Raw genomic sequence first — 143153 nt, 5'->3', positions numbered from 1 at the left:
CCAGATTGGTAGATAACAATCATCCATTGCTGCCAAATGCAACATAACAGTATTTCTTTTAGAGCCTTTCAAAGTTCACAGACTCTCGTGATTTAATGCACTTCATGGTTTTGTCTGAACTAATTTCAATATTTTACTTTGATAAAAAATATTGATTTAATGTTGAAGCCAACGATGTGTTTTCAGACATCTTATTGTGTGAAATTCTACAGATATAATAAAAAAAAAACCTAGACAGTACAAACATATATGACTGTATGCAGGTTTGTTTTAAAAGTTTGTGCATTAAAATGTGGATGACTCTCATGTCCTCAGATCATTTGCGGAAAATGCCCAGAGTTAAATCACCATCAAACGGTCATGGGGGCTTATGAAAGCCCTTTTAAAACCTTACCGGATAATGTCAAGATGCATTGTCATCAAAGTGGAATGTAGACGTTTGACTGAGATATTCCTAAAAAAGGAAATCGCATTTGGAAGTGACAGACTTTCAAAATGCGGGAATTTGTATTTGCACTTTACTTTTACTTAAACAAGTAGGTCAGTTAAAAAACAGAGTTACAACCCAAACATGAGGAGACGTCTGTAGCGAGAAAAATAAACATGTAATGATATTACTTAGAGTGCTGCATTACACTTAATTAGCAGGTGATCAAAACTAATCTTACATCACACTATCTACCCTGCCAAGCCAGATGAGTTGTGCCATTGCTCATGTCTCTCCCTGTGTTCAGGTGTATCCCCCCCTGCTTGAGTAGACTGGGTGAGATCCCAGACCGCCCACACACCCCCGGGCCCCGCTACGTGGTGGAGATCAGTAGCAGCAGAGTGAAATCTGCCCCCCCTCTTCCCCACCCCCACCCCCCGGGGGGAAGGCCTGATGTCGGAGAGATTAATTGCAGACTACGGAGCTGCAGCATGCTGGGAGCACACATTGCTTGCAGGCTCAAATATATTAATCTGCGTACACAAACACACAGAAGCCCGGTCTCCCTCTCTCCCCCTCACAGGCAGGATCCATCAGCATGTTGAATCCCAGATGAACATCAACCCTCCCCCCAGAGGTGCTGCTCCTTTGTCTCCAGGTAGCGCTGCCTGGCATTGGGCCCACTGCCTCTCGCTTTCATGTGGCCGAGGGAATTATCCTCCCTTTTGTGCGTGTTGGTGTGTATGGTTTGCACTAGAGTGTGACGCCTTCACAGGTACGAGCTTTCATATCTGTTTTCTGCTCTGGCAAAATGCCAGGCAACCACCTGTGAGGTTGTTTTCCCGGAGGCTCCTGAGCAAGGCAGCGCTGCAGTCAGCCGACGATTATGAGAAGAAGAGGAGGGACATAACTCTCCGAATGCTACACTCTAGTCAGTGGTAAAGGGTTAGGAAGTGGTTTGCCATGTGTGTAGTGTGTGCGAGTACAGTAAATCACTGAGGGTTTTTTTTCATGTATACAGCATGCCCCGGAATCTAAAAGAGTTTCCCTGTGTGTTCATGCCTGGCTGTGTGTTTGCGTTTCCTTCATGTTTAGTTTTATTTGTACAAGGAGAAAAATGGAAGGTACAAACCCACAATGTGCCTCGCTGCTTATTTTGGGGAAACGTAACAACTGGTATTTCCCACTCTTCAAAGAGAGCTGTATAATACTTGGTTTTGCTGTCTTCTGAGTGCGCTTTGCGGATCCCCACCGTGAATCCAGCTTAAATGCTTTTCCATCCCGCAAACTCCTCACTGAGCACAGCGGCTGAAAGAATCTTGAAGATGGCTCCAGAGTCTCAGTTCGTTTTTCACAACAGATCATCTGGGGCTGATGTGCAGGTGTCTGCAGTCAAACCACTATCTATACATCTATCCACCTATCTATCTATACTAATTGTTGTCTGTTAATAAGGGAGTAAACTTCTTGGATACCAGTTTATTTCAAGCTTTCCTGGCAGTGTGCGTGACTCCCCACAACAGTTTTCTCTTACCAAAGTCTTTACTGGAATCCAGCAAAGTTAATCCTTTTTCTACCATTTGACCAAAGCTATCAGTAAAATCAGCACCGAGAGACCTCCAGAACTGATGCCATGCGTGCCTATATGTTTATGTACAGCTTCCGCCAGTCCCAGAGCAGTGCAGGTATGTTTATGCTGCAACAGAATGGGCCTGCAGGTTACACAGCAGGTGGCCTCAGTCTCTGGTGACTACTGTTGGGTCCCGCCTGTTGATACTGGGCTGCAGGAGGAGGAGAGTCCTCCTGAAGTATTCCTCCACTCTTTGTCTATACATTGTCCTTAAATGTGTTGATTTGGAGTTTGAGGGTGTAGACTTAAGAGCCTCTTTTGTGGATGCAGTGCCTTCGCAAGATTGGTTTTAGTTTTTCAAATAAAGACAGCCAATCAGACTCAAAACGTCCTCATACAGGAAACATGGAACAGGTCAATTTCCAATGACTCCCAGAACACACATATTGGAGTTTTATCAGCTCCCTCTACAGACATATTGTCATTCCTAGATGACTGAATAATATCAAACTGGCACACATTATATGATTAAAGATTTCCAATGAGAGGCATACTAGACATTCGTCGTCATGGTAATGATAATAAAAAAACATGGTTAACATTATGAAATGGGCGCAGTTTGGTTAGGTTTCAGGACCAGAACTACTTATGTGTAATAAGTATGTGGGTGTTGTAAGCTGAATACGTAACGTAAGTTAGCTTATGTACGTAACTTACATAATGTGACTTAAAATAAGTAAATGAACAGTTGACTCCTGGGTGAAAGTCCTGAGCTCTATCCATCCAATCTCGACTAACTCTCTAAACAGACTTTCTCATCCTTTGTACTACTTCATATGACTTCCTCCTTTGCTTCCATTGTAATTAATATGGCCACTAGAGCAGTATCACCGGGTTTCCAATCAAATCGAGTCAGATCCTACGCTAGCTCCCCCCCCCCCCAGCCCACCCAAATATGATCCCTACCGGCTCCAAGCTGCTCGGGTCTGGTAAAATGGCACCAGCCGAATTCTGAACTAGAGGCTTCATAATGGCCGTTCACAAACCAGCGGGTGATGTCACTGCTCGTTACCACTTGGTCATGTAGAGATCCTTGCGCTGAACACCAGTGCAACAGTTTTTGGGAAGGACGGTCTGTCAGAGTATGTAGTGTCATGTTGAAACTATCAGTCAACTAATGTATTTGTTGACTGACAAAAAAAAAAAAATACAAAAAAAAAAAAATCGATAACCGATTCATCATAAAAGTAATTTATTGAACAAAACTGCCAAAAGACTTGTGCATTTTATACTTCTGTTTTATACTTTACTACATTTTGAAAGGAATTATTGTACTCATCCCATTGGTCACGTTTTTCTGACAGTTAGAATTGTGAGATACTTTACAGACTAAAATGGTACTATTCTGTTTACATATCAATAAATCTGAAATAAAACCTCAATATTAATTTTGTTGATAATAATTCTTTATTTGATTTAGTTTTGGATCGATTACTTTTAGTATTCCTGCTTTATCCAACGTAAAGGATGCTTCCTCTTCTCGAGTGGAAGAATTTATCTTCCTCTCTGTAAAGTTTCTGTTTCTTGTTCAATATTTTTGGATGGAAGAATCTTGGCAATTTTTAAGATGTAATCTTGTTGCAAGCATTCTTCATACCGTTCCAGATTCTGTATTATTTCAGAGGATTTTTTTTTTAAAAAACCATTTGAATTCATAATCTCTTCACACATCTTTCACATCTGTGGACTGTCAATTTGATAAATACAGAATAGGAACTCGACCAAACAACAAACCTCTCGGAAGATTTAGACGAAAAAAAAAGAAAACAAGGAAAAATTGATCCAATTGATGTTTTGGCAACCAAAAACATTGCACCTAATTCATGACAATTTATTATGTTGATTTAAAGAAGAAAAAAAAATCATTTTCAGATTCAGTAATATCATACAGGATATGAAAAGCTGGATACTTCATCACTCCTGTGCCTAAAGTCAATATTTCTTCCAAAATAGAAATCCATTCTCCCGCCTACCATTCCACCCCCAGCTCCCTTTGATGTGTGGGTGTCTGGGTCTTACATCAGACATCAGGGTCAAAGCCTGAAAAGGCAAGTCAATTTACAGACAGACATCAGAGGGAGAGGCTTCTCCTGCACAGGTAGGGCCAGGAGAGCCAGAGCAGCAGCTCGGCAACCTCCTCATCTGTCAAATTTGAATGGAACCGACAGCTCGGACAGCTCGGCTAAAACTGGTTCATTGTTGGGTTTGTTACACACATCGATTTATGAGCTAGAGTGCAAACAGTGCGGCGGCACGGAGTCCTGAAGCGTGGGGTTGGCTGAGGTGGTGTGTCCAACAACAGCTAAAAAAAAAAAAAAAAAAAAGGTTTGTATGTTGGCACATCAAAGCCCCATGGTCCAAAAGCCAGTAAACTGTTTCATGGTATCAGTGATTTACCCATGTGCCTTTATCTTCATGGCTCTTTAATATCACTGTGTTCATTCAGAGAGACATGAGAGGGATGACAGGAAGTGAGAGCTCACTTTACCAACAGCAGTTGGTCCAGAGTGGCCGATTTCAGATTTGATGTACCATAAGGTGCATCACAAAAGTAAAGTAACATCTTGTTTACATGCCTGCGGGTGTACTGGAACTCGAGTTCGACCAAAGTTAAGATTTTACTTTTCTGTTTTGATCTGTGTGAGAACGATTCAAACCACTGTCAGAGAAAAAAATATATATATTTTACTTTGAACTGCATAGTCAAATGTAATATACGTCTTTGTATGATCAGTTGTCAGACATCAAATAAATGCACGAGCTGGTAATAATACTTTCTTTTTTTTAAATAAGCAACAGTAGAATGTTTTAATGTGAACCCCACAGGAATAGCGGCTGATACAGAGAACTGATTGCTTTGGCTGTTAAAGAATATTACATTTCTTGACTGGAGTTTAAATATGAATGCGCATGCACAAAAAAATCTCTTAAATGTTTGACAAGATTTTTGTCCACAAGGAAATTAAATTACACAGCACCAGTTAATCATATGACATTTATTTTTGCTGCATTCATTCATAATTTTGATTTGTCGGTGCACCCAAAATGAGACCGCACTAACATTTCAGAGTTTGTTTGCATACACGTCTCTTATTTAGTGCTCTCGGTGCTCAAAGCAGTTCCCATTTCTGTGTCTTTTGGTGCTGATATAAAACAAATATATATTATTTATGTGATAAAACCATTGATTTCAACATCTTAAAATCCTTTTTCTTTTTTTTTCCCAAATTTAAAAATGTTACCTCAGATTACACTATATGCGGGAACAGAGCAACACACCGACGACCAAAAGGCAGGACCTCGAAGCCATAAACAACTCTCCCTGCAATATAGTGATCTGGCAGACTCACGTTAAATACAAACATGGATGAAAGACAGGCAAAGCCCCTCCAACAAGGCTCCTGTATGTGCCGTTACATGCAGCAGCGTTCATTAAGCTAAGTATGTGAGGAGAGATAAAGGCTCCTGTATTGGGGGATTTTCCCCTGCTCGCATGCTGTCTGAACATGACTGTTAGTGTCTTTGAATACTGTGCAAATGCATGGCTGAGGGGCGTATTCTCATCAGGCCTCAGATCCCAGATCCTGTCGTCTTTCCACACACAGATGGAAGTTCCTTCTCCTCTCTCTTTTTTTTTTTTTTACTAGCATGCTCGTTAAACGGTACATACAGAGACTGAAACGTGTCTTTGATAGGGATGAAAAATTGATTTATTGCCGTACTTTTATCATCGCTCACTCTCAGCCCCACTGCCCCGAGCATTATATCCTGTGTTGAGAAGTTTTTGGGGAGGAAACCACCTGCTTTGATTTATAACCCCCACGGATTGTAAGTTGTTGTCTGGACTGAAGTGTTTTAAATCCCTGACATCTCCGACGGGTTCAGTCACACTGCTGGGCTCAGGGGAGTCCAGACCTGATGGTCTAAATTACAAGTAAGACATGGATGTAGACTTGGCAAATATGAAATAGTGTCCAACAGAGACAAATGGTAAGAATTAAAGTTAATGCACGTGATCCAAAGTAAGAAACTCCATTTATAACATTATGTATATAAAATGGCTTCATGCTTTGCTTTATCTTTGTTAAGTCAACAGTTTGTAACACAGAGCTACAGATGGGACTTCCTCCAGTGAAGCACACTGGCAATAACCCGACTCAGGCTTCCGACACTCTGGGATCTGCATTGGAAATGCAGTTTGTCTCCTAGGGCTACAGGCCCTCCTCCATTGTTTCACGGCTATCTTGACACCCACTCACCAGAATGGAGGCATGCCGCAATGAACCCTGGGATCTGTGATCCTGCCACCGATAGGCACAGCAGTGCCACAGATTCCATTAAGCTCCAAATTAAAGCAGGCACATCAAAGGGCCTGTGAGGAGGCAGCATGGAGATGTGACAGGGAGAGGGGGAACGAAAATGAGTGAGGGGAGGAAAAAAGGGAAGAAAAAAAAAGAAGAAAAAAGAAGAAGCCTCATTTACGCAATCCCCGAACGTGACAGAGCCTAATCCAAATCAATATCTCTGAGTGGTGGAGTGTTGTTACAATGCTAGAGTGGAACATATTAGCGGAAGATGAAAGCATCGATGTGGTTAGCTAGATGAAATTATGTCTTTTATATCATGAGAAATAATTGGAAAAATCTGGGAGAGCTGGCATACATTTTTGTTAACATGCAAATTTGAAGGGAAGTGGAAGTAGCTTTCTTCGGCCCAAGAGACAGCGCACACCGATACCTGACTGTCAGCTATGAGGAAACTGTTTTCTACTGTACCCATCAAAATAAACAACAACTATGTGCAACAACATTGATGAAATTGACTTGGAGACGGACCCACACTGTTTCTGACAGCTGAAGGAAACATTAATACAAAATTATAAGCAACAGCTGTTTATACATGTTTTCAACTCAGAAGCCGTAATTTTCTCCAGTCAGTATCTCAGAGGGTTTATCTGTGTCATCCATGCAGAGGGTAGCGTAAATGGGGGGACCATTGGGATCATATTGTCACCACAGATAATCTCTATTTATTTTTCTGTCCAGGGTGGAAAATTTGCAACGGATCCCTCGGGTTTCTGTAAGTGTTTTATCACTTTGAGATCCTCCACTAGATGTTATTTGTGATTGGGGGAATGGGAAGGACTCTACGTGATACCGTCCGCATAATTCCCAAGGCCTGTCCAGGGGCCTCTGCTGCTCAAACAACACCCAGGGAGCCTTGGAGTTTGCTGGGAGCATCTCTCTGTACGGTTTTGAGAAGCAGAGGAAGGGTATCGGACGGCGACGGTGGGGCTGGTGTTTGCGGCCCTACAGCAGTCTGCCTGATTACATCGCCACACAAGCGTGCCTTCAAAGCCTTCCCCTCCCCACCGCCCAGTTTGACCAGATAAGGACCCCCTTACACCGTGGTTCAGCTAGGGGACAGGAAGACACACGAAGGGGTCAACGGTAGTGCCATCTGCTCCTCATGTACAACAAATACTACACGTCTGCGTCAACAAGCGGCCTCGCTGTTCAAACACAAACTTCAGCCTGTATATAGACTGGCTCCTCAGACTGGAGCTTTGATCACTCAATAGGCTTTATATTGAGGCCTATACTGTGTAACATGTCTACGATGTTTATATGACGGCTCATACAAGTTTCATGAGGACATTGTTGATTGAGTCAACGTGCTTTTTTTTTTTTTTTTTTGCGTGTGTATGCCTCAGACAAATAATGGAGGACTGCTCTGGTGCAGCAGAGATGACAGGCCACTGCCCGCAGGCTGGCATATACCGTGTTAACGATCGGTATTAAGGCCATGCGGATATGGGTCAGCTCCCCGTGACGTCACGTTCCCGTGTGTCACTAACCTCGAGAGCCACGGAAGTGATTGACAGCGGACACGACGCACCAGACGTCTCATTCTTGGAGCGATGGGCACGCTGGAATGCAATTTAATCTGCAAGTAACAATTCTAAAAATGGAGGATGGTGTATCATTTGCCTCGAGGCATTTTTTGGGGATAAGCATGCCAACCCCGACCCCACACCGCCACAACATCAGACACACACACAACTATCTGCACCGCCATAGGTTCCCGACTGGTTCCACAACCTCGGAGTCGACACATCAAGCAGTATCAACAGCTGTCACAGAGGCCGTATCGTATTGCACGCAGGCAGGCAGGCCAGTGCCTCCAGGTTTACCGCTCACTAAGGTGGCTTTTATAACAGCTTTTCATCTTCTTTTTTTTTCACCTCCTTGATATGTCTGCCTGTCTTTCCCTTCCTTTCTCTCTTTGCTTTCTGTGTGTTCTGAACAGGACCGTCACCCCTGCCTGGTGTGTATTATCAAGCCAATCAGGCGATAAAGACTATCATCTGGATCTATGTTTAATTAAGCAGTTTCCAGCACCCTTCTATTTCCCCTAACGTCAGTCTGCCACCACAAAACTCCTCTCATGACTCCACCTGAAAAGGTGTTTTCCACTGTTTGGTAGGTAAGACCTGAGGGAGTTTGCCTCTCAACAGCCAGGGCCCCCCACAATCAGAGATCATCCGAAAAACTTCAATTAGATCTGTGGTTCCAATCATTTGATGAATGAATGGTTTACTTGCCAAGACAACAAAGGAGGGAACTGGATACAGTCACCACGCTGGTTAATAAAATCGGGGGAATATCAAAGTGTTTAATCAGTTTAAAGACAAGCATGAACTCCAGCATATAGGATGAGCTGTTCCCCAAGCATGAATCTCTGCAGTGAGTGAAACTGCCATGTGGGGACTTGAAAAAGAGCCAATGAAAACAGAATCAGCTTTGCATGAAAGAGAAAAGTTACACAATAGAGCCTGTAATACCTGGTCAAACAAACCTGTGGCTGATGCTTCTCAGACAATTGAGTAGTTCAAGAGCGAATAGGATCATGGGGCTGTGACTAAATAGTCTTTGGATAATTTTTCTGGGAGAGGCCTGAATGCAGCGCGGGTTTCACCCAGTGGTAATCATGTTTTGTTTGGAAAACCCTGATTTACATTACAGCTAATGGGAAACAAATTGCCTGAGCATGCAGCCTGCTCAAACTCAGGGATTCCCTCATCCAAATCCACAACCGACAAAAAGAGACAGACAGCTTTAGACCTCATAACTTCTTCTGTTTGGCTTGGCAGGGAGGGATAATGACAAGGAAGGATCGAGTACTGGGCCAGCCTCCTGGCACCGGCACGGGAACCCCCAAAAACGGGATAAATCAGATAATAATCCGTGATACCACAAGGAGATGAAACGAAGAAACACTAAACAGGGCCAAGCATATGGCTGCAAGGGAGGCCAAGAGAACGAGAGGAAGAAAATCTGGGAGAAAAGACTGCGAGACCACATACAAACAGAGGGGAACAATGAGGCTCCTTCACAGGGGTTTGATGATGGAAGGAAGATGAGAGGGAAGAGGACAGATGCGGGTGAAAGTGTGCAGTACGTCTGAGGTCGAGGACGCGGAGAGACGGCTGACTCGACGTCAGCCATGAATTTTTACAGGGTGTGTTTCTACAAATCTTTGGATGTGGTGAGCATATGGTGGCTATAGGAGTACAATGAGGGTTTGATGATGAAATTATAAGGCCATTTGTGTGTGTGCCTGAGAAGGAGTGCGTGTGTGCATGCGTATGGTGAAAGGGTGGGGCATTGAACAGAGGCCCCTCCAGCCCAGACTTGAAAAGGCATTCTTTCATCATTGCTAATCTCCCAAACATAAACATGAGAGCATCCACACCGTCTCTCTCTCTCTCTCTCAGGGCCAAAAGGGGTGACCCTCCCATGACTAGAGATGAGGGACTGCACGAGCGCAAGACTGTGCGTGCTACTTGCTACGTGCGTGCGACTGTTTGTGTTAGGGACGATTGCAGCGGCTGCATCAATCAACATATCAGTTTTATAACGGTTGTTTGTGAGCAGATTTTAAAAAAAAAATTTTTTTAAAGCATTTGTGGGCGTGTCAGAGAGGGTGTGTGCGTATGTGTTTATGATTGTGTGTGTTCCTGTGCTGCTGGGCAAATCAGACGCCAAACCGGGGCGCGACTTGGCATGCGAGGCAGTTTCCGCCGCAATAACCGACAATTAGTTATTTTTCCACAATAACCGTGTGAAATGTAATTCCATGTGATTTCAACAGGAACAATTACGTCAAAAGCATGTAATTCTCAGATATGGGGGACAAAAAGATATCCGATATCTGTACCTGGCAATCGAGAAACCATATTCTGAGAGGGAAATTGGTCACTGAGCCCAACCAAAGAGGTAGATGGTGTCATCTGGGAATGGCTGTCAGGCTTTCAGTGAACTGGGAAGGTTGAGATGTGAACTAGCAAGGTGCTACAGGGTTTGCTCCTCTCTATAATAGGGACACTTATTTCTCTGGCCCGTATGGCTGGCATGAAATAAGCTCAGCTCACATGACTCACGTTATGCGTGTACACACACACACACACACACACACACACACACACACACTCTCACACACTCTCTCTCTCTCTCTCTCTCTCTCTCTCTCACAAACACGCGCACACACACACACACACACACACACACACACACACACACACACACACACACACACACACACACACACACACACACACACACACACACACACACATCCGAGCTTGTATGCCGCACCATTCCCTGTGTATGCCAAAGCTGTTTTTGCAGAGCATTTAAGAGATAAGGCCAGTGAGTTAATGCAGACGTACTGCCATAATCCAGTTTTCCCCCCCTTCTGACTCTCATCCCCCCCTCTCTGCTCTCCTCTAACAGCTTCTTTGCGCTTCAGCTGCATATCTGTGACAGATTAGGGCAGATCACCAAGGATTACCTCCACCAGACACAGCCTCTGCACGCTGACCATAGACACCACCACATCTCCCCTACAGGGAGAGGGGTAAGAAGCAGGGAGCCACAATGGGCTTTAATATTGAATTGCTTCATTTATTGATCACATGCTAAGAAGATGTTACTTCCCAGTATTTGCAAGTAAAAAAAAAAAGAAGATCTCTGAGGATGACGATATTTGTTTTAGCTCTTCACATCCTGTAAGGAGTTAATGTATTGCTGGGAGGGTGCGTGATGCCCCGGTACCTGTCACTCCTTTGGGATTCTGCTGCAGAGTGAATATAGGTCAGACCTCGTTTTTGTTATTTGCCTTTGATTGCTGGATAAAAAGGTGTCTACAGTCCCTAGCACCTACTAATGATCCCCCTTTACTAAAATCTTGCGGAGCGCTTAGCACCCAGAGCCAAAAATCTGACAGAGAAATCATTACTTTATTTTCTTTGTTCCAGACTCAACAACTTCATTTTCGTGCTGCGTTCATCTCAGCAACATCCAGTGGTGTGTTTGGGTACTGCGAGCTGGGAAGGGAGAGGAGGAAACGTGCAGTGAAGGGTTTATCTCGTGGATTTGATGTGAGTGAGATAAAATGAAGCTGATATCTTAACACTTTTAAATGTGTTGCTTTTGGGCATTTTAAAGGCAACTTTTGAATATGAAATGCATTTGAAATGAGGAAACTTTCTGCCCAACTTTCTGGGGTTGTTTCGCTGTTCCAGTCCAGAGAGAATTTTTTACCCATTTCTATTAAAGGAGAGCCTGAATAAATTAGTATCACGCCTTTATCCCTCTTCATCTAACCACGGCACTTCACTGACAACAGTGATCTTGTTTATGATCAATAATACATGGACTTAATTAATATATCGATAGTATATACAGCCCCATTCTTATATAGTCAGGATTTTATTCATGTTCTTTGTAAAGAGACTTGTTTTAATCCTCAAAATACCTCCTCATATGTCACTGAATTGAACCAAACACATCAAAGGGAATATTTCAGTGTGATAACATTATGAAGGGGTAAATTACTTTATGGGCAAAGTCAGATCTGGATTACAAGCACCACTCCTCATCAAAGACTCATATTTAACAACTAGCATAATTTTTTTTATTTTTTTATTTTTTTAAAACCTGTTTCAAATGCAAAATCATAAATAAAAATAATTCAGCAGCAAAGTAGCCCTTTCTTACACTTTAATCTGCATTTGCCTGTGTGGAAACAAAAATGAATGTGTGTGTGTGGGGGGGGGGGGGGTGACTGCAACTCCACCTGGACTCAGAACAAGCGGGAGACCAACTGGGGACGCGGACACTACACAACACACACTACAAAGGGCTGGCGGGGCGAGGTGCACGAACGCCATAACACAGCCAAAGTCCCATTGTTCTATCACCGTTTCATCTCTCCTCCTTCTCTCCAAATATTTGGAGGAACGCTCTGAATAACATACTGGTACTGAGAATATTGAGCTCTGTATATTGTTGAAAGGAACTTAGGCAGTCGGAGTTTTTCGCTCTTCAAAGACGGTTGCTTTGTTTTGTTTGGGTTTTGTTTGCTCCTGTATTTGAATTGTGTACCGTGATTTCGTGGATATCTCATTGTTCCAGGATTTGAGATTGTTGGACGGAGAAGCGCCCACGAGCTCATTTATTTTCATTGCATCATGTGACTCATTGTAATTGCAATGCACGAGCAAAAGCCGGCTGAAATGATGCAAAAAATAACAACTGGCTCCCGGTTTCCCACTGCCACTTCTGGGGAGCTGTTTGTGAGAGAAGTTTCATTCTCCTTCATCATTAGCGTTTCAATGAGACCGTATATACACTTCCAGGGTGCTCATTTCCATACCCGAGCCAATGGGAAGTCAGTGATTAAAAATACAAGACCACAGCTTTGCATCGGAGTTCAAAAACACAGAGCTGAAAGTGCAGAGCTGAACTATTAATCATGTGATCAATGGGGGATGAGCATGAATCTCCACGACGCAGGGTCACAGCATCGTCTTCTTGGGTTGTTTGATGGCCCTTTCCTGGGGACCCCAACATTGATTGGGCCCTGAGGGTGCCCTGCGGCGCTGCCCTGTCGCTAGGGCCTGACTGACAGCTCTAATGAAGCCTGCCATCATCGGGGCAAGGGACCACTCAAGAGCAGGCACCAAACTTCAATCGGCCCGCGTGACGTCCAAACAGTTTTGATTTCTCAGCAGTGGTGAGGGGGTAAAAAGAAGACCCCTGTGGGAGACAGGCAGCCATAGCCTGCCTTTGAATATTTCTCCGTTTACCGCATGTCGGCTCTTGGTGTTGGAGACGAACAGAAGAGACGTACGTGGGAGGCGGGGGTGAGGGGGTGGGGGGGCAGTCCCCTGAGATTAGGTCGGGATGCTGTCGTATGAATGCAGACTTACTGTCATCCTGTATAGATGTCACCGTACCAGCTTCCAATTACAGCTGTTTTCTGTACAAAGCTTTGCATGCAGAGGTGTGTTTTTCTTGGCAAGACAAAGACTTGTCAGGTAACTCTGTTCACAGTTTAGTGAGGATGGACAGAGACGTTGCATCTCTCACCGTCTTTCGCCCTCATTCCCAAACACATCCCTTCTCTGTGTGATGGAGGGATGTAAAGGAGCAGTAGAACCTCAGAAGACTCATCCGCACTTTGTTCTATTATTCACCATCTCTGGCTTCAGAACTCTCTGGGATCTCCATGGGGTTACACTCCTCTATCCTGATGGAAAGACTCCTGTGCCGCTGAGAGCCTGTTTACTCTCCGGCCCCGCGGTCCGCTGGAGTATACAACCAGTCCTTTCACTTCCATGCTCACATCAGAGCCATCAAAAATATATCAAAAGCAGAGTGGTGCAAGCTATTTGTTAATCTCGTGTTCGTTGGCACTTTTTGAAACCACTTGCTGAATCAATGACATCCTGGCAAACATCACGGTTCACTCGTCAACTTACTCTACCGTACGCGTCTTCCTTTTGTTCTTTTCAATCGGCGTGAATCTTTACATCTTCACCAACTATGATACAATATGATCCCCTCTCAGAATGCTCATTTGTACCAGCATAAATAGTTATTTGAAAGATAAAAGCAAACATGTTTGTTTTTTGTTTGTGTTTTTTCCTCTTTTCAACTCCCCGAAGGCATTTATGAGCACTTTGGTAATAAGGACCAGAGAAGGATTTAGCTGAAGAAGAGGAGCAGAGGATGCTTTGATGTACTCTTAGATTAAGTGAAGTCTACAGCGATGTCTACAAAAATACACACAGTGTATACACTGAGCTCAGCTAGACAGATTCCTCTCTGCTGGCCCTTCCTCTCTGGTCCCAAACGACCACAGCATGAAAGACAGTCTGTATGCTCCGTGGCAGCAGGAGACTTGTATGGACCTTGTCGACAGCTTCAGATGAAACATTCCCCAAAGAAACATAAACTGGGGAGATTTTTCTTTTTCACTAACTTGTTTTTCTCCCCCCAATCCGGATATTTCCCCCAACAAAAAAAAAATCCAAAACTTTTAAAAGGCTGGGTTCAGAGTTGCTTTGATTTTTTGATATATTGCTCAGCTTAAAAGAGATTTAGCAACTAGGCAATACTCAGAAGACGAGCAGGGCCCAAGCAAGTCGACACGGTGCCAATGTTTGAGTCAGAGGAAGATGGAGATGAGAGAGGGGTAAGAAAAGACAGAGAATGATTTTGTAACCCGTTATGAAACAGTCAGCAGCTTCAAATTTGGATATTATCTTAAAATTTAAACATAGGATTCAATGTGAGGAGCTCGTCAGCCAGAGGCAAGAAACAGTCCAAATTCGAACCTTTTCATATTTTATGTATTCTAATTATTTGCAAACTAGTTGGTAAGCAGAAAGCGCAAAGAATCGGCCAGTGGGTTTTGGCGAGGGTGTGCGATTCACAGTAATAATATACAGTAAGCTGGTTTACTAATCAGTAAGCAGACATTTTCTTAAGAAAACATTCCTTGGCACAGTGTGACTGCCATGATTCCCTTTACTGTATGCTGCGCAATTTGTATTTGCTTAGTGTGTTAATGAAAGGTTGCATGAATAATTTAACATAAACAAAGCATGTGACTCCAAATTAACTGCAGCTCTGCAAACACATGAAGCAGCGCAGCTGTATGTGGTGAGACTATGGTGATGTGATGCTGACCTCTACTGGCTGCCTCTGCTGCTGAGTGCAGGATTGTTACCGGAAATACTCCACAGCGATTTCAAGCACAACCACATGCTAGTCCTAAAGCTATAAACTGTAAATGAATTGTAATCTTAATTTTTTTTTTTTTGATGAGATTCTGGGTTTGGTTTGGTTTGTTTTTTAATGAAGGAACAATTTTATAGTAGATTTTGTGATGGTGGCGGATTTAACAGTAATTCATTTCACATGTAAGCATAACCACTATTTTCTTTATATTCTAGCCCCACCAGTACTTACAAAGATAAAGATATATGAAGGAGTCGATTTTCGTATTGTTTTACGTGACAATGTAACAGACAAATATTGATATAAATCCCTTAAATGTGTTTATCAAAGTCCAAAACATGTGCTGCTCTCAACTATCTGTGGTTTCAACATCTCGGTTTCTCAATGTCAGTAATGTCGGTAAAAGTCTGTCAATAAAGGCAGAAAATAATGATGCATTCCTATCACAGTTTCCCACAGCTAAAGTTTGACGTCTTGCTTTGTTTTCCTAACTGCCCCCAAGCTTTCAATTTAAAGAATAAAAAAAGAGGGATGCACTTTGCTTGGAAAATTAGTAAAATGATTCATCACGTAAAAAAAGTTGCTACTTGACTCACTTTTCTGTTGATTGAATAGTCAGTTAATCAATTATGGCACCTCTTCTCTCCATTACATTTTTTAAAAAAAAAGTATGAGCTGATGAAAACATCATTTCAATGTAATTTGAATATTAAAAATGGATTCATTTACTTCACATATCGTTTGCAGAGCACTTCCAGTCATAAAGGATCTCTCCCCTTCACTCATACAGACAAACATTAGTGGCTGAAACCTTTGTCCTGATTGAATACAAAGCAAAACCTTTTTTGTTGCCCTTCAACTTGAAAATGGTTCACTTCCCATTTCTTCCCCACATTTACCCCCTCTCTCCCCGCCACACACACACACACACACACACACACACACACACACACACACACACACACACACACACACACACACACACACACACACACACACACACACACACACACACAATCTCCTGCTCCCCACCACCGCCACCGCCACCACCACACACAATCCCACACCCACCAGCACTGCCACCCCACCCAGCTCAATTAACACTGCGGCTCCGAGGGTGTGAATTATTTAGCGATGAATTATTAATAAATAATAACAAAGGGGCCCGGGGGAGACGCGGCCCGGTCAATTAGGAGAGAAGGGAAAAGTGAAGGCGAGCAGCGGGGGGTTGGAGGCAGGGGATCTGGAGCTGATCTGATCTGCGCCTCATCATTATCGCCGCCCGTCAGACACAATTATCTCACTTCCATGCTCCCCGGCACTTCAAACAGCCCGTCCCTCTGACTCTGACAGCCCTCCACTTTCTACTGCCTCTGTTGAGCCAACACACTCACACAAAGTCAGTACACATTCACCGACTGCATCACAAGACTGGATATTAATCATATGCTGTAACATGGCCACAAAAATGTTACTGATAGACAATAGCAATAGCTCAACTAGGCCTCCTATTTTCATGTCGTTTGATTGGTGTTCTGACGCTGGTCAGCATGAAAAGGCACTTCATATCTATGAAATTGCAATATAAAATTGAGGAAATGAGTTTGTACAAGAATTTACCCCTGATATAGGACACTCCTGAATCATCACTAGTGCAGCCAAACGGTTTTAGAAGTCACACAGTCAATTTCGTCTGGTTACAGAATAAATACGCCCAAATCTGAAAGAGCCCACTTCTGGTAAGTCAGTGTTGTGGCAGCAAGAAAACTTCAAGTCACTCTACAGAAAGTAATGTGTCTTTTCTTAGTGGTCGGTATCAAGAAAAACACATTAAAGATGCTTTAATTGCCAGACAATAAAACATAAGAACTTAGAAAGGGAATCAATATTTCTGTACAAGTAACTGCAGTCAGCATGATCACTTGGGCTTCGTTCTGTGTCTCACCTGTAAAGGCCTCGGTGGTAAAAGAACCCCGAACTAACTCTTCAACCGACTGCGGTATGAACAACTGGACAGCAACTACTTGCATACCTGAAAAGGTTTTGTTATTTTATAGAAACTGGTAAAGTAACTTTGAACACAGAACACACTGAGTGAGATACTATACAGGTAAGTACTGCACGCTCAAAGTGAAAGTACATATAAAGATGATAGTTTTCATGATTTCTCTTCATGTTTCTGTCTAATTACCTAAAATGGATTTAACTTGTCACGGTTCATCTATAATTTTGCACAGGCCTTTGATATTCAGTCTGCTGTTATTAAAGATTCAGGGTTAACTTGTCTTTACCCCGGTGCGCCTCTGTGTATGGAACTCTTTCAACACAGGGATTTGGATATGATAAGCACACAGAACTTTTAAAACAAAAAGTATTACTTTGTAAATGTATATATATATATATATACAGTGATATAATCAAAATGTGCATTATAGAAGTTGGAAATATGATATCCTTTTGTAGCTTGCGATACATTTGGAGCTCCAATGATGCTCTTGAAAATTTCAGACATACAGAGGGGTCCAAAAATCCAAAACCACCGGTCCACATATTTTACACATATACATAAAATGTCATAAAACATGTCATCCTAAGAATTTAAATGAAAAGTAAAAATGTCTGTGCAAAAAAAAAAAAATGCTCCTAAATTTTAGAATATTGGTCTGCCCCTCTTTTGCCCTCATGATGGTAGTGATACTGTTTTACAGACACATCCCCAACCGGATGTTTCAGATGTTCATTTTAATCTGTGAACATGTTCCACAGTTTGGAAATCACTGCTATAGCAAAACATTTTCAGAGCATCTCAATATAATATCACAAGATGGCGCTAAATATCCACAAAGCGTGAGCGTTTCAAAGATTAAAAAATAGTGCTTCATCTTTTGCATTACTTTAAACAGGAAGACCTCAAACACGTGCTTAAATTGACATTAATTGAAATAGTCTGAGAGCTCAGAATGTTCATTTCTGTTGTACTGTTCATTGTTTATTATGGTTTTGTAATTCTAGTCCACGTCCACAAGAGGGCAGCCAAACCACAGGTTTATCAGAGTGAGGATGGCCCCTTTCTAAATAATCAGTCAAGTCTAAATAAGAATTACGTATTGAGCAATATCTGCCTCGTACAGTAAAAGTAAACTGATCAAATTGTCTCAGTCTGCTATTTTTTCCATTTTGTCTATGACAGCAACCACATAGCTGAGGAAGTTCATACTGTATAACTGCTTTAAAGAAACATTCATTTGCAATGCAGACCAATAGAAAATGTAATACAGAAAAGATTTTAAGTGAAGAATAAATCAAGATGCATTGATTTACATGCGATGATGATTTTTATTTGAAAAGTTTTGTCATCACAACATAGATTTACTGTTATTAATGCATCACCTTGCTATTCAATAATTAACTTTTAGACAAACCTCTGTTTAAGCAGGTTTTGTTATTCAATTGTAGCTTCTCTCAAGTGCCTAAAGCACATTTGCCAACTCGTTAGAAAAGGAAACTGGGCACAGCTCCCATAAATAACTTCATTCAGCAGGAGAGCTAAATGCTGTCTTACGCTATCAGTTTGAGGCCAATATGAGACGATAAATCTAGCAGCAGGTGACGATTAATGGCTGACCACAGGAAAGAAGAGTAACTGGGCAGAAATGTTCATCTTGTAAAGTCACCTGACAACTTTATTGTCTACATCAATCAGCAACATTTTACTTCTAAAGTTTCTCTGTAAGGTAGTAAAGAAATGTAAATTTGAATTCAAAAGAGATGAATCATTTTAGAGGGGGAAATAAAACAAGCTCCTTGCCAAAAGCAGCTTATTGATTGCATCCAGCTGCTCTGTCTTCCCTCTTCTCTCAGGGAGTATTGATCCCTTTCACCAGCAGGATTCAGTTCACTGATCGGTAGGGAGTGGTATAGAGAAGTCTTACGAATGAACATCCGCTTTAATGAACACTGCCTCCTCTCCTTTGTATCTATTATTTTGTAGTAGAAGAGCTATTAATGTCTGTGGAGTTCAAAGACAAAAGTCATGTCTCAATTTGCATCCGTCCATGATGCTACTGTATAATCTGTGGACACATCGATGTTTGGAAAAAGAATTTCAACGCTGCGCTCAAAGCAGGTCAGTTTTGTTGGTCTCTAAGGCCAGAAGACAATCACATACCTTATCGTCTGCTGTTACAATGTGCAGATCTTATTAAGCAGCCTCAGCTTGCAAGTGCCAACCTTATCTGTAATATGTTTAAATATTAATGGAGACTGCAGTTGCCAGAATCAATGGCATTGTAAATGTGATTGTCCAGAATGGCATTTTGTCTACTTTGCAGGCTTACTTTAGAATCTAAGTCATTGGCAAGCTTCACCTTTATTGATCACACAGCTGAGGATTCACTGAATACTCAAATTATCAATCAGAAGCCAACAATTGTGCGTTATGTGATAATCAAAGAAATAAGTCATATTGACACTTAAATGTGTAGAAACAACTGCATATTTAGTTTAAAAAAAAGAAGTAAAGTTGCTTAAAATAAATATATTATGTGTGCTGCCTTTGCTTTGGTCTTTGTTTAACGTCAATCAAAAATAGCATTCAGTGTCCTTCTTACACACACTTAAAAATGTCACCAAATGAGCAGCTCATCTTATTTCTTGAATATGTTATGATCAGTCTAGCTCCTCAAAAAGTTCAATAAGCATCAAAAACTTAGATTTGAACTACACAGTCAAAACCATGGGAGATTTTACTTCATCATCTAATCTGAGGATTTAAACTTTCTTTTTTGTCAAAAAAGTTCTCATAAGAAGTTGTGTGTCTGTCAGGGTTTAGTTCAAAAGTGGACATTTTCCAATAGACGGCAATAAGTTAAAGGTCAGAGGTGGTCAGACCAGACATTCGGGAAATGTTCCTATTCTGACAGTTAAACAAATCTTAAGTAAACTTGTCAAGCATCAGACAACAAATCCACGCAGACGCTTAAACTGGCTTTCAACTGAGAGCACGCAGAGTCAAATATGTCATATCTTTGTGTTTTTGTGTGTTAACACTGTCAGTGTCATATGTTATTACTTTTCAGTAATGAGTGGTGTAACGCTGAGTAGTTAATCCCAATTGTGCTGTTACTAGTTTAATGTGAAGAAATAGCAGTTTTGACATTATGTCAACAACGCATTGTGTTGCACAGATGTCTGCTGAAGTTAACATGCTAAGGAGTCCCAACCTGCCACGTAATGCCACCTTTATTCCTCAATATGAGTTACTGTAACGTCCTGACCTTTAAACTGACTGCAGTTTGAGCAATACATTAATGTCTTACACCTGTCTGGTCTATTAATTAATTTTTTTTTTTTTTTTTATTTATGAAAAAATTTTGAAAGAAATAAACCTTTAGAGCAATAATAATATTTTAAAAAAAGTCTTAGATCTTTTATTCAACTAATAAAAAACTGGAGCCAAAACAAAAGTGTTGAGTTTATATTTGTGTTCAGTTTACAAAGTTGAATTACAAGATGGTAGGCTAATTAAATCGTTAATTGTGCACCTTGAACATTTTGGATGGTGGCCTTCTTCATGAGGAGTTGGATTGCAACTTACTGTAAGTAATTACCTCTGCTCCTGTGTAAATTTACACAGTAAATGCCTAATTGGTTTTTCAAGTGGACAGCTCAACAACGTGTGAAAAACTAATTTTGGACATTTTATTAGAATAAAACTGTTTATTCAAAGAATTTTGAGAATACAAACACACCAAAGCATAGTATGACTTCGTAGGGAAAAAAAACAACAAAAAAAACAAACTTTGCTGAGTAAGAAACAAAAATGCAACTTACCAAGGTGGAGATCAATTCACCAGACACATCTGCTGTAAAATACAATACAAGATGGTGGACTTTGAGCATTGAGGTACTGCCCTCTGATGGCCGGAAGCTGAACTGCAACAGTTGTTAATTAAATGCAAACTGGTAACAACAATTTTGCATTTTTTTTTTCTGTCGTGTTCAAACATGGCAGCTCTGTGCTCAGATAGTCACTTTTTAAGTTTTACTCAAAAGACTGAAAACGTCCTTATTTTGAAGGCTAATTACCTGTGAAGAGACAATGGTGGCAAATCATTTTTGTTTTTTAAAGAATTTTATTGAACAACAGTGAACAATAGATTAAATTAGAACAAGTTTACAAAATTAGAACAAGTTTACAAGCAGTGTAGACAAGTACTCATCATTACATAATAAGGGTAAATAACATGACAGTAGAGTAATGAATAACAAAAGTATAAAGAAAGTAAATCAATAAAATAAAAATAGATAAACATAGAAGGAGCCAAATATATAATTTCTCTTAATACAAAGATACTACAGGACAAAAAAAAAAACATCTATATACCTGAAAATAGCACATCATTCCCCTCCAAGGATTTCCTCGTAGAGTTCGATGGTTTTGTTACTTTTTTCATTATCCAATGGCTTGAGAGTCTCAATGTGTTCCCTGAATTCACTCAAAAATCCAGAGAAGTTGGGGGAGATGTTTGAAATTCTACACTTGTGAATGAAGAATTTGCTATAGATAATTAATATGTTTATAATGAATTCTAAATTATGATTTGCATGTTCAAAATATGCAATTCAATTGTTGCATTCAATTTTTATATTTATATTTATTTTACCCATTATATAATCTTTCAATCTGGACCAGAAAATAACAAGAGTGTGTGCAGTGAAAAAAAAATAAACGTGTTAGTGACTCTGGTTCTTTGTCACAGAAATTACATTTGTTTTCATTGTCCAAAAACTTGGAAAGGTACACCGTGGTTGGATAAATATGATGTTGAACTTTATTTTGGACTTATCTTATTTGACATAAAACGCATATGGGAGTAGCCATGCCTTCTGCCAGTCGCTACCGGGAAAAATGTTGTCCCAAAAAGTTTTCCCACTTTTCTCACAGAATGTATGACGTACATGTGTATTGTTACATTTAGTATTCCCGAGTTCAATACCGAATTGTTTACAGCAGGGGTGTCAAACGTACGGCCCGCGGGCCAGATCCGGCCCGCCAGGGGGTCCAGCTCGGCCCGCCGGATGACTTTGCTAAGTGTGAAAATTACAGAAAGACATACACTGCATTTCTATGAGAATATGGAGGTTTATGAGTACAAACGTTTCGTAATTGCTTTTTTTTAATCGATCCAGTAATTGCTTCAGAAACAGCGTAAATGCGAGGTCCGCTCCGGAGGGAGAAGCTGCTGCTGCTCGCTTTGTGACCCGTTAAATCTGCAGAGGAGAGCCCAGGCAGATAAACAGTGGGCTGATGTCTGAGTTTTTGCTCTTTATGTTTCTGGTTTATTGTAGAAAGACCTTTAAAATAGGGTTTATTATCCAAAAACCTTCACCAATGATTTAAACATAAGAGAAATATTGTCGTTATGTATGCGTTATTATGCTGTGATTTTACTGGTCTTGGCCCACTTGAGATGAAAGTGGGCAGTATGTGGCCCCCTTAACTAAAGTGAGTTTGACACCCCTGGTTTACAACTAAACAAGACACCGCCGGTGTCACAAAGGTCAGGGCGGCAGATCATACGCAGTGCCCGGATGTCCTGGATGACGTGTGAGGGTCCTCGAGCTGCACGTTGAAGGCCAACGACCGTCACTTCAACGTTGTTCAGATGCACAAGTTGCATCGTGAAACCAAGACCGGTCCCGTGAACGCGACACATCGGTGGTTGTTTTAACAACCGAAGTAATGACTCGGAGGGTGTGGGTGCTTCCGATGCCAACTTGCATTCCTTTGAAGCAGGGCAGGCGCACATTGGATGGCTCATTCAAAACGGACCACCGAGAGAAAAAAAGGAAAAAAAAAAAAAAAGGGCGGATAAAGGAAGCGGAGTCTGGCCCGGATCGCGGATGTTGTCGGTAGGAAACGATATGTAGCTCCGGCTGTTTTTGTTCCTCCCCCTCCGGTCCCACAGCTACCCCATCGTCATCTGTTGTCATTTACGCAGCCTGCAGCCCGTTTTGAACCGGGACTCACCGGGCTTTAAGGGCGCATTTCGTGGAAGTATATCGTCCCGGTATGCCGCAACAGGACCGCTGAAAACGGTTGAACAACGGCTGACGATGGCTTCGGCGCGGACGGTCGGCAAAGTTACGGCGAGACTTTTGGGAAGTCTTCCGTCTCTCCGCCGCGGTGTCGGACCTCCTCGTCCGATCACATTTCTTCACCAGGTAAAATAAAGTGCCGCAAACTGAATGGATTTCGTAAGTGTGTCACACTAACTAACGTACAGCAGTTCAAAGTCTGCCGGAGTTTTCTGCTTTTTTTTTTTTTTTTTTTTGAGCACGTTGTCGGTTTGAATCGCTCACTTCAGACGAGGAACGACTTTTTTTTTTTTTTTTTTCCCAATGTTTCATTTTCTGTAACAACAAGCCGAGTTTCTAAAGTCTGAAAGCAAATGTAAACAATGACACACGTAGCTTAATACCGGAGATGTGCTTCGACAAGATCCTTCGTCTGATTTCATTTCAAGTTACTTATGACTGGATTGCGATGTTCAGTCAGGACACACAGAGAGACCTATAAATTATTCACGTGCATTACCACCCGGCTCCACGGGGGGTTTTAGGAAATCTTAACACGTCTACATGACTGCTCAAACCAACCTGTCTTGAAAAGTGACTGATCCTCACTTTACATGATCTCGTATTCTTGTTCTTATTCCTCCACAGAGGAGGTTGCTGCTAAATATACTGACTAAACTTAAACCCAGGAAGCATCAGTGACATTACTATACTCTGCAGCCTGCTGCATAAAAAAAAAAAGCAATATTTCCCAGTAATCATGTGACAACACCGTGTATCATCAAATGCTGGCCTGCATATATTAGAACTGTAATGATTAATTGCTTAATCTATTAGTTGGTTGACAATAGGATTAATTGCCCGACTATTTTGATAATTGATTAATCATTTTGAGTCATTTTTAAATGAAAGAAAGCTCCTTAAATGTGAATATTTTCTGGTTCCTTCGGTCCTCAATGATAATAAACTGAGCATCTTCTGCTTGTGGACTGTTGGTTGGGACCAAATAAGACATTTGAGGCAGCACTTCTGACTCTGGCAATCGTTAGTTGACTTGGCATTTTTAGGGCCAAACATCCAATTGGTTAACTGAGAAAATAATTAACAAGATTAATTGATTTGGAAAATAATGGTTATTTGTAGCCCTAGTACTGCCCATATGCTGTCGTTCATTACTGACCATCATATCAAGCCCATAGCCAAAGGTACAAAGCAAATGACTTTGTGCACAGGTTATTGAATGCAGCAATGAGTGTAGAGTGAGAGGGAAAATGGTCCAGACAGCAAAACCCTACATTGCATTAGAGCATCACCACAATGTTTTTGTGGTTTGGTTTTACTCAGTTTTATTCATGAATTGTTAAATGTGCCATTTAAAAAAAAAAAATTGTTTGTTGTCCATTGCTGCAGTGGTCAGCTGAGTTGCTGGCTGGTAGATTCCCAACCGGGCACTCAAATCTCTGACACTGCAGACAGATCAGCACATAGTGTATTGCTAAATGTAGTCATAGTCTCTGTACCGAGTGAATACGGGCATAGCCTATAGGAGAATTTTTTTATTTTCCAGGCGGGCAAGCTGCCATGCAAGACATGACTAATATGAGTTCTATTTTTAGACTGAATCCTATGTAGCATTGAAGCTGCAGTTTATCTCTTTTCAAATGGCGTTCTGTCAGCAAAGTGGCCCTAAGCTACCCCTGGTCCAGCAATCTCCATTTACACCTCTAAGGTAATGACACATTATCAGTATTTCTCACTCATCAGTATGCTCAGTGCGTATCGAGCGCGTCTTATTTTCACCCTCAGTATGGTTAAAGGTCATCGCTCTGTGTCGTACTCTCACTGTCTCTGAAGCCCAGCAGATACTGCGGAGGCACTATGCTTCAGCAACACAGTTGTCAGTGATGCAGACATACACAACTCCAGAAATAACTGTGTCTGCATCATACGGTGGATTAAAAAAAACAAAAACAAAACAACTATTTTAAGGGATGTTACTCCCCTTTAGCAGACAGAGGATAAAATATAGAGAGCCAGAAGTAAAGGGAATAAGAGGGAATAGCATGCAGCAACTACATGGTCAGCATCTTTAAGCTCTTGGCCACCAGAATGCCTCCTTCAAATTACAGACTGGGTGATACTCAAAAGATAGGTTTGAGGTTGAATAGTGAACAGGCTCAGTCTGTTCTGGGTAATCTGATATTCCAAGTAGAAATCTATCAAAGTCCGTTGAAGCTGGGAGAGTAATCCCAGTGACCATACATCCCAAACATAAGAGAGCGTGTTTGTTAAGGAGTGGCTGCACCACTGTAGGTTGTAAACAGGCGGGGAGTAGGTACAACACTTGTAAGAAGAGAGTAGTTTACAATACTCTGGTGTACAAAATCAGTCCTCAGTTTTGATTGAGACTGTTTCTAGTGAGTTGGTGAGAAGAGCTGACTTTTACTGATGTAGGTGGCAGTCAGCGAAGTAAGAAGTGGTCACTCCAGGGGTTGCAGATTGGAAAATGGAAATGAAGTTTCAAGTTTGACTTCAAGAGCTGATTAATTTGCAAATCCTCATTAATCCCTGGTTCAATACCCCCTGTAACTGTAACCATGCGGTGAGAGAAGAGATTAATAGAGCAGCCAAAGATGCAAGCTGTTCTTTCGGATCGCATCTATAGTAGGCAGCAAAGACATTCTCGTCATATTTCTGTAACATCTCTTTAATACGATTGTAAGCTGAACCAATATTTGCACCATCCACCGCAAAAGATTGCACAGACTTGACAGTTGTGCGCCAGACAAGTGATCGGGAGTTGGGCTGTTATGCCAGTAAGTGTTGGTGCTGTCAGATCATTTCTTCTTTTTCTCCAGTCAATACTGTGATGCTATACACGTAAACACGAGGAAGCTTCAATTCAAAGCAGAGCCGGAGTGCTGAGAGAACCCTGACTGACCTGCAGCACACTTGTGCTTGTTGTTCACTTGTTTTGTTAGCAGTAATAGTCACAAGGAGCAGTATGACATTTTGGGAAATGTATTTGTTTGTAATTTCACCCAGATGAGATGATCATCTCTGTGCGTCCAGTCGTGAAAGGTTCAGTACTGAGCGGACGAGGCTAAGCGTCGTGAAGAAGGGGAAGACTCTGCACTGAATATGTGCAAAAGATTTCTAAAATGAGATGTCGCGCTATTAGGAGCATTTCTTATTTGGGTCTGTTTCTATGACCCTGAAGCACAATCATGTTCTCACTGTGGGGAAAGTGGCTTGGGGTGGCCGATTTCTTTTCAAACATGATTTTGGCTTCCAACGATTATGAAGATAGAGATAAAACAATTATTGTGCCACATACCATTTCACGAAGATGCTTTTGTTTTGTCGTGCGTCATAAGTCCAGCGGACATCTTTACTTTAAAGTGGTGCGACTGTTATTATTAGGGCCCGAGCACCGATGGTGCGAAAGCCCTGTTGTTTTTCAAGGAATTATTTTTCTCGTTCCTTATTATTATTCTTATGAAAAGTGATTTGCCTTTTTGGAGGCTTTATCATATTCAAAAACTCATGAAAGTTGATACACACGTGTCTCCCGGCGAAACATTTCACATTCTAGTGGAGTCGCTAGGGGGCGCTCTCGAGCCATTTGGCCACTTTTCATACTTTCACGTTCTACGTGGAGCTGGTTGATCACATGAACTTAAAGTCGGGTCACAATAACCTGAACATGTAGTTGATGATATATTGAGACATTCGTTCGACTTTGTCAATGGGCGTCGCCGCGACGATGAGGCAAAATTTGATGTCTCGCCGTGACGCAGGAAGTTGATGTTTGAGGTCAAAGGATGCTTGAAACCTCACGAAACGTGTCGCATACATCCGGCGTGGTGAGACGATACATCTGATATCTGTTTTGCGAGTGGGCGTGGCCAAACGGCTCGCCGGCGCCCCCTAAACTGCAGCTCCGGCACCTGGTTTCACCTACGTGCACCAAATTTGTTGGACTTGTGTATCACACTGAGATGTACCGAAAAGTGTCTCGGCATCGTGAATTTGTTTCCGTGGATCGGTGTGACCGTCTCGTGGCGGCCATTTTGAGCATCTCGCCATGAACCTGCAACTGACTGTAACTTTTATGTGCATATTCCGATCTTCCTCAAACATTACGTCTTTGATAGCAGTCCCACCCTGAAGACACCTGATAGCAATATTCCGTCATAGTCGTAGCGCCCCCTGCTGGAGACAGGAAACGAGACAAAAATAGCAACTTTAATCGGGGCTATGCGGTCCCTCGCGCGCTGCACGTCGGGGAGACGGCTTCGGGGAGGCGGCGCGCCGGAGTGCGAGGGCCCGTTATCACTGCTTGCTGTTTTTATTTATTTATTTCCCCCCCCTAAAAGCCGGAACTGCAGCCAAGCTGTGGCATGTTTAGTTCATGGAAGTTCAGCTTGTAACTACAAGCTGAAGAGTTTTGATTCCAATAAACTCATTATCCAGTGTGGTTTTTGGTCCCATTGGACCTTGACGAGGCATCGCGTTGGCTATGTGCCACCAAAGGGGAAATATAATTCACCCACGATAGCAGAGGCAAAGTTTTTTTGTGGCAACTTTACATTGTGTAGGTAAATTGTGTTTTGGGCTGTTTTTGCTCCCTTGAATTTAGTTTCTTTAAATCTGTCTGTTGTGGACTTTTTCAAACGCCACAGGAATTCCTAAAAAAAACATCCTTTTTGTCCCACACATTTCAGTATTCAGCTCCTTCACTGTGGTATGCTGGGTTGAAGGTTAAAGCACTTTTTGCTGATTTAAGCTTGGTGAACCCCGACTCAGTGATGCAGTATTTATGGCAATTTGAGCTAAGCAAAGATTACTGCAAGAACAAATTTCCTCTGCTCATTATCCTGCACCACCCAATTTGATTGCAGTGGAGACACAGATGTAAAAATCATTCAGACAATTCTCATCTTCTCACGATTGAGTGTGCGTTTGGAAAACTGTCAGAATCCATGTTTGTTTTAACTTCATAAAATATACCAAAAATAGATCCAAATGGTTTGTTTTACAAATATTGTATTGGTTTTATTTGCACACCTTGTGCTGGTACCGCCATTCGTCCAGCAGTCGTCTTGTTCCCACTGTACTCTCTCTTTGTACTCCCAACTGAACCGGGCCATTAACTGGATAAGGGAAGATAAATGGTTCTATGCAAATCATTTTCATGGTAGAGTGCTGGCTGTCCTAAATCATAATGACAACGGGGAGTAATTCAATTTCTGTCCCTGGCTGCTGTTGTTTTTCAGCCAAGCCTTTAACCTTGATATCGCACCCATTTTTTCTGCTGCATCAAGTCACGTCGGTCAGATACTGTAAGTCGTCCTCTTATGGTCGCAGGTGGAAATGGAAAAGCCCCTTTATCTTTTGCTCTGTGGTCTCCATTTTGTGGTGAGAATGGGAGTGGATTCCTTTAGGAGGTTTGGTGCAACAGCCTGTAGCTCAGCTGTGACAGGATTCATAAGAATAAATTCACGAGACGTGCTTGAAGACTGCAGGGAAAACTCGGCTGCTTGTCACCATGATGAGACTGATCATAGCTCGAGCAGGAAACCGTGCTCTGCCTGAGAAACGAGATCGCAGTTTGCCTTCATATTTCTAAGTTTTCACTCCCTGTCTTGTCTTTCTCATCTGTTTCCCTCTTTGCGTGGCATAAATAAGAAACGCACAGCTCGAGGGGTAAATATACCTTCAGTTGAGTGTCCTGTGAAACAACAGTTGGAGGAAACGATTTGATGATGAGGGGCAGATGTGCAGCGTTGGTCCCTGCGGATCCAAATTGACTTTTAAAATGTGTGAAGGACAACGGGTGGACAGCCAGTGCCCCGTACTCAAAATATTGATTGTGTGTGCAGTGGGGAAGTGTGTTTTGTTTTGATAAGCAGACAATTTTCCAGCTGAGAAGGCAACAACAAATAATATGGAGTAACCCTTTCTGCAGGCTGAATGGACGTCTGATGGCGCGAGATGGGTGGGATTGTGTGTTTCTCGTGTATGGGCATGTCCAGGCGGTGCAGTCTTTAACCTGCACGATGTTTCATCCCTTTGGTGCGCGTTACCTGATCTGTGGGTGTGTCTGTCTGTTTGCATTGGAACAATCCCAGGAAACTAGGTTTGAGTAACGCTGAGAGCTTTCCACTTTTGTTCGTACTCCTCCAGAAAAGGAGAGACCTCCTGCAGTTGACCTTTCTGCCACTTGGTTTCAAGCCTCGTGATCTTTGTTTACCACACGTCTTATTTGGTAAAACAACTATTCAGCATGTGGAAAAATTATATACAGGAATTCACAAAAATGTTGAGCCGTGTAATGGTGTCAGTATGACTAACATCAGCTTTTCTCCTTCAAAATCTCCCACGCTGCATACAACACAAACTGGGAAATAATTTCTTTCTAGATTTTATCTGAACTGATTGTTAAACAAGTGGCAATCCAATGTCATGCAACCCGTTGGCATTTTAGTCATTGCTGTCATAATATTTTGGAGACTGAAGTGACCATATATGGACGAGCTGGGAAGAAGTGAGGGTTTGGTCTAACTGAAAATACCAGCAACCTCACTGCACCTCAGGCATGTCAGTCAAACCATGAATGCCCCAAAACCTCTCTTTGATGCGTAATATGTTATTAATTGTGGGATTATTTTCAGAAGGACCACCTTTTCACTGATCCGGTGTGAATTTAGCTCATGACACCAGAATGAATTAAGTAAGACATGTATTGACTTTGTATTTCATAACAGAATGGGTGACGAGTGAAGCCAGAGGATGTTGTAGCCAGCCCCTAGTGGCTTTCAGTGGTACTGCACTTATGCAATGGCTTAATTTCTGTATCCCTTTTTATGCAGTGTACCTATAGTGTTACCAATATTTTGCCCTTTGTTTTACCCACTTACTATGTTATTTGTAGCCACACTAGCAGTGGCCCCTTTGGTTGGTCCACCACTTGAGTCATGACTTACATATTTCAATAAATATGAAATGGGTGAACTTGAAATGTAGAATCTACTTTCATTGTTCCCAGAGGATGAAGTGACTTTTAGCACCATTATGAAATTTCCAAAAAAAAAAATTAAATTTTGAGTAAAGTATCTGGACAACTATTGAATGTCTGTTCAACGACATACTTTAGCCCAAACATTCATGTTTCCTACAGGAAGAATTGAAATAAATTTGTTCTTGCACCAGGTTTAGTTTATGACCTAATATCCCAAAACTAATGACATTCAGCTCAGCTGTACTTTCTGAGTCAGCGTTGAGAAATGCCTGCAGCTTTTTTAATAATCTCTTTGAAATGTTTCTTTTAAGAAAATGAGATGTAGTCTCATTTTTCACTTTCGAACTCCAAGATCAATTTCAGGGCTCATCAGGCACATAAGCATTCACTAAAACACATTGATATTGGGTTTGATATAAATATGTCATTTTGTATTGCCAAATTGTCCTTTAATGTTATTGTACTTCTCCATAAGGGCATTTGCAACAACCAAAGAGGGTCAGTATTTCTAAAACAGTGTGTTACAGTGTAGACGGTAATAAGACCAAAAGCATGGCTTTGGAAATGGACCAGTGTTCATCACAGAGCTCTCAAGCTGTGTCACAGTCGCGACATTGTGTTGATTTATAATGGGATCGGTAACGTATGTACGAGGTGTATAAACTGCCCGGAGGCACAGTCAGCTGTTGAATTGACTCTGGTTAGTGATCCTAAATGCGCACACACACACACACACACACACACACACACACACACACACACACACACACACACACACACACACACACACACACACACACACACACACACACACACACACACACACACACACACACACACACACGCCTTCAGTATAAAGACAAACAACCTGGCCTCGCCCTTCATGCTTAGCTCCAGCTCTGCTCCTTTCACATCAGCAGGGCCCCAGTTGCCAGAGTGCAGCTGTCGCTCTCCTGTTAAACTGCTTCTGTTATGAACGAGTTGCCAGTGAGGGTGATGTAATATATGCTTTTTATTTCCAAGCACCTACTGTATGTGATGGCATTCCTTCCCTGTACCACTTAGTTTAATTAATGAAACACTATCGCTGCGGCAGTACCGCTGGCATATAATGTGTGTATAGTGTTTGATATCTGATATTAACTCTTGAGTAGTTGTTGCGTAACTACATTCTTTCAGCTCTCGAGGACAGCATGGTAGTGTATTGCTGTACCAGCGATTACTCCATTTGGGAGACACGTTTCACTGATCTTGATAGAATCTAAACTTAAAAATCCTTTTCCCCTCGGTGCGTGGAGAGCTGGTGTGCTGATGCATGAGCGGTAAAGCTGAGTAACAGCTTGTAGCTGTACAGCAACATCTGGAGATATTATGCAAGCTGAGCAACTCGAATATGTCTAATTGGGATTATTTTGTTTGGCTCTTGTTGGCACGTATAAGTGACGTTGTATAAAGCAATCTCACAGGTCCTTGTAGTCCCAATGTGTTTGTGACCTTCAGCTGTATATGCCTGTTGTAATGTTTCCTTAATTGTTACCTCCTGGTCCAAGTCACTGGATAACTGTCGTCATGGTTCAGATAAAAGTCTGTAGCTACTTATTGCTGTACGCGAATGTTGTCTTTCCTGTTAAAGCTCCTAACCAGTGGAGTGTGACGGACGGCACATTTGCCCACCTGTGCTTCAAGGCTTGTCGGCTCTTTCCTCCCATGAAAATGGACGGCTCCTTTGTTCCTCTTTAATGCAATATTGATTGAACAAACTCCCAGGTGGAAGACAAAGGGATGGGAGAGAGTCTCTGCCATGTCCCTAGCTGTCAGTTGGATCAAGATGTATTCAAGTGGGATTCCTGTCTTTTAGCTGAATAAGAAACGCTGCAGTGGAAACAAAAAAAATAGTGCGTCATGGTTTTAATGTTAAAATTGGAAGAAATTATATCATGAAGCACTATTTTCAATCTGAACACATCAAGCTGTTATTATGACCACATTTTACTACATTTGTGTTGGTTTTGTCTGGTTTTATTAATATAACCCGACCGCCCACAATAAAAAATATGTATTTGCAAATTAATACGAACATAGCTGCCTTGTAATAGAGTAAACATTTAGTAGACACATGAAGTAATTGAGCTTTTAACCTGGAAGGCCTAGACCAAAGGAATGTCAAATACATGTCCTGGAAGTCCTCCTGCTGGCTAAAATAATGAATAATGCTCGGGAAGCACAATTGAAGGGGCTTTTTGGCTGACTGTTTCAAAATGTGTATCTTTTTTTTCCGATGCTTTGTTTCAGGATAGTTTTAATCTGTTTACTCTCCAACATCTGCTGACTTGACACTTTGCCAAGGGAAGGGTGTTTGTGAGAACATAAGGAGCTATCTGTGTGACCTTTCTCTTTCTCTTTCTCGCTCTCTTCTAGGTTCAACACAGACAGCCTCTACTTGGAAATTATCAAGCCCTTTTCTTTACTACACTTGCCCCCTCCCTTGGTAATATACTGCTACTACATTCACATGATAATATGCGTCGCTGTATGCCACGTGTCTGCCCACGATGTGTGACTGTGGAGTCGCTCCTTTCGGCTTAAATACACTGTGTTGCAGATGTTTCTCTGAAGTACAAACACGGACGTTTGGTCCTGGAGGTCCCGTTGCCATCCAGAAACGAGAAGTGTCTGTTCTTCCTGCGGCCCATGCTGATGAGCGTGGGGGACCTGATAGCCGATCTGCACAGAGAGGACCCAGGAGTCATCGCTTCTGTTCTCTCCAAAGGTACGACAAAGCATTTTGTTAGGTATGCGACGCCATGTCGACGACATGCTTCAGGTGCAGTCAGTCTGGTTCGGCAGGTTGTTTGTTAAAGAGCTTTGCAGCAGCACGGAGTCGTTTGGCAAGTTTACCTTGAACAGTAGAACTTTAGTAGCACTTAAAATGGCACTTACTGATAGCACTTTGTAGTTTGGCTTTCTTGAAGAAATTGTATTTTCTTGATTCTTGTTGTTCTGGGTTTTTGTACCCTCATGGTTGAAATGCACTTATTGTAAGTCGCTTTGGATAAAAGCGTCAGCTAAATGTAATGTAACGTAAAAGATGCACAAACCATTTACTCATTTCAACACTGTAGCTAGAAGGCATCCGCCCTGAATGCCCGAGCATGAACCTTTAAAAAAAAAATAAAAAAGTCAGCGAGCTGAGTAATCGTCTCGACGTGACGTCACTCTGCTTTTTAAACTTGGAGTAGTTTTTGGAAATGAACTTGCATTGCCAGTAGCATGGCCCATTTGAATTACAAATTCACTCCTTTTAAAATGAAGCGATGTTTACTTTATGACCTCTTAACTCAGGTTATGGCCTTAGGGGGAAATTCCATGGATTTTACACATGCCTACAGATCTCGGGAAATACTGCTGTATATTTAAACAAGAAAAAGTCCCTGATAAATTGCCTCAAGTGTTGTCACCTGAAACGGTGTTTATTGGGTCTGAAGACAACGAGTTTGAAGAAATCAGCGGTGGGTGTTACCAACAGATGAGGTTACAGACCTCTGTAGCAGCTTGAGGCTACATTGGCCTTTACTGGTTGACGCACCTGAATCTCTGACCAAAATGTTGGTCAGAATTGCATTGTGGGTAATGTGAGCGCCAAGCTTTGACAAGGTGGACAAATTTATGGAATAAAAAAACTACTTCTAGCTCTGCTGTACCAGACAGTTTAAAAAAAAAAATGATTCACCCAACAATGTTATAAAAGTTGAAGGCTAAATTGGCAGACCGCTGCTCTAACTTGAGTGTCAGCGGCTGGCGGCATGTCACCTGAGAGAATAACTTTTGTGTTTTGTTTCATTTAAAACCTTTTTGGAGGCCTTTTGAGCTTTTATCGTTGGTCCCCATTGCAACATTCCTACAGTGCGTATTGTAAGTAACATGAAGTAAGTAACTGGAAAAACACGCCGTTTTGTCTGAAGAAAACGGGAAGCATGATAACAGATTTCCGTGGAGACATAACAGAAGAGTCTTACTTATTTCCCCACGTGTCAAGTAATAAAGTTCTGAGTAATTTACTGTAATTTGCTCCAGTTTCAGGCCATTTCTGTCTGTGGTGTATGCAGGCTATTTCCTTATATTTTTTTTATGTACTGTCTTTTTCTATTCTGGTTTTATTGGATTTATTTGGTCACTCTGTCAGCAAAGCGTTTTGTCGGGGCGGTGAAGATTAAATTTCGTACTTTATTTGCATTCATATAACTTTAAGCCTTCCTCTGACAGATGGAGAACGTGTTGCCGGCACGACGCTGATAGACGCTCTGCTGGACAAGGATTTCCAGCTCGTCCTCAATGATGCAGTTTATAATGTTTGCGCTCCTGAAAAGGGTACAGCACATTTACCTCCCGTCATAAATAATTCTCATTTGTCCACCTCGTAGTTTTACTGCAGATAAGTGGTGGTTAACACCTCTCCAGGTAGGACTCCTCTCCTGTTTAAGTTCACTTTCGTCATCCTTATCCTTCTTGCTGTGCCCTTTGTCGCAGTGTGCACATCCAGTGAGCACGCCAAGGGACTGGAGGACATGCAACACGTCGTGCACCTGCTGCACACAGCGCTCCACCTGCCTGAACACCACCTGCTGAAAGAGAGGCAGCTGCTGGAGAAACTGGACAACCTCAACCAGGAGCTGTCACCTCTGGAGAAGGTGGTAGACGTGTCTCAACATCTGTATGCCTTTAAACCTCTTTCTGCCTTGTTACACCTGACTGACAGTCTGTCTGAAGGAGAAAGATTGGTTTTGTTGGACCAAAGTTTGAGACTTGATAACCCAGTCCTTCTTGTTGTATCGCCTGACAGATGAAGGCACAGCTCTCCCGTACGGCAGGCTTCCACGCTTCCAGGGCTGTGTGGACCGGCATGGCCCTGTTGTCTGTGCAGGGCGGCGCTCTGGCCTGGCTCACCTGGTGGGTCTATTCATGGGACGTCATGGAGCCCGTCACTTACTTCATCACCTACGCGACCAGCATGGGAGCTTTCGCCTACTATGTCCTGACCAAACAGGCAAGACTCGGACACATGTCACTCACTTCAGTTTTGGTCTTCTTGTGGGCATTAATGACTTGATTTTAAAGGAATAATTCAACATTTTGGGAAATATGCTATTTTGCCTAGGCTGGCGTAGGTCTGGAAACAGACAAAGCGCTAGCATGGCCTTGTCCATATGTGATAAATCTCTCACTTTGAGATCGACACTCCCAAGAAGTAAGTTGGTACAGGCAGTCCCCCTAAAACATTAAAAAAAAAAAAAATTCAAATGTTGTTTAATGAGCGTTACATTTATCTGTTTTTTGAACCTTTGGACACATTCAAGCTTGCTGTTTTCCACATCTTCTAGTCTGCTAAGTTATTGCCAACTGTTTCATATTTAACAGACAGAAATTAGACTTGCATCAGTCTTGTCATCAAAATCTTGTCAAGAAAGCAAATAAGCTTATTTCCCAAAATGTCTAATTTCCTACATTTGGTTACACCTGAAGCTTCGTTGTACAATATCAATATTTGTCGGGTTTTTTGTTGTTATAGTGACACCGTTTTATTTTCTCCCACAGGATTATGTGTACCCAGATGCTAAAGACAGACAGTTCCTGCGGTACTTTCATAAGGGCGCCAGCAAGAATAAATTCAACGTGAAAAAATACAATGAACTGAAGGATGAACTGGTTCAGGTAGGACCATTTGATTTGTTCTGCCTTCGGTGACTCCTCAGTTAGAATGTCGAGGAGTCACAATCCTTCTTGCATACATGTTTTGGGCTTCCACAAATATAGAAAGGACCTTCATGTTCTACAGTTTAGCTGGTTGAGATGACCGCTGTACTTTATATATCGGCAAAACAAGAAATGTAATTCACAAAACCTGTAAGAAGTATGAGCCGCTGCTGTCTCGAAGTCTCTTTTAATAAATCGTCAGTGATGTGACTGATTTCTGTTTGTCAGGTGGAAGAGGACCTGAGACGCCTGAAATATCCGACTCAACTCCAACTACCGCTTGAACAGATTCAGCCAAAGCCATAAATGAAGCCAAACTATGACTTATTGTCACCCATACTTAAATAAAGCAAAAACATTTTTTCACTTTATTTTGATGGCATTTTTTTTTTTTTTTTAATCAGGAATCCATATCATTGTATCATTTTATTTGCAATCTTGATAATAATGCCAATTGTATCCATGAGAGCTATATATATACATATATATAAATATTGAAATAAAATGCATTTCCCGAACTTAGTTTGAATCCCTTGTCTGTCTGATGTCTTCTTATGGAAATCTCAATTGTTGTTTGCAGGCAAATAATGAGCTGCTCAAGAAGATGGAGAATTGTAAACGATTCAGGACAAATAAAGAATGAACACATTTTCTGCCACAAAAAAAGGTTTTATAAAACACAACTCCTATGGAGAGCAAACCAGTGACATAAACATTGTACAAAATCACAACAGTATCGCCACAAAAATACAGGATCCATGTGTATGCTGGTAGCTTCATTCCACTGACAGATTGTGTGACACAGCTGGAAGTGTTTTAGGTCCACAGTACTGCTTTTTTTTTTTTTTTTCTAAACACCCTCGTCCCTGAGGTACTTTCCACACTAATGTTGTCATGTCGGGTGCAAATACGCATTATTAAATGTACCATAAACTGCTATGACACAAAGAACAGCACAAAACATGAATTCCCTTTTTTTTAAGGAGCAAGATTGAAGACAAACAGCATGTTTATGTCAGGCTCTGTTATTACAGATAAATTGGTCATCGGTGCTTATTGTGACATAATTAAGAATGAATCCCTGATGTGGAGAAAAGCATACAGAGCTACGGATTGTCATGCTGTAATATCACCTGCCTCGCAAGATAAGTTGGAAAATAATCATCTGGCTCAAAGACATAGCCGCAACTGACTGAACAACCAAGAACACCAGCCTCCGCTGACACTTCCTGCTTCTTCAGAGATCATGTTGTATTGGCTTGTTGAGATCATTTAAAAAACAATTATTTTTTTAAAAAAAGTCTGCATGTTATGTTGCATGATAAGAGATTGTTTCTATGCTACCACAGTTAATTCAACTGAATTACAAAGTAGCCAACAAATATTGTGGTCCATTATGATTCTGTAGTTTAAAAGCAATTTCTTGAAAGTGCAATTTGTGCACTGATCTCCAGTGATCGGACATAATAACAGGAACATCCCACAACATAATACGGTCCAAGACAATAATGCTGACAAAATGAAATTTGGGGTAATAAAGGTTCTAGTGAATAGTTGCAAATGTGTTTAAATAATATGTGTATTCAGGGATTCCTCCAGGAAACTGGTGGGGTTAGGTTGTAATCCACTCAGATTCTGCCATATCCCCTGTCATGATCAGTTTTGCTAGTTGGAAAACAGCCACAGTCACACTCGATGAAATATGTGGAATTTGCGGTGTGGGATGTCACACATGTAGCTGCTTATTTTCAAACTCGAATGCCTGCAGGGGCTGTTTTATAGGATTGCATATTTATATACAATATAAAATGGCAACTGAATGTTCACATTCACAGACTTCTGTGATCAATCCGCTGAGAGAAAACAAGCCAGATACTGCAAAATGTTTGCAAGCAATTGGTTACTACTTTCAAATGCAAATGAAAAAAGAAAAGAAAAAAAAACTTGGACCCAGCCAAGAAAACTGGTTTCCCATGAATATCAAATTACAAAAGGCTTCAGGTATAAAGTAATTGCCTGTGACTATATGTGTTCACTTCATGTGAATAGGAGTTGTTCCTGTTATTTTATAACCACTTGTGTCACTGAAAGTATCAGGGCTGCCAAATAGCTGATGATTCAGTGTAAATAATAGAGTAGGATTTGAGAAAAAAAAAAAAAAAAAAAAACGCTATTTTTATCACCTCTATTGAGAAGCCCTTTTTTCTGAGGCATTAATTACTAAAAACCAGCTGATTTAATGACAGAGGTCTGACATTGTCATTTATTTGGTTTGAAGTAGAGTTTCTTGGTGAGCATTGAAGCAAAGCAAGGTACTTGCTTCTTCCCAATGGCAATCGGGTCACTGGAATTCCCAACGGCCCTCATCGACACTTTTCTGTTGACCAGCGTGAGCAACTCCGTGAATTCGAGGGAGTCCCCGTAATTCCGAAGTATCTCACACAGATCCTGGATATACCATGAGCCGTTGATGGTCTCTCTGTGCGAATAGTAACCTGAACAAAGATTTTAAAAAAAAAAAAAAAAAAAAGTTCAAATGTTGAGCGAGCAGCAAAAAGGGTTATTTAAAGAGGCATACAAACATTTTAAATGCTTAACTAGTATTTACAAAAGATCACGGATACAGGCTCAAAAAAGATTTGGTGTATTTGGTCCAGAACTCAAGAAAAAAAAAGGTATCCATAGTTGTATTTAAGGTCCGGTGTACACCTCAGGTTCACCGAGTTTACACGTGAACCAAGAGGAGTACGCACAAGGTATTTAGATATGAATGTACATTATAAGACAGTTTTGGGCACCGTCATCATTCATAACCAAAGCATCACTGAGACCAAAGTGGAGCAATTTAACCCCATTTATTAAGAGTTAAGCTTTGGAAATAATACTAAAATAACTTGTCTACAAAAAAAAAATATATATATATATATATATATATATACTGTGTTTGATTCATTTACTTTCCCCCAAACAAACTGCACCAGAGTCCCCTTGGTGGACTTGAATAGTAGGATCTTTCAAGGGACAGCTTTCACAGCAGCTGCAACAGACCAGACTAACCACTCTTAAACTCACCTTCGGCTACAGAATAACACATGATAAAATCAGCCCCGGCAGGGAGGGTGTGCACGGCACTGGCATCCACCACCACCTCGTTCGTCTTCAACTCGTTGTCCACGGCATCGCAGACAGTCACCGGATCGTCATGCTTGTCTCCGCGGCAGGCCTGAAGACGGACATGGCCAAGTTCACTTGGACTGCATTTGTAAAAAAAAATACTGGTTTCCGAGAAGAGGAATAACAACAGGTCGACTGCATGTTGACATACTCTGATGGGACCCCTTGTCTGTGTTTTTGTTTTGTTTGCATGTACCTGCAATATAAAGATCTTTGGCTTTCCTGCAAGGCTCTTGCACTTGTCTCCTTTGAACATGGCTGTGATAAGCTGGATGTTGATCTTGCCATCGTAGGTGTAAACATGATCATTCTCGCCATGGCTCAGGAACACGAGCAAAAAGCAGTCTGCATCTGAATGGTCCTCCTCTGCGGCTGGTGTGACATCAGGGAATTGTTAAACTTGCTGATGAACAAGCCGTAGCAAGTACCGTAGCACACGTTGGATATTAGTCATATTTGCATGTACAGGAGACAAGGAATTGAAACGTCAGAAATATCTTGTGCCGCTTCCTGAATGGACGCTGGTCATCATGCATACCTTCACAGATTTTATCCAGGACTTCCTCCTGTTTGTAGTTATCGTAACTTCTCGCTTCAAAGTTCAGCTCCTGCAGTCTAAACAAAAAAAGTGAAAGAATTGTTGAGCATGTAATAAAATACAAACGGCGAGCACCTGAAAAGACTTGCAGCTGCTGTACAAGTACAGTCGTGTTCTTACAGTAATGCCAAATGCAGTGTTTCCCCCCCCCTCCTCCAGCAGCTGCCTGACAACTGATACCTTTTCTCCAAGTTGTAGCGGTCAGCGTTGGTTCCGTGCCTGTCGTTCAAGCCCAGGCGCCAGAAGAAGCGCTCCTGGTTGAAGATGAGTGCGAGGCCTCGTCGTTTGTTGCCCATCTTGTACTCCTCTGCTGGATCCAAAGCTAATGACGCGAACGACCTAGGGAGCAAATAAAATACAGACAGTACGAGGCGTGTGCCGGAGCAGAAGAGAGTGAGAATGTCCAGCTGATTCTACATGAACAAGAAGTTTACCTTGTGATGTAGGCGTCGGTCTCTGTTAGGTTCTCCGTGCACGCTACCGAAAACAACACGCACATGAACAACCCATGCAACGGATACAAAACAAGAATAAACGGACAAGTCTTACATTACAGCTTTTTTTTTTTTTTTTTTTTTTTTTCTCCCAGTATCACAACAGTGCCGTTGCAGCCGAAGATACACGGTAGGACGGAGCTTCTTTGTTAAACGGTACGGCTACAGGTGCAAATGGTTTGCTCCACCGCTGCTGATGTGGGGTCAAGCAGCCGTTGTTCTGTCACTTTAGAGTCCTCATGGCCTTCAATAGCTGGGTGATAGGCGCAGAAAGATGGCTAAAAGAACAGAGGCCAAAAGTGACACCTCTATTCCCCACAGTACAGATATGTAGGTTAGACTTTGTGTACCAAGGCAGCAGCTTTGGGGGCGTTTGACTGCTAAGAAGATATAATCTGATTTTTTTTTTTTAAATTGAAAAAAAAGCAATTAGTGTGTACAGTACACATTTTTTTTTTCTTGCGTGAAGTTTTGTTTTGTTTACACACTTAAGTCTAGGCTCCTACAACTTGGGTGGCCAACTATTAGAAACACCTCACTTGGATACAATACAAGGTCATAATAACCTTTATTATTTCATGTTTTTATGAGGTCCATCTTAAAAAAAAAATTAAAAAAAATAAAAATAAAAAAAGGCCAAGACAGATAAGATGCAAACAATTGTGCAAATTGAGGCACATCCTCACGAAGCACTTTTAGAGAGCCATGCAAATCAGTTTCAGAATGACAAAGTTGCTCAGAGCGTTTATGGGGTAATATAATCCAGTCCACATGATAGTTAATTATTACAATAATAAAGGCAGGTGAAGTTGATCATTAATTTCACCCTGCTTGATTTGGCCGTACTTTGGCTTTCTGGCAATAAAAAAGCTTTCCCTGTGTATTTCACTTTTGTTTTAATAAATGCAGATCATTTCTCCTCTCCAAATTTAAAAAAAAAAAAAACAAAAACGTGTCCAGAGGTCTTGATAGTAGTATATAACTCCATGTGTGACTCACCCGCCTGGTCTGTTGCTGGTCTGCTGTCTTTAGCAACGCTTCCTGGGAAGGTGAGAGAAAAGAACAATGGAGTCCTGACTTTGAAGATGGTTTAAGAGCATTAAAATCCCGCTTCACATGCTGTACTGCATACGTGATGACTGAGGGGGGGGGGGGGGGGGGGAGAAAACTGATAGTAAAGGTGTGACAGCAACGTAGTAAACACAGTTTCACTGATGATACTGAGCCTAACTCACACGGGCACTTAAACCCATTGCATTTTTCAACCGAATGCACCGCAGCGGAAGACCATCATTTATATATCTGCTTTGAATTTAAAAAAAAACATATATGTAAAGCTGTTACCTCCACCGTAGTCTCCCGCCCTGTTAGACATGTTCGCGGCTCGTCTTCACTCCGACTGACACGCTGGAAAATAAATTTGCTTCGTCAAACCAACGCTTACTACTCCCAGGTGTGGCTCCGCCCCGCACGCTCATTGGCTCAAAGTAAACAACCCCGGAAGACAACGATTGGATGTCGCGCCACTCCGTCAAAAATCGACAGCCAGGGCTTCCGTGTTCGCCACATTGCAACAAAACGGATGAAACGGGAGGTGCAAACAAATCCTTCACAGTAAAAGGAAGATCGAGGTTGATGCAGCCGAAGATTAGGAGAGCTAAAGAACTAATCCAGACACATTTCAGCGGCCTTCTAATCACTTTCTCAACATCATGAAAATGAGAAAATAAAAACGTGTTTAAACATTTTTTTTTATGTATAAAATGTCAACTGAGAAACAAAAGTATTAAGAAAAGCAGGTTTCTTTATTTTCGTGACAATACAACAAATGTTTTAAGGTGTTGTCACATCTGCATCAATTGCGTGTCCCAGTGCCTTCCCCTGCATGTTTTACGATAAGATGATATCGAAAACACTTTCTCTTTCTATTCGGAGTTGTGAGGAACTGAGTTAATCTTTTAATTTACAGTCCGTGATTTCATAACAGTTTCCTGAACATTTCTTGGAAAGAACGACATAATTTGACAATGAAAAGGTTTATTTGCTGTTTTTTCAGAGGAATATCCTTAAAAGAGCCGCTTGTCTGTGGACAAGTAAAATATTTATTCACCCTTAATGTATTCCCGTAAACTTTATTTTCGTTTGTGTTGATTTGGACGCTTGGCTGAAAATAAATTGGCCATTTTTGCATGGTAGGCTGACCTGTTGTGCAGTTAAGACAAACAAAAAAAAATCTCTTTGTTTTACTCAATTTTTTTCAGAATTGAATGATAATCAATTATTGAATTAAGTCACAGGGCTTTTTTTTTTCTCAACAGGATAATTTCGTATGTTATAGAATATTGAATAAAAATAAAATATTTATTCACCCTTAATTTATTCCCGTAAACTTTATTTTCGTTTGTGTTGAATTGGACGCTCGGCTGAAAATAAATTGGCCATTTTTGCATGGTAGGCTGACCTGTTGTGCAGTTAAGACAAACAAAAAAAATCTCTTTGTTTTACTCAATTTTTTTCAGAATTGAATGATAATCAATTATTGAATTAAGTCACAGGGCTTTTTTTTTTCTCAACAGGATAATTTCGTATGTTATAGACCCTTAAAGAAAAGTGTTGCTTTAAAGACTAGCTCCTATCCAACCACACATGAAGCCAGGGAAACCCTGGACTCCCTGTTTACAGTCTATCAGTGGACAATTACATTAAACAATATACACAAAATATAAATAATTAATTGCACAAGACGAATATTCGTTGTCCCCACAAAAAACTCTGGTAATTTCATGTTCATTTTATATAAACGGATATAACTCTGATAAAGGGAGACAATGAACACAGATTAGTGCCGACCGAAGAAGAAGCTCTGTCCCTGAGAAAATCTACATCTGAAAGAAAGGTTTACAGCTGGCGTCCTTCAGTCAGTGGTATTGCTAGTGAACGAGTGAGTTTGTCAGTCCTGTTCATGTGGCAGTTTCACAGCTCCTTCTTCATTTCATACTGACACACACAGGACTCCCGCTGGCTGTCCAGGTACGGCTTACATCCCAAGTGCATGACAGCGTCGAAAAGCAGAGTCACCGCTGACTCGCATGCTGTCAAGACGGAAAGAAAGAACATGAGTGAACACAGCAGGGGGGCTGCTGAGCTGTACCTACTATCACTTTACTGTGAGCAACAACAACAAAAAACATTTTGTGTACATTTAAATAGAGCATACAGTTTTGATCAAATACAGATTTTTTTTTATCATAGTTTATTCTGTTCTTTAGGTTTGAATTAAACTTTCATTAAAGTGGCACGTTAATGATTCAGAGCAATAAAGATATTCTAATCTTACTCATGACCGACAGTATGACCTTGATGTCATGGTTAAGAGTCTGTACTGAAGAATGATTGCTAATTTGGTTCTTTTGTGATCCAGCTGGCAACATTCAAAATAAAGCTCCACGTTTCCCTCTGCTGGAATTACTGTGCATCACAACAGTTTGTTCTGTAATTCACTCGCCTATACCAGCGTGCATAAAAACCTGCATCTGTAAGTATTATACTTGAACAGCAGGCCAACTGGACGTGTAATTTTTTATCAAAATAAATGTCAGTGGAAGTCCAAGATGTACTAATGCACACCACTTTCAAATGAAAGATTTTATATCTAAAAGCAAGTATGCAAACTTTAGATACAGCTGTTGCTCAAAAAGGCCTGCCTGGATATGCTGACGAGGGCTGACGCTTATTTGGTATACGCATCAGGAGATGGAGGGACTACAGTATGTAAAGTATGTTATATAAACCTTTAGATAATAATAATAATAATAATAATAATAATAATAATAATAAGAGAAGCACAGGCATGTCTAACAACATTAACAACAATGTTTTATTCAAGTGTCCCAGTGAGCCATGGCAGAGTGACAGCGAGCCAACATGCACCTGAAGTGAAAGCAGCCGAATGGAATTCAGCCGTTAATGTTTTTAGTATCTACAACTGAGCTTTTCTTACTGTAACTAGGTCACAATTATTACATAATCGCCTGATTGCAAGTGCGTGAGCTGCCCGCAGTCATTTTGCATAGTTGTCTAAATGGTTTCCATTCATCTGGTACAAACAGCTGGTGGAAACTAACAGAAATGCCACATTTCCGTCACCAGTCCAACAACATTTTCAACGGTTTGAGGTTTGACTGGTGCTCTTTTAATGACGTCATCTGCTCCCTTCCTCCGCTTTGGTTAAATGGCTGGGGAGGCGTGAGGCATTCAGCCTTTAGTATTCGACCAGCTGCATTTCAATGAGAATCTATTGAAATTAAATATGACGGATTTAGTTGAAAAACCAACTTCACATTGACGTGGCCTCTATCATAATAATGGCATGAAATGACAATTAATTGTCAACTAAACTTCAATGACTGTGACAGCCCTAACTGTGACATTAAAAACGTTTAATGTCTGGTTCAGTATGAATGGCTGCTCTGCCTAACAGAACACTACAGTTACTGCTTTATGCTTTTAATGAGCTTACGGTAGACATTTAAGCTGTAGCACACAAAAAGAGCTTTCTAATTTGAGCTGGACTTGAATAGTATCAGTCACAGCTGTCCTTTTCCTTCTGTGATGTAATGCCAAAATGTCTTCTGTGAAAAGGGTGTTTATTACTTGAATTGTTTTTCAGAAATACTGATATCTTTTAAATATGTATCGCTTGTTTTTTTTTTTTTTTGGTCCGATTTGGAGTATTATTTGATGATTCCAAATACAAATCAATTAATCCAGAGATTCTATTAATTTGTCAAATAAAACAAAAATAAAAAAAGTTCTTTACCAACACAAAAAGTGAACTGAGTGTTAAAAGGCCTTCGATTTGCCTTGTGTGAAAGCTTCTTGAATTAAGTGTTTACAACAATCTACAGTCACGTACAGACTGTAACTTCAGCCAGGTACATGCAGTCCCATCTAATTCTTCATCTGTATGAACAGACTGGATCAAGTCTCTCTCTTACCTTGGACGCTCTTGGCCAATCCCAGGGTCTTTTGCACATTCCTGCAGATGGTCTCCAGACAGTCCTGGAACTGCTTATCACAGTCGTGCTTCTCACGCCCGCAGGTGTCATAGCAGCGGTCGTGTTGGTTACAACATTTTGTCATGGATGGGATTCCTATATCAAACTGGAAATAAAAACTCGGTTACTCTTTAGCTGTTTTCAATACACGTGTTTTATTTTGAGATAAGAAGGATCCTGCCAGCAAGATACGCAGGTTTTTCTAAATGCAAAAGTATATTATTGCGGTTCTGCGAGTAGTTGGTAATTTACATATCGGAGACAATAAAAGGCAGAGTAACATGTGACTGTTTTGGTTTTTAGGAGCTTAATTCAGTTCTTTGTAGAAGCCCTTTTGGCAGCAGTTGCAGCTCCGAGTCTTCTGGGAAACGTCTCTGCAAGGTTTGTAAACTTGGATTTGGGAGTTTATTCCCTTCTTCCTGGCAGATCCCGTCATGTTTTCTTACATTGGATGGAAAGCGTCCGCTAACTGTCATCTTCAGGTCTCTCCACAGTCGTTATGTGGTGTTTTGTCTGGGCAAGTGAAGGAAAATCAGATACTTGTCCTGAAGCCACTCCAGCCAGGTCTTTGCTGTGTTGTTTGGTTCACTGTGGTGTCGATAGATGATGTCACTCCGTGTCAGGTTGCTGCACAAACATAGTTCTTTCTAAATAGTGTAGTTTTGAGAATAGTTTTCCTCACGCTCTCGGGGTCCTTTAAGTGTAGCTTCACAAACTCCAAGCCAAGTCTTCTGTCTGGCTCTTCTACCATAAAGGCCTGAAAGTGCTGCGTGCCGCTGAGATGGTCATCCTTCTCGCAGGGTTTCCCCACCTCTGCAGAAAATTCTGAGGCTGGTCACCTCCCTGACTCAGTTTGGTTTCAGACTTCTTTCACAATTGACGAGTCCACTTTGCTCCAGACGAGACTCGACATTTTAGAAATGATTTAGGAAAATACCTTTGCCCTGATTCCTGCGCTAAGTCACAATTTTTCCAGGGTGGCTACAGGTAGTTCCTTGGACGTCATGGCTTGGTTTTTGTCCTGGTATGCACTCTTAAAGATCGGATCTTGTACACGCAGTCGCGTGCCAATTTGTTCGAATTGCGACAGAATGCACCTGATCACAATTTATGGTGCCGAAGGGTCTCAATACTTTTGTAAATGAGATTTTTTTGAAGTTGTTTTCCTTTCTGAAAACATGTTTTCACTTTGTCTTTATAGGTTATTGAGTATAGTGTATTGAATTTAAAATTACACTTACAACACTTTAAAATGTGCAAAAAGTGAAACGGGTCTGAAATCTTCCTGAATCAACTCTATCTGAAGCTCAAATCTGCCAATAATATATATCCAGGCAATTTATTAAGTTGGGCTCCATTTTTAACCTTAACTGTGCTTTGTACTGTGAACTAAACGCGTTATAATTGGTTTGAAATTTGCAGTAGAAAAAAAAAAACTAAAAATATTAGGCAAGAATAACGCTTATACTTTGGGATGCTGTGTACATTAGGATTGACATGGAAACACACAGGACACCTCCAGCGTCCCAAACTTTCACAGGTCAGAGTACCTGAAATCCAAACAGCGGGGAGCCACATCCGTTGGGTGGTGGCTGCTTGTAACCGGGACGAGCCGTCGGCTTGTACCCTGTGAGACAGGAGCAAAGGTGAGGATGTTTCTTGTTGTTGGTCTTCTTTGTTATCTTGCTTTCTGAGATAACCACATCCAAACAGATGACTTCATGGATTCCAGTCCCACGCAAGGGGTGATTTTGTAGCTCCCAGCTGTTGCATAAACTCAACATTAATTTAGTTTCTCACTTAAATATCCAAAGTTCTTTCAGTTTGACTTCACACAGCAGGGAGAGGACAGGTGCGCGCGCGTGCGTGTGTGTGTGTGCGTGTGTGTGTGTAACCGAGCCCGCTTACCATCACTACATCTATAATGACACAGTCCGTCATCTCCACCAAACAAGTCCAGTGCTGCGTTCAAGTACGTGTCAATCTTATGTATCCCATTGCGAATAGTTCTCAGAGTCATTCTCCAGTCTGGAGTCTCCGGCTCGGGCTCGCAGGCAGACGCGTGAGAGAAACACCCGCAGGAGTACAAACCCAACAGAAACACGCAGACGGAGCCGTGGCGCTGCATCGTCCACGTCACGTCAGATCTAGAAAGCAGCGTTTTCCCTGGCACATTGGTTTGACGTCACCGATTTACTCCGCAAAACGTTGTCGTGACAGCGTTTCAGTTTTCACTTCTGCTTGTTTTTCCATTGAATTTCCTCACGCACGGAGGTGGCACCAGCGTACGCGCCGCAGTCTTCCGGGTTTAACGCTGTCCCGTGACCAAAGAAAACCGAAGATGATGTCACATGGTACGATAAAGAAAAAGGAAAAAGAAATAAATACTGACATCTGCAACATCTTATGTATACTTAAGTGGTGTACAAAAATAAAAACGTATTTTTTTTTTAATGTATTTTAACGGTCGCAAAAACAATAATTAGAAATGTAATTAACGTTGTTCATTTCAGGCCTACATTACCCACAATTCAAAGGGTACAGCATCTCTCCGGCCAGCCTTCACCAACAGTCCCAATATATCATGTTCAGCTTACATTAGAGGTCTCTAATGTCATCAGATTTAATGCATACCGCTGGAATATAAAATGTAATAGAGAACTCAGGGAGCTAATGATTAATAGAAGCAGCCTATGGAGATCAATATGTGGACTGTGTGAAGGGATAGAACACAATACTGCATGGTCTCCTTATACATGACATCATGGAGTCAACTATATCTTTTATAGAATCACTGTTAAGTGTATTTTGAGATCCCCGGTCTTTGAGTATTTACATTTCATGCTATGCAAATTAAATATGCAGTCTATTTGTTATAATAAGGTGCATTTCTATGTACAAACTGAGTTTAAATATGATCCTATTGGCTTTAACAATACTTGCATGATAACTATTTCATGTCCTGTTCACATTTTAGATCTCTGCACTGGTAAAAAAATAAATAAATAAATTTTAAACAAAAAAATACATTTGCTAATTTCATAATAACAGCCATACAGTTGAACTACAATTCTAATTTTGGTTTTAATGGAAACAGTGTTGGGTGGGAGATGCATCATTCAACATCCTTTAACATTAGAAAATTATTTATTCCCTGTATATTTTGCAGTTTACATAGTTTTGGTTTCATCTACCCAGGTAGTGTTTTAAACATCTGTCTGACATTGAATGCCTCCAGCACAATACAGTTGAAGTGAATGCAATTTAGTTTGTGACATTTTCGTCACTGAAAAGTATCTCAAAATTACATTTAAGTACATAACTTGAGTAAATGGTGACAATGACCCATTTACTCTGGACAATAAACAAACAGCACAAAAGAAACATCCCACTTTACCCACATTCCATTTACTTACACTGAATCAGGGGGACAGTAGAAATCTGGGGGGAAAAACTTGGGAAAATCAAATGAAGACTCTCTCCATGACTACATATGACTTGATCTCTGAAAGTTATTAATTTGTGTAATTTCCACACACACCAACAGTTTAATATCAGATTCAGAGAGACAATTCCATCCAGTGTATGGTAACAATTTTATTTTATTTAAATGATTAGGCGAGCATTGAAGAAAACCCTTATTTCTTCTATAGTTACTTAAATAACTGCATAAACTTTAAACATTCAAAAATGAAAATGTACAACCATTTATGAATAACAGTTTCACTGTCCTTTTATGTTGAGTCCCAACCAACTTCACATTGTGGAGTGGACAATATAAAATGTTCTCTCATAGCAAAGTCACAGGTAACTCTTCACGATCCATTGATCTTCATCCAATTGGAGGTGAATAGGAAGTGAAAACAAGCATTCTGTATTTTTTTTAATTTATTTCCTTCTTTTGTTTCTTCAAGAAATGGATTTGGATGGATGACAGCACCTCCAGATGAACCTATAATGTCACCCACTTTATATTTATGATGAGCGGATGATGCCACAAGCTGTTTGTTGATCTTAAGACAGTTATTTTTTGTGTAGAATGCTTCTCAGGTTTTCACTACTCAAAGCACATGCCTTTACAATCAAGTGTCCTTGTCCTTCTTGCTTTCAAGAAAACAGGAAAAGCAGAGTTAAAAAAAAAAGGAAAGAAAAACAAAGAAAATGTTGGGCTTTCTACAGTGTTTTGATTGGTTCATTACGATGTAACAAGGCGATTCCTGGGGTCAGGCTGGAGTGAGGAGGAAGAAGAGAAGTTGGCAGGGGGGATATTAGGAGAGGGGCATTTTAAAACTTCAACAATAGAGCTAAAATATTTTAGTAAGTTTTTTGCTCCTAGTGTAAAGACTCTTCCTTAAAAAAATTAACACACATCTATTCATATACAATAACATGTTCTAAAAGTATCCGACTCATCCTCCTCTGAATAGGCTGTTCAGTCTGTCCAGCTCCCTGCAGTTATCCATGGTCATGAGTTCTGCCTTCTTGCGCAGTCGGTCGTCCCTGTACACCTTCGCAGCATAAAGCAGGTCTGTTTCTGGATCACACAAACAGAAAAACAATGTCAGGGGAAAAAGTGCAAAACAGAAACTATAAGTGAACTCAGTAAGGCAATTCCAAGGGTGTAGTATATTGTAACCACGGTTACTTACTTGTCTGTCTCTCCTTCCAGCAGTTATTTCTGACATTAGATACATAGTCCTCCTCTACATTTTTCTCAATTTGCTGCAGCGCTGAGCCCTTAAACTCAGACTTGAAATCTCTAGTTACATAGTAGTCGACGTGCAGGTTTTCTGTCTGCCTTTTTATGGTCTGACCTGTGGACCTGGAAGAGATAAAGGAGGTGAAAATGAATGCAATGTTAAGACTGAAGGGAACTTTTAAATCCTGTCCTTCACAATATAGACCACATTTTCTGCAACGAACTCTAAAAAAAAACAACTACATTTTATCCAGGCTCCAATGAGCAGAAATGTTAAAAACGTTAACAAAGACGTTTTGCATGGAAACTTTGGCAGTTAATCCAAGAATTTACATGTTATCAGTTCAAAAGGTATGACAGGTGAATAATGTCGCATTTAATATTAGTAACTTGCTGCATACTACTGCAGGCTGATGACAGAGAGTGTGTGTGTGTGTGTGTGTGTGTGTGTGTGTGTGTGTGTGTGTGTGTGTGTGTGTGTGTGTGTGTGTGTGTGTGTGTGTGTGTGTGTGTGTGTGCACGTACGGTCTGGAGTAGAGGCTATAGGGTGGAGGGGAAACCATCATCTGGCTCAGAATTGACACTAAAATCAGGACCACGATGGGCATCAGCTGGATAAACATTGAAAAACCCCCCTGCAGACAAACACAGTATGACAGACACTTTAGTTACAGCAGCAAATGTATTATATAGCACAATAACACAGGTAGATTGTATAAGCCTGCATAACCTCAAATTATAATATTACAAATATGAAGTACACGTTTAAAAAAAAAAAAAAAAAATTCAAGATAATGTGAATCTGTCTACATACATCTCCTCTTTCGTCTGTTCTCTCTTGTTGGGAATCCGTCTGATGGCTGTAGCTTGTCCTGCCGTTGGTAAAACTGTGTGTGCTTGCTGTAGACACAAAATTTATGACTGAGGTCAAATACAAAGTTATTTACTGCTCTCAAAATCAGTTTTCAAGACTACACATTCATGCTGCTCTATATTATGTTGACAAAGCCCTAAAGAAGGGGGCGTGAGGAGAGGGGGGGGGGGGTACACCCATCATCCTAAAAATGACTGGTCCAATGCTAAAACGCAATCATTTCCAGCACACAATTTACCGAGCCACATTCAGGGGATAATTGGAATATTCATTAAGAATTGAAGGATGACTAAGCAGTTAACCATCCGATTTCTGGGCGTTTTGCGTTGATTCGCACACAAGTGCTCACTCACAGGAGGGGAAGCCGCCTCCGAAGAACATGTTGAAGAGGTCCTCAGGCGTGATGTCTGCCTCGAAGCCCCTGTGGAAGTCAAAGCCTTCGCCGTGCGAGTGACTCGGGCTGCTCGGCTCCTCCCCTCCCGTCACGTCATACTGCCGTCTTTTGTCTGGGTTGCTCAGCACTGCATATGCATTGCCAATCTCTGGAGGAAGACAGTCGAGTCAAAGGAGGAATACGTTATACGTTTTCTTTTTTCTTCAAAATGCTAAACAGTAATGAAGGGGTTTTTGTGGCCATATGCAGTTTTGGAATCTCCTATTTCTTCAGGCATGGTTTCAGTATTATCATCTTTAAGCTCAAAACATAGATCTACACTGCACACTCCTTAAAACATACATCAGTCTATTACGTACACGTCCCATCTCTAACTTCTCAGTAACATAACAACATCAAACTAAGTGAAGTTACTTTTAAAGGCCTCTGTTGCTCCAGGTGCGCGGTTTTTGTCTGGATGGAACTTGAGTGCTAGTTTCCTGTAGGCTTTCTTCAGCTCTTCGTCGTTGGCTTCTTTGTTGACACCGAGCACTTCGTAGTAGTCCCTACACCGCTTTATTCTGAAAGAAAGGGCCAATGGATCATATTTGACCTGAAAGGTGACAACTTCTTTTTTTTTTTTCCCCCTCGAGTTGGCCTGTTGTGTTGTATCATCTCTCTGTCACAGCAGGTGTGTGCACATACTGAAAGTAACATTGATGGGCTGTCCTCAGCCGCACAGATGAGCGACATTCAAGCACACCTCCCAAAAATAATCAAGAGCTGTGCTAAACTTTTGATGCCGTAGCAGCTATCTTTACAGCCACCGTGGTTTATTAATCTGAAGTTTCTTTACCCAAATACACACGCATTTAGAAAAGCCACTCGCAGTGTTTGAGTCCCAATAATGTATTTATCAAGAACTAGACAGATAGTCAAGACTGTAGAAGCTGTGTTTAGCATATTTAATCTCCAATACAATGACATTCTTCAAAGGAAAAACAGAGAGTCAACCTTCTATACTTTATTAATACACAGTTGTCTGCAGAGAAGATGAGTACACAGTGCATATTCCAGTTGGCCTGGGCTATAGGGCTGAAATCAATCCTACAAAATTAATATTAGTGTGTTTCAGATTACAAAACAAATATGAATGCAAAATCCCATGAAACATAATCAATACGATGTTCAATTAAATGAACTGTGTTCCACTTTTGTGCAAACATCAGGCCTATCTCTTCACAAGCTTAAAACAAAATCCATTTTATTGGTTTTGGAATTTGCTCAAATTTGGAAAAAAAAAAAAACATTTTTGTTAAACAATATAATATGATGAAATCCTCGTCATACTGGCCTACTAACATAATAATATATACTGAGGCACTGGCCTACTCTTCCCATTACTGAACCATGACAGGAGTAGGAAACATCCTGAGGTTACACAGAGGATATTTGTAATGTACCACAAATTGTCTTACTTTTCCCGGAAGACGTGATGCAATTTTTAACCCCAAGAAGCTTCCCCACATGATTTAGTCTAAAAACACAGGGGAGAGGGCGACTGACTATTCTGGCAGCATTGTCTTAACAATGAGCAGCGTGTTTATCTCAAACATGAACTCTAGTTACCACCAGTAACCTTTTTTTTGATAGGAAAATGAGTGCAAACCTTTCTCTCTATCTGGTCTAAAAATGGAAGCATGTAGCATGTAAGCAAGCATGTGGGTTACCTGGTATCTAGCTCACTCTGCTGAATCTCTCTTACTCCCCACCCTCATGGGAAATACATCAAGATGGAGAGGTTCCCATAGCAGTAGCTGTTTGTGTACAACAGTGCAGAGACTACAGTGTCCTCCTTTAGCCTCAGATGAAAGGATTGATCAAGTATGAAAGAAACAGCAGTGCTGTCACAGGGTCCATTGTAGGGGAGAACAAAAATAGCCAATTGAAGTGCGACAGCTTACAGTACAAACTAACGGGAAAAAGAAACGGGTGAAACCAAGTGTGTCCTACGAGGCTCACCTTTGCACACCTTCGACCTGCTCCTTCGTGAAGCCCTTCGAAGAGTCGCCTCCTCCAGATTCTTGGCTCTCTCTTTCTGGCTGAGCATCGGAGGTTTCTGAACGTTCTGCTGGTCTCCTGCGATATGCGCCATTACCCGCTGAGCTCCCGTTCCTCGTTAATGCATCCAACAACGCTAAAGAAAAGAGAAAGGGGTTATAAACTAAAATTAAGCTCACCAAATCTGATCCAGCAGTGTGCTCCTTTTTTTTTCTTCTTATGATAGCATGTACTATGTCTTCACTAACATGAGGTGTCGAAATAGAGGTCATGTTTTGATGCATTCCCTTGCCTTTACTAGTCTGACAAATATATTGTACGTTTGGCTGTGTTATTAATCTGTATATGGAGTCATTTTTCTTGATTCACTAGATAATCTAAGCAGCTTGCTAAGTGTGCCGTGCCTCTTTAATGATGTTTCGTCTTTTTTGGATAAGACTTTGGATAAGTACCCGTACTACACACAATATACAGGTGAAAATGATGGTGCTCCTCTCCATGATAGAGTAACACCCGTGTCCCATTCCATACATAATGCCCGTTAAGTTGTCATGTCCCCCAATACCCTGAAAAAGACCGGTATGTCAAATCATCAGTAATGAACGTAAACAATTATGAATTCCCATGTTCCAAAACATATTTAGGATCAAATACACGCCTCTAAATGCTGTAATATGATGCATGATCACACAACGACTTTGTACGATCTTCCTTCTTCAAATGTAAACCCATTCACGACAGACCGGAATATCCTACCTGACAGATCTGGTTGATAATCAACTTGCTGATGCTAGATAATTCAATGACTGTCTGACAGTTGCGAACTTGCTGTGACATGCGGACCCAACCTCTATGTGGTTACTGCAGCTGACTGTACAGCTATTAGTCCCACACTGACAACCAGGAAGCGACAAGAACCTCTTTAGCCTGCCTTCTCCTCTCACCCCTAAATGTGGGATGCCCTCGATAGCAGTATAAGAAGATGTGACACACGACCTCACCTCACACGGCAAGACCAATCTGAAGATTACATTTGCACTGTTCTACAGTAGAGTAAACCAACTCTGTGCCACTTCTGCCCGAATACAAAATCATCCATCAGTGCAGTTAATGTTTATAAAAAAATAAAATAAAAAAATGTCCTTGTTTGTTTTCGCTGCTTCTTAACTTGTTTAATGAAAATTCCTTTCAGGTCATGTCATGATTACTTCAATCAGCAATGTTATTAAAAAGTAATTTTGTAAAACGGTCTGCTAGCAAATAGCTAACGAGGAGAAATTCACTGCGCTCATCCAAACCACGAGACAAAGACTGAGAAAGAGCTTCTGCATCTAAACCATCAGGATTGTCAACTTTATTCTTGCAAGACGCCCAAGCTGGGAAACCAGCCAGTCACTGCTTCCACCTTCAAACCCTGTCTGCCTTTTGTTTATGCGTTCTCTGCATAACACCTTTTTATCATGCACATTGTGTTCATGTTGTTCACTGCATGACATTTTCTGGTGTGCATGTGGATCAAGGCTGCAACTTACAAGCATTTTCATTACTGATTGCTTTCTTAACTAATTGATTGTTTTGTCTATAAAATGTCATAAGATGTCTCACAGCCTGATGTGATGTATTCAGTAGCTTGAATTATTTGACAAAACAGCCAAAGATATTCAGTTTAGTATCGTAAAATAAATAAAAGTGATCAGATCCTCAGGCATCAAATATTCAAAATATTTGATTGAAAAATGTCTCAAACTTTTTGTCATCTTCATTGCTTCAACTCTGAATGTAAAGAAGTGCCAATGGCAGTAAAACAGAAAAGTTGAATTTGCTCATCTCCTCTGCAAAATCTAAAGACATAATGAGGATTATGTTAATTATAATCATATATATTTATATATAATATCAGGTCATTATTATTACCATGAATATTTTCAAGGTCCGGTGTTGGCAAGCTTTCTGTAGACATTTTAGAAACTGTCATTAGTGCTTGACACACACACACACAAATACTGAGGGTGCAGACTCATAATTATGCAGACACCTGAACCTGCTCGTTATTGAACTACATCCCACTACAACTGACGAGTTACAGCTTAACATCCGAGACGTTAATGATCATCATTGTACAAATGAATCCAGCCTGTTATGTAGTCACTCATAATCCCACATACTGAAGAGTGTTTCTGAACTAAAAACCCAACATGCTCGTGTCGGTCTCATCTTCCCCACCCGTTTGCTGACATGTTACAGGCACACTGGTGTGTCCTGGATTAGTCTGTGGAGGCTCTCCCTGGCTCAATCATTCAATTAAGGGATTGTTGGTTGTGTGGCCTGGACCACATGGACAACCTGGACAACATGGACCACATGGACACGTCGCCCTACATCCCCCCCACCCTGGGCTCTTCGTGCAGGCTCTGGCCCTCAACACGATCCACGACCTAAACGCAGAAGCTTTAAAAATGTGTTACTACAGTAAAAGAGAAATGACATCACACAAATGGTTTTTTTAAATCAGCTGTTCAGACAATGCGGTGATCGACAGCTCGCATGGAGTTACTGAGCGGATGATGGCTTGACTGCTGGTTGACGACAAGCTGCCAACTTGTCTTAGTGAGCTGTTACTATTCTGAAAAAAAAAAAAAGACGTCAGGATAACAGTTAACTATTCACTTCATTAAATATATATCTTCATCTACAACCTCGATTCATTGCCTGCTGAGTTGCACTGCGGGGGGAAACGCTAGCTCGGTCAGCTACCAGGGCCCGCAACTTAACCAACCGGGATGCATGTTGCGCGAAATGGACTCCCTCTAGTTCACCTCTGATCACCGTGAAGCAGTCACGCGTGTATTTATGACCGTTATATCCTAATTTCCACAGACGACCTTCTGTCAACTTCAGCCGTGACCGGTGTCAGTAGACGCCGGCGACATGCTACCGAGATGGGTCACGGCGCTGCGTTAGCTGCGGTCGGCTCCACGGACACAGTCAGACACAACCGCCCTCACCTTTGGCTCTGTCAGTTGGGTACAGCTTCTCCGCTTTGACGAGAAACTTCCGCGCTTTCTCTTTATCGCCGGCTTCGACGGCTCTCGTCGCTATATTTATACATTTTTCAGCTTCGTCTCTGTTCCCTTCCATCTTCTTTCCTCTTCCTCCCCCCCCGGCGGTCAGCTGATCGTCTCACACACACACCACGTGGTCAGCAGCGTCACAGGGGCACACCGGTGTACAGTGGTGGAGAGTCGTCTTCACGTCCTTCAACCGATGGAAAAGTACTCGATCACAAGTAGAAATCCTGCAGAAAACATCCTTTTAACAAAAAAAAAAAAAAAAAAAAAAAAAAGTTAAAGTACAGAAGCAGCTGAACGTATTTAAAGTTTTAAAGTAAAAGTACTGTTTTGGCTTTTTGTTTTTTGTTTTTTAGCTGATACTACAATATTACCTCTATATATGTATGACATGATTGGATTATTAATACTCAAGCATCAGTGTGAAAGCAGCGCGTTACTGTTGTAGCTGCTATTTTGAACAACTATTTTTATATACAGGGACAGCAGATCAATCTGACGGGTCCTCAGATGATTACTGAGAGAATAAAAAAAGGAAAAAGAAAGTTCTGATCACAAAAAATGTTTCCAGAAGCTGGGCTTTTCCTTTAATATTTGAGTTTTGCTCAAATATTGGCTCACTTGAGCAGAAAATGAAATGAAATGAAATGAAATGGAACCATGTGATAAGTTTAGAGGGAATCACTGTTTTCTTGGAGCTGTTAACAACTCATACACATCTGAAATGTGGCAGCAACTACACACTGCTGTTCGTAAGACATCAAAAGCAGAAAAGGTTGGAAACCACATGATTATTCTTTAACAATGTGTAGTTTCTTAAAGCTTGTTGTATCATCTGTTGTGTTAAATTTTCCTCTGAAAAGTAACTAAAGCTGTCAAATAATTGTAGTGGAGTAGAAAGTAGGCTACCACGTTTCCTTCTGAAATGTGTTGGAGGTATAAAGTAGCAATTTAATTGAAATGCTCAAATAAGGTGCAAGTACCTCAAAATTATACTTAACCACAGTATCTGAGAAAATTAAACTTTCTTTTAACCACTGAAGTGTAGGCTATATCAAAACCCTTTGAGAGATTGGGCATTTGTGATCTGTGGTATTCTGTTATTGTTGCCATGCATGTAAACAGATTAGTGTATTTGACAGTTTAAGAAATGGAAAAAAAGAGGCTCAGTGCGCACTGCACTGGTGGAAGAATACTCTATTTTAATATCAATCTTATATTTAAATATTGATCTTATGTGATCATCCTCACCTATACTTGTTCGATATTATAACCTCCCTTACCAGTTTGCATTTTTTAAGAAAGGAAAGATTATCTTCCCCTGTTTGTATATTTCCTATACACAAGATATATATATATATATATATTTTTTTTATCAAAGCTCATATGGTACATGAACATTCGTTTATCATGCAGTGCTGTCTTTTGGGAAAATCTTTAAAAAGGAATTGTGTATTTGAGAAAAGTTCGATTATCAAATGTTCTTGCAGATACCTTACATATTGTGTCATTAAATACAAGACATAATTGGATTAATAAGATTTATTCAGTAAAATTAGGAAGGCACGGTGGTGCAGTGGTTAGCATTGTCGCCTCACAGCAAAAAGGTTCCGGATTCAAATCCGGTCCTGGGCCTTTCTGTGCGGAGTTTGCATGTTCTCCCTGTGCTTACGTGGGTTCTCTCCGGGTTCTCCGGCTTTCTCCCATCATCCAAAAACATGCACCTCAGGTCAGGTTACCTGGCGCTGCGCTAGTGGCAGCCTGCTGCGGCATCTCCCCCCTGAGAGCCCCCCTGCTGTAGTGAAGAAATTTCCCCTCGGAGATTAATAAAGTGAAATAAAAAAATTAAAAAAACACCAGAGTATACAGATTTATATTGCACAGGAAAAAGATGAAGTTATTTACATAAAGACTGTTGGCTGCAGAAGAGGACACATTTTCTTTTACAAATATCTTTTAGATATATCTTATTTTGTGGATAAAAAAAAAAAAACTGCTAAAAATATATATTTCAGAGAATTCAAAGAGGAAAAGTTGTGGAGTACAGTGAATCCCACAATATATTTTCTTTTTGATTAATGCATTGTATTCATGTCCTGGCTAACTCTTCCACTAAAGTATTTTCTAAGGTTCACATCTCCCTGGATGTCACGAGCCACAGAGTCATGAAGTTAAAACAACCAAGACATCTTACAGTTGTTCCAAGCAAGTCACCAGCTGAGGCTACTTATACTGAGTATTCTTGCTTTAAACGTAATTCTGTACATTTAAAATAAATTTCAGATTTCAACATGACACAGGATTGCAACTCAGAGCTCTGCCCTGGCATACTAATGAACTATGTGGTTGTTAATATGCCAGGGCATGCTCTTTCTCGTAGCTGGCCATGTAGAGGAATTCAAGTGCAGTCGCAGGGATGAAGGCAACAAACAGGGTTGAGAGACGTCGTGTCGGGTTCCACCATCTTTTCCGTCAAACTTTCTGCCAAGGGTTCTTTTAAGCTGGCGTACGTGAAGGAGGAAGTTTGGCTGCGAAGGATCCCATGGTGTTGAGTGCTGCATGCATGCGGAAGTGTAGCCTTGACTCCATGTTGTAGTCCTTGTAGTTCATCCTGCATGAGATCACGTGTTAGATCTTTGTGTAATATGACACTGCACATGCTATTAAAACAGTAGCTGTTATTTTGCATGTGTGGGTTCATTTGATTCAACTTGAGCGCATCTTCTTCCCTTGACATTAACTCCAGAGAGGGATTACCTCTGCTACATATAAACTGGAACCAGTTAGTATTTTGGAGATGTTACCCATTGATTTTGAGGGAAGGTGACATGCAGGTGGTTTTTTTTGTGTTTTTTTTTTTAGACCAAATGTAATAATTTGATCTGGATGGGCTGAAAACACTTACTTGATATTTTCAATCACGTTGATGGCCCTGGTGATGTCACCTTTCTGCTTGTACAAGAGGCCCAGCTCATATGTGGAGAATGGCACCAGGTAGTTGTCATGCTTGATTTTTTGTTCACTGCAAAAAATATCAGCCCAAACTTCATACTTCAGTGGGTCTAGTCAGGAGTGTTAAAAAAACAACAACAACAGCAGCAGCCAAATTTTGTTTCAGTTGTGCACCACAATACAGAGCGGTACAATTTTCATGCACACATGGTATTTATAGAATAGTAATGGAACGAAACCATTTTTATTTATCTTATCATTAAAAATAAAGCTTATACAATTCAAACGATATGTAGCAATTAACCAAGTAAAAACTAAAATTCTGTTTATTCTGAGCAGTGATGCTTTTCAAAATGTTAATTTCATTGACAAATAGGCCACTGAATGTGAAGAAAAAAAGAATCAGCTGGTGAGACAGTTGAGTGGTGATGATGAAGAGAAGTAGCCTGTTTAATGTGTCCTGTATAATATTTTTTCTGACTAAACCTCACTTTATTTGCAGCAAATATTTTCTGGAAGAAACACAAGCATTTTGGATCAATTTAAGCCTGATATTACAGATCAACAGAAATCCAAATTATTATCTGTGGACTAAAGAGGAAAATATTCATGCATAAATATTTCTGTATCAAATTTTCACAACTGACATAACATGACAGGGCAGAGTGTTAATGGTCTGTAGTGATGGCCTTCAACAAATTCTTTGTTTTAAGGTGATGAAATATATACACTGGGTGCAAGTCATTGGACTGAAGAGGAATATTTTTAAAGGTATTGGCTAATGTACAAAACAATTAGCTCAAATATAATGGAAATAATGCAGAGAAAATTCTATTTTTAATTCCATTTTTGAGAATTGATATGATTGGCTCTTGGATATGTAATAGTTCCATTTGAAAATTTTTTAATAATTCCCCAGTAAAAAGTTTCTGATGACAACTGAATACTTTTGATAAAATGTTTGCATTGGACTCCCAACTCTAATGCTGCATTTGTGTTATAATAGCTTTAAGATGACCAAACCTGGAAATGACATGGTTGAAGCAGATCTCAGCCTGGACCAGACGCCCCAACTGTCTTAGACACAGGCCCTTCAGCAGCTGGACAACACACTGGTCATCCAGGTGGTACTCTGACGGGTCTACACACAATACAACAAGCTGTTAGTTCCATGCTGGTATACTTAGAACAACAAAAACATTCAGACTGTTGAAATTCTGCCGTTTGTCTCACTTGGATCCTTTTGGAGCTCCTCCTCTGCTTTCTCTAAGGTACACAGGATGTTTTTAGTCAGCTCAGGTCTTTTGCCGACGATTGTGAAGCCATTCCACACGTACATCATTTCCTGTGGAAAAAGATCAAATACTTGTTTGCAACTGAAAAAAAGGCTTTGCGATTCACTGAAAGAGTGCGCACATGTCCTCACCAAAGCAGGGACGACTAGTTTCACAGGGTTGGAAGAAGAGTATCTCTGAGCCTTCTTTGCTGCAAACTTCTCCGTTGGAATTGACTTCCCAGCAATTCTCAATCTGAGACCATCCACCTGCCTACAAACCACGTTTCACAGTTACGTCATTCTTAAAAACACAACTGCAGAATAGTTTATTGTTTTTCCCTTTACATACCGGAATAATTCCACCACATTTTCTCCCAGTTTAGTAATTTCGTTCTCTGGGAGCATGCTCAAGATGGCAGCCTTCTGATATACATAAATGGCCTACGAGAGAGGAGCAATCAAATTGTACTAAGAAACACAAATACAGGAGACAACAGAAATTTGACAACATGGGTAAAAAGGTGACGTTTGATACCTGGGACCACTTGCTCTCTTTGCAGAGCAGGTTGGCATAGCGATAAGCCTCAATCCAGTTTTGTTCAAAGGAGTAGGACCACATCAGCTCCCAGTAGCACAGGTGGTGAATTTGACGCCACTCTTCCTGTGTTGCGATACATGCCAGGAACTTCTCCTGGGCCTGCAGAGAAGGCCAGACATGCTCAGTTTTCTGTTACTGCAACATATACACAAGCAACAGTGTGGTAAAGACTGACAGCTCAACATTATCAGTACTCACAAATCTGAAGTTTCCTTTGAGCACAGCGATTCTTGCAGTGTAAAAGAGAATGAGGGCTCCCTGTGACAAAAATTCCTCAAATTACTTCAAAATAATGCAGTTTCACGAATTGAGCAATAACACAGCAATATTTGCATTAGTCAGCTAAAGCCCACTGCTCACATTAGGGAACTTTTCAGTGTAGGGTTTCAGCAGAGCTTCAGGCTCTGTAAGGTCTATTTCACCAGTACCTAAGGGAAGAATCCAAGTGCAGAGAAATCATTTTCAGACCATTAAAACCTCCAAAATATTGAGATGTTGTTTTATGTTCCAATTAAATGAAGGACTTAAATCTAGAGGATATTGCAGTGCCACCCTTCAATCTGCTCACCAAGTATCACTGAGATGTAGAGGCGAAACATCAGCAGAGTCAGGGTGCTGAGAATCGAGCGCAGGCTGTTGCTAGCTGCTCCCTCTCTCAACTCGGACAAACCCAACTCCTGTGAGAGAGTCAGCAAACTAATCTTTAAGCTGAAAACCTTTATAGTAAAACTCTTATTACATCATCGCAAGACATGAGATCTGCAGTTGTATTTAGAGTGATATCACCTACCCTGTCTCCAGAGAATCCCAAAAACTCCATTAGTCTGAGGACTCTGGATGGAAGCATGGACAGCATCTGATAGGAAAAAACACACGTAATCAGTTGGTTCGCGTTTGTTTACAACTTAAACCAGCATTAATCAGCGTATAACAGTGGCTTTTTACAAATTTTTTTATCCACAACTGCTCTGATATTTTGAATGAATGGATGCTTTCAGTAGCTCTCACCAGATTAAATGATCCGATTCCCATGCTGACCCCGCCCCTAAAATGAATGTGTGTACTCTTCTCTGTGTCCCCATCTTTCATGGCACTTGCCATGGCGTGACATTCCCTGGTTTGAACAGACGACATTTTAAAGTGCACCTGAATTCACTTCAATATGAAAATGTCAGGGATCATTAAAGTGCTTCTTACTTGTAAATCTGATAACTGTTTCGGATTCTCATCCCTCCTTTAATGAATCCGATTATACTTTCATCCAGGAATGTGAGGGCAGCTTTCTGCAGCAAAACTTCAGCATAGCACAGCTCTGCATGCATCTCCTCTGTTAATGAAAATCAAATGTCATGTGATGAGTGAGGAGTAAAGAGAGAAACATTTTGTTAAAAATAAAAAAGGATGCATTTTTCACACCAAAAAATGCTTTTACTTGTGGTGTCAAAAAAGAAAATCTTGCACAAAATGGTAACTATCTGTTTTTTGTGACTCAGCAATGACATGTATCCACATCTTGTTTTTTCTGATTGTTTCTGGCTAAATGGGAAGTCATTTTCCACTATATACATATATATATGTATATATATGCACATACAGATAAGTAGGTCACTCACCTTCTGTCAGACTGTCAGTTGGCTCTTTATACCACAAGTTGGCTAAGGTCTCCATTATTCCAGTTTTCTTACGAAATCTAAGTTAAAAAAAAACACGATAAATATGATCACAACTTAATAAAGACATCTTAAACTTTATGACATTGTTTTCTAACTATTGCGCCATACTTCTGGCAGGTCTGCAGGGATTCCCCAAGCGACGTCATGGCAGCATCCATGTCCTTCGGTTCAAAGGTCATACCCGCCTGCATCACCAATATGCTACTGTAGCCCATGGCATGGTACATACTCTGACTCTTCCTAAAGGACAAAAAGGCAACAACAACATTTAATGAAATAAAAAAAACAACTGTATGCACTGTTATAGCCAATAAACCAAAGTTAAATCAATAGCACAGTCAGATGTTGTTATCAGAGTGTAGTTAACTTACAAAGGTTTTAAAAGAGCCAGTGCATCTGCAAATCTGTTGTTGAGAAAAAGATTGAGGGCAATGGAGCATTCCTTTAGGGCCGTCTCCAAATCCACTTTAGAGCATCTGAAATAGAGAGTGGAAAATTACTATTCAACCTCACAAAAGACAAATAAATTTAACAAAAATGCTGCAGCCAAATCCTGACTGTGGCAGTTTCTGTCAGGGACTCTGGTGTTGGGACTGAGTGAAGGGTGTAATGTGCGGGTGGTGTCAGCTGGGGTCTATCAATCCTGTCACAGAGCACATTGAGGTTGTTGACAAGTTGTTTTCAGTAATCAGACGCTCATGCATTTTCATTTAAAGCTTAACCAGTGTTTCCAGTAGTGTAACTGTAAGCGCGTGTTGAATGTGAGCGTTGTGTGAGAGGTCAAAGGTCAGGCATATGAAGAGTGTCCAGGGCTAATAAATAGAGGTTCTTAAGTTCACCAGGATGTTCTTTGTGCCATAAAAGATTTATTTTTCAGTTCCTTGTTTCATGTTTTGAAAAGCTTTTAAAGGCTTAAAGTTAAATGAGGCTATTGAACACTGACCATTAGAGGTTGAGAAACGGGCTTGGGACCGAACGGTTGCCCGTTTGACTTTGTTGACTGGTGAAGAAAAATAAATGTGGGTGGAGGGCTGTGGAACTGCTCGAGCAAGGCACCTAAACCAACAGCTGTGGTTGTCCACTGCTTCTACTTGCCTTGTGTTCATTTTCTCAATTTCGTAGTTTGTGTTCCCTACTTGCAGATGGATTAAAGGCGGAGGTCAAATTCCTGTGCGAGAAAACTTACCGTGTGTACATCTGGCGAGGAAAAAAGGATTACTCTTCAATGGATTCGTTTTTTTTTTGTTCTCCATTTTACTATCTACTATTTTAACAGCTGTGCTCTTGTTTTTTTTTTTCCTTCGGCATAGCTGCAAAATTGACAATCTCCATATTTTTCAATATACTTTTTTTTAACAATGGCCTGTGAGTGTTTTGTGTATTTTCTTTAAGATCTTAAAGTTGTGTGCAGTTGTTTCATGACATGTGTAAATCACATTCACACATTTCTGTAAATTCCATAAAATAACTGCTACATTTAAATTTCACTTACACCGCAGCTTCACTGAGATGGTCCAAGTCCACCTGAAAGAAAGGAGAGAAAAGTTGAAACTATGAGAAACACCTAATTTTGTTTTTTTATTACAGCTCAAAGTCATATCAAAGTCAGAGCACTGTGAGCCTATTGTGGGTTGAACTTAGATGTAAATCACAGTCTGAAGAACTGTAAAGAAATGGGTCCAAACCTGGAGACACAAGGAAACCAGTGGGCTGATAGAAGTCCAAGATTTCTCTGACAGCTATCTTAAGTGTTTTTTTTCACAGCACCTAATAAATATTAAATTAAAAATATGGAATAATTCTAATCCTGTACTGAATGTATTTAAAAAAAAAACTAAAAAAAACAATGTAGCCTAATTTTATAGATATTGTAATAGTTTCAGATGAAGTGAAAACTTACTGCACCCAACCAGAGGACGTGCTGCCTCCCTGACATTACTGTAATGCTTTGCTTCCTGCATTACTAGAAGCTTCATTCAATTGGAGGCAGTGTCCAGTAGGCTGCAGAAGGAGGGTTTTACACGTTGGGTGGCTCCATAGGTAAATTTTAGGCAAACACTTCTGGAATATGAAACTGCTGAAACTCTGTATGCATAGGAGATTCCTCTTTAGTCAAAATTATAATGTAAACTGGTTTTAGACAACTGGGACAAATGTTTGTAGGTACATGAAAAGATGTGTATTTATTTTTACATTTTGATCTATTTTGACGTTTGTTTACACAGTGTTTAAAATATTATTTATTAAATTAAGCTATCATTTAACATTAAATCTATATACTGCAGTTTCTTATGGGATGGTCCTGCTTATTCTTGTAAACATTTTTATTATTGCACTGATTTTACATAGTTGTTTTGTTAAAAAAAAAAATTAAAAAAATTATAGCTTAAGTAAAAAGCTAAATAGGTTCTATGTACCCTAAGCCTGAAATCAAAGGAAAGCCCTAAGGTCTTTAAAAGTTTATCTCATTCATTCATTCATAAGGTATTTCCCGAATGAATGATAAATATAAAAATAAATAGCAGAAAAAGTTTCTAAATCGATTAAACAAATCAAATCAGCCTGTCAGTGAACGTGACGCATTAAACACTGATGCTGCAATGAAACGTAGCCTACCTGTTGCAGTGAATTGTCTTTCTCCATTTTATGTTGGGGTCCAATAGCCACAGTAGAAGTCGGAAGAATCTAGAAGATTTTACGTGTTTCCCTGCAGAAAGGAGCCAGATGCTGCAATGATTGCTTTCTGTAGCAGCAGACAAGATGATATTTCGGCCTGCAGTGGCATTTATAAGGTAAGAAGTCGGGAGTGGCCTGGATTTGGAGGACCGGCCCATTAATGAGCCTTCAAATATCACAGAACATCATGTTAGGCACGGTTGTAGGCTACAAATGTTCTTCTCCTCTGGGGTTTACAGTTCCTGCTCTTGCTGTGAAGAATATTATCCAGATTATACTAACCATGTAGGTTGTGCCGAAAAGACTGAAACCGATCAATCAGCATAGGGTATGGGCATACAATTTATTTTAAAACTAAAGGTGTAGAAATTGAATTTGATATAAATATTATGGTCTTGTTAAGTCATAGAATTAAAACGCATGGCAATGTTCCATCAATGACAACTAGGCCTATGTAAATGTCTTGAAGTCCCAGCCCTGTATACTGGCAAAACCAGTCTCTGGTGCCCAGAACCAAGGTGTACATTGAAGACACATAGAGGTGGAAGAAGTAGCCTAATCACATGAACCAGTGCACAAATTCTATTTAGTTTTATCTTGATTTTTTTTTTTGTCTAAATATTTTTTGTAATGTAATTTTAGCAGTTATCTGACTGGAATCATCAAAACAATCTAAAAATTCACATGACATTGGGCCTCAGTTATGCAGCTCTTTCTCCGGGTTAACAGTCAAAAACTTTGTGCATCATATTTCATTGGCTTATTTAATGTTTTTGTAGAAACATCTTAATGTGAAAAGTAAAAGATGTAATGGAGTGAAAAATAAGTTGTATAAAATGGAAAAAAAAATGTTAGGTAAAAGTTCTTCCAAAAAAAGGAGGTGTGAGGGCATCACCAGTTATGTTATCCATTGAGGTACCCAGCCCAACCCTGGATGATTTAACTCAACACAAGGGATGTTTTACTTGGATTTACCATCTCTGGTTATCTGCATGCATGTGACGTCTCGGCCTAACTAATTATTTCTAGTGGTTTTGTCATTTTTCCTGTTACTCCACATTCCACTCATTGAGGCTTGATAAAAGGGATCTGTTACAAGCTATAAGTCTGCAGGAGTAGTTCGTGACTAAGAAGGAAATAAAGAACTTTCAATATAACTGGCCTCCGTCACTGTGAAAAAAAGTACTTGACTTATATGCTTTCCCTTCTACTACCATCTGTACACACTGGTGTCTGAGCTCCACAGATGCTCTGGTGTTATCAGGCAGGTTGCCTCTGAGGGTTTTCCACTGCAGCCTCCACCATACAATCCACCTCGAAGCACCAGCAATGATACATCAAACAAAGAGACACAAACCACCTGATAAGAGGGAGATCGCTGAGCCGCAAGCCCACCAGAGCTGGAACCACAGGGGGGACGAGTGTCCATCATTAGAGCCTCTTAAAAAGACGAATCAAAGTTGTGAAAGTCATAAGACTGTGGCCAGGTGAGACATTATCAAACACAACAAGGCAGTATGTCTCCAAAAAGCAACAACAGAACTAGCTCCTCCTTCCGACATCATTAGGAGGCGCCTACGCAAGAGAAAATGGGCAATGACATGAGGTGAGGGGGTTTTGGGGTCGTGCCTGTTTAATTGACAGACCTTTGGTGCAGTCAGATTTCTGCTGTCAATCATTTGGTCATCCAATCACTTAAGACTAGTTGCTCCTAAGCGTGACTGACTTCCCCTGCTCAGGTAGAGAAGTACAGTAAAGTTCATATGTCTGAGATTCTCACCACTCAAGTTGTTGTTTGGAGCTGACAAGGAAGCAAGCGTTGTCTAATATAGTGAAGAAGACTCACGGTAGACACATGACAGCAGATGTGGAATCCCAAGTGCATGTTTAAAGAGAGTTAAAAGAGAGTTCTTGGTACTTCCACTTCAGCTGCTCTCGCCAGAACGCTCTATTGAAACCTTTAATTTTCAATAAACCTGCATAGCATCAGAGTCAGATACCTTTTTGTTTGATTAAGAAGACTGCAAGTGGTGTAAAGAGGGCCCAAGCCATTTTGGCCCCAGTGAGGAATTCTCCACCACACAATATCCAGACAGGCAGCTTCTTGTGGGCCATAGAAAATTGTTTGACTGTGGGCATAAATATGTGGCCATATTTGAATTACCCTGCAGTGCTGCATTAAGGTTTGTCTTCTTGTTTCCAACTTGTATGGATGAGATTAAAACATTTGCAAATATAAGCCTCTTAGAAAAATTTGGCATTATATTTTTTTAATTATAAAATAACCCTCATAGTGTCATATGTGCTTTCCAGTTTTTTTTTGTAATTATAAAAAAAAATAAACGGCCGGCATGTAGTTATGTATGATTTCTGAGACGTTTACGCTAAAACAAATCCAACAACTACATTACCCATGATCCTCTGCGCAACGTGTTGACTTTAAGAAACATGGCGGCGTCGGAGCAGTCGACAGATCCAAACGCGAACATCCCTGATTATGAATATACGGATGTTAACACGAAACCATTTCATATCGGCTCTTTCAGGACCGAATGGCTGAACAGACTGAATCCAAGCAGCTACTCCTACCAGCAGGAGGACGGGGACACGTTTGATGCCAACTTTGCTAAAGACATGGGGATCGGAGCGGAGACGATGGCTGAGCTGAAATCCGTCTGCAGGTAGTCAGAGCTTCGTTCAGAGACACCGTCTACAAGCATTAAGCGGTTCCTTTCGTCCCGCATACGTGTTTCTTCTCAAGTCTTAAATAACATTTTGATGCTGGTCGAGTAAGTTTAAACTTCATTTCTGTTGGCCTCTTTCAAAATATGAGTTGCACGATTCTCAGCTGGTGCTCATAAAGCACAATACCATGAAGTTCAATTAGGGAATGGTCAAACACAGAAGAAACTGCAGAAGCAAAGTAAAAAATAACAACAACAACATAACAGTATGAACAGATATGCTGTTTGTTATGTGCGAGTGTGTGCTGAAATAAAAGTTGTGACTATTCTTAGTGTCCATTGGTTATTAGATGCTGGGCCTGTGCAGATAACGACTTTTGTCATTTGCAATTAATATACAGATTTGAGGAGCAGGAACCAGGGACTAATCTATAATTTAGTAAGAAAAAAAGACACGACTAACAGTTCTAATAGACACACGTTGAATATAAGGACCTTGCACAGGATATTAGAAACCAGCCAATAACTGGATATTTGTGGCACACATTTTTGACAGTGATCCCTCAAATGTGAGTATCACATGCTTTTAGATAGATAGATATATATATCTATATATATATATACATACATACATACTCGTGCGTTCTTTTGTCCTGTCCTTACCAAAATGAATTAACATGATCACATGAGCTTTGTTTAACTTTTTTCCTTCCAAGTGTTGATTCACTCCGCTGCCATCCTGAAGATCAGCAGCCTGACACAGATCTTGTACCTCCAGACTCAACCCTGAGGACACTAGTGTATGAGCTCCCTTCACTTCATTCATATTATGTTGTGTCTCTAGACTCACCAATGGCATGATACAAATTTTAATTTAGTGTGATTCCCTTTAAATGCAGTGAAATTACATTTTTGTTTTCTTTCTTTTACAGACAAAGGAAAAAGAGGCAAGATCACAGAGCTTCTCTAAAGATCAACAAGAACCGACATGACCTCTACGAAGATGAGCTGGTGGGTGAATTGGTGAATCACTGAAGTCCGATCAATCTTTAATTGTAATAGGCATAGCGTAACGTCTGTAGTTCTTCCTTTCATGTGTCTTCATGTGAAGCTGGGTTCTCTGTGACTTCCAGGAGCGGTTATCTGTTGGTGGGAAACCAGAAACAGTGACTGACATGGTCCCTGAAGGAGAACTCATTCTGACCATCAATGTCTACTACCCAGCCGTTTTTGAGAAAGTGAGTCGTCGTCGACCCCCCCCCAAAAAAAACAACAACAAACAAACAAAAAAACAAAAACAAACGCCAAAAATCTACATTTCACAGCCTGACACAGACATTTGTTCTTTAATGTTGTCCTCTGTGGCTCTGACATGTTTCACCCATTTCCCACAGTTTGCCTACACCAGACCCCACATGACCCTGCTGGTGACAGGCTCCCACAGCTTGGCAGAGCTCAGGGATGCCATTTGCTGTGTCAGCGACTTGCAAGTGTGCGGAGAGTTTAGCAACACGCCGGACATAGCTCCAGAATTCATCAGCAAAGTAACCCCTCAAGCATTTCATCTGTCAATCCAAAGTGCTCTGCAAGACCTTCGCAGAATGACTTTAGAGTTTAATATACACATTAATATGCACGTGAATGTCATGGCAATATTGAGCTTTGAATGATTTCTTTAGAACTCTTCTTTTTCAAGGGTAGAACGAGGGTACATAATACATCTCTAATAGGAAAAAAACAATCTGCGCCTTGGTGGTTCTTGTGTTGTTGCTGAGCATCCAAACCAATTTCCTCTCGGCATCAAGTCTCCACTGTTGGACCAACTCACAAAACCTAGAGGTAATATTTTCATTTGCTCTGTTTCAGGATCACCACAAATCAGCTTTCTTTTACTTCGAAGGAGTTTTCTACAATGACATGCGATTTCCTGAGTGCCAGGACATCAGCATGTAAGTTTTATCTTCTGATTTAGTTTTATAGTATAAAGCTGGTGATATTCTGTCTTTATTTTCTGTCAACAAATCCTGCAAAAATACAGAAAAAAACCCCAATACTTTGATGTCCAAACCTATTAAAAACCCTTCATTACAACATCAACATGGCCACTGTAGTTTAATCCAATATATACACCAAATCTGCCACTAATTACTCACCAAAGCACACAATATATATGAATTTATGGCTGAAAAAAACTCCCCAACAAATACAATTATGCTCCTTTTTGAGTAGTATTGGCTTAACTTAACAGTGCCCAGCTGTTATGTAGAACATTAATCTTAGGCTTCGCTCTATGTGGCAGTATTTAAAAGGGATAGTTTGCTTTTTTGAAGTTGGGTTATATGATATGCTCAGGAGATGGGGTCAGCATGACCCCAAAATGGGAAGTTGCAAATGCAATATTTTGTTTTTGTGGGCTAGCTGAATATGTAACTAGAACCTAGATTTCATTTGAACCTTTCCATAATGTGACTGTAGACCCTCTGATCTCTCCTTAACACGCCTTCCTGGACATCTTCCTGGTTACAGTTGGTATACAATTATAGAATATCTAAAAGCTTGTATTGTTGGGCAGGTCGTGAACTCTTTAGACATCAGGTCTAGAAATATAGTTAAAGCTTTGTTAAATACTATCAAACAAACCAACACTTGTAGTGTCACTGCGGTGCTACTGGTAACATTGCAGCTAATGCAGTCAAGTAAAGATAGCACCCTGAACAAGGACCTTAGTCTGAGTGACTATTTTTACTGTCTCCTTGTGATTCTTGGTCAGATCTTTTCCAACTAAACACATTTGTGAAATTCAATTCAAACACACCACCTCACCCTTGCAGTCATTCATTCCTTTGGGAGTCACAGTTGAAATTATAAATGGGGACCATATTCTCACAAACACTGTCTTGAAAGTGCCTTCGAGTCTCGCGTGTAGAAATCCAATCAGCCGTGTTACAGATAAACACGAAGCCACCAGAAACTGTAGATTGACTTCAGTTTGATGTTGTGTATAACTTTGAAATTCTGATCAGGTATGATTTTGAAAGTACATTTTGCGTTCTATTTTCTGGTGTTTGTGACGCAGAACTACTGTGGAATGGGCGAAGACCCGAAACTTCCCACCTTTCAGCCAGGCCAAGATGGAGGACACACAGTTCGTGGATGTGAAAGTGAAGGTGGGATTCCCATACCTCTACTGTCATCAGGGAGACTGCGAACATCTCGTCATCATCACGGACATCAGGTAAGTCCGACTAATTGGCAACACGGCCCCTCGTGTCAGGAATGAACAGGTGTCACTTTTCACGAAAATGTATTGTTAGTTATCCCAATGCACACTTTAGTGCGGTCCGAGATGGAACCAGGTAGCTATTATTTGTCAAAAAAATTACTGTTACTCTAGTTGTGCCAAGGAGAGACAAACCCATGACTAAACTTAAGTAATTTATCACTTTAGATCACTTTAACTAAAATTATTTAGCAGGTTTTTGTCTTGTCTTTAACGAGGCTAAGGTGAGGTTGTTTTGACCAGGTCAACAGAATAAAACCTGAAGGTATTTAGTTGACAATACTATTGATAAATTGCATTAAAAAAGTTTGTTAAATGACTTGAGTGGCGAATTATCAACACTGTTGATCTTGTGTTGTATGAATTAATCGTTTCAGGCGCTTCTTCTCAGGTTTCTGTCATGAAGTTTTCAGTGAAGTGGAAATTAACCAATGTAATCCATGTGATGATGTAGGGTCATTTTATCTCTTTGAAATAATAGTGAATAAGGTGTTTGTTCTGAGTCAGAGGCATGTGTGTTTGTATGGAAAAAGCTGCCATCAAATCCTGTTAGTTACCCCGCACTTCAATGCACTGTAAAGTGATGAAGTGATTTCTGAGGGGGCGTAAAGGGAGGGGATGGTGTCGACTGACTGGATGTTCTTAGAAATCAGCTTTATCACTGCAACCTTTTGAAAGAAAGCACCTCATTGTCGGACAGGACTCGACGGCTTTCACAAGACTTTCGGTGCATTTTGGTGTCGTTGCACTAATGGGTGCGTAAATGTCTCTGAGCTGATGCCTTATTGGCGTAAGCAGGGTGACCACACATGAAAGCAGCTCTTAATATCACCAATGTGAGACAAATCTATTCTCACAGTCTCGAAGAAACAGCCCTCACCCTTTTTTTTTTTTTTTTTTTTTTAACCCTTTACACGTTACAGACTGGTTCATAAGAATGACTGTTTGGACAAGAAGCTGTACCCACTTCTCATGCACAAGCACCGAGTCCTCACCCAGAAGTGTTCCGTTTGCCACCTCTTCATCGGCAGGTGTGTAAAAATCTGGAGTTTCATAAACAGTGTGACGGATGTGGCTTTTCACAAACTGATCAATCCTCTCTGGCTTTTCTAGATGGGCTACAACCAACGACCAGTTCGCTCCCAGCGACCCGTGTCTCTTCTGTAATAAATGCTTCCGGTTGCTGCACTACGATGCTGAGGGCAAAAAACTGGGAGATTTCTTGGCCTTTCCCTACGTGGACCGTGGTGCATTTAACTGATGCTTTTCTCTTGAGCGCTGCTCAAATCACAATTTAATGCTGTATAATACAGTTTGATGTTTCATATTTCAGATAGAAATGTTCTGACACTTGGGGAATGGATATTTTCTTTCAAAACTGTTGCATTTTGATTTCACAGATTTTCCTGTTTGAAATAAATAGTAACATTAACTGAATTTTTTTTTTCTTTTTCTGGGGTGCACAATTCTTTATGTTCTTTAAACTTATTTGCATTGTTTGATCTGTAAATCATTAAAAACTGAGATAACAGCCCAGTAAACAGCCGTGTCCTCAGTTTAGTCCTCAGCAACCTCAAATATTTCTCTGTAGCACTGAATTCTATGTTCCTAAATGCACAAAAATTAGTTCAGAAAAAAGCCCTAAGTTATATTTATAAAGATTTTATCAACCAAATACTCAGCAGGAATGCTTCGGTGTGTTTTGATCAGATCTGAGAACGGTTTGGCAACATCACATTTTTATTTTTATTGGTGTATTTTATAAACGGGTTCCCACCTACTTCACATCAGTGAGTACAGCACAGACTAAAATACATAAATGTGAAATAACCAAAACTGTCTTTAGGAGAAAGGTTTGTGCCCACGTAGGACCCTATTGCTCATAGAAACTCCCGGTGGTCATGGAATTTCTAGATTATCAAGGAATTATAAAAAGCCTGTTCTGGACATGAAAAGTCAGGAGATTTTTTTTTGTTGGCCAAGTCATTGAAGATCATAGAGTTCTGTTTGTACCATGTTTAAATTTGATTTGCCATTTATCAAAATGTAAAATTTTCCCTGAAGTATTTTCTACTTCTTGTTTCCCCGAGTGGTTTTATCGCCTTTTTGCTCATTAACAATCACTTCAATGGAAATATGTGTTTTCCTGTGGCTGCTAATGTAGGCAAACAAACCATGTAAATTCAAAGAGCTCTGGCTACAAAATAATGACTTCAATGATCGGTTGGGTAGACGGCAAAACAGCCAGATTTAAAGTCTGTAAAACTACCATTGATCTATAGAAATATGGGAGAGGGAGTTCTTCGCGGCCACGCTAACAGTAAGAATCATTAGGCAGGGGCAGCCATAGTAGATACATTTCGTTTCTATTTAGAAAGAAATGCTTCTGCTTAGTTTATTGTCTAAGCAGTAAAATAAATGTGGTTTTGTACTGAAAATGCCTGTGATGTAATATAAAGCTCACAAATTGCTGGAAATGAAATAATGTGGCTGGATTTTCTCTGATCAGCACAAAGGCGGGACTGTTTTTTTACGTTCATTAGTCAGTAAAAGAAAAGGAATTTGACATAAGTCTCAGAGTGGGAATCCTGCAGAAATTTATTTTTCAGATAATAGGAATACAAGGTCTATAAGGATACGCAAATTCCTCACGTACACAGTGATGTCAGTCTACGTGTTAGGAAAGATTCTTTCACATTCAGTCCATCTCACATAGCTGGCAATTGGTCTACCCAGAGGCATGAAAAAATAAACCATGTTCACAAGTTCATCAGATTTATTTTTACAGCAGTAACAACTTTATTTGGAACAAATAGAATCACAGTAAAGTAATCATAGCCTGACCCCTGAGATCAGACAGGCGAAGTCTGCTGTAAGTCTTTACTTCACGGAGTATCCAAGGAGACTCTCGGCATTTATCACAAGAGTTCTGCCCTATCAATATGTTCAGTAGTGTAACTATTGATGGTGTAACTGGGGCAATCTGCCACTAATTACTCACCAAAGCACACAATATATATGAATTTATGGCTGAAAAAAACTCCCCAACAAATACAATTATACCCCTTTTTGAGTAGTATTGGCTTAACTTAACAGTGCCCAGCTGTTGTGTAGAAAATTCATCTTAGGCTTCGCTCTATGTGGCAGTATTTAAAAGGGATAGTTTGCTTTTTTGTAGTTGGGTTATATGATATGCTCAGGAGGCACAAGGGTCCAGATCCCGCCAGGGTTCCATGAACTATGCTTTATTCTCAAATGTTACTAAGAAAGAAATTATGCTGGGAAACGTGAATTTTTTTTTTTTGTCTAATGACTTTGCTCCCCATCATTTGTGATATAAATTGTATAAGTATAACCATCCATGACATCGTGGCACATTTTCTCAATGAAAGAACGTTTTAGCGAAAAGCTCTTCACCAAATGGACGAGAGGCGAGCAGCAAAGGCGACGTGTGGTTTTGTGGGTGCACATGTGTTTAGGCTGAGCGGAGGGTTTGTACCGGGGGCCAATCACAATAATGTTGTGGTGCAGGATGTGAACATATGATTTCAGATCAAAGGTGTACTATAGCTACTACTTTATTATTGGATTGAAACAGGTCGTCAGACAGGCACAAAAATACTCTTATTTACATCTATGTTAAAAGAAAACTGAAAAGACACTTGGATATGGTTGGAAATAAAGCATTTTCTTGGCAAAAGAAACTTTGTCAAACTCCACAAAATACTATGTGTGCATCTGAAGTGAATTTCAATGAAACTATGCTTTAGAGAGCGTTTACACAGCTGCCATTAGACATTTTTAATGGCGCTTCTAACTACAGAGACTCGTCTGTACTGTAAATCACATGTGAGGTTATGATCAGTAAACGTCAACAACAGTTTACAAAATGCAGCTACAATCCAAACCATTCAGACGATAAGAGGAACCAGATGGTGCTAACCCGTCTCCGTGAGCATGCTCTTTAAAATCTACGCTCACTCCTGCAGATTTGCAAGTTCTTACTCACTATTGTTACTCAACAGATGCAACATGTAGCATGTAGCTCCAGATGAAGGTGTCTGAAAGGTAAATATTACACAAAGTACAAAAATACAGTATGTAGTCAGTCATTATCTGTGCGTGGTGGTGGTGGGGTAGGGGAGGATTACGTACTAAAACACTTAAGCAGCAATGCTGACAAAATCGGTCAGTAAAATGGAAACAAATCTCTTCTTCCAGCATGTAGGGCACTCAAGTGGACTCCTGGGCTTTTGGGGCACTGCAGTCAAAAAAAAAAAAAACGTACAAGGTGGAATTCAGTCTGGATGATTTATCGAAACAATTGAACAAAACCTGGAAAATCTGTTATGAATCATTTCATGTATGCTGACGACCTTGTAATTTTTTTTTTAGTCCATACGGTGTTGGGCTGCAGCAATTGTTATCGAAGGTGTTCTTACAGTACAGCAAAAATCACGAGATCAAATTCAATGCCAAAACAATTCATGTCTTGACAGTCACAAGTACAGAGGATAGAAAATTCATTTCCTTGTAAATACATGAAATACCCTTTTCTCAGTAATTAATTGAAACACGACACGGTTATCAACAGTTCTTTTGTTTGGCAAGCTGTGTTCTATCAACGTTAAATGCTCCTTATATGGAGCTTTTTCCACATCTCTATCAGCTTATCTTTAGTGTGGCTGCAAGAAAAGTAGTCTGCTGAGGCCGGTTCCCGCATGGCATCGTGCCAGTCAACTGCTTGTGTTCCCACGAGAGGTACTTACAAAACATCTGATATACAAATTAATGTATCACTTGGATTAGTTTGAGAAAAGCATCCTAAAGGCTTTAACCAGCTGTCGGAAGAGCTGCGCTTGGTACTCATCCAGGCTTTTTTTTTGTTGAAATGTTTAATTCAAGGATGAATTGTAGCGATTTCACCTTATGTCTTGTTTTCTCATTGTTGATTAGTAACTGTTAATTGAACCTCCTAGTATGTATGGCCTGTGTAGACCCAGTCTAATTTAATGTCTGTACTGTAGACCTCTGCTGTTGTCCAGAAATATTAACAGCATATTAATGAGCCACACTGTTGTACTATACTTTTATTACCATGAACTGGAGTTCAAGTTCCTTGAACATCAAATGTGTAATGCTGAAATATGTTCCCAGAAATATGTTCCCAGCTAAAACTTTTTTTACTCCTGTTTTTTTTTTTTTACAAACTACATTGCCCAACTGTTAAGGAAATTACTGACTCCTTTGTTGTATTTTTATATGCAACTATATTTTAAAATACTTACGTCATTATCAGGAATCAATGGCCTCGGGGCTTTCTGTTTTCCAAGTAAGAAAACCTCAAAAAAAAATGTATCATCAATCTCTAGTTCGTTTATCTGCTCAAACCCGCTGGAATAAATAAATAATCTGAGCCTGAAACGATGAGATCGGATCGAGCCTGACGGAGTTTAGGTAGAGAATTACAAACGCAAAGAAGTGCAGATAGGATATGGGAAGATTTATTGTGTTTCTTTAAGAGCACTTCAAATTTATTACAACATAGTTGAGTTGGGTCGAATAATTCATAGTAATAACTTATGTCACCAATAGGCTAATTGACGGCGCATTAAAAGGAGGATTGCGTGAGCGAGGACGTCTCGTTTCCTTAGACTTCTCTCTCTCTCTCTCCGAGTTTCTGTTCGTGTTTATTTATATTATAAAGGTGATTATTTGCAAGTACCTTGAGGAAGTGAGATCCCATGATGGTCACTCAAGACCCATGCGGAGAAGCATGTAAAAGCCAGGTGTGAATAGGGCCATTGTCGTTTATTTTCTACCGAGACAACTGAGGTGATGACCACCATAACCTGCGTGTTGTCTTAACTACCTGTGATTTTCTCCTGCTGAGGCGTCCTCAAGAAGCTTCTCCCTCTCGGTCTCCTGCTTCTTCTCCTCAGGGCTGATGTCCCCATTTGTCACCCTGTCTTTAGGCAGATGACAGAAACACACAAAGGTAGTCAGACAGAACATCCCGACACGACCTAAACCACCACAGAAGAGGAGACCTCACAGGAGCATGTGATGACGCGTGCAGAACTCCGGACCATACACAGATAAATAGGATTTTCCACCCATTCGGCATGCTTTGCTTTAGAGAAGACCTTTCACAGACAAACCCATTTCGATGGAAGTAATAATGTACACGGATGTGGTGGCAAATCTGCGATTACAATCTGCGCTTGTGTCGAGAATCTCAACCACAGAGATCCTATGACATCCCCCTGGAAAGGAGAGAGGACGTCAACTGCATGCAGAGCATCAATGTGTCTGTTCTCTGGTTGGTTTGCATGAGTGACTCAGCTGACGGTCATAGTGGATTTACCAACAACCAGCAGACAGTCCTTATAATGCAACTTTGTCACCTGACTAGACCATCTCTCACTGTTGCGACATTAAAGTAAAATGTCATGTGCTGGAATACTGCCATCAAAACAGCAACTAGGTTCCTTATTTAACTACTCATTTACATTTAAAAAAAAAATCATCATTAATAATCAATACAACAATCTGCATTAATTTGTAATATTGTTGTTATTATTCTAATACATTTTTTTGTTTTATTCAAATCTAGCGTCATCAATTCATTACAATGTTACGTCAAACGCATTACCTGTGTTAGAAATATTCTATCGAAGCATTAATAAATGTGTGTTACTGTCATTCTTTGACTCTGCTAACAAGAAAAGGATATAAAGTCGAGACAGACCGACTCCTTTTGATATTATTTTGTTTAGGCAGGTATTTAGTTAAATGAAACCAATGGTGTAATGTAACACAGTAACAAAACAATGTTACAGTGCTTCAGTATTCTTTTTTTTAGGACTATTAATATTTGCGTATTTACATTTCTGTCAACTTTGACTTTTACTCAACTGCATTACCAAAATGAAATACATACTTTTCATCCAATATATTTAACCTGACTTAGTTGCAACAAAATAAAAGTGGATGAAACTTGACAGCCTGACGATACAGATTACATCCAAGCAGGTCTCAAAAGTCACTGTAGAGAGTCCACTTGTAGCCACAGTGGCCCCAGTTCAGAAGGTTTTACAATGTTTGAAAGAATAAACTTCATAATTCTCAAAATTCTGACTACTTGCATTTTTAATAACTATTCACTTTTACTTTCAATACCTGATTACATTTAATATCAAAAACATTTTCTAATAGGTGACTTTAACTTTTACTAAAGTCACTTTCTGGACATTTGCAGCAGGGTAAAAATTGGCCTTAACGGAACCCCCCGTTCAGACGTTGCAGACAAATATGAAGTGATGTTTGCAGCTGGAACAGCAAAGAAGAAATTGAAGATCGGCACGACTGCATACAGATCAGTGAACTAATCGTACGATCCTGTCTGAAGGTGACTAAAAAGAGGCAGCATGGACAAACACAGGAGAACCTCTTATTAAAAGTACCTGAGTTGTTTTCTTTGGCCTGCTCAACTCTCTTCAGCGCTCCTTTCTTCGCGTCTTCATGCTGCCGTTGTTCAGCTAAAGACTTGTTGAGCACCTGGCTGAGCACGCAATCGCCTTCTCCGACCAGGAACATACTCTTGAACTTGTTGTACAACATGGTGGCCTTGTCAATGATGTCCTGGCTGGCCTTGAATCGGCGGATCTAGAGCGTGAATGAAAAGAGTGCATAATCACTCAGCAAGAGACTTCGTGATTATGTATTTCATTTTAAAGGCTAATCTGCATCGGTGTCTACCTTTTTGAGCGTTGCGATAAGTTCACTGTGTTTCTGAAGGTGCTGGGTCGTGACCTGAAGGGCCCCGATCTCATCTAATGCGTCCAAGCACTTCTTTACGTCCTAGCGAGGCGAGGGCAGGGAGGGCCAAAGACAGAGGTGACATGGAAGGAAGTAAAAGAAGTTTAGGCATAAAGTCACCGGAAATAAAATCAACAAAAGTCAAATTAAAAAAGACAATTGGGAGTTCTGCAGAAACACAAATGTATGGCTGTATGTATTCTGCATATCTGATCCTTACTGATCAATATAGTATTTGGAGTGAGCAGATTTAAATGTTCATCATACTCCTTGAATTATGTTCCACAATGTGCTATCTTGCTTTGAGTAGCATTAAAAAACAGGGATGCAGCAACGTTTAGGTATGAAACAATTTCAGTCTGATAGTTTTGGAGATCACAATCTTCATTTAGCGCATCACGACAAATTAAGACTTCTGGAAGTGTATTTCAGTTTCTGATCAAATGCAGTAGTCCATGGAGGTTGTTAAAACAAAAATAGACACACGTGTTCAGTAGAGCTGCAACAAATGAAAACCTTTCTCATCATTATTTAGAGTGATCAAGTTGCTTATGCAGTAGCAGAAAAGAGAAAAGAAGTTCCCATTTTGATTTCGTTGTTTTACTTAAACTACAACCTAAAGCCCCAAACTATTCAGTCACGTGTAAAACATGACATAGAAAAGCAATCAGAGCCTCACATTTGAGACGCTGGATCGATGGATCGTTTGATATTTTAACCCAAAGAATTTTTATAAGATCAGTTATCAATAAAAGTTGCACATCAGCCAACTTTCCTTCGGCTTTGATTTAGAACTGAAACTTTGTTTTATTATGTTCAGGCTGCTGTCTAAGGACCAAACACAATTGTCCACGTGTGTCCGGAGGGTCTTTTGGATGCAACAGTACTGTGTGACAGATCATACATCTGACTGTCACAGGTCCCTGCACGGCTCCATTTCACTAAATTCATGACAATGACCAGCTTCTGTGGTAAAATGAAGCTGTTGTGTTTATACTGTTTGGGTCACGTACAAAGTCGAGGCACAATTGATTGACAGTGAGTGTAACGCAAAGATCTGTGTGCGGAAATTCCGCTCGCAAAGGAGTAACGGGGACATTCACCTCAAGGTACAATCACAGAGTTTTGTCTTTTAACACGACATGGGGGATTCTGGGATACATAAAAAAAAAAAAAACTACAATTAAATCATCAAGAGGAAGTTTTACATCTGAAGTTGAATCACATTCAGATGAATGTGCTGCAGCTTTTAGTTTCACAGCATTTTATGTAGAGTTGAAATGTAACAAAGTGAAGAGTCTGAGCCCTTTGTTTGTTTGTTCAGTACATGAAGGGGGAAACATCAATTTATGACACTGTCAGAGCAGAAAGATGGGACTTGTGCGAGATGTTTATGATTTGCAGGACTTACAGGGTTGTCAATTTTCAGTGAAATCTTAATTTCAGTGTGTAGTCTCTGGAGTTTCAGGTCAGTTGACATTTCTGAGTAAAGAGAAAAGAAAACATAGTTCCTTTTAGATTACTATCAATTTAACAACACATGTTTTGTGGGTTGCAACACCTCCCCACACTCGTGAAGATTCTATTTTGGAATTGCCAAAGACATAAAGTAAAATAAAATTGATCGGAAATGACACATTGTGGTGCATCACCTTTTTTCTTGGGTCCTGTCGTCTCTTCATTTTTCTTCCCATCATCTTTGTTTGGTCTGAAAGACAATAATAACACTCCACGTCAGAAATCCCTCCACTGGCCCTGGTGGCCCCAGAAACCAATGATGAACTGCAACTTTGTAAGAGGTCCCGTCCCATCTCTTACTCCCCTCATTTCCTGCCACAAACACCCCACACATACAAAATAATCTTTCTACCTCTCTTGAGTCAATAATATAACATGTACATTTTGGGCTCTGGTATCTTCTGATGGGCGCTGTAAGTAAACTTACTCTTTCAATTCATCGGCTTTCCGCCGGCGCACATCTTTGTCCATTTCAGAGTTTTGCTGTTTCTTTCTTGCTTTGTTTTTCTGGGATCAAAAAAATAAAAATAAATCCAAGTTACGTGCATGAAGGTATCAGACTGACTTTTCAACATGATGTCTCTCTATTAAAAAAAACAATAGTGTTTTACTGCTGAGAAACCACACTTGTATAGATATTAGTGTTGATTAGACACTTGCCTCTTCATCTTCAGAGCCGGAGCAGCTGTCTTCCTTGTTCTGCTTCTTCTTCTTGGTCTCGGGCTCCTTCACTTCGCCGTCCTTTCCTTTGCTGTCCTCCCTCTTCTTTCTCTTCTCCTCTTCTCCGCTTTGGCACTTGTCCTCCGGTGCCCTCTTTCTCTTTTTGTCTGACTCCCCGGTGTCCCTAAACGGAGGAGAAAAGGTGCTTTTGTTTTTACATCTGTTGGGCTGTTTGTAATGGTCTGTGAAATGACAGTTTCAGGGTTTTCCCTCTACAATGCATCACCAATTAGGCAAAGTTATGATCAAAACTGAATGATCAAATCCTCCTGTGTAGATGAGCCGGGCAAAAGGTAGTGCACGGGAAACACATTTTAGCTCTTTGTTTGCTCATATTCATGTAGTTACATTTCACTTCCAGAAACTTGCTCCTGCTGCTGAAGCAAAAGCAGCTTCTCACTTTTGGGCTTCCTGCCTCTACGTTTGGGACCTTCCGCACCTGGGCACATGTGAAAAACACAAACATACACACAGCATAAATTCAGTTTGTGCATTTGGAAAAAACGAACGCTCAGACCTCTACCAAAGTTTGACTTACCATTGAAATCAGTGCTAGTTCCCTGTAATTCTTCACGATTAACGATTCCCTATGTGTTAAAAGTAGGCTATTCTCTCATGGTGTTGTATTGTACATGTCCATCCCCGGTCTATCTGTATCTGTCTCATTGTTGTTCTCCAACTAGGCAGACACTCATCACTCCATGTTGTTTGTAACAAGCTTGTGATTATTCATCTCCCGAGTCATTGACAGCATTATGGACACCAACATCACAGGACAAAGAGCCTACCTGCAGGACTGACAGGACTCGCTGGCGCGTCGTCTTTTTCATTCTCCTGGTCAGCATCACTCTGAAAAAAAAAAATGAAAAAAAGGGGACAACATTTTTTTCCCCTTGTAATCTACCGATTATAATTTCTCTGAAATTAAACCAATCAATAAGCGCTACCAACCTTTTTCTTCCTTCCTCTCTTGGGTTTAGGAACATCAGTTGACTCTTTCTGAGCAGAGCCCTAAAATTCGACACATTTCAATCATTTAAATAGATATAGCAAATTTTTTTAATATTTATTTTAACAAGACAGTAGGAGCTCCTACAGCAGGAGGAGAACATGCTGGGTGTGAATGTTAACTTGTAAACAACAAAGCCCAGTGGCACCATCTAGTGTGTAGCTGGAGTATTAAACCCTGTTTAATGTAAATTGTGCCAGTGTTTAAGTCACTGTAAATGTGGCCCAGTTTTCTACCTTCACACAAAAAAAGAAGATTGAACTTTTGGTTTTTATAGCTCAAGAGTATTTTATAATATCAAATTTGTTAAAAGTTTGGCATAACTTCTGTGTGAATCAGTATTTAGTAAAGAACTGGGACACACCTGGTGATTTGTTAAAATACAGCAGACACAGAAAGAGGAATATCATAATACAACAAGAGTTTGTCTCATCAGAACATTAAAACATTAACTGAGTACAAACTTACCTTTTTCCAAAGTACACAGAAAGCCATGCAAAAATAAAATAACATCAACTAATTGCAAACAGTAGAATTATGCAGTTTATGGACAAAAAAAGGCGGGAAATGGGAAGCACTACCACTAAACACATGTCAAACAGAAGAATAAAACACACCCTTTTTGTATTTTTGTTAAAGTCACACACAGAAATGTGCCTCAAGCCTAACACAATGAAATCCCTCAGTCCTTACCGGATTTTGTTAATAGTTTAATTGCAAACACAGACACTGCTTTTCCACATAAATCAATCCGTTTGTAAATCAGTTATCACCTTTGTGACATGAAATCAATAAACCCAGACCCGGCACTCGAATCAAAACATCCAGCACCGACATACACTTTGTGGCCACCGTCAAGAATTTGGAGTCAAACAGAAACAAACCACCGATTGAAAAACCGCATGCTTTCCCGCGGGGAGGGGGTGAGATGACCTGCACCGCTTTATGGTATCCCAGCATGCAAAAAAAGTACGTACATCCTGGTTCTGAGGACCCTGCTCAGTGATCAGTGACCCTTCCTCCTCCTCCTCCTCCTCCTCCTCCTCCAACTCCTCATTCTCATTCTCCTGCTCAGCCTCACTTCCTGGAACCTGAATGCACCCAAGACACAGCATAGGACGCAGTGTGGTGGGGTAAAACGAGGCTTGAAAGGGAGAAAAGTGAGCGAGTATTCTTCTGTTGCACACACTGCTACCCTTAGCAGACAAGCCTATGAATCTATTATCAAACAATGACACTATTAATTTGTAAACTGCTTGCAGCAGTGATAATTCAGTATGGTGCAGACACACATTAGAGGAAGATTTGAGAGACAGCAAAAAAAGAAAGAAGCTGACAACACAGGAACAAAGCAGCAAAATGTCAATGCAGTGAAGCCACTCTATATACAGTATTTAATTAGGAATGACAGATCTGAAGGAAGAAAACAATTCTTACTTTGGGTTTTATCCCCTTGTCTTCTGCACCCTGTTCTCCCTCTGGACTGCTGTCTGAATCCTTCTCAGGGAAAGACTCGGGGGGGACCGGCTGCAAATAATAAATTATTCAGTTAAATTAAAAAAAATTAAAAATATCTATGGAAACAAAACCAAGAAGCACGGTGAACTCAAAAATAGTTATATTGTCAAACATCATCAAAGAGAAATGAATGAAAGATACAATTCTTTGATCAATATACAGTGGATACGGAAAGTATTCAGACCCCTTTAAATTTTTCACTCTTTGTTTCATTGCAGCCATTTGCTAAAATCAAAAAAGTTCATTTTATTTCTCATTAATGTACACTCAGCACCCCATCTTGACAGAAAAAAACAGAAATGTAGAAATTTGTGCAAATTTATTAAAAAAGAAAAACTGAAATATCACATGGTCATAAGTATTCAGACCCTTTGCTCAGTATTGAGTAGAAGCACCCTTTTGAGCGAGTACAGCCATGAGTCTTCTTGGGAATGATGCAACAAGCTTTTCACACCTGGATTTGGGGATCCTCTGCCATTCTTCCTTGCAGATCCTCTCCAGTTCCGTCAGGTTGGATGGTGAACGTTGGTGGACAGCCATTTTCAGGTCTCTCCAGAGATGCTCAATTGGGTTTAGGTCAGGGCTCTGGCTGGGCCAGTCAAGAATGGTCACAGAGTTGTTCCGAAGCCACTCCTTTGTTATTTTAGCTGTGTGCTTAGGGTCATTGTCTTATTGGAAGGTGAACCTTCGGCCCAGTCTGAGGTCCAGAGCACTCTGGAAGAGGTTTTCTTCCAGGATATCTCTGTACTTGGCCGCATTCATCTTTCCTTCAATTGCAACCAGTCATCCTGTCCCTGCAGCTGAAAAACACCCCCATAGCATGATGCTGCCACCACCATGTTTCACTGTTGGGATTGTATTGGGCAGGTGATGAGCAGTGCCTGGTTTTCTCCACACATACCGCTTAGAATTAATGCCAAAAAGTTCAATCTTGGTCTCATCAGACCAGAGAATCTTATTTCTCATAGTCTGGGAGTCCTTCATGTGTTTTTTTGTCAAACTCTATGCGGGCTTTCATATGTCTTGCACTGAGGAGAGGCTTCCATCGGGCCACTCTGCCATAAAGCCCCGACTGGTGGAGGGCTGCAGTGATAGTTGACTTTGTGGAACTTTCTCCCATCTCCCTACTGCATCTCTGGAGCTCAGCCACAGTGATCTTTGGGTTCTTCTTTACCTCTCTCACCAAGGCTCTTCTCCCACGATTGCTCAGTTTGGCTGGACGGCCAGGTCTAGGAAGAGTTCTGGTCGTCCCAAACTTCTTCCATTTATTTCAGTTTTTCTTTTTTAATAAATTTGCACAAATTTCTACATTTCTGTTTTTTTCTGTCAAGATAGGGTGCTGAGTGTACATTAATGAGAAATAAAATGAACTTTTTTGATTTTAGCAAATGGCTGCAATGAAACAAAGAGTGAAAAATTTAAAGGGGTCTGAATACTTTCAGTATATAACATTTTCCCAAGTGTTACCAATACTATAAAAATAGGGGGGTGGGGGCTCCACGGGCTGTACATATTGAACTGTTTACATTTGTATAACCACTACAAGTCTTATTTCCTCTGTGCTGCAGCCTGCAACATTCACAGAATTTTTGCCACATGACTTTTGGTCTCAGCCGAGTCCTCCAAGGCTCCTCAGATGTGCAGAATTTTTTCCTTTTCTTTCCAGAATCCGGATCAAGCAATACATTTATGGCAAATTTGTAAATGAGCCAGTTGAATTGAAGTGATTTTATAATGTCACTATTTTAAGCTTAGACTTGGTTATTTGTCCTGAGAAAAGCATGGAGGTACATTTCATTTAGCTGACCCTTTTATCCAAAGCGACTTACAACACACCGATGGTACACCATCAAGGAGCAATTTAGGGTTCAGTGTCTTGCTCAAGGACACTTTGGCATGTGGACAGGAGGAGCTGGGGATTGAACCACCAACCTTCCGATTAGTGTGCAACCCACTCTACCGACTGAGCCACAGCCTTCCCTAGTGCACATGATTAGTTCAAGGACTGTCGGATAATTGAGAAAGAGCTAAGAGACTTCTGAAAACTTTTTTTTAACCTTCATTAAAGCCTCACAAACCTAAAATAACCTACTCTGAGAGCTGCTTCACTGTAAATCCGTGATTAACTCTCTTTTGTAAAAGACTGTGAGAGACGCAGCTGAGAGAAGGGCTCACTTGGCTTTAACAATATATAAACATTACAAAGTTAGTATTGATACGTGTTTATTGCTCTCAGGTAGCTAGACACTAATAAAGTACAAATACAGGTATAAATACATGCACAGTAACACTGTTCAACTCATTGAGGTGTAGCAGTATCTGTGCTTCAGTCTGTCTGGAGTACACAAACTGAAAAATGCTGGCGACAAACAGAAGGCAGACGTACCTTGGGTGCCGTAAGCTCTACTTTTGGGTTGTTCTCGATCTCCCACAATCCTTCGTTGAAGCCTTTCCTCTTGTTGGGCTTGGCGTACTTCTCTTTGTGAGGGAGGTATGGAAAGATGTCTTTTGGGCCGAGAAATGCTCTGTGGGAAAGAAAACAATTTTAACAATGTTTGAACATTTTATACTTTCTGAACCATTAAAAATGCAGCACATTGTTCACAAAGTGAAGCGAGAGCAGACGGAGACTCAACAGGAAGGTAACTCGATTCAGCCGCTCATCAAACATTTACAGAAACACCTTCAACAGAGCTTAATGATGGCTCTGTAAACATAAATGGAAGAAAGCACTAAATAAATACAGACATTTACTATTTAAAATAATTGTATAAGTTGTCTCCATCAATTTCTCTTTTTTTCTGGTCACTCAGACACATTAGATTATGTTTTACCTGAGCAGGTTGAATGTAAGCTCATCAAACTAAAAGGAGAGGACAAAGACCGTTTGTGGTCTGCTACTGACGTTTCATGGGTGCCAAAGAAGAAAATGGGGAACTTGATGTTGGACGGCTTCACGGCACCATCTGGGACTTCGTCGATCTGGCAAAGAGAGGAGAGGAAGCAGATGTTTGCTTGCAGCTGGAAACGGCAAAAAAAAAAAAAACAAATCATCATAGCAGGAGCCTGTGTTTGTCTGTGCATGTGGCTTATTTACCCAGGTGGTTGTTTGCACAAGTATTTCACTTATGAAGCACTTTACTTGTAATCAACTACACTATATACCTATAATAAATGATAAAGACTTCAGGACTAGTATTGTGATTTGGTCCTACATACATATATTTGACTTACTCTTGCAGGCCAGTGTGGATAACCCTTCATCTTGGCAAAAATCAGATCCCCCGGCTTCCAGTCCCGAGTCATGTTGGACGTGTCACCAGGCTGGAAAACAAAACAATATACAGTTAAACATAGCAAATTGCCTCTCGATGCACATAACTGAGGTCCATCTCCTCAGACATGTGCCCCTCCCCCTAACCGCAACCTAACATCCTCCTGAGTTCATTCAAACATGACAGTCACGTTTACTGTGACAAAACAGCCCTGTTTCACCCACAGTCACTGCGTGCACTGAAGAAGATGTGTCTGCCGCTTAATGCCAAATAAAAGTTATCAACCACGATGTAAGCAGAGCGGAACACCGTATCAACAAACGCGCAAAGCTAGCTAGCTCGTAGCTGTTAATTGCAAACAGAACCACCCCCAGTTTCCCCCCATTGACCTCCAGTGTGTGCAGACGTCTGGAAGAAAGCAGGATATTCGTAGTCGTTCAGGAAATAGTTGATGTATCTCCGATTTGACCAGGACAAACACACCTCTCCTTTTCCGCTCAGTCAGACGCACGTTTTCCGCTCCCGCGCAGGACGTCGGCAGACTGTACCATTACACTGTGGGAAGAGGGGGGGGGGGTCTGTTTTAATCACAAACCACTACCTGTGTTGAGTTTTCTTTAAGAATCAGTAACAAAAGCTTTAACACACTTGAAATGAATACGAAGTGATTGTGGAGTTACAGTCGCAGTCATAATTACGTAGAATGGGATTTACAGGGGCGAGTTTTTGAGCACGTAACCACGCTGGTCGTCTCAGCGCTTCGAAGATCGTCTATTTAGAAAGTCGGGTTGACTGTGTCTAAATAAAGTGGGCGTTAACATCCAATCATGCGCTGCTCTCATCTTAACAACTTAACGATTGAATGTAACCACGTTCAGTGTCGTGGCTAGAAACCATTCGTGTCTGACAGATATTCATATCATAAAATGTAAGTTTAGGGGCACGCTACTTTGAACCCGGAAACGGAAGATGTGCTGGTACTCGAAAAGGGGATCAGAGTGGAAGCTCTGCAGCTGCTTGCCTCTCCTGTTTGGTACTGGTACTGATGCTGAGGATGGACCTCTGCTACAGGGTCCAGAGCTAATGTAGGTTTTGATTTATTTTTATGGTTACAAATGAGTTACAGACAACCTTTGCATTTTCTTCTGGTTTTACTTTAAAACATCATTACTTGCTAAGTTGGTTGACTTGTTTGGTCAGCTTTTAAGCTTCAATTTCAACACAGACATCCCCTCCAACATCATGTGGAAAACTTCAGTTCCTTAGAAGTCTTTAACTTTTTTTTTCTCTGAAAGATTGTATCTGTTATTGCCAAATGCTTTTTGAGTTTTAGGACGTGTCAATATTTACTTTTGATTGTCATTTTTGTTGTTGGTTGACCATAGATTATAGTTTTTCATGAGTTTTAACTTTGACCCTTACTAATTCATATGTAAAGCTGTTTGTTTCTCTTGAGAGTTCACTTAATCAGGAATCTACATTGAGTATACCTGCAACCAGCATCTCTCTCTCTCTCTCTCTCTCTCTCTCTCTCTCTCTCTCTCTCTCTCTCTCTCTCTCTCTCTCTCTCTCTCTCTCTCTCTCTCTCTCTCTCTCTCTCAGTACAAGTCAGCTACACACCAAAACGTTCAAAGGAAATCAAATATTCAACATATCAAAACTGACACAACATTTGTTAGACTTTTTCATCCTCAAGAACATGTGGGAATCATTTGGAAAAGACTGTACTGACATGCTGACTCAGTTCGGTTGGTATTCAGTGACCTCTAGTGGCAAAATCAGGATTAACACGTGAAGAGGAAAAACAACTGATGTACAGTATTTCTGCCCAGGTTTGGTATGTCATATTTGCTGCATGAAATCAGGACCACGAGTGTTAGAACAGAATACTTATATTACGTTCTTTGCTGGTTTTCATTTAATTTTAAAGGCACTGATGGAGTTTGGTCTGAATACCCATTTAAAAGCTCATCGTTATTTGCTATGTAAACTTACAGTGCATCTTATAAACTACCAGTGGAAAGGAGACTTTGTTTTTTGGAGTATCCGGTTGCTCTACTCTATTGTCTAATATCTGGGTTGGAGCACCAACTAACTATTAATTCATCCAATGATTGTTTCCTCGATTGATCGCATGATGCACGTTGTATAAACATTTAGATGCATGTCCACCATAATTTCCTGGTTCACAAAACGTCTTTAGGTGTCTTGTTTTGTCTGATCAACCATCTAAAACCCAGATGTATTACATTTACAGCGATATTAAGCTGAAAAGCAGCAAATTCACACACATATTAAAAGCTGGCTGTAATGTTTATATCCCTCACAAATGATTAATTGAGAAATTATTTCAGTTGTGTGTGTGTGTGTGTGTGTGTGTGTGTGTGTGTGTGTGTGTGTGTGTGTGTGTGTGTGTGTGTGTGTGTGTGTGTGTGTGTGTGTGTGTGTGTGTGTGTGTGGTTTAGGGGGAATTTAAGGGGTAATAAGAGTTTAAGAAAAATGTCTTTAAAATGTCTTTGTCAGCTACAAGGCTTGAAGTGAAGGTGACCTCAACATTTGTGGCCACACAGATACACGAGCGTACATAAATCCACGTGTGTGTGTGTGTGTGTGTGTGTGTGTGTGTGTGTGTGTGTGTGTGTGTGTGTGTGTGTGTGTGTGTGTGTGTGTGTGTGTGTGTGTGTTATAAAGACAATAGAAGATGCTGATAGTTGAAGGACAGGCGCACCAGCCCAGGGTCCCTGAGAGGGGGATTAGGGAGAAGAGGAGGCCAGGATGGGCCAGATGAGGGTGGATGAGACAAAAGGAGAAGTGTGAGGTGGAACCCAGGTCCATGCCCAGGAATAACTCACAGGAGTGACTGGGCCCCCTACCTAGCCTGCGAGGTGAGAGACCCCGATGTTGGACCGCAGCCAGCTTAGCGGGGTTCCTGCTCAGACACACGGCTACTGTGGAGGCCAGGAATGGAGCTATAGAGAGATGACAGTGTGTGTGTGTGTGTGTGTGTGTGTGTGTGTGTGTGTGTGTGTGTGTGTGTGTGTGTGTGTGTGTGTGTGTGTGTGTGTGTGTGTGTGTGTGAGGATATGAATGTGTATCCTTCACCCTGGCAGATGAGGTGTTGGCAGAACATCCCAAATCACTCTGTCTCTGAGGGCCACAAAGTCCTGTTATCCTTCCTCACTCATTTGTTAACCTACCACTCTTCTTCGCAGTGTCCTCGTTCATGCAGAGAGAAGATACTTTATGTATGACCACTGCCATTCAAAATCACCTCCCTACTTTAGAGCCATCCTGTGGTCACCATGACAATGAGACAACCCAGAAAAGTAACAGCTGGATGTCACGAAGGTGGTCATTTGCTTCACACCTTCTACAACATTGAGTGTGGATGCGCAACTGCTCCACAGATAAATCTCTGTGCTGACTCATGGATTAAGATTTTATGCACAAAAATGAAATATAAAATATGCAGTGCTGGATGTTAAACTGGCCAACAGCAACAAGCTCTGTACCTGCCTGGAAACTTTCTGTCTTCCCCAGTTCATCCATGCATTCCTTTAAAACTTTCCAGACTTGCTTTTCCTCATGCAGCCACCAGATGCCCTCGGACTTTCCCACTACCCATTGTCACCTGATTCCCAACTCCTGCCAACACACCTGTTCCCATTTCCCCTTTAGTCCTGCCACTACTTAAACCGTTCAAGCCTCTCCCTTCTCTATGTTGTTTCTTGTCATTATCTGTTTCTGTGTCTTGGACCTTCCTGCCTTTTATATTTTATCATTAGATTGCTTGATTGTTTCTGATCTGTGTCTGCGATTAGGTCGTCCATTCTGAGCTCTAAATATTAGTTGCGACATGTACCACCTTGTACAGGTTCAACAACAAAACACTATTTACACAGTGATGTGCAGCTGTAACAGTTAGTTCTATTAAGATAAAATGCCAAAATGAACCTGTCTTTACCTATTCCAATGTGAGATATGATTTGTTTCTTTGTTATAAGTGATAGAGAAGTGAAAACTTATTGTATTTCAGTTTGGACAGTTGATAAAACAAGACATTTTAAAGCGGTGTGTTAGCAGTGTGGGAAACTGGGGGAAAAAATTACTAATCAAGAAAGTTGCCAGCAGATTAATCAGTAATTAAGTTATTTGCAAAAGAAAAATGTAAAAAAACAAAAAAAAAAACCCACCCAAAGGGGTATTTGTTTTTGAGTATTTTTTGTATGCTGAGTTCATTTTGCAACAATAATTACAAAGTAAAACTTTCAGAATATTTGTTTCATCACTTTTTTAGTTGGCAAATCGATGGTAGAGGGGACGGAGCCACAGAATCTCAGGTTCGAGGTTTGAAAATGACCTCCAGCAGACAACTAAAAGAGTACCTATGTGAATCCCTGTCATATAAATATTTTATATTTTAGATATTGATTTACATTTCAGAATTACATTCACTGAAAAAGTGTAAATTTACTCAACAGAGGTTCTGTTGTGGGAAAGTTATACAACCACATGGATATTTTATGCAGAATTAAGTACTGTGTTTGTATGTGAACAAGTGAGACTGTCGTCATCCAAAAATCGACCCCATAGTTCTTTTGTTTAAGCAGATTATTAACACCCGTAGTCATGTTTTCAATTTAAGCAACCTCTAACGGTAGTGTAAATAACGAATATCTGGTGTCTCAGTTGTCTTGTCACCAAATGACCTTTGACCTCAGTTTAGGGTTAGGGTGAAATAACCACAACCTCGTAGATTGCATTACATGGTGGTGGCAGGTACGGTGTTTAAATAACAGTATTTCATAACCAGATTTTCTATTGCCATGATGGTGAAGGCTGCATAACTTCAGTGAAGTACTTTAATGGATACAGCCTATCACACTTCAAGTGATCATTTTAATCCAAACCATTATTTTGTCCTAACCCTGATAACTGATAAACTATTTTTTGTGTTTCAACCTAACCAGGTGAGCTAATTTAGGAAACACCTCTATTGGTTGTATTCGAGGGTTGGAATAAAGGCCATGTGGTTGTATGGGTTGGAGGAGTTGTTGGTAACAACTGCGTACAATGTACATTCACAAATGCATGTACTGGTTGTTTAAGAAAAATGTATTTTCTAATCTTTAAACGAAATCTACTACTTTGGCACTAACATCAATTTTAAATTTCAATTTGGAATATTAATTGAAATGACAGTGCACAGGTACACTGCTAAAAAAGCCAAGTTAAGTCCGCAAATCTTCAAATTGCCTCAAAGGGCTTTAAAATCTGTGCAGGTTACATCTTTTCTCATTAAAGTCTCTGCTGGGAGACTAGGGGGAAAAAATTCCACAAAACCTCATTAGACAAAAACGGAAAACAAACCAGGTAACTTCATCCGCTAATTCTCAGTGTAAACATAAATACTGATACAAATTTACAAAGGTTCGTCTTCTTCAAACCTTGATGAAGTCATTGATTTGGGGTTTTTACACTCTCTTCTGTGGCATCATCTGAAGGGCACCTTCTCCGGACTTGAATGAGCGATGGTGTCCTTGAGGTTGTGTGTGTTTTTTATGTGTGTGTGTCATACACATGGATTGGCATCTTTCCCCTTACTGCTGGCAAACCTTCAACATGTTAGGGGAACGGACGGGGGTGCCACTGGAGAATGATAAAGTAGTCACAAGACAGGTCAGTACATTCATTAACATCGTAGCAGCATTTGTTAGTAAATACGGCTTGATTTGGCATCGACTTGGCAAAGCATAACCTAAACGTTCCCCTGCATATAATGTTTAAAGATGATCTTCATAAAGTATATGGCGGTTAGTCACTAAATAAAAAGACAGCCGCCAGCCAAGTCATTTATTTAATAGAAATCAGCATGTTTGCCTCCATGGACTCACACTGAGGGCTCTGATTCAGTAAAGGTGAGAAGGGGTGGGCGTACAGTGTATGAGATTTCCAAAGGAGGCGTCCAAGAGCTTCACACAATCACCAAGAAAGCTCAGAGAGGCAGGAGGGAGGAGAGAAAGTGGGAGGGAGAAGAGGAGGAAGCTAGAAAGAGTCAGGCCCTCGGACAGCAGGTGAGTGTGTGAAGGCAGGAGATGACAGATGCTTCTGTCAGTGTTCCAACAGTCGCCGCTTTGTGGGAGCAGCGCAGATGCCTTCTCCCCCTCTCCCTCCATGACTTCCCTCCCTCTCATCCCTCCATCCCTCCCTTCCTCTCGACAGGCTGTGATGTGGGGATAACAAGACAGGAGCAGTCCTCTCAGCAGTAAAGTGACCACACTGGCACAGTACTACATGTGGACAGGGGAGGGGTGAGGTGATGGAGAGGTCCAGGCCTGAGCCCAAAGCTTAAGGAGGTCTCGGCGGCGATGGGGGTGGGGTTATAAATGTGGGGGTCAGTGTGCGAGGACAGGGGAAGGGCTCTCTCGCTGGGCTGTGGGAACCAGCTGAGACATGGGGTCCATGGCGGTCCTGCCTGTGAGGAAAGCAGATGTTTTCACTCGGGGGTGTGCCAAGTTTGCAGAGCAACCTTCAGCTGCTTGGAGGTCAGGTCTTTAATAAGGGGGCTGGGCGCAGGACATTTTGGAGGCAAATGCTTCAACTTTGATACAACAACATATTAATTATAATGGTAGACCATAGGGCAGAGGGTTGTAGCGGAACATCCCACCCCACTGGTTTGGAGCCTCCATCAGGCTGACATTAGCCAAGACTTGCTGGCAGAATTACTGCTGTCCCAGCACTGGCCCTCTTTTTCAACCAGACCTCACTGATGCAGAGGCAGCAGTTTGGATTGGTGTAACCACAACTGACTGTTATGTCTGAGGTGATATCCAAAAGTAACAGTTTATTTGGATTGAAAAAAACAAACAGCTCCTTTACCGCTGCCATAATTAATATTTTTATGTTATCATAGTTGCAATGATTAACCCACAGAGAATTAACATCCATTACTGCAGTCCCCCTCAGTCTAATGCAGCTTTTTAAAGCATTTCATCTCATTGTTTTCTGGTTTTATGACCCTCCCACTTTACTGTTTCTGTTGTCTCTCACCTCTGTTATCCTCTCATGCAGCAGGCAGCTAATTTCAGAAAGAAGAGTTTTAATAAACACATTGACTGGTTCCAGCCAAAACCAAACAATAGACAACCTTGGCGACTACACCTAAAATAAGTACAAACATTGGACTGAAAATTAATTGTGTGGCCAGATATAGTCCAAATAAATTTTGTTTTTGTGTCTGCTGGTAGTGTGAATAAACAATCATATAAGGTGATAATATATGTCAATATCGTGTATCCAGGTTGAAGCAATATTTGAGATGTCAATTATTCAATTGACTCATAAAATAAACAAGTTGCCACCATTGCCAAATTCCACAAAAAGAAACACCCAAATATTGAGTCCAGTTTGTACTTTTACCCTCTTGTTTTGATTCACGTTAAAGCATGTAATACACCCATGAATCCACTAGAGGACATCATATCAGGGCCACATTTCGCTTTGCTTGGGCAGGAAAATAATGTGTCTTAGGTTTAGTCACCAAAAAACATATGGTTGGCTTTAGGAGGACATCATAGTTTGGATTAAGTAAGTATGTACTTTTACGTAACATAATGTCATATGTCACATGAGTCACTTAACCTTCTGTAAGTAAAATCATTGTATTTTTCACATGACCTCCTTCTTCGACTCTCATCATATATTAATGTACTAATTACTGCCGGGCGAGGCAAAACGAGACACTGTCATGATATCTTCGAGTGGACTGATGGGTGTATTACACGCTGTATGTGATACTGGACTGATTGATTTACTATGCAACAAAGTCTAATCGTGTTGGCTTTCACCAAGGGTTGTAGAAACCTATTTTCAGCAAATAAGCTCACACAAGCCAACCGTTAACTGTCCTGAATGAAATGACAGAAGGTCAAAAATAAATGTGTATGTGATGAAGGCAGTTGAGTGGATATTGGACTACAAGGATGCTAATGCTGCTCGATTTTTCCTCCATAAATTAAGTAACTCTTTTACTTTTAGATTACTACCACTTACTTTTGTTGCTGTCAGATGTTTTGGAGACTCTCTTTTGCTTCTTTGTGAATAATTCAACTATAAAAACAGTAACTCATTTTCAACTAACACGTCTTTTTTTCAGTTCTTCTGTTTTTCTTAGTGTGGTGATAAAGGACATTTTGAAAGACTGTGAGGCTGCATGAAATAGGACAATTAGTTTCATCATGGAGCCACAACGATTACAAAAAAAGTGGTCGTAGACTCTTATCACTTCCCAGCCCGATGAGTTAAGAAGGCAGTTTCACCTCATCTCAACCTTTGCATTGATTTTTGAGAGAGTGGGAGATCTGGGGATTACTTTGGAGAGCAGCAATGAAGACCTAGCTTATTGGGTCTTTTTTGTATTTGGCAAATGGGCTTGACAAAGATGGAGGAGACAAAATCTAGGGCTTACAGCTGCGGCACCCAATCGGGGGAACTTGAAAGCAGCGCTGGGATGGGAAGCTGGGAGACAGGGTACCTCATTTAGGAATTGTGCATTTGGACAGGGGGCATAGGGAAATGCTTAAAGTAAACCACAGAGGCCCCAACAATCGTCAAGAATTGAGACATTTTAAACCTTTAACGGGGGACTGTGATCAAAGCGGCAGCGGATCCTCACTTGAGTGTGAAAGAGGAACCGGAGGGAACAGAGGGGATTGGGGGGATCACGGGAGGTTGAAAACGTAAAATCAGCACATTAGCTTTATAAGGGCATCAGAATATAGATGATCTAGGGATCATTGGACCCATGGGGAACCAAAGAGAATCCAGCATGTACCAAGCTGAGCGGAGGAAAAAATGAGGCCACTGCTGACAGAAAAGCCTTCCTTATCAAAGATGCAGTTAGTATGGGAATAATGTTACTCAATTCCCATAGAAAATAACTTCATACACAAGTTTTATTTGAAAACTGTAACATTATCTTTATAGATAAGTTGCCACTCTCTAAGTTAGATCCACATTGCCAGTCTGCTGCTCTCATATCAAACTTTTGTCTAAGGTTCACTTGCAAAGTCACTCACAACTCTGACCCTCATTTCATCTCATCAGAGAGCGTGTGAGAGAGCTGTCTATACAACAGTTCATCCCTACGCTCCTCTTTGCTTTATTTTATGATCTATTACCCATCCTCCAGGTATGGACCTCACGTTTCGTTCCCTGTTTAAACCCACCTTAAAGACTGGGGAAGAACTGGACTAATTTGTGTTCTAACAAATTAGTCTAGTTCTTCCCCAGTCTTGCTGCTCCCTCTCCCAGTCGCAGGGCTAATTCAGAGGAGCACTAGCTCTGAGTAGCAGGGGTTCTTGCTATGCTGAATTATAAATCAAAGAGCACTTACATAAAACCACTTGCTAATTACACGCTCACTTCACTCCTTTTTCTCCTTACCATGTCACTTTGGACTGGCTATGCTCACTGGGAGGACGGGGAAGGTACAGAAACCTGAGATAAGCACGTCTAAGTGACCAAGCGAAGAAGATGGCAGCAATTATTTTCCTGTGATTATTATGTGCTACGTTGATGTTAATGCCCACCACTTGGGCTCTGTCCTTGATATGTGCTCCCCAGGTAATATACCAAGAACAGACCAAAAGCAGCTCTTGCATCTCTTCCCTTCTCCACTTTCAGGCTCAAGATATTTTTATCTGTGAAATCCCTCCTCCCCTGCACTGTATTTGTGACTTCCTCATCCTCTTCATGTCCTCTGAGTGTCATTCTCTGCCCCCCCTCGTCTGTGAGGCAAACCAATTTATCACCGGCCAAAGTAGGGCCTTCACTTTGTCTGTTTTGGAGGCTTTCCCTCCATAAGCTGCTCTCCTAATGAAAGGGAGTGCCGCGTCCCGGCCAGTCCACGGAGACTCGAAGGGGCAAGAAGTCCAGTTCCAAGACCAACGTGGGGAAGTAATTACCCCTCTGGTGGACCGCTGAGAGGCGCCCCGCCAGCCGGCCAGAGCAACTCACACACTGCGGACGTTCACTTATAGGCCTGTGGCCCGGCTCTCATTGAAAGGCCCCTGAACCTGGATGTCATATAACCCGGATGGGGGTGATGCAAAGGGGTCGACTCAGTGTGCCTTGGCCTGGGTAGTCGGTATTGGCGAAAGGACTGAAGGACCGGTGCCAAATTCAGCAGAGCAGAGGAGAAAATGGGGAGATGGAAGAGGAGGGGCTTTGACAGGAAGAGGAATGAACTGTCAGGGAGAGATAAATAACGAGGGGAAAGCGGGCAGCAGGTGACCCGCGGCAGGGCTGCCTCGTAGGGACAGTGACCGGCTGACCTCCGGGCTGGCTCTCGTGGGGGCCACCCACTGGTCACCTACATCTACACTGTCACATCACACAAGAGGCTGGGGGTGGGTGATGCATGACAGACTACAGAGAAGCATCGCCGGCAGACTGCTTTTAGAAAAGAAATGCAATCTTTTTTAAGATGAAAAGCTCCAGCCAGAGGAGGAGCTTTAGGTCAAGAAATTGGAGCACAGATACCACTCTGCTCTTTTTTTAATTGTGGCCCAGAAACAACTTTTACAGACTTGAGCGTACATTTACTCAAGTACTGCGCAGGGGTACAAATCTGAGGTACTTTTACTTGGCTGTTTCCATTTTGTGCCACCTTTTATTAGTTACTTTAAAATGAGAGAATGAGCAAATATCCAATCCAGTTGTCACATTACATATAATTTCCACAACTCTTTAAACCCACAGAATCTTCAAATTTGACTTAAAAACATCACACAGTCTTCACACAAACGATAACCTGATGTTTCTGGAGCTGAAGGTCCATAAATTTAAGAGCTGACTTATCCTGTAAAAACTCCCTCTGGCTGTTTTTATCCCCTTCTCTACTTTTTTCATCATGAATCAGTGTCTGAGTTTCTAATGTAATTTACTTCAGTGAGTTGCCTGGGATGCCCATCATTCTCTCTATCTGTTCCTGGTGGTATTGATCCTCCTCTCTGACCAATTTGAGATCTGCCTCCGCAGGAGCTGTTGCATCCATATCTGCACCACTGGACCAAACCCAGCTTTCGTCCAGTGACAACAGAGCTTCTTCACTTACGATATCAGATGAAGTGGATTTTAGATTTCCACTGACTCTGTAGTTTCCAAACTACACTAAATTGCTGAATAAAATGATCTCCTGTGATGTGAACTTATCTTATACTCTATTGTTTGTTAAGGCAGAATCATATAATTGTATGACTGTTTTAATTAACTGCTAAAAATAGTCCCCAACACACAATTTATCCCCCTATTAATGACATTAAAAATACAGTGTCCAGCTGTTTTGACATGCTTACTCAGTTTTAGAATGTATTTAAAAATGAAAGCATATCAATGCAACCCATTTTTATTTTTACATTTTAGCTATATTCATTAGACACCATTTTTTCCCCACTAATATATATACATTGGCTTGGCGGCGGAGAGAAGCAAAAAACATCTTTGGTTTTAGTCTTGATAACAACAAATGTATAGATTATGGCCATCCTTTTCATGTTATTGTCACATAAATATATATTAAATACCCAGGATATTTCTGAAGATTGTCACTGCTGTTGTTTTAATAGCAGATATTTAAAACTGGTGCCTCCTTTTCGTACAAACAAAACCAAGAAAACTGATGTATTAGAAGACAATGTGCTAATTTAAATAGGTTTATGATTTGTTAGGTCTTAAATAATTAACCGCAGGCTCTGATGTTTACTGAAGCAGGATTCCTTTCCCCCCCTGTTCATACTGGGTTTTACAGTAAGATACCCTTTCCTATGTGCTCCTAAATGATCCATTTGATTTGATTAAACTTTGAGATATATTTTTGTAGAGAACAAGAATTGCTCATTTCAGGCCCCGAAAACAAACACAAGAAGGCGGAAAGAATCTCCCAATATCCAGTATGACCAATGGGAGGGAACATGAAGGAACCCATCTATCAACCTTTTAAAAATCCCTGTTAATTTCCTTCAGCCTTTTGGAAGGTTCCTGGTATTTATTTATTTAATTTTTTTTTTTACTGTAAAAGGTGTCAACAGAGAAGCAATTTAAAGGCACAGACTGATTAATTAAATTTGATGGGACACAGTGAGTAATCTGATTTCCTGTTGGATCAATGCAAGAGGATCCAGGAGAATTGTAGCCTTAATTTGGCTCTCGTTCACAGTCTTGATTAGGCCATAGTTTGTGGTCTGAGAGGGCCCGTGGGAAACCGTGTCTCTATAGTAAGAAAAGAGGGCCCAGTTGAGAAGTTTATGATTGTGTGTATGTATGTGTGTGTGTGTGTGTGTGTGTGTGTGTGTGTGTGTGTGTGTGTGTGTGTGTGTGTGTGTGTGTGTGTGTGTGTGTGTGTGTGTGTGTGTGTGTGAGAAAGTATGTTTGTGAATGGGGCTCCTTGCACTCCTCCAAACACGCCCATGCCCATGGCAATCAAATGAATCCTATCTCATAATAGTCAGAGTTCTGGCCTGAGGAGAGGTGACAGCAGGCCAGGCTGGAGTCGTCATGGCGATGGCCCATGCAGAAAGTCGATACTTGGTGGGAAGGGGAATTGAGGGGAGGGAGCAGAGCAAGGGTTGAAGGAAGAGCCGATCAATTTTGCTGTTTGATCTTGCACAGGCTCTGAATAAATGTATATTTTAAGATGTCTTTTTTCCCTCTCTCTCTGAGCAAACATTGACATTTTTCATGTTGATTCTTGACTTTTGTGGATAGAGACTTGATTTTATCCAACATCTTGGACTTGTTATTCCTGCAGTGGTTTTCCTGTGCTTCTGCTGCCCGGCTGAGGTGGCTGGGTGTGTGCAGGGCTCTGAAGATTGTGGTTACGATGAGGTACGCTCTTTTTGGCATGCCAATCTGGTCACTGTCCACCACCACACACACCTGAACACATCTCTTCACGCCATCCACAACCAGACAAAGCCACCTGAAATCACACTATCAAACAACAGTTGCCTCTCCATCAGTGACTCATTCACTTCTGACCACACAGGTAAAGATACTCAGTGGTGGATTATGTTTGAGCACGACACAAACTTTACCTACTTCTTGCTTACAGTTGGAGCTGAAGACACAAGCAGGAGAAAAGACAAATATTATTTTTTTTATTCAAGGCTCACTGATGCAAGAGTGACGTAAAATGCTCCAATGCTTGGACAGTGCCAAATACCAATGCACAAATGGTAAACAGTTGAGTTGCATTGAGTTGCGTTCAGCTCCAGTGGTGCTATCAGACAAATTGTATGAATGGTGATGATACAATAAATAAAAACGTCCTACCGGCCTGAGTGAGGCTTTTGATTGTATGCGCTGTCACTATTTACTACTGTGGTCGTCTTCTCATACAGTCTATTGTGGTCGTCTGTTTCAAATAACTTGAATGGATCACTACAAGCCTGTTTACTTCCATACTTTTCCTGTGTGGGTACAAAAGATTAAATCTGAGTTCATAAAGACATTCATGGTCTTTGGGTTTAAAATATACCTCCACACGGTGCCAAAGGTCTAGGAGGATTTGGCCCATTTAAAGCCCTCTCTTACTCCATGGCTATCCATGCTCCATCCCCTGCTCCCTGAAGTCCTTCCTGTCCTTGATCTGGTTTAAAGAACAGACTCTGCTGTAATAATTATGATTTTATCTCATTTAACATCACTGGATTAAAGTGTTTCAAGGTTGGACAGATTGGAAATAAAGAGGGATTTGAGAGAGAGTAAATGAATTCTGTCAATTGGACTTGTGTCTAAATTATTTATTGTCTGTATGATATTAAAGCTATGTGGTGATTACCAATTTAAATGTCTTAAAGGGGGGGGCTTTATTACGTTCCATACAGGCTGTATAAAAGAAAAAGAAAACTGCTACTTTTCAGGCCATGCCTCTGTAATGTGTGTTCAAAAGGCATATTTATTCCCTTGTTGCTTCAGTAGCATAAATAATAAATCGGACTGGGTGTGAAACTGTTTTTTTTTTTTTTTTTTTTTTTTAAATGCATCATAAGCGCTGCAACACTCAATATGAGATCAAATGAAATTACATAAGTTAAAGGAGCATGTGATCTCAACAGTGGTAATCAAGGCACTTTCATTCAGGTTGCAGAGATGTTACAGATTTTAAGGATGTTTTTGAAAAAAAAGAAGCTTTTCTTACCCCTGTCCAGTCACATTGATGCAATGTTTTCATAAATAAAACAAATGTATGATAGTAAATGCACAGGTCTTTATTTCAAACTTAATTTCTATACAACACAAGGGAATCTTTGTATGAAAACAGTCTCACTTTGACTCACAGGTCTTTTGACATAAACCTAAAATACAACAACTAAATGGATCTTTCTTTCCTCTACTGCTGTTTCGAATGTCCAGAATAAACATAAGTGAGAAGACCTTGAAGTGCTCAGAAATGGAAAATGTAACATCTGCAAATTCCATGACCAGTGGACAAACTCTGTCTGCTGACGAAGCTCATGTGATGTGTTTGAAGCCTCATAACAACTACGAAATGGAACTTAGTTTAGTGGTGAGGCTGTTTAAAGTTACTGTTTTGTGCTGCTGTTAAAGTTTAGTTTTAAATTACTGTGTATGATCAAGTAAAAGTGGTGATCGCAACAACAAAGTGAAAGTACATAAATAGATAATATTATCAAGAGAGCATCAAGTAAACGTATCTTGTCAGCTCATCCTTTGTTTTACATGTAAAATCTTTATATGTAAATTATCTTGCTTATAAAACAACGTGTATCAATGGTAAAAAAAAGTCCTCAATAATGTAGAGACATAGATGTATAAATTCACATAAAATACTGAGGAAAATGAGGAAATAAAGTACAAGTAGGCCAACATGAAATATGTTGTTAAGTACTAGATTTACTTACAACTGGCATACACACCGAATATTTAGATAAAAAGCTACTAAAAAAATACATGGAATAATGTATTCTTTTTCATCTATCAGTCAAACTCCCCAACTATATCTGTGAATTTAATTCAAAACAATATGGACACAAAAATTAAGGATTTATCCTTTAATCAGTATTTCACTTTGACAGTACCTCCAGAGAATGTTAGTGTGTGTGTATATGTGTGTGTGTGTGCATTTTATTCCACCAAAAGACTTAAATCTCTTGTGCAATTGAATTTTAAGGCAAGGTAATAAAACTGAATGATCCGCACCTAGAGGAATATTTGACAGACGCAGAGAACCGAGGTGCTTATGGGATTCCACTCTGTCAATATGGATCTTAATACCACTCAGCCTTTCCATTTTATGCAGGCTCAGTGTGTGTGTGTGTGTGTGTGTGTGTGTGTGTGTGTGTGTGTGTGTGTGTGTGTGTGTGTGTGTGTGTGTGTGTGTGTGTGTGTGTGTGTGTGTGTGTTCAAGTTTTCACCTCCTTTCTGGGAAATACTCTCCTCAACCGTATTGTGTTTGGTATTCTACTGTTCACAGCTTAGTGTGTGTGTATGTTAGTGTGTTTTTGCGTGTAAAGGATCCTCATAGGAGCTGCAGTGGACCATAGTGTGCGACCTGCACCGGCCCTCAGCAGCAGACTGTGAGCTAATAACACAGCAGCGGAGCCTGCAGGACTGCCTGTGTGTCGGCCCCTGTGCACCGCGGTGCCAGCATGCAGCGGCTCTCCCCTGCCTGACCCCATGACCTAGGCCTGAGCTAATGAGCAGGCAGGACGGCCGAGCTGGGGCCTTCCAGCAGCTGAGTGTTACTGCAGATTCCAGATGATGACATTCGTCCTCATCACTGAAAGAATGTGATTCAGATTGAATACTTTAGTCTAGAAATCACAAGAGGCTGCAGGTAAACATGCAAAATCATATGGGTTTGCACATGCACACACACAGCATGCAAACATATTGAGGACAGCCACATTAATAATTCACTAACATTAATTATGACATGCCTGTATCTCAGTTTGGTGCCATTGCTAAGGGCATGTTAATGCGACTGTCTGTGAGGACTACCCCTTTCTTTTCCTTCTCTCTCCATCCTCTTCCCCCTTTGCGGGATGAGCCACTGCTACCAGCCAGCCACAGCCACAGGGATCTAATTAACACAACATAAATTATGGCATGCTGATAAAGCAGTCACTGGTGCCTTCATAGGGCAGCACGCCCCTGTGCTTGCTTTCACCGTCCACACAGCAGAGCAACGAGGCCGACTGTGCTCACTTGGAAGAGCGAGCCTGTTTTGCTTGCGTGCAGAGGTGTGGGAAATAGCTGTGTGTGTGTGTTTGTGTGTGTGCGTCCGTGCATGCGTGTCTGTGTGTGTGTGTGTGTGTGTGTGTGTGTGTTAGTGCGAGTCAATTATCTGGCCGATGCCACCTCAGTGAGGGTGTGATTAACTCTAGCCCAGCAGTTCACTGAGAGCGTGATAATTACTGCTCCACACATTTTCATATTTTCAGTCCAGACTGGCCGTCCTTCCATAGATTTTAGGCCTCATAAGGTTTTAGACATCATCTCACTAAATGATAAGGAAAGCCATGTTCACTTTTGAATATGAATCAGGAGACAGTTTTTTTTCCTTTAAACATTTTTTTTCATAGGAATAGACTGATATCACTCTTGTGTGTATCTTAGTATATAACTATTTCTTGCTCGGTGAACTGACTCCCTGGAGTCTCTGCTGGTCGCCTGGCAACCTCACAATGATGTCACGGCTCCAAGAACTTAATGCACTCGGCAAAGAGCTAGTCAGACACACAACTCGAAAACCAAAACTTGTCATCTTGACACTTACTGTATGAATCAGTCAAACAAGATGAAACATGAGATCACCAAATACTTGCATTTTATTTACAGTGCAAAACAACGCACATGCCCATATTTACATTAAACAGATTTTAGGTTCTTTGATTGTTCAGCCTGCCACACTGGGCATGTTCAACATTCACTTAAATAATATGTACCTATCTTTTAATATCACCTGTAACCTGATGCTTTAGCAAAATTCACGCAAAATAATATTTTCCAAATATCATTCCAGTCATTTTCAGTGTCCGCATGTATTAACACTGCAGCCATTCTGAGTAAATCTCAAACCAGCATACAATGCAATGTGCACACAAAAGATGTCAAAACATAAACACAGTGTAATATTAAACTCACACAATTTCTTTTACTCATGTGCCATCATGGAGAACGCCAAGGTTGAATACTCAGGGTTATGTGGAGAAAAAAAACCTTTCTGATAAATCTCTAAGTAAAATCTTTCTGTTCCCCAATCCAAAAAAGAAGTACTTGTATTTATTCTACACTTTAGACACCTGAGTGCGCTGCTGGAGTGAGAATCACAGTATGTTGTAGGATTTAAAAAAAAAAGTAAATATCTGTATTTGTGTCCACTGAGACACTCCTACACAGGCTTGTTCCTACTCTTGGACAGTGAGCAAAGATGGTCAGATTCTCAAACAACAGTGACAATGCAAACATCTGAGCCAGTCCCAGATGTTTGTTGTATCATTAAAAAAAACATCCATCCACACTGGAAACATAGTGACAGTATTCCTCTGTGGGTTTATTGCACTCCTTTTGAAGCCATGCTATTGTTCCTTGTAATCCTGTGAAACTTGTCTTACTGTTGAACATGTAATAAAAAAAAAGAGAAGATAATCTCTTGTGGTGTATTTGTGCAAGTGTTTCTGTCATCATTGTCCTCTTTCCAAGAGCTGCTGCTTTAACTTGACCCCACAAAAACATAAGGCCACTTCACCTTCAAAAAGATATATTAATGTTGCTATGATAAAGCCTACCATGCTGGGACGGGGGAATTCACAGTAAAATCAGAATGGCCCAAACAGCCAGTGTAACCTCCCCTGAAAACACTTCTAAATTGATGTTGAGCAGCTCGGCTCTGGAGGAAAACATGTTAGATTATTGCATTACTGCAGGTTAAAATTCAAAAAGGAAGAAATGGGATTCACTGACCGGTAAAATGATGTCTCAAGAAAGTGATATTTTTTTTTCTTTCCCTGAGCCTCTCCAAAGTTAAAGCAGTGCCATGCACTTTTCATGTCTGTCAGGCCAGTAAAAATTCAGCTCAAGTTCAACACAATGGGATTATTGCACTTCAATGTATTTCAAGTGTTGAGGAAAAGTGTAGTGAGTAGTGTCTGCAGGGCTGGTTGACAACTGTTTGTTTCTCAAGCTTTCTGTAGGAAGGCATCGCACGGCAAACACAACTGCCGGTGTTTACCTGCAACCGAGGAACACTGTGACAAAAAAATAAGGTGGTACATTTTATATGTACACAGCCATTTAAATAAATGAGGTAGTCATTAGTATGTTTTTCCACAAATTGTGTAGCTGTTACTTTTATTGTTATACGTTGTATAATAAACACGAGACTTTAGATATTTTTGCATAAAGGTCCAGGTCAGCCCACACTCTTTTGAAATACTGCTGCTGGTGTGGTTTCACCGTCTTCCCAAGGATGCCGGCAGCTGTCCCAGAATCCAGTGTGCCTGGGGCAGACCGGTGACCCATCAGTGCTTCCTGTCAGCGACAGCGGGGAGCCAATCAAACACGGTGCAAAGAGGCTGACCCTTGGGTGAGCATGGCAGTGGATCGTGGGTTTAAGGTAGCAGAAACGTTTTAAAATCAATGTCAAGAGAAAATTTGGTGTATATATGAAAAGAGTTGTTAAAAACTATATCCTTATTTATGAGGAGTTGAATAAGCAACAGTTTTAGAACTGCATTGTATTTGTTCAGCTGTTAATTATTACAATTGTTTTCTTGTTGGTATAATCGAGTCTGGGGACAAAACTGTCAGTTGTGCAAAGATACAATTTTGATGGAAGACAATAGGGGCTAAAAACTTCAGAAAAAAAAGGCCCATGTCAACCATTAGGTAGCGCTACAATAAAGGTCAATGCATTTGTGTAAATAACTTATGAACTGTAGATCACGTATTTTAAATGCTTTATATCCACATTTTCCTTAAATGCTGATATAGGCCACACCCATTTCTGGCAGTAATTTTCTTTTACTGGACCAAATATGCAAAATCCACCTTTTTGGAACTGGTGTTGCTTTATTTTGTAATTAGCCTGATTCCAAACCTCCGAATTGCATGGAAACATCTATAATCCTTTTTGCATTTTTTATTCAACCTTTCTTTAACCTAGAAAGCATTACAGAGATCAAAAGTCTGCTTTTAAAAAGCAATGTAAGTCTCCTTGGATAATTAGCAACAACTCCTGGTGCTGCATGTTTTTGGAGCCTTGAACAAAACAATAATAATATTGAAAAAAAGTGTGCATGACTGGGAGCAGGCTTGGGAGTATATGGACAGAAGAAATAGAGAAGACAGCGAGGCAGTGGTCGATAAACTTAGACAAAATGAGAATGGAAGTCTGGAGCCATCAGTTAACCTCCAGCACTTGAGGAGACAAACCTCAGCTGTAGTTAATGTAGACATGTTGGGGACCAACAAAAAGAGGCAGTGGACTTCAACAACACTAAGGGCATGATAGCTTGTTCAGAGAAATAAAGTGAATGCTACAGCGGGCTAATGAGCCATGAAAAGATGGAACCCACTGGCACCAGCATCACTGCCAAAAAAAGAGGCAAGTAAATAAAGTGGGGGATAAAAAACAAACAAACAAAGACTATTCCAGCAGCTCCTGGCTCTTGAGGAAAATCAGGCAGCGCTCAGGTAGACTTGTTCTCTGTTTATCCAAGAACAACAGAGAAATGGGTCGAGGTGTGTTCCTCCAGGTGCATTGTGGGCATTGCCCATGGATGCGCTGTTTGATTTGCGCTCGGCCTTGCTGTTGTGCTTGTCTGTGAGCTCTTGACATGTGCATTGCCGCATGAATAATTGAGGCCTCGCACGCAGTCAGGGTCCAGCAAGCACTGCTTGCTCTCTCTCCTTCGCTTTCCCTCAGTCCTCCTTTTGTTTCTCCCCCTCTCGCAACCTTCCCCAAGTCTCTTTGTCTGACTTTCCTTTCAACTGGACACAACAGCCGGTCCTTAACAGACATTATCTCCAAAACGTTGTGGCATTTAGTCAAATTATTGAGTCAAATTTTTATTTGCCACAGTCAATCATTACTTACTGCTTTTCTCCAGTTGATGACCTCATAATATCAACTCATATTCTCCTCAGATTTTACCCCACTGACCTGAGATAGGTTTATATAGATGAGAATTTGTTATACTTGTTGAGAATGGACAGATGAATTAAGTGCAACTGTAAAATCTCAGAAACATACGTGAAATACAGCACGGTTGATTAAAAATGTATCAAAACAGTTCAATCAGGCCTCCATACGTCCCCATAATCTATGTCCTTGGTCTTGTTTAGTCCTTTTTCGGTTGCTTTGACTGACACTCGCTTGGCAGGTACCCCCGTCGAGTCCATACCAGAGGTCTAAGCTGGAGTGCGAGATAAAGAAAACCCGCCATACCTGGGTCAGGCTGTTGATGAAGACATGCTAAATCAATGAGAAAAGACTGGAGGAGATGAGAATATATGAGTGGTCTGTCTCTCTGTATCTCCCTCCCACTCTCTTTCTCCCTCCCCTCACTTTCTGCTTCATACTCAGGCCAGTGCAGTTATCAGCCCCAGCAGATAAACAAGTCTGGCTGCCAGATATAACTCCAATATGTGAAACTCAATCATAACTCCGGAAACCTGGGAATATGAAAGGAGGAAAGAGGAAAATGAAAGCTGCCATGCCCACAGGGCAAAACCCAAGGTCCCTTTTGGCAAAATAAAGCTCCCTCTTTTCTATCACTTATTTATCTTAGAAAGTAAAAAAAAAAAAAATCACCATGCAGCAAAACCTTTTTTCTAACCTCCTCAAATTTTTTTGTGAACCTGTTCTCACGAGTTTCTATAGTATATAGTGAAGTAGATGTGGTTGGTGTCTTCATTCTGGAGTTCAGGACACTGATAGCTGTAGGGTACACGTTTCAGAAGTCTTCTTCACTCTCCATCTTTTGCCAGTAGGATGTCTGTGATTTCCACTTGTCAGTGAAGGCCAGTCATGCAGAGGGGATGGGACCTGCGCATCAGAGGAAAAGAGAAAACTTAAAGGGAGTAAGAAAAAAACCCTCTGTGTGTGTGTGTGTGTGTGTGTGTGTGTGTGTGTGTGTGTGTGTGTGTGTGTGTGTGTGTGTGTGTGTGTGTGTGTGTGTGTGTGTGTGTGTGTGTGTGTTGAAGGGGGGACTTTCTTTGACTGGACTCACTCATGCTTTGACATTGACGGGCCTGGGAGAGTAGAATAGGACCAGCTACCCCAGAGGACCAGAAAGAGAGGGAGTGAAGGAGGGAGTAAGAGGAGGGGGTGAACTGCCAGAGGCTGCTCTCAGCTTTGAAGCAGGGACTAGAAAGGGCTGAGGGCACTGTTAGCCCCCTTGAAGTGGTTTCAGCACTTGTCACTCTTTTGGGCATCGCCTAGAGCTGTGGACAGCTCTGCTCTTTCAGGATGAGGTCCCACAATGGACTCTGCAGCACTGATGCTCACCTTGATGTAGTGACTTGGATCAATAGTCAGACCACTGAGCCACTGGCACCAGCATGTTGTGATGTTAAGAAGTAGCTGAAGTGCTTCTCGATGCCTGTGTGCCGGGCAAGTGAGAGGAAGTGGTTCCTGTCAAGAACATCTCAGCAACAAACTACAGGCTACAAAGTAGTGGAAACCTGCAGTGGATCAAGCTATAAAAAGAAGTTTTATATAAAAGATGAAAAATGATAGAAAAATGGAAACAAAACAGGTGAAAATAACGATATCGAATCAACTGCGTATATGAGAAAGGTATCACTTCTCTCTGCTTTATAGGGCCTTTCAGTGTGTTTCAGCTCAATGTTATGCTTTTATGGTACATTTTGGTTCACTCTTACTGCGCTTTTCAGAGTTACAAATGCCTGAAGGTAAAAGCTCTAAAACTACTGACTGCACACTACCAGCCCAGCACCAAACACAGTTAGTGACCTGCTGGGGAACATAGCGGAGCATTTAAGATAAAGAGCCAGATATTTTAGCAATGCCAAAGCTTGTGGTAGTTCACTAGAGGATAACGTGTCAGTCTCACGTTTTGCATGTCTTGGTGTGAAAAGTACAAACATATATGACCAACCTGAATGAGGTCAAAGAAGGAGGTCATGTGACAAAGTACAAAGAATGGATGGATGGTTGGCTGGATGGAAAATGTTTTGGACTTTCACCTGGGAGCCTTGTGTTCAAGTCTGTGAGAAAGCATTAACTCATATAACATAATGTATTTAGCTTACGTAATATAAATGGCATATATACTGTTACTTACAGTATGTAACCCCAACCAAGAAGTTTTTGTCTGTCCTCTTTTGTTAACCTTAACCACATGGCTTTTGCAGCCTAAACCTAATGTTCTTCACTTTTCACGACTAGTCAAGGTAAAACGTGACACTGATCCTCTAGTGGACTGATGGGTATATTATACCCGTGGGGTTGATTCTTGGATATTTCCCGTGGAGTTTGTGGAGACCAAAACATACAGACAGTGTAAAAGGAGAGTGAATTTTTATACCTATATATGAATTACAGGTATCACACGTGACAGCTAGGATTCACTGTCACATTTCTATGTAAACATGTGAAGATATCATATGAAAAAAGGAAAAGCAATGTAAAAGGCAATTCGTTTAAACACAAATGACATAAAGAACAAACTACATCTAAGAAACAAACTGCATGGATTAACATAAATGGACAAATGGCAACAATGAGTGGCCTTAAGAGTTCCCTGTACTGTGTTAGAAGATCATTTGTGGCAGTACATTACTGAAATGTATATAAATCCAAAGAAGAAAATCCTGGTCAAAAGATTGACACACAGATAAACAATGTGTTATTAAGATTTGAAAGGTGTCCGCTCCTCTGTGTTAACCATAATGCTTTTCTTTCTGTGTTGGTTTGCAAATATTTTAATCAGCAAAATCATAATTCAAAAGATGTATTTTTAATTAATCAGTAAACATTTCTCAGATACAGCAAGACATATTTCCCATTTATGAGGGACAGTCTTATAAATCGTATATTCCTTGCTATAAAGACCTCTTTCTTTGCTTTAGTAACCCAGCTCAATAAATTGCCTGAAATACTCGGGCTCCCAAAGTACCCACTAAGTACTATTAGTATTTACTGCCTGTGTTTCCTCCGGCCCCTCTTTTGGCCTCTCCTCTCCCCAAAGATAGATTACATCCAAGACAGCCTATGACCGATGGATAGGGGGCACAATGCCTGAGCCTTTGGAGAAATATGTGCTTATGAAATCATAAATATTATCTCAAACACTAATTAGCATTAAGAGCACTGGTGATTTTATTTATCAACTTTAGCCACAATTAATAACCACAGCCTTGAGAAGAGCATGAGGCAGATAGGCAGGACATGTTTGCCGCGTCAAGGCCGTAAACCCATAACACACAGACTGATTGAGGCAGCCCCACTGGGGGAATAAGTAATTGCGCCTGAGAAATTTTAATTGCCCTGAATTGCATTCTAAATTACACCACCTTGTTTTCAGGCAGAAGTAACACGGCTAAAGGGCTCGGATAATAGTAAAGTGTCGTGGGTCCTGTAATGGGTTGCTAAACACCATACTACCTTGATTTTCTTTTTTTTTAAGTTCTTTTTTTTTTTTTAACTGATTTTACACTGTGCTTTTTCAAAGGGTTCAGAGGCGGAGGGTTCAATGTTGTGGCCTGGAATTCTCCTGCTAATATTTAGTGTGTAATATTGTTAAGTTTACCAAATAGGTCAACATTGGGAGAAATTCTCATGTCTGTTTGCGAAGCTAAGCCTGTTGGTTCATTTGTTTAATTAGGTGTTAAAACAATGACCTCGTCTTTGTGCTACGCTAACTTGCAGCTAACTTTTGTTTCAGATTTAACAGATAATTTACCAAGGGAAAATCCCAAAATGTATGCCACTTTAAATGACAAAATACACCATTAGTTCTGCTCGCTACACACACATATTTGGATGTGATACTTCTGTCAACCAAACAACATTGCTATTTAGATAATAAAACAGTTGAACTTTACAGTGGTTTGGGTTTAGTTAAGTTTAGCCACAAAATATTTTTTGTAAGGCAAGTGGTTAAAGAACCATTTGAATGACCCCACCCCCCCCCAAAAAATAAAAAAATAAATAAAAATAAATAAAAATAATAAATAAAAAAAAAGACAGAAACTCAAATTCAGGACAGATATAAGAGTGGTATCCATACTCTCCTCTCACTCCATAAAATGCAAGTAAGTCAATCTTCAAATTGTCAGACTATAACCTGTTAAATTACTACTCCCATGTATAAGATCTTTAACAGTCTGACACATGCAGTGGGAAACATGTTTGGATGAAGGAGAGAAGCTGCAGGGGATGAGTTAAGCACAGGTCGAGGAGGAAGGGGCTGAGATATCCAGGGGATACGGGGCTGCTGGTGGTGGGGCGAGCGGTCTCATTGCTAATTATCTTTATTGTGCTTCCCTGGCAGTTTTTCTGTGCGGGGCCTGTCGCTGGCTCTTGTGTGGGAAGCTCTCCAGAGCCCTCCTCAGTGGCCCCTGGCTAATAACTGCTGAAGGAATCACTACGAGGTCACACGGCTTGGCTCTGTTGTGTTTTAATCCCTGTTGGATTCATAGCACAGCCAGGAATTTGTGAACAAGGACTGCTTCTACCATTGTGCTTCACGCTTGACCAGCAGTAATTTGTAGGTCACAGGCTTTTTGGGAGTTTGTGGAGGATTACACTGGCAGACGGACACCCAAAATGTGCACTCCAGTTATACCATGGGCCAGTAGAAGTCCTGCTTGAGAGCAAAGCATGATGTCTTGGTTGTCAGCCCCTAAAGGTGAGCCTCTGCCTCACCAACCTCACCCGCCAAACCTCCTACTCTCAAGCTCACTGTGGGGGGCTTACACGAGCCCCCTGCCTTAAAAAGTGAAGTGACCACTGGGCAAAAACAAAAGCCTCTGACAGCTCTTCTGCTGTAGGATTCGATAGCTAGATGTTGTTTTTCTTTGCAATCCATGACAAGCACCGTGTTGAATTACCTTTCATTCAAATGCTAACATGCAGCCTCTTTGTCCGGCACTCACAGCGGAGTACTCTGGGAGATTTTTGATGATTTATATTTCCCTGAGATTTCCCAACCCTGTTTTGACCCTGTGGTTGTTGCTGGAGTTTGCATCACCTCCAAATATTTGGTGAAATTCATCCGGGGAAACCTATCAGATGGATGAAGATTGGACTGATGTGTTTGCAGAAAATCAGTAAACAACATTAATTTCATATGAATTTAATAAGAAAGTAGGAAGTGCCAATTCTCACATGGGCTTTTTTCTTTTAAAGTGATACTCCTATCAAGCTGATAAACTTTTTGAGGTAAAAGTAAGATATTAATTAAAGATTAAACTGATGATTCAAAGTCATTCACCAGGAAGGACTCCTCCATGCTTCATCTTTTTTTTTTCAGAAAAAAAAAATATGAAAGATGTACCGAACAATTTGTCACTCTTTAGATTTTAAGAGACCTTATTCAGGTTACGTGCAGCGCTGTAATGTGTTGAAAGGGGAGCTATCCTGCCAAGTCCGTAGCAGAGACCTCTGTACTGTACACTTCTACAAGATTAACACAAGAGCCAGTTGATCTTTGTCGCTTCGGGGGAAAACAGGCACCACAAGTAAAGGCAGATATAGTTTGAAAGCACCCTGAGATCATACACTGTCTTTAACATCAAAAAAAGTGTCTGAATGGATATTCTTAATGGGTTTAACTTGGATGAATTATTTAAATCTTTCCCCCAATGCCTCTCTCTGGCAAGTGAATCCACAACACACAAATGGTCGTGGCTAAATGCTATCACTCTTCTGAATCTTTATCAGTCAGTTTTTCAGTGCAACCTGTCTTCTGAAAAGTTGATCCAAATTTTCTATTACTAATTGGACTATTGAGAGTCAATAGAAATCCAGAATGTTGCAAGACCACTTTCTTCACTGTACTCTGATATTAAATGTAAATGATGTCTTAAATCAAAATAGCACTCCACTTGATGGTATGATGTGACATTGGGAATATTTCAAAGTCGGTCTAAAAACACATTCAGTGTTTGAATTTTAATGTGTGGAGACAATATCTCAAAACTTTCCAGTTTACACTGGTGGTTATGAGCCACCAGTGTAAAAGATACTGCAGTTATATGAATGCATGTGTCCTCATCTCACTGATAAGGGTTATATTTTATTCCCTTTATCACTCAACATCACACAGTACATATCACATGCTAAGAATCTGGGCTCAAATTATTACATCATTAATATTTTCATCTGCTGGCTGGCACATTCAATTTGAAGCCAAGAACTTTGCGAAAATGATGAAGAATCAGCAAAGAATTGGTCTCAGAAATGTGCAACACACGCGCCCGCTGTGAACTGTCAAATCATCCAGATCGCTTGACTTTTTGAAGATCCGTGCCACATGAGGTCTGCTTTACGAGGCCAGTAAAGAGGGAGATCTGCTGAAGCTCAGTGGGGCACCCACTTTGATACCCAACCTAACATGGCTTACTGTGACAACACGTCACAGGGGGTCTGTGTGAAGTTAATCTCCAATAAGGCATGAAACCCTTCTGATGAAGCAGCTGACTGCCACGTTGATCTTTAAAGAACTGCTTTAATATTGACTGTTTATGATGATGTCCTAAGATGGTTGAAGTAGAAACGTTAATGAGGGACCCCCCACTCTTGGATCTGTTCTCATTCACTGTCTGAGATACTGCAGGTATTCTATGAGACGCTTTGATTAATTGATTTATTTACTGCATGAGAAATAAAACCTAGTGTCAAATTTCTGAGAAGGTATTTCTAAATATTATAAATAGCCTAATAAGCATAACAGCTGGGATAGGCTCTGGCCCCCATTGACACCACAGGATAAAGATTGCATTATTGGATATGCAATAAAAAGCCATAAGCAATTTCACAAAATGGATTTATTGAATGGTTGTTGGCCATTTATTGTTTTAAGACTCATAAAAGTTGCTGTTAAGTGTTGGTTAAAATGATAATTGGAAATTTTTAAAATAAAAACAGACTTTCTCTCGCTCCCTTTCCCCCTCAGCCCAACCTTGAGGCCTGGTTCTGTTGAATATTTCCTTTAAAGAGCTTTTCCTTCCAGCAGTCACTCGTGAGAATTGTTGAATTGTTGCATTCCTCTCTATAATGCAGTGAAGCTCTGTTGTAAGGACATTGCCATGTTAAGTGTCTTGAGATGACTTTTGTTGTGATTTGGCGCAAAAACCAATAGAAAAATAACTGAAATAACAAACTGGATTATTGGATTATCTTCACAATCTTAAGGGTTGTATTTTGTCTGTATTTATTCATATGGTTGTTTTTTCAATAATGGCATATTTATCCATTCCTTTACACTTTCTATCTCCAACCCATTGTCCGCATGCAATAAAAAGTTGTGTAGCAAGGCACACTTTCACTTAATAGAAAAGAAGGTCACTGTCACTAAGCAGTAATGTTTACACTAAAGTGACAAAAAACTAAATTCACCCGATTTCAAGAGAGGAAGGATCATACACACCTGACGCAGTAGGTGGCGGTATGCACTCTTAAAGCAGGTTTATGACCTGCCAATTGCTGCAGCAGAAGAAGTGAGACAGGTGATTGCCCGTCCACCGTCATGTTCCATCCGATCGTTTTTTGGGGGGGACTCCCTTGATGTGCTGAAAACAAAAAACATGTACCTGGAGCTGAGTGTGCTCATAAACAGGAGGGAGCATTGGAGGAAGCTCGGAAAGGTGGAGACAGCTTTGGACTCGGTGGTGCCACAGACTGGGCCGGATATCTGCTGGACAGGTGAGTAGATGTAATGCAACAGTAAATACTGGCAAAATAATAAAGCTAACATGAGCCTCCAGAAGCATTTACTAACATACTACGTGGACAAATTCTTTTTGTACTAGAATTGTGGCTCCATTAAAAGTTTGCAGTTTCCCCTCCTATAATAAGGCCAAGGTGCAGCACCCAAGGCATTATGGATGCCACTTAAGACAAATGAATGTTGAAATCATTGTGGAGAGCATTACAACTAACTAAATGACTTCTCCCAGATCTAATGGTTGTATTTGCTCCACAGTGGATTTCTTTAGCAAGTTTTGTTAAGCTTTGTGAGTGTTGTTTATTTATCTGCTCTAGTTTTTCCATATTTTGTAAAATCTTGCATAGATATTATAAAATAATGGTAAAAAATGATGTGAAATTGCACATTTTTAACTAAAAAACATCACATTATATTACATCCCTTAAATCCCCATTAAATACGTGCACCTAAATCATCCATAAACTCTGTTTTGTCTGTTTTGTACTCGGTTAAGAATAAATAGTTCCACTATAATATTTTAATTGTAAGCAGGAGGGCCTCTTATCTCTAAATAGCTGATGTACTATTGCTGGTAGTGGTGTAGTTTTCTCAGGTTAAATGTTTGAGTGTAAGCCCACTCCTTGTCTGCATATCAATCCTCAGTTAAAGAGTAGGAATGTTTTAGTTTCAGGGTTGCAGAATAATTGTCAGCCTTTACACCTCCAAAAACTAAATAAAACTCCTGTACTTCTGTACATGTTTGAGATACTTGTTCTTGAGTATAACCATTTGGTGCTACTTTCTACTTTCACTCCACTACATTTCAGTGGGAAGTCTTTTACTTTCTAGTCTACTAAATTTATTTAACAGCTTGAGTTATTTTCAGATGAAGATTTGACACAATGGCTAATACAACAAGCTTTTATGATTTTACACATTGTTAACGAGTAAATTGGTCTCCATGCTTTTACATTGCTGTATTGATATTTAAATTGAGGTAAATGACCTAAATACTTCTTCCACTACTGTTTTGACATCAAGTATTAAGCAGGCTATATGTGAAGAATTATTACAAAAAGCTTGCAAGTTAGATTTGAGGGGCTGCAAGAAGACTTGTAAGATAAGAAATGTCATTTATCTTTTCTAACTTTTGAGTGGCCCTTTTTTTTTTACTTTGAAATTCTGAATAATACTACTGTCAGGAGTTCAGTTTTGTCCTCCATTTTGCCCCGATCACCTCTCTACCTGTGTCCCCTGTCTTTGTCTGTGGCCACGCCACTCACCTCCCGTGGCCACGCCCCCTCACCAGTCCCAGCAGATGCAGCCACTCATCCCTGATCACCACCTGCAGGTGTGCTGCATCTCCCTGATCACCTCCCCAGACTATATGTAACCTGCCCCTGCACAACTCTGGTTGTCGGTTCATTGTGTGTGTTTTGTTAGCCACCCGTCCGTCTTCCGTCTGCTGCCCGTCCGTCTTCCGTCTGCTCCCCGTCAGCTCCCGGTCAGTCCTGTTCCTGTTCCCGTTCCTCCGGCCTCTGTGTCTCCTGCGGATATCCCGGTCAAAATCACTAGTCGGTGGAGTTGCCCTCCCGGCTAGGAGGATTGTTGACGCCGTCCCTTCCGCTGGTCTGCCGGTTGCCCTGTTACCCGTGTCCCCGCAGGAGCTGTCGGTTGAGTTGCCCTCCCGACTGGACGTAAGGTGGACACGCTCGGTGCCACCCTTTTGGTTTGTAGTTTTTGTTTGTTTATTTTTTGGGACAATAAAGACAGTATTTTTGGAACTGATACCTCGAGTCTGTGTGCTTGCATTTGGGTCCTGGAAAAAGATAAACTCCACCTCATAACAGAATGAACCGACCACGGAGGGACCCAGCAGCCACAGACTCGAATCCAAAATACCTGACTTTATTTCAATATTTTTCCAATCAGGCCCGCCTGAATGACACGGTTTCCGCTGAACCCCGGACTGGGTTTGAGGGAACCCGCCTGGCCTTCTGGGACCCCCCCAGAAGGAGGCGGCGACGCCGGGGTCACCGGCCATCCGGTCCTGCTGCGCCCTTAATCTCTGGACGTGTAGCCGTCAGTCCAGTCCGTCGCTACGAGCGAGCCCACAGCCCCGTCGGCCGCTACGAGCGAGCTCAAAGCCCCGTCGGTCGCTACGAGCGAGCTCAAAGCCCCGTCGGTCGCTACGGGCGAGCCCTCAGCCCCGTCGGCCGCTACGAGCGAGCCCACAGCCCCGTCGGTCGCTACGAGCGAGCCCACAGCCCCGTCGGTCGCTACGAGCGAGCCCACAGCCCCGTCGGTCGCTACGGGCGAGCCCACAGCCCCGTCGGCCGCTACGAGCGAGCCCACAGCCCCGTCGGTCGCTACGGGCGAGCTCACAGCCCCGTCGGTCGCTACGGGCGAGCCCACAGCCCCGTCGGCCGCTACGAGCGAGCTCACAGCCCCGTCGGCCGCTACGAGCGAGCTCACAGCCCCGTCGGCCGCTACGAGCGAGCCTACAGCCCCGTCGGCCGCTACGAGCGACAGCCCCGTCGGTCGCTACGAGCGAGCCTACAGCCCCGTCGGCCGCTACGAGCGAGCTCACAGCCCCGTAGGTCGCTACGGGCGAGCCTACAGCCCCGTCGGTCCCCACTACGAACTCTCTACCCCCGCAGCGCCGGTGAGAGATCCGGACGCCATCCGGGCCCGGGCGTTGGCCCTCAAGTACCTGCAGCATGGCCTATGCGGCAGTAATGCTGCTCCTTCGTTCCCCGTCGCTGGACGGGTCATCGACGTCCTGCCTCCAGCTCCTGCTGCCGTCGGATGGGTCGACGCCCCGCCTCCTCCTCCGTCCTCCTGTGCGGTCGTCGCCACGCCACCGGCCCCTGCTGCCTACGGCGCGGTCGACGCCACGCCCCCGTCTCCGTTCTCCTGCGCGGTCGTCGCCACGCCTCTGGCCCGGTCCTCTGGCGTGGTCGTCGCCACGCTTCCGACTCCGTCCTCCAGGGTGGTCGACGCCACGCCCCCGTCTCCGTTCTCCGGCGCGGTCGTCGCCACGTCTCTGGCCCCGTCCTCTGGCGTGGTCGTCGCCACGCCTCCGACTCCGTCCTCCAGGGTGGTCGACGCCCCGCCACCGGCCCCTGCTCCTCCGGCGCGGTCGACGCCACGCCCCCGTCTCCGTTCTCCGGCGCGGTCGTCGCCACGCCTCTGGCCCCGTCCTCTGGCGTGGTCGTCGCCCCGCCTCCGACTCCGTCCTCCAGGGTGGTCGACGCCACGCCCCCGTCTCCGTTCTCCGGCGCGGTCGTCGCCACGCCTCTGGCCCCGTCCTCTGGCGTGGTCGTCGCCCCGCCTCCGACTCCGTCCTCCAGGGTGGTCGACGCCACGCCCCCGTCTCCGTTCTCCGGCGCGGTCGTCGCCACGTCTCTGGCCCCGTCCTCTGGCGTGGTCGTCGCCACGCCTCCGACTCCGTCCTCCAGGGTGGTCGACGCCCCGCCACCGGCCCCTGCTGCCTCCGGCGCGGTCGACGCCACGCCCCCGTCTCCGTTCTCCGGCGCGGTCGTCGCCACGCCTCTGGCCCCGTCCTCTGGCGTGGTCGTCGCCACGCCTCCGGCCCCGTCCTCTGGCGTGGTCGTCGCCACGCCTCCGACTCCGTCCTCCAGGGTGGTCGACGCCCCGCCACCGGCCCCTGCTGCCTCCGGCGCGGTCGACGCCACGCCCCCGTCTCCGTTCTCCGGCGCGGTCGTCGCCACGCCTCTGGCCCCGTCCTCTGGCGTGGTCGTCGCCCCGCCTCCGACTCCGTCCTCCAGGGTGGTCGACGCCACGCCACCGGCCCCTGCTGCCTCCGGCGCGGTCGACGCCACGCCCCCGTCTCCGTTCTCCGGCGCGGTCGTCGCCACGCCTCTGGCCCCGTCCTCTGGCGTGGTCGTCGCCACGCCTCCGACTCCGTCCTCCAGGGTGGTCGACGCCCCTCCTCCAGCTCCTGCTGCTTCCAGGGTGGTCGTCGCCACGCCTCCGGCTCCATCCTCCCATGCGGTCGTCGCCACGCCACCGGCCCCTGCTGCCTCCGGCGCGGTCAACGCCCCGCCTCCGGCTCCATCCTCCTGCACGGTCGTCGCCACGCCCCCGTCTCCGTCCTCCGGCGAGGTCGGCGCCCCGCCTCCGGCCTCCGGCGAAGTCGTGCCTCCGGCTCCGGCCTCAGGCAAGGACGCCGCCCCGCCTCCTGCTCCGTCCTCCAGGGATGTCATCGCTCCGTCTCCGGCCTCCGGCGAGGTTGGCGCCACGCCTCCGGCCCCGTCCTCCGGCGAGGTCGTGCCTCCGGCTCCGGCCTCAGGCACGGACGCCGCCCCGCCTCCTGCTCCGTCCACCTGTTCGGTCGTCGCTCCGGCCTCCGGCGAGGTTGGCGCCACGCCTCCGGCCCCGTCCTCCGGCGAGGTCGTGCCTCCGGCTCCGGCCTCAGGCGCGGACGCCGCCTCGCCTCCTGCTCCGTCCACCTGTTCGGTCGTCGCTCCGGCCTCCGACGCGGTCGCCGCTCCGTCCTCCAGGAATGTCGTCCCTCCGGCTCCGTCCTCCTTCGTGGTCGAAGCCCTGCCTCGTCGTTGTCCTCCGGAGCGGTCCCCCGAGCCCGTCCTGCCCCGTGGGCGTCCTCCGGAGAGGTCCCCCAAACCCGTCCTGCCCCATGGCCGTCCTCCGGAGAGATCCCCCGAACCTGTCCTGCCCCGTGGCCGTCCTCCGGCGCGGTCACCCCAGTCCGTCCTGCCCCGTGGCCGTCCTCCGGAGAGATCCCCTGAACCTGTCCTGCCCCGTGGCCGTCCTCCGGAGCGGTCACCCCAGTCTGCCCTGCCCCGTGGCCGTCCTCCGGAGAGATCCCCTGAACCTGTCCTGCCCCGTGGCCGTCCTCCGGAGCGGTCACCCCAGTCCGCCCTGCCCCGTGGCCGTCCTCCGGAGAGATTCCCCGAACCTGTCCTGCCCCGTGGCCGTCCTCCGGAGCGGTCACCCCAGTCCGCCCTGCCCCGTGGCCGTCCTCCGGAGCGGTCACCCCAGTCCGTGGCCGTCCTCCGGAGCCTGTCCTGCCGGGCGCGGTCACCCCAGTCCGTCCTGCCCCGTGGCCGTCCTCCGGAGCGGTCACCTGAACCTGACCTGCCCCGTGGCCGTCCTCCGGCGCGGTCACCCCAGGCCTCCCTGCCCCGTGGCCTTCTTCCGTCCACCTAGGTTTCCTGTCTCAGGTCTTGTGTTAGTGTGGTCCTCTGTCCCTCCTCCGGTCCCCCCTCCTCCCACCCGGTCCGGTCCAGTTTTGGTCGCCGAGAGGCTCCCTTTGAGGGGGGGGTACTGTCAGGAGTTCAGTTTTGTCCTCCATTTTGCCCCGATCACCTCTCCTCCTGTGTCCCCTGTCTTTGTCTGTGGCCACGCCACTCACCTCCCGTGGCCACGCCCCCTCACCAGTCCCAGCAGATGCAGCCACTCATCCCTGATCACCACCTGCAGGTGTGCTGCATCTCCCTGATCACCTCCCCAGACTATATGTAACCTGCCCCTGCACAACTCTGGTTGTCGGTTCATTGTGTGTTTTTGTTAGCCACCCGTCCGTCTTCCGTCTGCTGCCCGTCCGTCTTCCGTCTGCTCCCCGTCAGCTCCCGGTCAGTCCTGTTCCTGTTCCCGTTCCTCCGGCCTCTGTGTCTCCTGCGGATATTCCCGGTCAAAATCACTAGTCGGTGGAGTTGCCCTCCCGGCTAGGAGGATTGTTGACGCCGTCCCTTCCGCTGGTCTGCCGGTTGCCCTGTTACCCGTGTCCCCGCAGGAGCTGTCGGTTGAGTTGCCCTCCCGACTGGACGTAAGGTGGACACGCTCGGTGCCACCCTTTTGGTTTGTAGTTTTTGTTTGTTTATTTTTTGGGACAATAAAGACAGTATTTTTGGAACTGATACCTCGAGTCTGTGTGCTTGCATTTGGGTCCTGGAAAAAGATAAACTCCACCTCATAACATTAGTTACACCTTGTCTGCTCTTTCTGCTATTTTAAGTCTCTTTTCAGGACAATTAACCTTTTAGCCACTTAAGATTATACCTCAATGGCCATGGCTTGTAAACTCAAATAAATCTTACCATGTCTACAAGTATTGCTAAATATGACTAATGCTGAATTTGTTGTAGAAAATGTTCGGCATTTGATCCTTTCTTTCTTGAGATTTTTTTTTCTTCTAAACTACAGGGAGAACAAAGAAAACTCTCTCGTTTGCATGACAATTTCTTTTATATCCAGCTGAAACAACGACCAAATAGACAGTAAATGCTACTGATCTTCCTGTCAGAGCCTGCCATTTCATATGTAACAGATCAAATTATGAGAGACCTTGCAGTGCAGTGCCGGGGCTCAGCACGGGATTAGGGGGCAACTATCTCAAGGCTGTGCTTCTCAGATAACCGCACCTAAAGCAACCTTTTCTTGAACACACAATTACCCGTCCGCTCCCTCCCCCCAAACCCCTCCACCACATCCCTTTTGAATTTCATCAGGGGCTTAATTAGTATACAAATAAAACTTCCCTTATCTCCCTCTTGCTCTAATTGGCCTGTCTTTAGTTATGCCTGGTGAGTGTGTGAGAGAGCTGGGGCCCCTGTAATTAGGGTGACCGTGTTCACCTTTCCTCTCAGACACACGGGTGCTCAGGCAGCCCATGGGGACGGAGGGGCTCTGCATTGTGCTGTACGCTCACATGGCCGTGTGTGTGTGTGTGTGCGCGTGTGTTTAGGGCGTGTGTGTGTGTGTGTGTGTGTGTGTGTGTGTGTGTGTGTGTGTGTGTGTGTGTGTGTTTGTATAGGGGTGTTGGGGAGGTGTGCTCAGGATTATTGCTCTGCAATCATTCTTGGACCATCCCAACGGCGTTCTCATGAGCCTTGGAGGGCTTTGGGTGCTGCTGGTTCCCACTGAATGGAAGGGGCATCTTACTTTTTTCATTCTCTCCTCTCTCAACCCCCCTCCACAACTAAAGTGTTTATTGATTATCTTGGCCCGCTCTTCAACAACTTAATATTGGGTGACAGTGCACTGTGTTCTCACTGTAATTAGAGTTCAGCTCCGAGGTGGGGGTGCGGGGTTGTGGGGGGGCAATTAGAACCCTTTGTTATTAAACTTGATTCATCTTCCTGCTGCACAGCTCAGCCCCGCTCTGCTCTGGTCTCCGCTACTCTCAGATGCTTACCAAGGGTGTCGGGCCATCCAGTCTCTTGAAATCAGCTGACCTGCAAATTATCATATTTGCTGCTAGACTCCCCCTTCATCCCCCCTCCAGCCCCCCACCCGAACCCTTCCTCCCAGGTCTGCTCCCCTCATGATGCCAATAACGCGCAGTAATAACTGTAAAGATCCCCATTCAAATCCACTCAGATGCCTTGTACTAAAATCACAACAGAAGTCCTCAAGAGCCTCTGAGAATACATCCTCTACTGTATGACTACACTCTGTGTTTGACCAACGTGTTCTACGTTTGATTGTGTTATTTAGGACTGTTCAGTCTTTATTATGAGAAAACTTTTCAGTTGTAGATATTGTAAATTGGGGGTATTGTTTTGTAGTTTGGTCAGTTTGTTTATTTGTCTGTTAGTTGGTATGAAACTGGACAAATCTACCAACAGGTATCAGTGATATTAGAAGAAAGTTTTAGGCCAGTAAGGAAGTGATTCATTTTTGTTAATTATCCTGGTCCAGTTAAATGATTTTATTGACATTGTAAGTTGGACATTTTGATATATTTTTGCTGTTTTCTTCCTCTGTAATGAAACATGTTGGTTTTCTAAAAGTCTGTGTGTTTTGATATATGGTCCATATGCAGATAAAGCTAATTTTAAAATAAAAGATTTACAAATTTGGCAGAGGTATGTGCTCTTGACTGCTTTCCTGTGAACTCAGATCAGGCTCTGTTTTTACTAGCAGCTAGTGTGTTTCAAAGGGTGATCAAATTTATGTCCACAGTTTAATTAATTGTAGGGCTGTGTCTGACTCAGAATTTTGTCTGTTGCGTATGATTCGGCTGTTCAATTCAAAGATTTGTCTAATCTCTCCTTTTTTTATTTCTATACAGACTGGCAATCAGAAAATCTGCAGCGTGCTCTACTTGGCTCCTGGATTTTCTGAGGATCTCTCGCCTGGTCTTTCTTCGCTGGCAGACGTGTCGCCGTATATCGCTCTCTTCACGGCCTCGTGCAGTTCTATAGAGGTGCCTCTTGTCGCCCTCGTCCACACCAAACCCGGTTCACCAGGAGACCAGCGTGGCCAAAAACTCCTGCCTAGTCTGGTCTTCACTCCCAACTGAACGACCCTAGTCCTCCACCAAATCCACCTAAGCGACACACTCCTGGTGGCCTACTGCGGTGCCTGACGGACTTAAAGTTGAGGTGTGTGCAGGTAGGCAGGTACCTACGACGTTTATTACATATACTGTATATCAAGCTACAGTTTTTAAAATATTCAATATTTATAAAATACAGGTTTTTTTGTATTAATTACACCAAGTATCTTATTAAGAGGAGTTATATGTTACACTCGTAAATATGCATTTCACATGAAATACACCTCTTCGAAAGTGAGAGACAGATGACACGAATACAATAACTTGTCAAATCAGTTGACAGGCCATTGTCCAAGTCTGAGGTCAATTGACGACCTTCAGATTTGAATGTTTTTTTTTTAATTTTTTAGATATAACTAAAAACCCTTTCATTCTTTCACTTTCACATTGTGGAAGCACTACACTGATTTTACAGTGTAGCAGGTATTGCAGTATTTTTAGATGAAGGCTTTGCATTAAAGCAGCACATAAAATGTGTTTACTATTTGATTTTCCTGTGGCTTTTTCCAGTGTTGCCTATTGATTCAACTGTGACCTAAAGTTGTGTAAAGGAATGTTGCCACCAGTATGGTTATTAAGTGTGTTGCACTGAAGACTAAACAATTTACATTTTAGGTAAACATTTGATTGTTTCCTGCCTCCACAGCCTGCCAAGCATTGCTCCAACAACAATTTATTGTTGTTTCAGTGAACAATTTTGATTTCATTTCTATAAATTCGTCTGTATTTCATCAGTAGAATTAAAATTTGTCTTAATTAGATTCAGTACAATACGAAAGATATAAAACTGAAGTAAGCAGACAACACTGACAGCAGTGCTAGGTTTGGCATGAGGCTAAATTTGCACTGTTTTTGTTTGTGTTGGTGAGTGTAACCTTAAAATCAGCACATGGGAAAATGAAGCCACCAGTTTGACCGGGACAGACATTTGGTGTGAACAGAGTACTAAAGGCTTCTCTTACAAATAGGTAATGTGGTAATCCTGGTAATTATTTTAGTCGCATGCATTTTTTTTATTTTTTTATTTTTATAGTAGGATCATTAAATTAATTTGTTTAAAATACCACATATACTTCAGTACAAGTAAATAGTTAACCATTTGGGACTTGAACATGGAAAATCACTGGCATTGGTAGCATTAGAAAATCTAGCTGTTGGTGCTGTGGTGAGCAACAATTTAGCAGAGAGTGGACCTCCGTCTACCATTACTAATAAAACTGTCCGCTTTGTGTTCTCTGTTCCACCGCTGCATCAAACATTGTTAGTTTGAAGGGCTGATGTGAGTTGAAAATATTCTCCCTTCCACTCCGGCTGCCTCTCTCACCTCGTATCCCCACCCTCCGCTCCTTTTTTTTTTTTTTTTTGTCTCCTCCAGAGTCTCTAGGAGCTTGATATGGAGCTTATGGGGAAACGGAGGAAGATCAATCCTGGTGTCAGCAGCTCAGCGCACATCTCTCCCAGTAACGGCAGGACAAGTGTCAGCTGGAGGAGAGGCAGCCGCCATGCAGAGACAGAATGGGAGAGAGAGAGAGAGAGAGAGAGAGTGAGTGTGAGTGAGGGAACGAAGAGGTGTGTGTGTGTGTGTGTGTGTGTGTGTGTGTGTGTGTGTGTGTGTGTGTGTGTGTGTGTGTGTGTGTGTGTGTGTGTGTGTCTGGGGGGGGGGGGTGGCAGTGTTGGTGGGAGAGGGTGGGGTGGGCTGAGAAAGAGAGCCCACTGCATGGCAGCCAAGCGAGTGAGCAAGCGAGCGGCCCAGCCCAAGGGAGTGCACCTCCAGTAGACAAAAGATCAATTCTCTCCATTTCACTCTCAGCTCCTGATAACAAGCAAAAGTTCAGCAAGCCCAGGAGCTGTCTTGCCTTTGAAATGTGCATTCTGGTGTGCTACACACATGCAGCTGCACAGTTACACTCCTCATACAAGTGGCATAGACACACAAACAATCACATTCGTTTGAATCGAGAGGGCCAGTGGTTTTTAGGGGTGATTGCAAATAACTGTTATACACTTATTTTCTAGACATGAGAGGCAATTTAGAGAAAACCCCATGATGGAACAACAATGCCTAAAACTGATTGTTATTGGGTTTAATGAGCACAGATAGTGTTGCTTTCTTTGAAGTTTCAGTCATTTGCTTCCCCGATGCAGACGCATGCGAGTTAAGTTTGTCATCTGCAGCACATTTTGTTGTTACTTAATGTCCTTCCAGCAACAGAACAGCATCTTTTAGCTTGCAACCGGCTCGAGAGAATAAAACAGACCGTAAGAGAAAACGGCACCAGACAGGAAGCTGTTGCATTTGGTCAGAATCAAAACATAATTTGTGACAGTGAGCCGAGCCAAGGGTGTGTGGTTTGGACCGTGATTGCGGGTAACATTGTTATTGGCAGAGGGCTACAGTCAGCCAAACAGAAACATGCATGCTGAAGAGTTTAATTTTGTTTTTCCTGCAGACACAAGTGTTATTGATAACACTCTCATTTAGGGGAGTTTATGGAATATATTGTTTCCTTCCTGTTTGTGCTGGTGCTCGAGTCACAGCACTTGTTTTTGTTAAATTTTTTAAGCGCTCCCCCCTGAAACCACATGTTTGTGGATGAGTCCTAACATGTTCCGCATTAGAAGTGATTATTTTTTCAAACTTTCTAACTGTGAATTGTGATGAGATGTCACATTTTTGTTGGCCATTCCGTGTACAACACTGAGACGGTCGTTAAATAATATATTTCACAGTCTGAGCATTTAAACATCTTCCAGTTCCAATAAAACTTACATTTATCTAGGTCAAAGTAAAAAAAAAAAAAAAAAACAACATGTTGCCAAGGTTTTTGTACTTTTAAAATCAACAACCAAATTTCAGGCAAAAGTGGCCAAAAGTTTATCTCTTTTCCCTGTTTGGTGTTACATGATAAGTCCTTGTTGTCTATTTTGATTGTTCCTCTGTCCATGAAGATCTGTAAATCTCCACTGAATTCCAGCGAGGCTGATGGTGTGTGACAGTCTGGGAACTGGTTCTGTTTAAGACGAGCACAAACGCAGAGCCGTTCTGTGGAGGTTAGAACCCTGCCTCTTCCCATCAGAGTGAAACCCATCGAGAGGGTCACTGTGTCAGTATTCAGGGGAGGCTCCGACCCCTCGTGCCACAATGGACTCGTCACACTGAGGCTGTTGTCCAGCTATTCAGCAAAGTTTATAGTTTGGAATTAGTCGTCTTTCCTCTCACCTCCCCCTTCGAATCTGCCTTCGTTTGGTGTCCAAATGTCATAACAGTGTCTGTGTAATGTACCCAATGATTAGGTTTCTCTCGGGGACCCTCATCCATGGCCTCCAACAGATGGCCTGTGCCTCTTTGGATATGCAGATGTATTCACTGGGAATGTTTACAGATATGGTCATTACATTGGACATAGCTAGAATAGGCAGTAATTGAGGCGAAAGCTTTCATCCAGTCACTGTTGTTTTTGTCATGTTCTGGCTGAAAGGAACAACTTGCAGAGAGGGACAGGCAGTATCACACAATTGACCTTTTACATGATTTTCAATTACTGGAGAGAGGAGAGAAACAGAGAGGTCCCTGTAGTGCCGCTGTCTCTGCTGTCTTCTCTCCAGAACATCTGCCCATCGAACGTGGCAGCAGCGCCTTTTTCTCCCCATGAGGTCGCCTGCCCTGCCCAGGATCGGCAGGTGTGTGCTGGGCCAGGCCCCTCTGTCATTAAGCGGCCCAGCTGTGCTGTCACGTCTGGCCTAGAGGCGGGTGTCATCCATGACCCTGTCTCAGCCCCCTCGGAGGGGCATACACAGACCTTGACAGGGCAGTTGAGGGTAAAGCCACGCATGGAATATCTATGAAGGACGACCATGTCGTCCCCTCCTTGCACCCTGGTGGGCGCCACCTCCGCATGCTTGCCTACCCTCCTGCCAAAGTGCAGGATGGGCCCTCATCAGCCGTGTCAGTCAATAAAAAGAGAGAACATCACACCTCCCCTCCTGCTGTGTCCTGTGTGTCTTTTCAAGAGAGTTACATACTTGGAAAGAAGGCGAGAGCTGGTAGACATTTTCAGTGGTGCACTGGGGAAACAAAAGTGTATTCACTTACAATCAAATTGATTAGTCTATTTGATAAATTGGCTACACAGTTTGCATAATTTTAAAACTACTTTTTGTGATTTTAATTTTTAAGAAATCAAATCACAGCAGAAAGTATAACGTGCAGAAGGTAAAACAGCTCTGAACAGTATTTAATGTTCTCACAATCAAAAGGATATTTTTAATACATGCTCGCATTGAATGGTATGTTCTCTCTGCAATCTTTAACATTTTTGTCCTGCCCCCCACTGGCTATCATAACGACCTGGAAGCAGACCTCAGTATGTGATGTGGGCCTCTGATAAAACTTAAATATTGTTGTAAGTTCATCGGTTGAGTTTATTGGTTAATACCAGCCAGTGTTTGCAACTAATTAGAAAAAATTGTGAAGGTGGCAATAAAACGACACAAGCATGGCTACTGAAGATGAACTAATAACACTTGGTGTACTCGTAGCCATGGAAACAAGCCCCTAATTTCGCAAACCAAGGCTTCTTGACAGATTTCAGTCAAGCTGCAGTGCAGACAGCTCCTCTCAAAGTTTATCCCCAGGAAGAATGTAGAAAAAAGACGTACACCGAAAACCTGTTTGTTACTTAGAAGTTCTCAGTTTAAAGCAGATAGCAAACTGCAGCTTTGTTGCAAATGTTTTTTCTTCAATGTTAAAGATGTCAGTGTTGCATGATCCATAGCAGCGGTTTGGTAGGAAAACATATCACAGTTTATTTTCCTGTTAGAAAACATTATATGTAAGAAAGCAATTTTTATTTTCTTATTTTTGCTGGGACAAAGACGTTACTAACCACAGACATACGGACACACCTCAAACTCCTCTCTCTACTCAGCTTCCAATGAAAGATACCAGCGTCTTCCATGTGTTTGACCTGAGAGTTGATGCAGCAGCAGGTCTGCTGCCCAGCCCTCCTGCCTCTATTTTAATGGAAAGACATATTTCACCTCTGGCCAGCGTATTTGTTTACTCCGTACTTACTGACTGCTGCCTATTCACCTGCAGAATCATAATTACAGCCGAGGTCTTTGTCGGATATAAGCCAGTGGAAAGGGACAGATGTTGAGAAGAGAAGGGACCAGAAATAGAGGCTCGGACTGAGACAGGAACTGTTGAGCTCAGACAACAGGGACTGGGATCTATTTATTAAGTGACCATTGATAGTTCAGTTAAGAGTATGTATATTGTCACAGGACTGCCACAGTTTCATAATCAGAGCTGTGGTCGGAGACGCAACAAGGATGTGAATCAGAAACCGATGCTTGGAAACAGAAGATGTTTTGTTTTTTTGTTTGTATCTAGTGCATAGTCACAGATGTGCTGAAACAATCTCAATGCTCTTGATATTTTTAAAGGAAGGTATATAATTTTATGAAAAAAAAAAGAGGAGAAAACGGGACAGATTTGTATTTTTTTCTTATAAGAAAATGAGAGTTTCTTTTTTTTTTGCTGTATCATGTGCAGTAGTAATATATAACAGTATTCTATTTGAGAGAAAAAACTGGTTGGTTTTTATTAATGAATTACAAATGCAGTGTTAAACATGTATGAATGGAAAACAGTTTATGACCGTTAAGACAGTAATAATGTTACGTACAGTGTGTGAACATTTTTCACATGTCTACAACATACTGTCATTTGCCTGGTCCTTGAGATGCATTTGAAATTTTAATTATTAGAGGATACTATGTAATAGATTACGTTGATATTTCTGTGAACTGAAGTGATGGATGCAGTAGACAGACTAACGGGGGCAGCAATCGCTCTGCTCTTTTTAATTGGCCCTTTACAGTTACCTTATCAAATTAAGCAAATATTTTCAAAGGCAGCTAAAGTTATTTAAATTAACAGCCAACAAGGGCAAAGGTCAAGAATTCATTATGAATGTCTTCATCCTAAAGGTCAATCTTCAATATATATATATTTTTTAAATGTGAGGTCTATGGTATACTGTGCGTCCACAATTTAAGTGAGTGACAGTGGGGCCCACCTGACCCCCTCTGCATGTTGGCTGTAACAACTGAATTTGTTACTCAAAATACTCACTCATTCACACCCTAACAACTATTGCCTTCTTTTCAAAATGGTATTTCATAATCAGTCATTTCTATATTCCACCAATTATTCTAGAGATTCTGCAAGTGGCACAACTTTCACATGTTTTCCATCTGATACGGCTACGCTGATCTTGAAGTAATCTCCAAAGTGCAGCTGACAGTTGTCAAGCCCTGCTTGTCTAATGTTTTGCAACTCAGGAAAAAAAGAGTCTTGGCTTTGCATATCCCAAAGATTTGATTAATTATGTTGTGGTCAATCTGTCTCCTGATGTTGAGAAAATTGCCTGAAGTTGAGTTGTTTTTGATGGTAGTCTAAACTTGACTAACAAAAGTAGATTACATTTAGCTTTTTTTGTGCTGAAATATATGGAGAGTAAAAGTTATTTTCTGGTGCCCCAATAAAGGACAACATCACCTCCATCATAACTTCTGTTAGATTTAGCAGTGCATAGTTTGCTGTGTATAGTTTTACCTGCAGTCACAATGGTTAAAGTTTCCATAAAGATTTAAAGTGATTGGGCGAATAAAAGGGAAAATATACCCTCGAGTAGAACTCTCGTACATTATGTCACTTCTATTAGGACTCTGAATTGTGAATCTGAATGAGTTACCTTAAGCAAAACAGTATACAGTCAGTAATGGGCTGACTCCCTCTATACCATGACAGGACACGAGACACAGATTCAGATTTAGAGCCGGAAGTCCTGTAATCACATATCTATATGAATGTAAGGATGCTCATTTAACTAAAGAAACACTTGACTTTATATTTCTTTACTAGTGGCCCAGCAGAGCTTTTGTAATTAAGTTCACAAATATCATAGTCTTATCACATTGCTGCATCCAAACCAGAAAGCTCAGAATCTTCTTTTGTCCAGCAAGAAATCCAGAACGTGATGTTTGTTTGGTCATTTTTGAGTTATTGAATTTTTTGGTGTCAGTAGTGCAATTCCCAGCCTCACCTATAGTGTATACACACACGTCTGGTGTTATTGGCAGCGAGCCTTCATCCACCGACACCTCCAGCGTCCCTGGTGGCCTTTGTCACAGAAGAAAGAGAATGATCAATATCCCAGTTAAACTAGACTTTCAAAGCTGATCGCAGGGCCTCGTTCTGGGGCCCTCTTTAATGAATTTTCTTTCATTCCACACAAGTTTTTAAACATCAAACAATAAATCGGCCAGGGCACAGTAAAATATTTAGATCTATTGACTGTGTTTGAAAAATGTAGAGGGCAAAAACTCTAGTGGTTTGATGCTGATACATTCTGAACACTTTAATCCACCCGAGTGTTTCCTTTTATCTGCCTGGGTTTCTCCAAAAGAGGGGTAAAAAGGCCTCAAGAATGTTCTCAAAGATCCAGCAACTCTTTCTTAAAAGCTCCTTACCTTCAATTGCTCTTCTCTAACACATTCACCTACTTGGTACTGAGGCACACTTAAAAAAACAAAAAAACATCCATAACACATAAAATTTATGATTCTTTGAAAAGATCAGACAAAAACTTGAGTGATCGTTCAGTGACAAGATCTGTTCCAGAAATTACATCTGTTAAGAAATTGAATACATTTATAGTTTTGATTAACCATAACTTCCCTGTTGTCAGTGGAATCTCACATGTGGAAAGCTGTTGTACAGCATTGCAGGGTAACAAAGGTTGAGAGCATCTGTTTTTTAGAACTGGCACTTAGTTTTGGTTGTGTTGCATTTTATCACCTCAAAACAACTCCATAAACAAAGAGGTGATAAAGATGACATCTGTGTTACGAAGCCTGATTTGCTTTGGGTGAAAATGATTTGGATTTAAAATATCTTCATGCTGCAATGAAAAGTCCCACATAAGAAAAAGGAATCAGTGAGGATGCTGGTGTATCTAAAATATCGTATCCTTCAATATTGATGGGCTGCTTTCAGATGGTACAAGCCAGAGATCAAAAAGAGTGTCTGAAAATACATTTCAAGCATTCAAACATTTCAAGAGACTCAGCAAGTTTGAGCTGAACTACATTTCAGTCAGTGTGTTGTGTATATTTAGTGCACATCACAGGATTTTTTTTTTTTACCTCTCAACAAAAAAAAATCTATAGTTTGAATGAAATCTGTTTTGTTGTTTTTCTTCAAAGTCGCTTCAAGGTGAATGTCAATTCCTTGGTCTGACCCCTTATGGAGCCACTCTTCCTGGTAATAAATTGTGTGTGTGTGTGTGTGTGTGTGTGTGTGTGTGTGTGTGTGTGTGTGTGTGTGTGTGTGTGTGTGTGTGTGTGTGTGTGTGTGTGTGTGCGTGCGCATGTCTTTGCATGGCTGGTATGTGCGTTTGTCTGGCGTGACAGCCCGGCCTTGACGTTAAACATCTGTTGGGTGATTCATTCGGCGGTGGATGCGGAGTGACACCGAGGCACATCTGCCGAGGTGTGGGTGATTCCTGCAACCTGCCCCCATCGCAAGGCCCCGGCTTCACCCACCCAAATCACTTTTCTGATGGTTGCGTCATTCTCCCTCCTCTCCGTGCGGCTAGTTCACAGAAGTGACATCCTGCTTCTTTGCCCAGTTGTGCATGCCGAAGAGCAGCAGATGCACAGCCTTGAGGAGATTTAGAAATGGCAAACACAATGAAACTCAAGAACCTGGGAAAACAGCCATCCTAGAAAAATCTCAGTTTGTCCTTTTTCAACCATATAGCAGATGTAACATCACGGTAAAGCTTTTCTCAATGCGTTTTGAATGTAGTTAGTACATAAGAATGTGGTGAATATGATTAGTGCTCGATTTATTGATTAGTCAGTCAACAGAAAAGAAATCAACAAACACAACAACTGAGTCTTTTTTAAGTCATTAAACTGGGAAAGATTCAAAATATTTTGTTTATTTTCCGAAGATATTTCTTTTTTTTTGGACTTGTTAAAGTTCCTTTTCACAATTTTTAAACCTTTTGTTAATAGGTGAATTAAAAATAAATCAACAGAGTAATCAATAATGAAAGTAATTGCTAAGTGCAGTCTCAGACCAAACTTATCTTTTATTTTGGCACAAAATCATCATCAGCATGTATTACAAACTGTATAAACAATGTATTCAGTATTCAGTAAATAGCCTCTCAATCTGCTTTAAGAAAATCTGTTTTAGAGTCTGGGCTCAATAAATGTATTCCAATGAATGGAAAGATTGAGAAATCATTTGAGTCTAAGTGACAGATGCTTCTCTTCACTACTGTGCGGGGCATTGTAATCACTTGAATGAATACAGCTTGACTAATTAAGGTTATGCAGTTGGCTGGCTCTCTCCAAACAAAGCCCATGTAATGTAGATTGTGTTGTAGCACAGCTCCCATAGTACCGCACAGACGACGGCCGAGCTCAATCTGACGTGTCAGTTGGAAAAGTGTAAGCGAGATCAATCAGTCTGGTATTTAATTTACAACATCGCATTCATGTTTCCACTTAGCTAAATATATAAATTTTGTTGCTGTGTAATAAGCTCATAAATTTATTTGCTGTATTGTCTAGCTGTGCTGCTCTCAGTCCCGCTGTTTCTATGACGAAAACACTGAGGAATATGACTAACATATTAAACAGAAATAGCTGATGACTAACAAACACAGCCAGCGCAGATGATAATGACTGAAATGCATTGGATAGCTGTTCATGAGCTTACTGTGCATGTTTGGCACAGATAGAGTCCAAGGACGCACAAGGCCTTTGATCCTGTCTCTGGGGCGTCCCAGATGTTCCAGCACAGGGCAATGTCAAGTCTGGTTTATTTGCAGATGTAATGCCCAGCCATTATTCGTACAACTCATCCATCAAACAAAAAGGAACATTTCAGGAAGGCTTTTTTCTTTGCACAACTGAACAATTGAGGTTTGTCAGTAAAGGGAGTCTTGATAGACCATAACCACATCTTCAGCTACGTGTGCCTTAAAGGATCCAGGGCGGGATGTTTAATCAGGGCACCCGTGAGATGCTTCCTCGCCCAGTCAATGCACATGTCTGAGGAGATTATCTACTGGCTGAAATAAAGTGAAAAGTAATATTTCATTTCCAGAGGTATCATCGAAGTGGAAGTCGTCTTTCCTGAAATCACTGAATAATTTGAATCATAAGGAACTAATTTGTGTGCACTCAAACTGATTGGGCCGCTTTTGAAAAGTCTTCACCAGTAGGTGGCAGTATCATACCTGAATCTACAACTTTCTAACTCAAGACTCCTCAATCATTTTAAGAATAAGGACCATGACTTTCAGCTGACAGCTTGAAATATACAATGCAATCTGCTCCAGTTATTGTACACAAAGTGGTATATTTAATCATGATTAATATATACTATTGGAGATCAAACATTCAAAAGCAAAATCTGATTTGAAATTGTAATCCCAGTGTAGAGTAAGATAATGCACCTCTTATATTCTTATGTTTTACTGTGGAAACTTTCTGGTTGTAGCAATAAATTAGAAAAGAAATGCAAATAAAACCCCATATTATGTAAATTCAAATATTGTAGCATATCGCTAAAACACAACAACAACATTCTCCAGAGTTTTTCCAGTCAGCTTTTTTTTTTTAATTTAACCTTCCTTCACTACTAATTGTTTCATTTTTATTTTTCAAAAATGCCTCATTTATATAAAACATCTCTTACCAGGACTTTTTTTTTTTTTTTTTTTGTGGGGGCCCTCAGTTTAGTTAAACTCAATGCTTTGAATCTTTATAAATGCTTTCTTCCTATTGACAGTATCACTCTTTTAACTGACAGGGTGATGGGTTTTAGCTTTTGTAAATGCATTTGTGACACCATTTCCCATCCAACTATAACTTCAATCCCCTCTGAAAGCAATTAAAAGGGAGCTGAAATCCAGAAGACCTAATGGCTTAATTTCTGGGCTTGTTGGTGCGGCAGTCCTAACATAGCAAATTCTTTTTTACTTGTTTATTAACTGACCTCAAGGTGTATTTTAATTTTTTTTTGTATTGACTCTTGTCAAGTTACAAAATGATGAAACTTTGTGGCCGTACTGAAAACAGGCCTCAAGGATCAAACAAGGAGAAATATTTTTGTGGCTTATTAAGTTAGTTCGCAATATTAATTATGTGCAGTTTTTAAGAAAAGGAAGGTGCTCGAACAATCTGCTACATTCGCCGCCTCGACTCAGAATTAGAGATTTATTTTCTGAGGAGGAAAATAAAATCAATTAGTGCTAAATTTATTCATGGATTTCTGCGATCAATGCGAGTCCACTCAGAGGGGCTCAGTGGGACCCAGTTCATCCCAGTTAATGTGTTTGAAGGGGAATTACCATTGATGTTGTTTTCCCTTCCTCTCAGGTCAAAGAGCATCTCGGAGCTGTCACGGCCTGCCTGTCGGCCTGCCACACAGGAGGAACTTCCCTGAAGTCCTCACCCTTACCCACAACGCACCTGGCCAGCTGGGAGGACGGCGTGGTGGAGTGGCAGCTGATGTGAGTCAGGTAAGTTGGCTGTGCTGAATCTAACACTGTCAGGGAGTCTCTCACTTGAACTAATTGTGAATCAAATCAAAGGCTGGGAATACTTGCTATTGATTTACCCCACTAAACACACACAGTAAACACATACAGAGGGAATACATTATGTGTAAATTCACTCACAAATCGCTTCCATGTCGGCAGAATATTAATGTAAAGTACAGTAGCTCACCGCTATTATCCTGTTGTGTTAGGTGAAAAACAGCTGTTCCTCACACTCGCTCCTAATTTGCTGCCATCATTATAATTTTAATTCACATGCCCTTTCATGACTTCTTGATTGTTTTCATAATTCTTGCATACTTCATAACGCTGCTCCGAAAGACATGCGGAGTGATCCTCTGAAATGTTCCTTCAAGGATATTCTTTTTGCTCCTCGTATTGATTTCAAACACTTCCTGCACACAGGCTATATTTCAGGTCAATTAGACATATTTGGGCATTTGCAAATCATTTTTTTTTCTCTCAGATCCTGAGGCTCTAAAACTGCACTTTTGGCCCTAACAGCACTGCTCAGGTTCTCTGTGGAGCTTGACATTTTGATCTGCAACAGAGACTAAATGATAACCGTTTTCTTGTAAATACTGTTGCCTGCGGGGGAGGGTTTAAATAGACCAAGAAGGACTTTTCACTCACTCACTTGTTTATATTCACAATTCATCTGAATATGAACAGCAAAAGCATTTTGAATATAGTGCGCATTTCATGCAGCAGCGTGAACCTGTAGTGCAAGGGAGACCTGTAATTACAGTCAATTATTGTTCGTAATTTCCTAAATTCCCTTGCTTTTATACTTACAAATAACATAATTATCACCTTTTCCCTGAGAGAAAGCCATTAGGTTGTGATTGTTCAAGTCTGACTTTCTTCATCAGACATGATCCCACTCTCTTTCTCTCTGTCCCACTCTTTGTTTTTGTTTTTCTTTAAAGAGAATATTTTTAAAGGTTTTTTTCTGTTCATGTATGAAAGAACAAGCTGCCTTTGTTTGAAGTGTTTGGTCTTGGCATCTGTGATCACTCTCATTAGGGCTAGCCTCTTGCTGAGAGAGAAAACGCTCCAATTCATTTATTTTTATTTCAAACATACAGTATCATTGACTGCTGTCTGAGCCGGCATCCACATCTGAGAGAAAGTATTTATTTGAACTTAACTAACGCCCCTTTCTTCAACAGTTTTAAATATAAATGGAGGAGGAATCGATTAGTCACTCGCTGATTTTTCTCTATTTTTCCCCCCAACTCTGAAAACACATAAAACGAGTAAATAATTCCTTTTACCAATACGTGAGGAGATTGGATGGAATATTTATTTCGCCTTGAGAGAAAATCCGTACTGCAGTTTGACCCCTTTGTATTGTCATGACAACCTCAAGTCTCTGACACTTCTTCGCTCATATATGACAACAATCCTCCCACTACCGTGTACGCGATGAACCGGCGTGATGCGACCACACAGGAGAAGATGGACATAAACACTTTTTAATTGAGCTGCAAATGTTGTCGTAAAATGGAGTCATTATTTTAGCATCCCCGAGTACAAAAAAAGAAATGCATGATTAATGAAGCCGGTCACATTATGCCCAATGTGAGGCTGCACAGATAGGGTAATATAGCATTTTTACAGTGGCGAGCTGAGCCTTTGCCAGATCGCTGATAGCGTTCAGTGCTCAGCGGCTGGCTCTGGGGAAAGATTGCTCCATGTCACATCCTTATCAAAAGAGCGTTTTGTTCCGTCTTGCACACACAGTTCTTCTTCCACAAGAAGGCCTGTGATCTGTTATATGTGTGTAGACCCCCCCCCCCTCCAATGCTCCGCTGAAGATCAATTGTGTTTGTACTGTATGTGAATGTGTATCAAAGAGTCCCCGCAGTCGATACCTCCACTTATAAGGTAATGTACTGACACTGGAGATTCCGCGGGGACCGTGCAGAGCTCTCTATGTACAGAGGCTGTGCAGCAGAGGGGGGGGGGGGAACACAGCAGTCATATAGTGTGGGAGGAGGAAGCTGGATTGATAACACACACCACTTACACAATACTATCTGCAAGTGGAAAGCAAATATATACCTGCATACACAGAAATGCAAACACACATACACACACGCAAGGTTGTCAGTAGCTGGTTGCTGTGAGGGGCTCCTGACCTGAGCGTTAGCCAGGCTGATTAATCTCCCATCGAACACCTATTCTGTTTCACTGATCCACGGGGGCATATGCTGTCAATGAGAACTTTCATAGCAGCAAAAACACTCACCCGCTTGTTTTATTAATCCTTCAGACTTATGAAGGTAGTTGTCCACACAGAGGGGGAATTATTCCCATGCATTTCAATATTATATTGACCTTATAACTAGCCAGGTTTAAGTCATAAATCCATAGTTGCTCTTGTCTGAGAAGTAGTGCTCACCAACTCCTCCTTCCTGCACTCGCTCTTTTACAGCTGAGGTGGGAGGCAGGTCAAACACAAGGCTGGGGTTTTACTGGATTTAACCCAGCCAGAGGAGAGAAGTAGGAGGATGCAAGTGTGACGGTCTGTGGCTGTGTGAGTTGTATGGGTATTTGATAGCGATAGGATGTGGGGGACATTGTCCTTTTGATGTGCTTCTGTGCTTTTGTATGAATGTGCAGATACATAGGCAGTGACAGAAGTTGACCCCTGTGTCAGCGGTGCGTTATGTCCGGTTCATTTGCCAGGCCAGACTCCATTGGCTGTCAGTTTTACTGCCTGACTGTGTCAGCCGGCCAGTGTTAAGTCTGATGGAGTGTTTTTGCCTCTAAAGCCATCCTGAGCAGAAAGGCAGGGAGAGCTATATAACAGGCTCAGTGACAGGTTCTCAAAACAGGCGGGCCATGAATATGCAAGCTCCTGCACAAACAGCCAGGGAAAAAAAACCCTGCTTGATGTGGCTGAATTTGAAAATAAGCAATTTTGCCAGATTCAAGCAGCAGCATTGACACTTTCAGCATATTTCTCCGAGAGTCTCACTGTCTCTTCAATTTTATATCTGCAGCACGAGTTCGAGGAGAGAGTTTCTTGCCTGTTTCATCACTAAATATTAAAGAAAGTTTCACTTTACTGTCACAACATAATGAAAATAGGAGAGGCATGTGCTGTGGGATAAAAAGAAATCATAATTGGATATTTTTGAGAAGTTATGATATTTGTGCATTTTTTAATTACGTGATTTTGCACAACTAACATGTCTTGATTGATTGGGATAAGGACCTCCTCTTAGCTTCAAATATGCTTCCACCCTCCCCTTTTTAATGCAAATTAAGCGAACATGTGCCTTTGATATTGAAATGATCTTCGTGCTTCCCTACAAACATTTCTGCAGATCAACTGGAACAGTGGCTGCATTTCTTACTGTAAGCTCAATTTTATCTCACAGCGGCCCTGAGCTTCATTGGGACCCAGCGTTAACAGTTTGTTTGTTAAAAATAACATTACATTTTATAGATAAATACAGTATATTATAGATACAATTAATCTAAACAGAATGATGCTGGTTTTTTTTACTTTGGGAAACAAGTATAAGACAAGTTAAAGTCCCTCGTGTTGCATCAAAACAGCTGATTAAGTGTAGTGTTTGAAATTCTGATGGTTCTGATGTGCAATTATTGATTTAATTTTTTTCTTGATTAAATTGTTTAAAAAAAAAAAATATATATATATATCCATCACAATTTCTCTTTTTTTGTAACAACTTAAAATGTAATTGTCCAACCCACAGTTGTCCACTATAATGTAAAATCACAAAAAGCAGCAAAATCTCATAAAAAGGTGGAACTTTTCAAAATATTTATCTATTTAAATTAATCTTCTGTCGATCAACTAAAGAATTAAGAGATTAATTGGTATATAAAACTGCACTTTTTGATTTCTTACTTTAAGATCTCTGAGTGTGTTCGTCTATAAAATCCTTTTTTTGCAATTATCAAAACCCTCTTCAATGTTAAATGTGTAAACAAAAGCAGCTTCACAAAACCTTAGCCTAAATGATATACAGTTGTTTTAATGAGACTTAAAAAAAAAAAAAAAAAAGAGTAAGCATTTTTTTCCCCATCTTTCAGTACTTGACAGCTTTGGACACTTGATACTATACACACATTTCAGTACCAGTGTTCGACAACCACCCTACATATGAATCACTGGGTATAGAGAACATGCTCACTCGAGGGAATTCACCAAAATAAGCTCATGCTGGGGTTTGGGAAAGCATAAAGTCGACGGTATATCTTTGGTGGACATGCTTAAACGAGACAAATACAGCGATTACATCGTACATGTAATAGTAGGCTTTGTTGGAGACCCAGAAGTCACAGCCTTGTGTATGTTTTCACATTTAAAAGTCTGTTCAGAACACTGCTGTGTGACCCCTGGGGTTGCACTACGAGGTGATAACAGGACTGTGTGTGTGTGTGTGTGTGTGTGTGTGTGGGAGGGGGGGTTCAGGGGTTTGGGTGTGTGTGTAGGTGTGGATAGCAGTGGATAGCAGTGTCTTTGAATTTCAAAGAGCCAACATGCAGAATCCAGACGGGTCGAGTGAGAGTCCCACTGCAACAGACACGGCCTGCCACACGACTCACTAATTATTGTCGAGATAAGCAGTTGTAGAATTGTTTGCTCGTTCTTCCCACAACTGTCTTCTTCTGTTTTCTGCTGCATTGTTCACACATCTTGCAGATACAGTAGTAGGCGAACAGTTTGCAAACAGATTGACAGGGATATTTTCACATCTTGTGCCAGGTAGAAAGCATCTTTGGGGGGAAATCTCAGGAAATGAGACGACGTGTGCGATATTACTGTGAAAGGGTTCAGGACCAGGATCAGTTAAAGCTCTTCTGGTCTGGCCACCGTCCTGTACGAGGGGAAAGGGTGGTGATGCTATTAACTGTACTCCTTTCCTGTTTAGAGGAAGGGGCTGTACATTCCAGAACACACACACACGCACGCACGCACGCACGCACGCACACACACACACACACACACACACACACACACACACACACACACACACACACACACACACACACACATTCGTGGACACATGTGAAAACATTCTTGTGCTGTACATGCACACAAATACTTTTATGCGCACCACTTAAGCAAACTTTATACTTAGAGCCTGATTTACTAAGATCTCAAATAAAGGGTACTAAATTGTGTGTTTTTTCCAAAAGTCTGCATATTTATTTTGCACCCGTTTTGCGGGTGATTTACTAAGAGTATTTGCGTCACTGATATCAGGTGCAAATCGTTGTATTTAAATGAGGGGTTAGCGTGTGTTAAAGTGATTCCAGCCGTTCTAACAGAACGACCGCAAAAGGAAAAGGAAATCTGATCCAAATGAAATTAAGAAATATAAAACTAACAAGAACAAAACGCTGTTTAGGAGATTATTAGCAAGAAAGTCAGTGATGTGGGAAAAACAAAAAGACGAAAAAAAAAACGTCGGCCAGAAAACAGGAGCGACGGTAGGATGCTTCGAACAAACGATGAGCAGCAGGTCCACCTCCTTCTGTGATGGGCAGGTAAATTAGTCTCATTCAGTGCCTCATGAGTGCTCAGGAACCTTATGTAGGCTATCTGTGAATTCTGCAGGACACATTCAGGACCTGACAGCACACCTGAATAACGGGACTGGTGGGACATCCAAGCAGCGATACGGTGGAACGACCCGGAGGCAAGACAATGCTGAGTCGCAATAATTTTTTTTAAATTGCTGGTATTACGTCGCTCCTCCTTGTTGTTGTCTGTAAATCACCATTCAGTTCATTCAATAACTCAGAAAGTCGCTGGACAAATGATATGTCTATATCTTTTTTTTGCCTCTGACATCTCATGAATGTTTAAACGGATGTAAAACCTCGTTCTCTACGTATTCTTTAGTTTCTCTGCGTCTCCTTCTCACCACAATAAGAGCAGTCGTCTCTCCAGATTTGCGCATCTGATTAATACGTTGCTTTCAGTCGTACTAAAATAAACACGCAATCACTTCTCCTGTTTCTACTTTCAGGTTTAGTAAATATCGTTGTGGGTGCTAAATTATTCTATTTGCATTTCCCCCTCCCAGTATTTTGCACATTCGAGTAGGGACGCCCAATATTACATATGCATGCAGGCAAACACGCAAAACGGACGGTTGTTAAATTGCATATTTAAAAGACGCAATCCTCACTGCACGTCGTTAGTGGATCCGCTTGGACATTTTTTTGCGGGTGGTGTGAAGTTTGCACGTGATTTTACACAGGCAAACGTTGAGTAAATCAGGCCTTTAGTGTACATTTTGTAGCACATACACATGATCGAGCACTTACACGTCTAAATAGATGCGCACGCCTTCCTGCTTTGACACACTTGCTCACTCAATGACTTTATCTTCCTCCCCTACTTTGTCTCTCTCTCTCTCTCTCTCTCTTCTCTCTAACTCCTTTTACTGGAAGGCCACTCTGATAGGCCCCCTCATAAGGAGAGACACACCATCCCATCTGATTCCAGAGGGAGTCCTTCAGAGGCAGCACTTCCAGTGGCTTCGGTGCATTAAAGCTTTTACCTTTTGCTTCTAAAGGCATCGGGACAAAAACAGGCCGGGCTCTTTCTCTCCACTAGGGAGAGAGAGGATGCATTGTCTTGTGAGGACACTGATTACTTAGGAATCGGTCATCAATTATTCAAACGACAGCTTACTGTATTGCCTCCACCTTTTGTGACAAGGCGGCCTTTCAAGGCTGGGAAGTGGAGAGACACACCCTGCCTGGTCTGCAAGAATCGATACGTGCCATTGGGAGTTTGCTTCCTTGCTTTGAATTTGGGGCCCTGGCATTACACATTTGGGAAACCTTGAAGTGCCAACTGCTCAGCAGGCCACAAGGGTGAGCTGGGCCACCACGGAGGCCTGCTGGGTTTGGAAACACGCCCTTGCTTGTCCCTCCGTCCACTTCTGCCTTTTTGTCAAAGTCAGCCCTCTCCCTTCAGCCTCTTCAGTGTCTGTTGTCTTAACTCAGCTGATTAGCTGTACTGTAAGTGAGCCTGATGAATGTCCGCCGTTCATCCACAACACCTGGTTCTCAGGGGAGCGGAGGTTGAAGCTGCCCCAAGGATGGAGACAGACGAAAAAAAATGGGGACTTTCTCCAACGTTGGGACCACCCAGGATTTGCATACTTGAGGTTTTTGCAGTGCTTTTCTTTCTTGCCTCCACTCAACAGCGTTGCCACGTTTTCCCTGGATCAGACTTCTGGCACACCTCGCACTCCCGCTCCTTAGTCACTGTCACTGAAACAGTGAGAAGCCAACACACAGCACTGTGTCCTGTTCCAGACTGTCTGACCTCCACTCTTTGGAAGCCTTCACCACCTTACAATATTTGCTAAAAGAATATCCTCTTACTCCGCTGTGGAGCCAGAACCCTTATTTTGAACAACCACAAACCACTAAAAAGGTCAAGCATCCCAGGCCAGAAAGCCAATTAAACAAATGAAGTGTAATTCACACCTTTTTATTTATATTTTTGCATTTATTGTCATGCGTTTCAAACGTGTTGGTATTCCAGAGAACTGTCTCTGACTTCCTTTGCTGGTTCAAGGACAAACTGTGCTGCTGCTGTTTATTTGTGGGCCATTTGGCCTCTTGGAGTGTGTCTGTGTTGCAGCTTGTGACATGAAAGAAAATGTGAAGGGGAGAGGAAAAAAATCTGAAGGGTGAGAAAAAATATGGGAGGAGCCAGAGAAGGGAGAGTGGGGGCAGGCGGGGGGGGGGGGGTCACTGGAGGAGTTGGATAACAATGGCTGGAGTCCAAGGTTGGCTAATAGTATCTGACACACTGCAATTTTGAGGCTTATATCAAC

At 41.7% G+C, this 143153-nt stretch overlaps 7 protein-coding genes across 10 annotated transcripts; 2 read left to right on the top strand and 5 right to left on the bottom strand.

Moving 5' to 3' along the window:
* The first annotated feature begins 23004 nt into the window (after window positions 1–23004).
* On the top strand, window positions 23005–36524 carry LOC138615616 (calcium uniporter protein, mitochondrial-like). The gene is made up of 8 exons (XM_069689366.1): window positions 23005–23374; window positions 32670–32739; window positions 32854–33021; window positions 34515–34619; window positions 34779–34939; window positions 35092–35295; window positions 35844–35960; window positions 36231–36524. The coding sequence occupies exons 1-8, from the start codon at window positions 23267–23269 to the stop codon at window positions 36306–36308; spliced, it is 1011 nt and encodes a 336-aa protein (XP_069545467.1). The 5' UTR covers window positions 23005–23266; the 3' UTR covers window positions 36309–36524.
* A 308-nt stretch (window positions 36525–36832) lies between these two features.
* LOC138615614 (caspase-6-like) lies at window positions 36833–41741 on the bottom strand. Of its 3 annotated transcripts, XM_069689365.1 has the most exons (8): window positions 41613–41738; window positions 41268–41309; window positions 40209–40251; window positions 39955–40113; window positions 39715–39791; window positions 39373–39548; window positions 39075–39225; window positions 36833–38497 (listed from the first exon to the last, which is right to left on the bottom strand). In XM_069689365.1, exons 1-8 carry the CDS (start codon window positions 41641–41643, stop codon window positions 38262–38264), a joined length of 915 nt encoding a protein of 304 aa, XP_069545466.1. In that variant the 5' UTR covers window positions 41644–41738; the 3' UTR covers window positions 36833–38261. The 3 variants fall into 3 exon arrangements, with proteins under 3 accessions (XP_069545466.1, XP_069545464.1, XP_069545465.1); XM_069689363.1 differs by having other exon boundaries at window positions 39075–39548; window positions 41613–41741; XM_069689364.1 differs by having other exon boundaries at window positions 39075–39548; window positions 40209–40546; window positions 41613–41628.
* Window positions 41742–42643: 902 nt separating this feature from the next.
* pla2g12a (phospholipase A2, group XIIA) lies at window positions 42644–47625 on the bottom strand. The gene is made up of 4 exons (XM_069689349.1): window positions 47234–47625; window positions 46876–46952; window positions 45266–45431; window positions 42644–43360 (listed from the first exon to the last, which is right to left on the bottom strand). Exons 1-4 carry the CDS (start codon window positions 47451–47453, stop codon window positions 43242–43244), a joined length of 582 nt encoding a protein of 193 aa, XP_069545450.1. The 5' UTR covers window positions 47454–47625; the 3' UTR covers window positions 42644–43241.
* An 828-nt stretch (window positions 47626–48453) lies between these two features.
* On the bottom strand, window positions 48454–56509 carry dnajb14 (DnaJ heat shock protein family (Hsp40) member B14). The gene is made up of 8 exons (XM_069689346.1): window positions 56338–56509; window positions 53294–53468; window positions 51707–51852; window positions 51252–51440; window positions 50839–50924; window positions 50550–50659; window positions 49975–50147; window positions 48454–49859 (listed from the first exon to the last, which is right to left on the bottom strand). Exons 1-8 carry the CDS (start codon window positions 56468–56470, stop codon window positions 49735–49737), a joined length of 1137 nt encoding a protein of 378 aa, XP_069545447.1. The 5' UTR covers window positions 56471–56509; the 3' UTR covers window positions 48454–49734.
* Window positions 56510–57927: 1418 nt separating this feature from the next.
* Window positions 57928–63371, bottom strand: LOC138615605 (tetratricopeptide repeat protein 39B-like). The gene is made up of 16 exons (XM_069689348.1): window positions 63271–63371; window positions 63008–63139; window positions 62840–62916; window positions 62424–62553; window positions 62235–62340; window positions 62017–62082; window positions 61795–61903; window positions 61587–61654; window positions 61425–61484; window positions 61164–61325; window positions 60978–61069; window positions 60779–60899; window positions 60586–60697; window positions 60376–60493; window positions 59306–59422; window positions 57928–59011 (listed from the first exon to the last, which is right to left on the bottom strand). Exons 2-16 carry the CDS (start codon window positions 63124–63126, stop codon window positions 58897–58899), a joined length of 1572 nt encoding a protein of 523 aa, XP_069545449.1. The 5' UTR covers window positions 63127–63139; window positions 63271–63371; the 3' UTR covers window positions 57928–58896.
* Window positions 63372–68023: 4652 nt separating this feature from the next.
* Window positions 68024–73080, top strand: snapc3 (small nuclear RNA activating complex, polypeptide 3). Its single transcript, XM_069689345.1, has 9 exons — window positions 68024–68256; window positions 68976–69059; window positions 69192–69270; window positions 69393–69497; window positions 69654–69803; window positions 70126–70208; window positions 71336–71494; window positions 72463–72570; window positions 72653–73080. Exons 1-9 carry the CDS (start codon window positions 68024–68026, stop codon window positions 72798–72800), a joined length of 1149 nt encoding a protein of 382 aa, XP_069545446.1. The 3' UTR covers window positions 72801–73080.
* A 2021-nt stretch (window positions 73081–75101) lies between these two features.
* Window positions 75102–87917, bottom strand: psip1a (PC4 and SFRS1 interacting protein 1a). Of its 2 annotated transcripts, XM_069689343.1 has the most exons (17): window positions 87790–87917; window positions 87360–87449; window positions 87031–87107; window positions 86512–86650; window positions 84045–84134; window positions 83585–83698; window positions 82550–82609; window positions 82387–82447; window positions 81947–82037; window positions 81539–81722; window positions 81306–81385; window positions 81013–81068; window positions 80772–80842; window positions 79301–79402; window positions 79006–79207; window positions 77412–77508; window positions 75102–75800 (listed from the first exon to the last, which is right to left on the bottom strand). In XM_069689343.1, the coding sequence occupies exons 2-17, from the start codon at window positions 87429–87431 to the stop codon at window positions 75773–75775; spliced, it is 1524 nt and encodes a 507-aa protein (XP_069545444.1). In that variant the 5' UTR covers window positions 87432–87449; window positions 87790–87917; the 3' UTR covers window positions 75102–75772. The 2 variants fall into 2 exon arrangements, with proteins under 2 accessions (XP_069545444.1, XP_069545445.1); XM_069689344.1 differs by lacking the exon at window positions 83585–83698 and having other exon boundaries at window positions 87790–87916.
* Between the last annotated feature and the right edge of the window lie 55236 nt (window positions 87918–143153).

The sequence above is a fragment of the Brachyistius frenatus genome, unplaced genomic scaffold (genome assembly GCF_029030835.1).
Source record: "Brachyistius frenatus isolate BFR_SWC_R1_liver_20210118 unplaced genomic scaffold, ASM2903083v1 Contig_7, whole genome shotgun sequence".
Taxonomy (NCBI): domain Eukaryota; kingdom Metazoa; phylum Chordata; class Actinopteri; family Embiotocidae; genus Brachyistius; species Brachyistius frenatus.
The sequence above is the reverse complement of the archived record's forward strand: the minus strand, read 5'-3'. Positions and strand labels throughout refer to the sequence as shown.

What these genes read in the sequence shown, in the direction of transcription:
- LOC138615616 (XM_069689366.1), top strand. Translation starts at nt 23,267, where the DNA reads ATGGCTTCGGCGCGGACGGTCGGCAAAGTTACGGCGAGACTTTTGGGA. An exon ending in TACACTTGCCCCCTCCCTTG is followed by an intron (nt 32,740 to 32,853) that starts GTAATATACTGC and finishes ACTGTGTTGCAG; the next exon opens with ATGTTTCTCTGAAGTACAAA. An exon ending in ACTATGTCCTGACCAAACAG is followed by an intron (nt 35,296 to 35,843) that starts GCAAGACTCGGA and finishes TTTCTCCCACAG; the next exon opens with GATTATGTGTACCCAGATGC.
- LOC138615614 (XM_069689363.1), bottom strand. Translation starts at nt 41,643, where the DNA reads ATGTCTAACAGGGCGGGAGACTACGGTGGAG. An exon ending in ACCGACGCCTACATCACAAG is followed by an intron (nt 40,114 to 40,208) that starts GTAAACTTCTTG and finishes TTTGCTCCCTAG; the next exon opens with GTCGTTCGCGTCATTAGCTT. An exon ending in CGCTACAACTTGGAGAAAAG is followed by an intron (nt 39,792 to 39,954) that starts GTATCAGTTGTC and finishes TTTTTTGTTTAG; the next exon opens with ACTGCAGGAGCTGAACTTTG.
- pla2g12a (XM_069689349.1), bottom strand. Translation starts at nt 47,453, where the DNA reads ATGCAGCGCCACGGCTCCGTCTGCGTGTTTCTGTTGGGTTTGTACTCC. An exon ending in TCATTATAGATGTAGTGATG is followed by an intron (nt 46,953 to 47,233) that starts GTAAGCGGGCTC and finishes CCTGTCTCACAG; the next exon opens with GGTACAAGCCGACGGCTCGT. An exon ending in ATTGGCCAAGAGCGTCCAAG is followed by an intron (nt 43,361 to 45,265) that starts GTAAGAGAGAGA and finishes CCGTCTTGACAG; the next exon opens with CATGCGAGTCAGCGGTGACT.
- dnajb14 (XM_069689346.1), bottom strand. Translation starts at nt 56,470, where the DNA reads ATGGAAGGGAACAGAGACGAAGCTGAAAAATGTATAAATATAGCGACG. An exon ending in CCCAACTGACAGAGCCAAAG is followed by an intron (nt 53,469 to 56,337) that starts GTGAGGGCGGTT and finishes TCTTTTCTTTAG; the next exon opens with CGTTGTTGGATGCATTAACG. An exon ending in TATAGCCTCTACTCCAGACC is followed by an intron (nt 50,148 to 50,549) that starts GTACGTGCACAC and finishes TATCTCTTCCAG; the next exon opens with GTCCACAGGTCAGACCATAA.
- LOC138615605 (XM_069689348.1), bottom strand. Translation starts at nt 63,126, where the DNA reads ATGTACCATGCCATGGGCTACAGTAGCATATTGGTGATGCAGGCGGGT. An exon ending in GAATCGGATCATTTAATCTG is followed by an intron (nt 62,083 to 62,234) that starts GTGAGAGCTACT and finishes TTTTCCTATCAG; the next exon opens with ATGCTGTCCATGCTTCCATC. An exon ending in TTCAACCATGTCATTTCCAG is followed by an intron (nt 59,423 to 60,375) that starts GTTTGGTCATCT and finishes TATTTTTTGCAG; the next exon opens with TGAACAAAAAATCAAGCATG.
- snapc3 (XM_069689345.1), top strand. Translation starts at nt 68,024, where the DNA reads ATGGCGGCGTCGGAGCAGTCGACAGATCCAAACGCGAACATCCCTGAT. An exon ending in ACCCAGCCGTTTTTGAGAAA is followed by an intron (nt 69,498 to 69,653) that starts GTGAGTCGTCGT and finishes CATTTCCCACAG; the next exon opens with TTTGCCTACACCAGACCCCA. An exon ending in GAGTGCCAGGACATCAGCAT is followed by an intron (nt 70,209 to 71,335) that starts GTAAGTTTTATC and finishes TTTGTGACGCAG; the next exon opens with AACTACTGTGGAATGGGCGA.
- psip1a (XM_069689343.1), bottom strand. Translation starts at nt 87,431, where the DNA reads ATGACTCGGGACTGGAAGCCGGGGGATCTGATTTTTGCCAAGATGAAG. An exon ending in AGAGAGGAAGGAAGAAAAAG is followed by an intron (nt 82,448 to 82,549) that starts GTTGGTAGCGCT and finishes TTTTTTTTTCAG; the next exon opens with AGTGATGCTGACCAGGAGAA. An exon ending in CAAGTTTCTGGAAGTGAAAT is followed by an intron (nt 81,723 to 81,946) that starts GTAACTACATGA and finishes TCCTCCGTTTAG; the next exon opens with GGACACCGGGGAGTCAGACA.